This window comes from Scardinius erythrophthalmus (genome assembly GCF_964197995.2).
Source record: "Scardinius erythrophthalmus genome assembly, chromosome: 17".
Lineage (NCBI taxonomy): Eukaryota > Metazoa > Chordata > Actinopteri > Cypriniformes > Leuciscidae > Scardinius > Scardinius erythrophthalmus.
In genome coordinates this window covers 7144505-7249309 of record NC_138237.1, presented here as the reverse complement: position 1 = coordinate 7249309, position 104805 = coordinate 7144505, and the positions used below count along the sequence as shown (strand labels likewise).

The 104805-nt window shown below is 35.9% G+C and overlaps 5 protein-coding genes across 21 annotated transcripts; 2 read left to right on the top strand and 3 right to left on the bottom strand.

Moving 5' to 3' along the window:
* Positions 1–1404: 1404 nt before the first annotated feature.
* phyhd1 (phytanoyl-CoA dioxygenase domain containing 1) lies at positions 1405–7531 on the bottom strand. Its single transcript, XM_081390145.1, has 11 exons — positions 7115–7531; positions 5810–5968; positions 5476–5551; positions 5357–5404; positions 5190–5245; positions 4832–4894; positions 4713–4734; positions 4507–4635; positions 4267–4383; positions 1713–1839; positions 1405–1630 (listed from the first exon to the last, which is right to left on the bottom strand). Exons 1-11 carry the CDS (start codon positions 7145–7147, stop codon positions 1585–1587), a joined length of 876 nt encoding a protein of 291 aa, XP_081246271.1. The 5' UTR covers positions 7148–7531; the 3' UTR covers positions 1405–1584.
* A 3045-nt stretch (positions 7532–10576) lies between these two features.
* lrrc8aa (leucine rich repeat containing 8 VRAC subunit Aa) lies at positions 10577–42007 on the bottom strand. 3 transcript variants are annotated; one of them, XM_081390143.1, is made up of 8 exons: positions 41842–41946; positions 38342–38481; positions 29025–29724; positions 26225–26833; positions 22895–23227; positions 21486–21656; positions 19154–19459; positions 10577–12195 (listed from the first exon to the last, which is right to left on the bottom strand). In XM_081390143.1, exons 3-8 carry the CDS (start codon positions 29712–29714, stop codon positions 11920–11922), a joined length of 2385 nt encoding a protein of 794 aa, XP_081246269.1. In that variant the 5' UTR covers positions 29715–29724; positions 38342–38481; positions 41842–41946; the 3' UTR covers positions 10577–11919. The 3 variants fall into 3 exon arrangements, with proteins under 3 accessions (XP_081246269.1, XP_081246270.1, XP_081246268.1); XM_081390144.1 differs by having other exon boundaries at positions 38342–38461; XM_081390142.1 differs by lacking the exon at positions 38342–38481 and having other exon boundaries at positions 41842–42007.
* A 3627-nt stretch (positions 42008–45634) lies between these two features.
* Positions 45635–50101, top strand: dnlz (DNL-type zinc finger). Its single transcript, XM_081390130.1, has 3 exons — positions 45635–46100; positions 46213–46352; positions 49421–50101. Exons 1-3 carry the CDS (start codon positions 45819–45821, stop codon positions 49581–49583), a joined length of 585 nt encoding a protein of 194 aa, XP_081246256.1. The 5' UTR covers positions 45635–45818; the 3' UTR covers positions 49584–50101.
* An 821-nt stretch (positions 50102–50922) lies between these two features.
* uck1 (uridine-cytidine kinase 1) lies at positions 50923–56818 on the top strand. The gene is made up of 7 exons (XM_081390129.1): positions 50923–51672; positions 52045–52204; positions 52388–52484; positions 52910–53052; positions 55143–55237; positions 55347–55395; positions 55478–56818. Exons 1-7 carry the CDS (start codon positions 51583–51585, stop codon positions 55675–55677), a joined length of 834 nt encoding a protein of 277 aa, XP_081246255.1. The 5' UTR covers positions 50923–51582; the 3' UTR covers positions 55678–56818.
* A 1101-nt stretch (positions 56819–57919) lies between these two features.
* Positions 57920–102560, bottom strand: rapgef1b (Rap guanine nucleotide exchange factor (GEF) 1b). Of its 15 annotated transcripts, none has more exons than XM_081391113.1 (27): positions 102307–102560; positions 84174–84316; positions 82334–82512; positions 82007–82163; positions 81836–81924; positions 81605–81754; positions 79920–79982; positions 78844–78964; positions 77723–77909; positions 76669–77145; positions 74422–74627; positions 72600–72755; positions 69979–70131; positions 67514–67600; positions 67348–67433; positions 67151–67247; positions 65332–65407; positions 65069–65153; positions 64889–64981; positions 63846–64031; positions 63679–63763; positions 63467–63561; positions 62166–62244; positions 61976–62077; positions 61751–61848; positions 60869–60997; positions 57921–59824 (listed from the first exon to the last, which is right to left on the bottom strand). In XM_081391113.1, the coding sequence occupies exons 1-27, from the start codon at positions 102332–102334 to the stop codon at positions 59674–59676; spliced, it is 3558 nt and encodes a 1185-aa protein (XP_081247239.1). In that variant the 5' UTR covers positions 102335–102560; the 3' UTR covers positions 57921–59673. The 15 variants fall into 15 exon arrangements, with proteins under 15 accessions (XP_081247237.1, XP_081247239.1, XP_081247231.1 ...); XM_081391105.1 differs by lacking the exon at positions 102307–102560 and adding an exon at positions 95031–95218; XM_081391112.1 differs by lacking the exon at positions 102307–102560 and adding an exon at positions 95031–95218 and having other exon boundaries at positions 77723–77906.
* Between the last annotated feature and the right edge of the window lie 2245 nt (positions 102561–104805).

Sequence of the window (104805 nt, the reverse complement as noted above, 5' to 3'; positions counted from 1 at the left end):
TGTATGTGTGTGTGTGTGTGTATATATATATATATATATATATATATATATATACACCTACACATATATAATATATACAAACACATATATTAACACAAACATTTATGTTTGATACAATTAATTGATTTGACAGTGCTAATATATATACACACACACACACACACACACACACACACACACAAACATATACATATTTATATATATGGTTCTTAAAATAAGCTTTATTTAATTTCAGCCAAATATAATTTTCTTTGTTTGGATATAGATTTTTTTTTTTTTTTTTTACGTTCCATCAGATTCACCCGTTTATCAAAAATGTAATTTATCCTTTATTACAGAGCATATATGCATCACTTGAGCCATTGAAGAACGCCCTTGTTTTTCTATTATTGTATAACCCTGGACAAAAATACCCAAATATTATTTTGATGCTATGAATAGGAAACCTGCCTTTATGTCCAATGCAATACGAATGACTGGTAGCACAGCTTTATTGCCTTAAAAAGTGTTTTGTATTGTCAGTGGTTCAGTGCTATCAGTGGTCTGTCTGCATGTAGGAGGCAGTAGATATTAATGTACAGATCACTGTTCTGTAAAAGCATGTATGCGATGTCTTTAAAGATTGCAGAATTCAAGCATTTTGTAAATTATATATGTTTAAACCTTAATTTATTCATGATATTTGACTGAGGCCTTTCACGTTGTGATTGGCGTTTTGTGTTGAGCGTGTTACGTTGACAGTTGTCATGGGAACTGTGGTTGAAGTATCAGTCACCTGTTCAGTTTGCAGTGCATTCTGGGACATTTATAACGGACACTCTGCATCTGTGGACATTTGCATGACACTCATGTGTAAACTTGTTTTTAAACTACCTGGAAATTGTAATAAAATGTGTTACTTTATGGTCATACTACTTTTTGACATTGGGATTTGACAAAGATTGTTGGATTTTTATTTTGTATAAATGATCGTTTTAATGGTTTGTGTATATTTACAGAAGAAAATTGTTTAGTTCAATGAATTACTTTGCGTCAAAAGACGTGACCCAGCATGAAACAGTAACTTTTTAAAATCTATACTTTTGTTGGAATAGTTGAACTTTTAGTTTAATCTTTATTGAAGTTTGTTTTCAATCTTTTTCATCACCAATGACTATAAATATGATTTTTCAGATTTTCCTGTCATGAGAACTGCAGTTTTGTCATGCGATGTTCTTGGTCTGGAAATCCAGATGATTCATATGATCAAACATTCATACCTTTTCTATATTGTATTGATTTTGTTGGGTACACAGATAATGCTGCGTTAAAGGAAATAAACTTTATTTCTAATAAAGTTAATGTTTCTCATTTACTAAAATAACAAGCTTTGAAGTCAGATCACAAATGATAGAGACTCTTCGGTTAACAAAAACTAGCCTTTTATTAACACTGTCGTGGCTGTAGGTAAAATATAGAAAATGATTCATATTTTACGGTAAGAAAGACATTTTTTGGTCCATTTACAAATTATCCTGGCGTTAAAAAAGCTCCTGATATCTCAGACGTCATCAAGTGTCATCAGGCCTGTTGTGTGTGTGTTGTTCAGGTGTAGAGGGAAGGGAAGGGTAGCTCTTCTGTCGGCTGCAGCCTGAGAGAGAACAACACAAAAGCCCTGAGAACTAGATCTCGTCTCTCTACGGCCTGCGTTACCCAGCATGCACTGCTCTTACCAGTTCTCAGGACTCCAAACGGTGTTTTGAGACTCCATAATGTGGAAAGTGTAAACGTGGCGTGAGACGTCAGATGTGTTCGCAGCGCTGCGGTGAACCACCTCCCCGTGAATCAGAACAGCTCCACCTACAGCACAAAAATATGTATACTTTAATACACTACTGTTCAAAAGTTGGATTTGTAATGTAATACCTCTGTTCAGCAGGGACACATTCAATTGATCAGAAGTCACAGTAAAGACATTTATAAGTTTACATAAGATTTCTATTTGAATAAATGCTGTTCCTTTGAGCTTTCTATTCATCAAAGAGTCGTGAATAAAATGTATCACCGTTTCCACAAAAATATGAAGCAGCACAACTGTTTTCAACATTGATAATAATCAGAAATGTTTCTTGAGCAGCAAATCATCATATTAGAGCGATTTCTGAAGGATCATGTGACGCTGAGGACTGGAGTAATGATGCTGAAAATACAGTTTTGATCACAGGAATACATTACATTTTAACATACATTAAAATTTTGTTGTATTTCTGAGACTAAATTTAAACAGTATCTCTTCCTAGCGCTTTCAAGCTACAGCTCGGGTCAGACCTCTTTTCTAACTGATCCATCTTACGATTTTCATTACACGGACAATCAAAACTGCGAAAAGTCCCAAGAAGACTTTTGTAAAAAAAGACTTCTATAGTTTTTAAGCTATCACTAGCAAAGCTTAATGACTGTCCTGGGACAACATGTTAAAAACATGCTAGCAACGTGTTAAATTGTGCTACCAACATGCTAAAACATTCTAGCATGCTAATTAATTGCAGGGCTGCCAACTTTTGAGTTTAGCTTGGAGTGAGATTTTTTTGGGGGGGTATGTAAAAACAAATATTGCATCACAATAAGTGTAATTGTGATTGTCACATTGTTTATTGACAACATGTTACAATGTTTACATTGTACAATGACTGGTAGGATACAGTTTTTATTATTGCTTGACAAAAATTTAAAGATTTCAATTCCATTCTTGTGATTTGATTCCGATTTTGATTCAATATTGACTAATTTGGATAAATGTTTATTTTAAATTTTATTTTTAAAAAAATTATCTCACCTAATGCTGTAAACACAGAGGGCCCAATCTGCTGGTATTATTAAAGGTTAAAAATAACAAATTAAATTAAATATAATGCAGTTTTTGTTATAATAACAATTATTTAATGACATAAGTAAAAATATAATAAATTTGTAATATAGTGCTCAGCAAAATCTCCTCTCTAGCTATTTTTTTCTATTCAATTAACATGCTATGGTCATTAAATGGCTTTCCTGAGGTAAATGTAACGTTATGTGACATAATTGTGCTCCTGCTGTTATATTGACCTCTTTCCGTGGTTGAAAAACACTAATTGGTTGATATTATGTATACTTTCGGTAAGTTGCACTGCATCTTTAAATAAAAAAGTAACAGCTGATCGGTTCACGTCATAGACTGTAAAAAATAGGTTCACGTGCACTTGAACTGAGGCGCTCAGCGATCTGTCACGTCACATTTACAAGCGCCAAACGTATTTTTTTCTGAATTTCGTAATAAAATTGACGGAATCTAAGAGCTGAGAATTAGTTTAATATTAAAAGTACCTCTTTGCTCCGCAATTTTTCTGTGCGTGAGAAAATGGATGTGTGGCGTGAGAGCGTGTGAGAAGTGTCAATTGCGTGAGTCTCACGCTCAATGTGTGAGAGTTGGCAGCCCTGTAATTGTGTTAAAACATGTAAACAATGTGCTAGCTAAACCATGCTAGCAATGTGCTCAATCATGTTAGGAACATGCAAAACATGCTACCAATAGCTTTGCGATAAATCATGTTAACATGTGAAATCATGTTAGCAATGTGCAGAAATATGCTAGCAAAGTGTTAAAACATGTTAGCAAATGTGCCAATTCAAACTATCAATGTGTTAAATCATGTCAGCAACATGCTACCAGCATGCTAATTCCTAATAGCTTTGTGATAAATCATGTTAACATGTTAAATCATGTTAGCAATGTGCAAAAATATGCTAGCAACGTGCTAAAACATGCTAGCAATATGCTAATTAATTCTAGCAAATGTGTTAAAACATGTTAGCAATGTGCCTAATCATGCAAACAACATGCTAAAACATGCTAGCAATATGTTAAAACATGCTAGTAAAATGCTAATTCATGCTAACAGTGTATTAAAATCTTATTAAAACATGTTAGCAAAATGTAAAACAATGATAGACACATGCCAGCATGATAAAACATGCTAGGAAGCATATAAAAAAGTCAAACTTTCAGACAAGGCTTTGTCAAGTTTGACAAAGTTTTCTTTCTAGTTTTAAATTCAAATATTTCACAATATTACTGTTTTTACTGCATTTTTAATCAAATAAATGAAGCCTTGGTGAGCAGAAGAGACTTATTTAAAAATGTTTAAAAAAACAACATCAAACTTTTGAACAGTAGTGTATATACTGTATATGTTTATTGTATGGTGTTGTAATTTATTTCCAATGGAATTAACAGTTTCAATAACTCACCTTTTTTAACCGGAACGGGAACGAAGAGATTGTCGTCATAATTCTTCTCTCGGCCAATGAAATCAGTCAGAGGAAACGTGCCTTTAGGTGTCCGCACCATTCGCCTGGTAAGCCCATCTTTCATGCACAGCAAACTCATTTTAAATACACACATTCATGCAAAACAAAGCTTTACTCCAATAGCATGCATGCCCAAATGACGTAAAATGCCACGAATCTGCTTCATGCATTTGAAATTACCACTGTGTGATCCCGGTATGAACCACAGACAGCCGTTCTCGAGTGTAGCGTCTTCCAGAGCGATCCACAAGCCCATCACCCTTCCCAGAGGCTGCGTGTAAAGGAAGGTGGCGTCCTGGTGAGGTGTCACTGAAGTCAAGGGTCAAAGGTCAAAAAAGTGTTTTTGTATTGCTTTCTCATTGGTTAAAGATGTAGGCGGGTCTTACCTTCTCCACCAATCCCTGGTTGCTGTTTACAGAACAGACACAGAAGAGGCGAGTAATGAAAATATTACCCTTACAATAAATATAAGCATAATTTATAAGCCATCATATATTAACTCTACCTTAAAGATGTACATACTCTGCAGAATAACTGGATTTATCAAGCCGAGTTTCTTAGCCAGGTTCTGCAGATAAGAAGCAAACACACACACACATTATGACTGAAGTGTCTGAAAATTGGCATAATGAAAAGAGTATTCGGCATGATCATGGTTTTTTGGTTAAACAGTGGATTGCTAGTCTCAGTTTGAAACCAAACTAGTCTGGGTCAGTGTTATTTATATACTTTTATAGTATTTATTAATACTTTAAAAGAGGTTTTAGGCCCTAAAATGTCTCATAAATCTTCCAATTAAAACAAATGATCTTTTATATGAAGACCACAATTTACATTCGTTTACATGGGAGTTTGGTCATTACTTGAACTTTTGGTGAGTGGGTGACTGCTTTAAACAGCGGCTCATAAGCGTGGAGAGCTGTAGGAAGGATAAGACACAAATACATAAGGAGCAAAATCATTTTATTTCATCGTTTAAATATGAATGTCTTAAATATGGCGTTTAAATATCATTTTCCTAAATACCCACCATGTCCGATTTTATTCAAGGAATGTTCTCTTGGCACAATGAACTCTCCTGAAAACACAACAGTTGCATTATGGGATGAATTTCCTGGGAGGATTTATTTACATCTCAGCACAACAAACCTTTATCATCAAACACGCCTTTCTCAAAGAAGAAACGGATCTTGTCTCCACTTGTGATGAAATAGTCCGCATTTCCCTGGACAAACACAAAATATGATTTGACCGCTTCTAAATGTACATGGATTTACATGGGATTTTTTCAAGCATGGTTGGTAGTATGACAGCATTTTTAACTAATACAGGCAACTACATTTACCTGCAGTCAGTAGTCTTACCTGCATCTTTACCCAGGAATATTTGGTTGCATGTGGAAAGTAATGCGTAGAAGAACGTCGATAATGACACTACTGTAAATGCATAATAATGATGAGGCGATGATGATGACGCTGTTTACCTGTGTTTTCAGCTGCTCGTCATGGTCAGTGGAGAACTGTATCCTGCAGTGTTCAGGAACGTCCATCCGGTCAACAATCTCACTCATTCGTTCCCGTAAAGCATCACATTCCTCTGGGGACAGAAGCCCGTCCAGCACCAGATAGCCCTCATCCTGGTACTACAGAGTGAAAAACAGTACAGAGACATATTCAGTCTACATATGCAAATTATATATACCCAATTAGGACAAAAACAACATTTGCTCTTCCTGATATCACCAAAAAAAAGTAGCAAAAAGTTCCTTTTTGTACAGGTAGCTTACTATAGTAATGTATGGTATTAGTACCATACAATGGAATATTAGTACATTCATTTAGTATCATGGTATTATATTTCAAAATACCATGGTATTACCATTCTTCTACTAGCTAATAACAACTCAAAGTGGACTTAGGGAGCAAATACAGTTGATTTTTCTTCACTTTTCCTTTTTTATTCTTACTTTTAAATGTGTTTTGAGCTCAGTTGCTTACTCAATGTATCATAACATAATACAGACAGACAGTATATTTTTGATTTTGTCATGGTCAGCACTTGAGAATTTTCAATAACACAAATAGACAAAAAACATAATAGACTGTAGACCTAAATGGGGATGTAAGGTTTATATGTTAGAATCATGGTTAGTATAAAAGATAGTTTGCTATCTAATCTATTAATAGCCCATCACAAATCTCAGGATGATTTTGAATATGTTAATTCCAATTATTCCAGACACGGAAATAGAAATCTGTCTCATCGATCTTTACAACTACGACTGTGATTGGTCTATCTTCAACAGCAATGAGAAAAGTAACAGATGTCACATGACACATAAGTCTACGCACAGGGCAATAATAATAAATAAACTGTATACTGTACTACTACTAATAGTAATAATAATACGCATCGGTTAAACTGAAAATCACACACTGAAGAGTTAAAATATGTAAATGATCACTTAAGGCCACGCCCATTTCGCGTTGCTCTTTACATGGCACATTCCAGTCCATCCGCTAGTCCTGTTTTTCTAGAATTACGCAACAGATTCCACTTTAATTATTCCACAAGTGCTTTCTCGAGATTTTTATTTCTTTTGTGCATTTTTTGCACGCATGCACGAGGCACTGACCTATGACAACTTTTAATATAAAGATGCAAAACATTGTCATCTAATAGCGAGAAAAATCTTAGACTCGTAAAAGTGCTTTTCTGATTAACATGCACATAACAAAGACAATATGTGGCGTATTGTTGTTATAGCAATTTAGAGGCAATTTCTTACCTTTTGCACGTCTTGTTGTGTCAAAACATCCATGCTGAGGAAGACAGTCTGAGAAGAGAGCTAAAACGGCTGTCTCATCCAAATCTCTCTCTCTCTCTCTCTCTCTCTCTCTCTCTCTAAGCAACCACGTGGTTGCACCATGTCAAATACGATTAAACTGTAGCCATGGTTATGCAATAATTGGATTTTGAACAGTAACTCTTTCACTGCACTGCCAGAAAGTCAAATGTGCATGGATAACTTGAGTCACTGAGGGTTCAAGTGAACCTAAAAGGTAAACATATATGCCTCCAAATTCCAGGTAAAGGGTGAACACAACAGGTCATATTCTGGATGGAAATCAGTTAGTTTGGCAGATCATTATGTGCACGATTGCATGAGTTGGACAGTGTTCAGAAGACTTCACAAAAGAGATACAAGCTTTGTCAATTTCTCAATTAACCCTTTATCATCTATGTGTATGAGCCTGTAATTAATCATGTTGACTAATGTTAGTTTTTCTAAGATTCACCCTTCAAGTGAATGGTATGACAGATCTATTTATTTTCAGTGCATTATAAGATATAGCCTATTATTAACGAACTAATACTATGCAAACTCCATTTCTGAAATGCATTATTTTATTTGCATGTTTTCAGCTGGTATTTAAAGGAATAATAGTTCAAAATAATAATAATAATAATTATGTCATATACTTTCACCTGAACGACTTTCTTTATTCTGTGGTTGTATCTGGGAAAATAATTGCAATTACTTAGTAACATAAGTGGACTCTTTGCTAACCAAATTTCTCACATTTTATAAATAACTTTAAATATGCATAAACTAAAACCAAAAAGCACTGAACATGTTATGTTTTAAAAGCACTAAAACTTGCAACTTTTTCTCTGGCAGCTAATGTTGTTAACAATGCACATCTGGTTCTTGTTGCATTTAATAAAAAATAAAAAAATGTTTAAAAAACTTTTTTGGGGGAGGGAAAACAATGGTATGTGGGGAAAAAACGGTCACATTATAAAACATCTTCACAAACATCACACATGTTTGTAATAACATGAGGGTGAGTAAATTATAAAGATGTCTTATTTTTTGAGTAAACGGTCCCTTTAAATCTTTGCATGTTTTGATTTAAAGCGATATTCACCTCAATTATAAAATGTCTATCTATTCACTATACTTTTGATGAAAGTTCATACAGCTCTTTTCCATACAACAACCATTTAAAAGGGATCACAAAAGCAATGAATAAATAATTAAAATTCCAGAATATACAGTAAATTAACCGTCATTATTCACTGATAATATTTCCATCTAGTACTTTTACATTTTTTCTGAATAACGACAATATTTTAGACCGAGGGAGAATTTAGAAGTAGGGTCTACATTTAGAAATGAAGTCGTAATTTTGCGGTGGTTTTTGTGTGTGCGTTTGACCTCTTCACCTGCAGGGGGCGCCAGCGTCACACAGACTGTCAACACACGGTTCTCCTTAAAGGGACAGTTCGCCCAAAAATGAAAATTCTGTCATAATTTACTCACCCCTCAAGTTGCTGAACTGTCTTCTGCTGAACACAAAAGAAGATATTTTGAAGAATATGGGTAACCAAACAGTTGATGGACCCAAGTGACTTCCACAGTTTCCCTTTAATTTCTCAGCTCTCTAACGTTAGTTTTTGTAGAGTCTGCTTGACCACTGAGGATATGGAGGAAGCGAAAGCTTGTAAAGATGATAACCTAGCAGTTTAGGCGTTTGCGTCAATTAACAAAAACACCAGTTTAATCTCAAATCTAATGGAAAAAAAAAGTAGACAGCTGCTCATATCCGACGAGTACTAAATTCTAGCAGAGATTTGATCGAGATAGACAATGTTTTCCACTTCATGGGATATCAGTTCTCCATTAACACCTTCTTGCCATTGCAAGTTTGTGATGGCTGTGCAACATTGACTTGCAGACCTTTTCAGTCAGTGTCAAGTGCATACAAACCTAAGAAAGTTTATGTGTTGTTTGAACTGGCTGCCATTTGGTCGGTCAGCTGACTTCACTGACAGAAAGAGAGAGAGAAGTGGATGAATGGGAGCTCTCATGTGGCGACTTTACTCACCTCTACCACTCACAGAAACAGAGAGCCTGTGTTCAGTGTTTGTGTGTGTGTGGAGAGGTGTGGCATTAAAGAATGTGTGTGTAGGTGTCGGTCTGTGGCTCATTCTCAGGCAACAATGCCACGTGTGGCCATGACTTCACATTCACATGCTTGAAGGATCTTAAAGGAATACTTCACTCAAAAATGAAAATGATTCCATAATTTACTCACCCTCGAGCCATCCTAGGTGTATATGGCTTTCTTCTTTCAGCCGAACACAATCGTAGTTATATTAAATAATATCCTGACTCTTCCCAGCTTTGTAATGGCATTGAATAGTGCCAGAGTTTTTGAAGCTCCAAAAGCACATTTTGTAAGACGAATATAAAACTTTATTAACTATAATCACTGGCTTGCAGCAACAGCCGTATGCAAATTTGACTTTTTTTCCTTGCAATTCCTTGTTTAGATGTAAACCAAAGTCCCTAGACCTTGACATTAATTTAGAATTGCAAGATATAAATTCTGTAATTGCAGAAAAATTTGACCAGAATTTGACCTTTTTTTCATCAGAATTCCGAGATTGTGGAAAAAGTCAGAATTGTGAGGTAAAAAGTTACAATAACCTTTTTTAATTTTAATTTTATTCTGCTGGAATAAACAAGCTTCCATAAATCTGACATCATTTAATGTATAATGCAATATAAATATAATATAAATTGTATAAATAAAACTATTTAGTTTTTAATCAGAATATCAGCAAATTTGCATGGAAACAATAACCATTACATTTAAATCTATTTTAAAACATGCTTTCACATTCTGTATTCTTTATTTATTTGCTGAGAAAATAAAACCACAATTACATTTTTCTGATGTCATATTTAAATGGATGCTCATTTTCTGACCACATGATTTAGAAAGCAGTTTCTCTTACATCAGTGTTTTATTAGGTTTACTTTTATACTAGCATTATCTTCTAACCCAATAAATTCTGAATATATATATATATATATATATATATATATATATTCAGAGTATACACACATACATACATATATATATAATTGTGATTTATTACTACTAATTTATTTATTACTGTGATTTTATACTAACTAATATTATCTATACCAGCTGAATTCAAAACTTTCTGTGAAATAATGTAGTGCTTTAGGGTTAGTAACTAATAATGTAGGTCTTAGTAACAAACTATTGTTGTTTTTTTGCAACTGCTTAAAAAGTGACAAATAAAATGTTCAGACACGGCACAATTTCCTGAGAATGACCCGTGTGTGTGTGTGTGTGTGTGTGTGTGTGTGTGTGTGTGTGTGTGTGTGTGTGTGTGAGACTTAAGAAACATATGAAAACACATTTGAATGTATATCAGAAATTTTTACTTGGTTTTGTTTAACGCCATAACTGTGTACATTAGGCAATCTTTCCAACGAAAGAAACGTTCAAATAAAAATCATAAAATAAAATCATATGAACATGTACATGTACATATAAAAACAATTCATTAACGCATAGGATTTTTGTACTTGCAAACATGTGAACAATTTGCACAATTGTCTTTCTGTTCTGTTTCTTTTTGTTCTTTCTCTTATATTTTTTTGTAAAATTATAAAACTTACAAACGTAAAATGTACACTTTTTCTTTGAGACGACCTCCAGCATTCAGCTCAGAGAGTTAAGGCCATAATAGTGTGGGAACGTTGCTACAACAACAGTCATCGTGACGTCATCATTCCCTTCGAGTCAACGTGCATCTCACCTGATCCAAACTTGAGTCAGTCCAAGATCATTTAGTTTGTCATCAGAGCGTTAGAGTTCACCGCTTCTGTATCTTAGCGTAGTCTGTGGAGTGTAAGATTTTAGCAAGACATTTTCAAAGAGTTTCTGGCATCATATTCATCTTTAAAAGTCTTTAAAAGCATATATACAGTTGCAATCAAAATTATTCAACCCCCATTGCAAATCAGGTTTATTGGCAGAATTTATAGACTTTTATCTGTGTGCAATGAGCAAATCAAACAAAAACAAAAAATAGTAAAACAAATGTTTCAAGTGGTTTCCCCAAATCCAATTGAAAATGCAACTTTTAATAACTTCTATTTCACTTACTTTTGCTTGATTTGCTTGAAGTCTGTCGATTTTGCCAACAAACCTGATTAGCAATGGAGGTTGAATTGTTTTTTAATTGCAACTGTATGTAGTAGATTTTGTATATGACCTTTTGGCATTTATTTCTGTGGGTATTAGCTTGCAGAGGTTTAAAATGTACAATTACAGATTTGATAACTCAGCTGGCACATTCATAAACAGTCGACCCTTCCCTGATTGGATGCAGCCGCTAAGTAAATAATGCACAAACCACATATTGCTTGTTATATCTATGCATTCCCATAAAGCCACTGCTTTAACAGGCACTCGCACCCACATGTTCACCATGTTGCCGTTGCTGTCATCTATATGCATGCCCCTCGGTGCCTGTAGGGGGCAGCACATGAATGACTTGACCTTGCAAAACGTGTGTTTGTGTATGAGTGGATCAGTGTATATGTGTTTCTAAGGACAGATGGCACCCTGTCCATAACTTCCCTTCATACGGACGAAAAACAAATGCTTTTTCGCCCAAATAAAATGAATTAAAAATCATTAAAAGAATGAAAGGAAAGCAGAATGACCACATTAAGAGTTTCTTCTCTTTCATCCGTCTCACTCAGGCTTGTTCTTTATCGGCTCTCCACAGCTGCTCCTTGACCTCTGGTGGTAAAGTGTTGAAGAGATCTTCCTCCACGATCAGGCCGGAGCGCTTGAGAAGTCGACATTCGGAGAGCTCCACCGGTAATCCCTCCAGCCGGTTCCCGCGGAGCTCCAGCTGCGTCAGGCCCGTTAACTCTCCGAAGCGCGACGGCAACACCGTAAGGCAGTTATTTCCCAGATTCAGCGTCCGCAGCTTCTTACACTGGAACAACTCGGGCGGCAACGTCTCGATCTGAATCGGGGGGGAAAAAGACACGATTAAAGACGCGATTCTCTTTGATGAGTGTGTAAATTGGAATCTGATGACCGCAAATAAGACCTAAACATTTCAGTAACACTTTACAAAAGGTTTATTTGTTAGTTAACATGGACAACACTTCTACAAAATTTAATAATCTTAGTTAAAGGGATAGTTTACCCTAAAATGAAAATTAAGTCATAATTTACCCACCCTGGTCTTGTTGTAATGCCGTATGCCTTTCTTTCTTTTTTGTACCACAAAAGGAGAAATAAAAATAAAAAACGTCCAGATAATGGCAGTGACCAGTATCAAGCTTAAAAAAAAATATATGCAAAAGTATCACAGAATGATTTATTCGTTTATCCGTTTATTTCAAGTGTTCTGAGGGGATATGAGAGGGTTTGGTGAAAAACTAACTGCTATTTTATGTATTATTTATTATTATTTAATCCCATTTGTACATGGGATGCATTTCATGTCTTGTTTTTGTTAATCCTGATTTCTCACAACTTGTGTGTTTTTTTTCTGGGCGAGTCGGAGTGAACGGCGGCGCTGATAGAGTCTCATGAATGCGCATAAGACCAACGGCTGAGGTCAAGAATCTCGTTAAATAATACATTAAATTTCAGTTTGTTTTTCACCAAACGCTCTCTTTACTATATGAAGAGTTCAGATGCAAAAGCCTCTAAGTGCCATCTGAAATTTTCTTCTAGAATAATAATTTTTATAAAGCTTGTATATTTAAGTTCAGTAATTTCACTTAAATGGCAATAGGTAATTTTCATTGCCATTTAAGTGAAATTATTGAACTTAAATATACAAGCTTGATAAAAATGATCATTCTAGAAGAAAATTTCAGACGGCACTTAGAGGCTTTTGCATCTGAACTCTTCATATATACTGTATATATAGTGTATATGTGTATAGTATATGTGTTGCTGAAATGTGAGGGGTGTACTCACTTTCGTGAGATACTGTATACCCCCAGAACACTTTGGATATATGACATGTGACAGATGAGATCATTCTGTGATAGTTTTACATCTTTTTTAAAGCTTGATGCTGGTCGCTATTCATCTGGACGAGCACGAGCGCTTTTCTCCTTTTGTGGTCCAAAAAATAAATAACGGGATACGGCATTAGAACAGCAGGGCGAGTAAAGGATGATTTCATTTTCATTTTAGGGTGAACTATCCCTTTAATATTAATGTCTACGTTTACTAAAACAAATTTTAAAATACATTTTCATTAACTGAGAATAACAAAAAATATATTGCTTATTGTTAGTTAATTAAATAATGTTAACAGATGAAACATTGAAAAGTGTTACCAGCACTTTATTGTATATTATATTTATTTAAAATAGCAGAAAATATTCTCGTTATGCAAAACATACAAGTGTTTTTTAAGAAAATGATTATTTACACCCATTACATTTTTTTATTTGCACTGAAAAATATGTAGTTTACCTGAAAAATTGCGATTGGGTTTTAAAACGTGATTTTAAATAAATAAATAAACAGGTTTGCAACATTTGTTTGTAGCAGTGCTATTTTAGTAGGCCTATAATTTTAATCGATTAATTGTGAACCGTTATTAATTACACACATTTATTTTATTTATTCCAGCCTTTTCAATAGCTAACAAACCATAAGCCATTTGGTTATTTATTTAGTAAGGACTAAATATGATTTCAGCTATTTTATGTCTCATTTACCATTATTCAATCGGTGTGTTTTGTTCAGTTCATAACGGATACTGTAGTGGGTCACAGTAGTGTTATCTGGTGTCTTGGTTAGGGTTCATTTCGCGATAATGACCAGCTGATTGGATTGATACAAGAAACCCAAAACCAGCACAGCTATGCAGGGAATAATTTGTTCAACAAAACAGTCAGTTATCCAGTTTAACGGCTACAGTAATTGACTGCAGAATGCCACGACTGACCAATCCGAATCAAGGATTCCAGAGCGCTGTGTAATATAATCTATCTATAATAAACAACATGCCCCATTTAAAGCCACTCGCTCGGCAGGGCGGAGACCCCGAAAACATATTATACACAGGAAAACCAATTATCTCCAGAGTAAGCTGCTAATTTTGGCGCGCACACACACACACACACACACACACACACCACACACACACACACACACACTAAAAAAGCAAACATATGCATCTAGTTATGCTCCACCTTGATTCTCAGCAAATAAGACAAATTACACAACTGATTTAGATAATAATGAGCAAATGAAGGGACCAGGAAGTGTGCGTGTTTTATTGAGATACTATTGTAGTTTTTATTAATATTTTGAATTTTATTTTTATATTTTCCATTAGGTCATAGACCAAATGGTCTTGTTTATATAATTTTACAAATGTTTATTTTCAGTTTTTATTTTATATATATATATATATATATATATATATATATATATATACACACACACACACACACATACATGCATACATACATACATACATACACACACATACATGCATACATAATTATATATTATTATTATTATTATTATTATGTATAATTATATATAAATTATTTATTTATTTATTTTTGTTAATGTTTATTTTATTTTAACAAGATTGTTTTTTATGGTTTTAGTGTACTATAATAACCCTGGTGTTCACACTTCTCGACAGGAGGTCCCATAAACCCGCTATTTTCAGAAACATGCCACACACACACACACTCTCAAATTTATTTCACACTAAAAAAAGCAAACATATGCATCTAGTTATTTTATATATACATCTACATATTATCTACTAGATAATAATGAGCAAATGAAGGAACCGGGAAGTGTGTGTGATTTATTGAGATACTATTGTAGTTTTTATTAATATTTAGAATTTTATTTTTATATTTTCTATTAGGTAATAGACCAAATGGTCTTGTCTATATAGTTTTATAATTTTTTATTTCAGTTTTAATTCTTTTCTTTTTTTTATACAAGTTTATATATTTTAGAAGTATAGATAGATAGATAGATAGATATACACACATATACATACACACACATGCATACATTCACTATATATATATATATATATATATATATATATATATATATAGTTAATGTTTATTTTATTTTAAGTAACAAAATTGTTTTTATGGTTTTAGTGTACTATAATAACCCTGGTGTTCACACTCCTCGACAGGAGGTCCCATAAACCCGCTATTTTCAGAAACATGCCACACACACTCTCTCAAACGCGCCCATTACTAAAAACAACCACAAGTGCACGTCAAACTCAAAACACATGAGAGAGAGACAGGTTTTGTGTTGCTGCATAATAAGTTGCTGGACTTTATGTCTGTACATTCCCCGTTTACCTCCTTTGAATTATCTGACTCGCATCCAAAGAATCCAGATTCAATAAAACAACGGCGCCGTCTAATGCCGCTTACACCCTGGAGAAAGCTCAGCGGGGCGTTTGACGGATAAGTATGCGCAACATGCACTTCGAGGGTGTTGCCTCATATTCTCACTGGCACTGCGTGTGGATTCCCGTCATGAAACGCCACCGACACGCTTTCTTTATTTTACAAAACTCTAAGATATTTGCTATGATTGCCATAATTTTCATTTAATTAACGTTAACTGGCCTGAAATTACTGTTTCCTATTGTAATGATTTGAGAAAGGATGCGTTACCTACAACAATGACTAAACAGCTATCAGCAAGTCAGGTGTGAGCAAGTTAGTGAAAGATATAAAATCATCTTCTTTAAAATGACCGCATCATTTTCAGCATCATTACTCCAGTCTTCAGTGTCACATGATCCTTCAGAAATCATTCTAATATGCTACATATTTTTCCAGGATTCTTTGCTGAAAAGAATAGAATTGAATTGAAATAGAATCTTTTCTAAAACTATAAATGTCTTTACTGTCACTTGACCACAAAATGACCATTTGGAGTCCCTAAAGGCACCGAGGGGCTGATAGTGAGTACTCCGGGGGTCGATGAATTGTCACACCTTTAGTACAAAGGGGCAAGTTGTAATTATCTGATTGGTCAGCTTGAATGTCTCACATTTGGGTTTGTCACATGGTCAGGGAAAGGATAAAAGAAGATTGTAACTGTTGCCAAACATGATTATGTTTATCTGCCCAGCTAGCAACACTGGACATCAACCTTTTTAATAACCTTTTAATAACCTTTTCCATATACTGTCTACTTTCTATTAGCCTGGTTAAAACCAGACCCTTCTCAGTTGAAACTGAGTGTAGGGTCTGGAGAAGCTATGTAGACGAATCATTTCCAAAGGGGCGTCACCAACCGACGTAGCTCAGCTTGATTGACAGATGATCTGACCAATCATACTTCGCCATCCGCCATTTTGTCCGACAAAGCAGTCAGGAGAGTAGTAACAGGATTTGAACTTGAAAAACGGAGTGTACTGACGCCTTTCCGTGGTTAAAACAACATTCCTTCATTATGTTTGTTCATGTTTATTTGAGGCTATAAATTAACTAGAAGGAAGAGATGATCGGTTCACAAGAACAGCTTTAACTGATGCTCTACAGCGATCTGTCACGGCACATTAAAGAGCAACAAAACGGTATTTATTGATTAAATTTCTTTTAAAAAATTACCAAATTTGAAAGCTGAGACTTTGTTTAATATGTTTAATATCAAACGTAACCGAAAAGTAGCCTGCTCTGTCCTGTCTGCCAGCATGTTGTCAGTCTCCTCTCTGCTCCGCAATGTATTTTTCACTGCGTGAGAACTAGTGTTCTCAACGGGTCGGGTCGGCCCGACAAACCCGACGGGACCCGCGGGTTCGGGCCGGGTTCGGGTCGAAAATATAATCAAATGACTCGGGTCGGACCTCGGGCTTAATCTTTTCCGCTCAGTAAAAAAAAAAAAAAAAAAAAAAAAAACATTTATTAATCATCGCTGCTGGTCACCGTAATGAAAGTCTGGCTGCTGTGTGCAACGTGCATCATGGAGAGGGACGGGGGCAGACCTGACGCCTTTAGCCTGGAGAAGAAGATGGAGTTGGTGAGAAGTAAACTTGCCGCAGGTGAATTCACCGCCGCTACTACAGCCTATTTATATATTTAAAGTGTATTGTTTCAGTTGTTTGTATTGTTTGTATTGTTAAAAGGCGTGAACATTAAAGGTTGATTTGAATTCCCGTCTGCTGGTCATGATAATACGTGTATGAGAGAAAAAAAAACTGCCGCGGCGTCGGGCCGCGGGTCGGGTTCGGGCAGATAATTCATGTTTAAGTGTCGGGTTACATCGGGTCCGGGCTTTAAAAGCCACGGGCCGGGTCGGGTCGGGTTGTAATTTTCAGGCCCGTTGAGAACTCAAGTGAGTCGTCATCATGTAAATCCCTCCCCCAACGTTTCTGATTGGTGCCGCGATTTCAGCGGCACAGTAATGAGTTTGAATGGGCTCTTCTCCAGACTATCCTGAAGAGAGAATTGAAATTCGCCGGAAGTAGTCTGGGTTTTCCCAGGCTAACTTTCTATAACAGTTCTATCTAATAACATATTAAACAGTACTGTTAGACAGATCGTTAACTAATAAACACAGAGAATGCGAGCATTGTTTGCTCTGGCGTTCTCAACGCCGCCAAAATAAAGGTCCGTCGCGCCGTCAAAATAAAAGTCACCGTGCTTGCCTCACTCCCTTAGCCCGCCTACCAGTTCCTATGGCCACTTGGCCAGTGCGAACGCAAACAGCAAAACCAAGTTTGGGGGAGAGTAGTTCTCAGAACTGTTTAGAAGTGGACAGTTTCTAGAACTAAGTTTCTGTAACTACTTGGTCGGAAAGAGGCTATTGTCACTCTCTATAGCAACACTCTCCCACATATTAAGCTATTGTAACTGTGCATATTTCCATCGTTGGTATAAGTAGCAGTGGGTGGAATAGACAAGAAATGTACAGTTTTCTACCAGGAAAATTTCTTCAGGAAATCCACCCTTACACTTTTAATCAGTTTCTTGCATCCTTGCTGAATAAAACAAATAATATTTTTTTTTAACAAATAAAATTGGTTATCCACCTTTTTCCTGACGAACCTACTGCGTTTTGAATTATTGGAGGCAATTCCAATTCCAGGGAAACTTCCACTCAAAAAGACTGAAACGAATCATTTCAAATTATACGGATGCGCTGTAAAATAATCCTTATCCGTCAGTTTGACTGAATGAGCTCTTAAGTTTCCTTAGGCGTCAGAAGAAGAATGTAGTGCTTGGAATTGTAATGTGACATGACATATTAAGCATATCTGTAATATATGGCAAGAGCTCTTTTCTATGGAAGCTTGTTTCCGCCACAGAACAAAAAATAAAAAGGTAATTGCGACTTTTTATCTCACGATTCTAACTTTTCTTCTCACATCACAAATACAAAGTCAGAATTGCATGATATAAAGTCGCAATTGCATGTTATAAAGTCAGAATTATGAGATATAAACTCGCAATTGCAAGAAAAAAGTCAAGTCTTTTTTCTGTAGAATTGGACTATAACTTGATATTGCGAATTTATATCACAGTTCTGAGAAAAGATGTCAGAATTGCATGATATAAACTCGCAATTGCAAGAAAAAAAGTCAGAATTGTGAGATGAAAACTCGAAATGAAAACTCGAGATGAAAAAAAAGGATGTTTAAAATGTTTTATTCTGTGGCGGAAACAAGCTTCCATACTTTTCAGTCGCTGCTTTCTTTTCCTACACAGTTTTTGAAAATACTTATTGCGTTCATAGAGCAAACCTTTTGCTGATTGTTTACAGTTTAACGGAAGTAACTCCCATATTTTGCGTTACGGGGAGTGTGAGAAAGGTGGACACAAGACGGTGTTATCCGAGTTTGAGTCTATGATTCTCTGCAGTGTTACAGATTCAAACTCAGATAACACCATCTCTCAGGAACATGAGGTGACGTGCACATGCAAGTCTGCACATTTACTCACTCTGTTCGCCGTCACCGCAAAGTACTGCATGTTCTGTAGGAATCCGATGTCTGGAGGGATGCTGGTCAGGTTGTTGTGGCTGAGGTCCAGGTATCGCAGCTTCCTGCAGAAGAACAGCTGAGCGGGAATCTTCTCGATCTTGTTCCGGTTCAGGTAGAGTCGCTCCAGGTTGGTGAGGGTGCCGATCTGGATGGGGATGTAGGCGATTTGGTTGTACCAGAGCTTGAGGCACACCAGTCTGTGGAGATGCTGGAAGCTGATGATCTCCTCGATGGTCTTCAAGTTGTTGTCCTTCAGATCAATCTCCTACAGACAGAAGTTATGATGTGCACATCAGAGTAAGTGAGCCCAAGGGGAAATTCCTGTGGTAAGCAGCCAAACTTTAGGAAATGTACAACATTTATATAATGCAGCAGGTTTAAAAAGGCCGTATTATGCCCTCTTGATTTCGTTTTTGGGCTCTATGGAATATGATTTCATACTTGGATGTTCAAAAAACACCTTATTTTTCTCATTTGTGACCCTGGACCACAAAACCAGTCACATGTCGCATTGGTATATTTGTGTCAATATCCAACAATACATTGTATGGGTCAAAATGATAGATTTTTCTTTTATGCCAAAAACCATTAGGATATTAAGTAAAGATCAAGTTCCATGAAGATATTTTGTAAATTTCCTACCGTAAATATATAAAACATTTATTTTTGTGAGTGAATCCAGCACAATCGCGAACATAAATGTAGAACTTTAAAGGAGATTTTCTCAATTTTTTTGCACCTTCAAATTCCAGATTTTTAATAGTTGTATCTCGACCAAATATTGTCACAAACCATACATCAATGGAAAGCTTATTTATTCAGCTTTCAGATGATGGATAAATCTCAGTTTAAAAGAAAATTGACCCATGTGACTGACAAATATGTGACTGGACCACAAAACCATTGTTGCAGCTCCTCTCTTTCCAGTCTGTCAGTAACGCTCTGTTTAGTTCCTGTCTCTATGAAGCCCCTCCTTCTTAAAAGCACAATGTGCTCTGATTGGTCAGTTGGAGCAGTGTGTTGTGATTGGTCAAGCGTTTCGAGCGTGTTTGGGAAATGTCCTGCCCATTACCATAACTACGAGTTTCAACACACTACTAACTCAACCAGGCCCCGCCTCTTTATTTTGCGTATGCCTTGGGCAGGAATTATTCAAATGAGGAATATTGCGACATGTTCATTCCCAAAAGAAAATTCAAGACTACAATGGAGGCGTTTCAGGGAGTTCAGAAACAGTGACACTGATTTAGAGAATAACTTTTAGGACTTATGCAGAGCTTTTCCATGCTCAAATTACAACATTACACACTAAAGAAAAGCATAATACTGTAGGTCCTCTTTAAGGTGAGACACGGCAGGCAAAAACATTGTTTGTTTTTTCACCGGTCAATTTTGAGATTTTGGGATATTTGTCTTCAATAACATGTCTTCTTTCAGACTTGTGGTGAAAAAAAGTCTGAAATACACATTTAGGTCTTTATTTTACTACACTTTGTCTGTTTGCGTCTGTAGATTTCTCATAAATGCCTTCTAAATCATCCCGCTGCTGATATGTGTGTATCACATAAACTGTTAGAAAGCTCTCTCTCTCTCGTAAAATGCTGTCGGATCCAAATATGGTAATTTCCTTTTTATCAGAACCAATCGTGAAAGTAAAAGGGCTGAATGCGCAATCTCATTGGCTGATGATAAATCTTTAAAGCCCGTTTTCTCAAAATGACTTTCTCTCATACTCCAAGTCCGAAATCTCCTCTTCAGTAGCACCTATATACACCAAACTTTCCAGTCTTGTACCTAGTTATATTATGAAGACATTTACAGAGGGATTTGTAAATATACTATTCCTAGCCTGATTTATATAACATTTATTCCAAAAAACATGGTGAAAATCAATTTAAGGCTATTGACAGTATATTCTTATTTACAGGATAAGTAGATATCCATAAATCCCTCAGTAATTTTTTTCCCATCTAATATGTGAACACAATGAAAAAGAATTCTGAACCTGAAACTTTTTTTTGTATGCAAATTAGCGCATATTTAATTCGATAATCTCTAATTTGCATATTTAATCATTAAATTACAGAAAACTTGTAATACATCTTAATGTAGGCAATCAACTGGTAAAGTTTCATGGTGATGTCTGTTAGTTAAAAATGTTACCCTATTCACCTGTAGTGTTTCACCTTAAGATACTCAACCCATCTTATTTTACTTGCATACATTAGTCCCGTAGTATCTAATTATATGCACAGGTTTTGTGAAACTACATTAAGGAGGACTAAGATTACCTGTAGATTGTGCAGGCTGAATATGGAGTGTGGGATCCTCTCCAGATCACAGCGCACCAGCTCCATCTCCGTCAGGTTCACCATCTTCTTCAGACTGTTCAGAACCATCAGTTTGGTCCCTTCGTTATTAATGGAGAGCTTCTGCAAGTGAACGCCAACGTCTGTCACCACCTGCCAGGGGGAAAGACGCACTTGAATCATCATTTTGTCCTAAATGAAATTGCAAAATGCAATTCTGTGTGAAAATATTCAGTTGTTAGATTAAAAACAAAACCAGACCTAAAGAACAGTATGATAGTTGTTAGAATTTCACTACTGGTCTTATATCTTCACTTTATATATTAAATTATATATAAATAATATATTTTCTTTACATTTTGTTCAGAATATTTACAAAAAGTACCTACAATAGCATAACACAATAGCTGCTAATTGAGTATTAGAAAGCATAATCTCTGAAGGAAAGTCGTGAGTGGAACTATGTTATATATAGTTTATAATATATATTAATAATGTATAAAAAATATATCTATTAATTTATATAAACATTTTTAATTATATAAATGATAAAAAAGTATTATATAATATAATTTTATTATAATTTATTAATTTTATTTATAGAATTTTATAATTTTTTCTTAAATATTTTAATATATATATATATATACGCACAAACAATTTATTTTGTATTATACACATTATATAAACTAAATATAATTTATCAAAATATTTTACAAAAAAATGAAATGAGATTTTTATATAAAATAATATCTGTATAAACTAATATACATATACACACACAGAGAGTACATATACACACACATAAATATAAATATATATATATATATATATATATATATATATATATATATATATATATATATATATATATATATATATATATATATATATATATATATATATATATATATATATAAAAAAGTGTGTATATGTATATTAGTTTATACAGATATTATTTTATATAAAAATGTCATTTCAAAAGTGTACTCGGTGTGAGTGTGTGTGTGTGTGTGTGTGTGTGTGTGTGTGTGTGTGTGTGTGTGTGTGTGTGTGTGTGTGTGTGTGTTTTTTACTATTAAAATTATATATAATGTGAACTGTAATTAAAATATTTACATAAAATGTTCTTTTTACTTTTTGGTAAAGATTTTGATAAAAAAAAAAAAAAAAAACTATTTTTGTCTTTATAATAATGAGCACTGATAAATCAAGCACAACAAGTCCAAGAACATGTATTAAAGTAAACAGGCTAAATTTTTATTTTAATCTTTCATCACCGTCATCAGATCCCACATATGCTATGCTGTAGTTTCTGTCATATGCTTCCACACAGTAAGAATGACATTTATGAATGTGTTGATGAATTTCTGTAATGAACATCATCGTACCTGAGGCAGTTTAGTGAGGTTGCTCTTCAGCCGCAGGACCTTGAGCCTCTTGAGCTCCCGTAGGCCATCGATGACGATGAATCGGTTGTTCTCCGCGCTGAGGTTTCCGGTGAGATGTAGCTCGCTGAGGTTCTTGAGGCTGTAGATCCACAGCGGGATCTCCTTAATGTCTGTGAACTTTATGTGTAGTGATTTGAGGTTCTCACGGAGGAAGGCCAGAGCGGGAGCCTCGATTTTGGCCGGTGTGTGATAAAGCCACATCTCCCTCAGGTTACACAGCTGTGCGATAATGGGCGGGATTGTAACGTCAGGGATCAGCTCCAATTTCAGCACCTGGATGGAAGAAAAAGATAATGAGTGCATTTTAATACGTTCTCCCATACCAAAATAATATGCAAAGGCAACTTTATATATGTGACCCTGGATCACAAAACCAATCACATGTGGCAATAGCCAATAATACATTATATGGGTCAAAATTATAGATTTTTCTTTTATGCCAAAAATCATTAGGATATTACAGTAAGTAAAGATCATGTTCCATGAAGATATTTTGTAAATTTCCTACCGTAAATATATAAAACATTTATTTTTGTATGTGAATGCAGCACAATCTCGAACACAAATGGAGAACTTTAAAGGAAATTTTCTCAATTTTTCGATTTTTTTGCATCTTGTGATTCCAGATTTTCAAATAATTGTATCTCGGCCAAATATTGTCCAATTATTCAGCTTTCAGATGATGTAATGTATACATCTCAATTTAAAAAAATTGACCCATGTGACCAGGTTTTGTGGTCCAGGGTCACATATGAACTCTAAACTCAAATAAAAGTTGATTAGGCATCCTAAAAAGCTGATTGGCCAATGGTGTACGATTGGGGCGGGACAATATTTTTCAACCAATAGAATAGAGGACATTATTTTAAAAATCAAGTCCCGCCCTAAATTTCTTCTCATTCCAGAAACGGTTTCACTCGGATAAACGTCGCAACAGGGAAGAAAAGACTGTCCAAAGCAAAGTCTGCTTCATGCCAACTTTAAAGATTGCGATTTAAACAATACAAATAGTATTAATTTATAATTATTTATACAAATTATTATTACCACTATTACTAAATATAAATATTAAACAAGAAATACTATTGTAATATTTTACTGTGAAATAAAAAAAATAGATCAGAAATGTTATTTTACAGTAAATCTGTTAAATAACAATACTAATATTCATGATCTTTTTGATTTTCATTCATGTCATTCATTATCAAATGTTAAATCATCAAGCATTTAATTTATTTAAAGCTTCTCTTTTGCCTGTTTATAAACACTTCTCATTGCAAGTATGGGAAGATGGTCGCATGGTGTACGTTGCGTTTTCAAATGCATGTTTTTAGCGTCCCAATCTCAGATGGAGTTCATGCGAAGCAACGTTTACTGTGAACCAAGACGCTCTGAGACACTGAAAACAAATCAAAGTGTAAATCAACACATCACATATATTTTTACAATTAAAGCAACACCAAAGCACTTTTCCTCTTCGGTCCCCCTACAGGTTGGAAGCGGAATTGTCCATTACCGTCGTAAATAATTTAGCCTACCATCGCATGCATGCTATTTGTTTATCCAGCATCGGCTTTGGAATGAACGATGTACACAGGCAAGGTAGAGTATGTTGCATGATTTTATGAAAGTATGATGTATTGCGACATCAGAAACGAAGAAAAACAAAATAATGGCATTGCTTGCTATTTTTTTGCTATTGTAACGCTTGCCGTAAAGCAAGTCAAATTTGTAGTTTCTTATGTGCCCAGATAGCACACGTGCGTCTGCAAGATGTCTGTTAAAGATCACTTCATCTGGGGCCGTATTCACAAAGAATTTTAAGGCTAAAAGTAGCTCCTAACTGGCGAATTTAGGAGCAACTCCTAAAAATAATGGGCGTGTCACTCGTAACTTTAGGACTCCTAATTTTTTTGACTAAGAGTAATTCACAAAGCATTTTAGCCCTAAAAGTAGCACCTAAGCCTGGGACAGCTTAAAAGAAGTCGAGAGGACTCCTAACTCACTAAGACCTATTCACAAACCGCTTTTTGTGGCATTTCACGTTGCAATGTTTTGAAATGCGTATGCGCCGGCTACAGGAGCTTCCAATCGCGAGGGAACGATTTTGCATTGTAGGCATAACTAGGGATGCAATAACGCCACCAACAACAACCAAAACTAGGCTACTCATTCATTGCATGTAAACTAATTGTAACGTTTGATTGTGAATCAAATTAAAATGTTCTTCTCTTTGCAAACGTAGGCAGAGGCATATAGTGACAGATTAATTCAATAACGTTGCAAAGATATTGCATCAATCCATATGTTTCATTAGGCTACTAGGCTATTTGTTTTTCCTTACTCTTTATTAATTTAGGCTATTTATTCAGTTATTCATCATCTTCGTCCTTCGCACTACTTGTGTAGCGCACGCATTCTCAGACCTGTCACCTGTCAATCATCATCGTAGGGGAGGGGTTTGGAATCATTCCCGCGTTACAATCATCAGCCAATCAAGGTGGTCACTTCAGTCAAGCTCGTGCATGAGTAATGACGTCATCCCCATAGCAACAAAGACTCACTCTTAGTTTAGGAGTTGTCATTTTTCTTTACTAAGAGTAGGTCTGAAAGGCGTTGTGAATAACTTTTAAGAGAAAACTCCTAGCTAAAATCTTTTAGTGCGATTTAGGAGTACTCCTAGTGGTAAGATAAAATGCTTTGTGAATACGGCCCCTGGAAAGCATCTGCTGTTCACTAACATCTGATAGACATCTTTAAGATGTCAGTTTAACATACATTCTAAATCATTACATCTTAAAGACATCTTCTAAACGTCTATTTGACATCTGATAGATGTATTGCAGATGAGCAAACACTCTAAAAAAATACGTCTTCCAGATGTAAACACGCACATCAAATAGACGTCTCCATGATGTACGTGTGCTTCGAACTACAGATCCGCTACCCGAACTGACAAACTTGCATAGTGCGGTTACAGCCGATATAGGCCCGCAAAGCGAATGCAGAAGTGCCGTTCACCCTGTTACGAGTTGATGAACCACTGAAACGATTTTGGAAACATTATTTTAAGGTACAAAATAATCTTTGGTGTTGCTTTAAACTGCAGCCTTTGCTATTTGATAATCGGTTTTATTTTGATTAATGGTGCATAAGGCATTAGGGAACAGGCTACTTTCAGCAAGTCTCCTTCATGACCTGCTAACGTATGACTATGCAACTGGTAGGTCATTTATATAAACAAACATTCAAGCCTGCAAACCTACACACCTCCAGCTCTACCAGGTCGAACACGGTGTCCGGGATCCCGCTCAGCATGAAGAGGTGCAGCTCTAGTTTCTCCTGCGAGTTCTTGGTTATCCTCTGTCGGAGTTTCTCCAGAGTCCATTCGTTGTTCAGGTTGAGCTGTCGCAGTTTGTTTTCGCTGACCTCCGACAGGAACACGGCGAACCGCTTCGAGTACAGCGGGTCGTACTGGTCGATCATGTGCAGCATGAAGGCGAAGTCGTTCTTCACGTCCGGGATGTCACTGTAGCTGCTCTCCTCGCGGATGGACTCGAAGGAGTAACGTTTTAGCGAGCGGCTGATTATCCAGTACAGCGTGTACATGCAGATGAGGCCGTAAACCACCACCAGACTGATGTAGAAACAGGCTAGGATCTTAAACAGTGTGGCCAGAGGATGAGCGCAGTGGTATGTGCGATAACCTGTCAGACGCTCGATGTCCACGGTGCAGGGCACGCTGAACGTGATGAAGTGAACGTAGTACATGGTGTAGCAGAAGATAATGATGAACTGGATGACTTTGATGATTATCTGGCGTATGTAAAGGCGGTGAACGATGTCGCCCTCCTCCACGTGGATGCGGAACTTCTTAACCTGCAAAAAGAGAAGGATGAGATGATATACTGATGATATATTGATATACGAGATCATATTTGGGCTCTGTTTCAAAACCTAGTGAACCACCATGCTGTCTACTACCTACACAGACAGCTTCATAGAAGGCATTCTAGCCGAAATAGATCTACATAAAGGATTTAATGTGTTTAATGTGTCACAAAATTAAAAAAAATAGCGGTTAATAATTACTGGGTAAAATATAATAAATATAAATACATATATAATAACATTTATCCACATTTATCGGCCTAAGTTTAAATAAGTATGCTTTATTTATTAGTATTTAGAGAGCAAGTATACATTTTGAATATATAATTATTAAATGAATACTAATATATAGATATTTACTTCATATTTAGCAATACTTTTCAGCATTGGATAAAATAAATATCTATCTATAATAATAATAATAATAATAATAATAATAATAATATTCAGCAATAAATGTTTTTAGCATTAGATGAAATAAGTATATTTTATGTATTAGTATATGAAGTAAGTATAAATGTATATATTAAATTAATACTAATATATAGATATTTACTTAATATTTATCAATACTTTTCAGCATGGGATAAAATAAATCTATAATAATAATAATAATAATAATAATAATAATATTCAGCAATACATATTTTAGCATTAGATGAAATAAGTATATATTATTTATTAGTATATTAAGTATAAATGTATATATTAAATTAATACTAATATACAGTTATTTACTTAATATTTAGCAATACTTTTCAACATACATACATATGTCTATGAGACAGATCTTTATACATGAAGACAAATGGGCTACAAACAAAAGAAAACTGTTAGGGCCTCCCACAGGAGATCGATCATCGCTGTTTCTTTGTCATTCACACCAATCAGTTTCTATGGGCCATAAACCTATATGGGCCATTCAGTTTCTATAGGCCATACATCTGTATTGGCCATTTGTTTCACACCTTTATAGACACAGATAGAGTTGATTACTTCTGAACCACAAATGTAAATGCATCTGACTAAAGTTAACTGAAAATACACATAGGGCCCTATCTTACACCCGGCGCAATGCAGCGCCAAGCGCGACGCAAGTGTTTTTTGCTAGTTTCAGTCCGACGCAATTATCATTTTCACGTCCTGCGCCTCGTTGTTTAAATAGCAAATGCATTTGCGCCCATTTGTGTGCCCATGGGCGTGCTGGTCGAACAACGAGGTGTGTTCTGGGGCATTATTGGAGCATTGCTATTTTGAGGAACAGAAATAGACTGAGCCATTGACCAACTGAACCCTGCTCTAAAGTCAATGCCACAATTAAATTTTTTTGTTATTTAAAGAGCGCGTTAGTAATGTGCGCCTATAGGCGGATCCACAACGCGCGTACACTCTGCTTATTAAACACACAGGGACGCACAGCAGCACACAAACATGCAAAATATTTAAAATAAAAGGATTACAATGTAAACGATTATTATTGTGTTCATTAAGATATGGTGGAATCCGGCTTGTCCCGCAGATGATCTGCTTGCGCACAAGCAGATACGTTTGCACTCAGACGCGTTCATTCTTTTAATTTAATTTAATTTATATAATTTAATTGATACATTTATTTATCAATATATAAATATTTATTTAGTAATATTTATCTATACTTTTCAGTATAGGGTGAAATAAGTATATTTTATTTATTAGTATAGAAGTAAATATACATTTATAAATTATAAATATATTTATTAAATACTAATATATAAATACTTATTTATTAATAAATAAAAATATTAATTTATAAATTAATTTTATTTATTTGTATATATAACAATACATTCAAAATATAACTATTTTATTAAATATATATATATAAATACTTTTTTTTTAAGCATTGGTTGAAGTATATATTTAATTTATTATTATATGAACAGAGAATAAATATCTAAATCATAAATATATTTATATTTAAGTATATTTGTTGCAATGCAATTCTAGGATTGCCCTCTCCACTAATGCTGCCTTCGAATTTAACTAAAAGAAAGCATTTTGGAGGAATAAAGGAACAGCCTTCTCATCTGGAGTGCGTTATCTTCATCTTAAAATGCTACTGACTACAGAGGCATTTCACTAGGTTTTGGAACACAGCTTTGACTCGAGACCAGCCCTTAAATAAAGCATAAGCACACACCTTCTCAAACAGTGCCTTGGCCTGCTCCCCTTCCTTCTTATCCAAGACCCCCGTCTCCGAACGGTCCACGATGCCCTGCTCGATCCGGGACTTGGTCCTCTGCAGCATCGGGACGCTTGCTTCCACATCCTGGTCACTCAAGCTGGAGGCTTTCTTATCCATGGAGCCATTCATCTTCCCAGCCGGCTTTGGGTCGCTCTCCTCCACCACCGTCTCAGACAGCGCGCGCGTCGTCCACGGCGAGTCGAAGCATTTCAACAGAATGGAAACGAAATGCTCCAGCTTGGAACTGGTCCGTGGGAACTTAAACCAGAAGTTACTGCACGCTAGAAAAATCAGGGTGTGCAGCAGCACCAGATACGGGAAGTACTTTGCGAACCAGTGGAGCTTGTTCTCGTAACACACAGCGTCCACGTAGTTGTACTGGTGCCTGTCGAGGTCGTACTGGATGCCCTTCGGCTCGGGGTTGAGCGGCACGCTGACGTTGAGCTGTTCGCAGGTCTGGTTGACGACCCATTTGCATGGCAGGCAAATCATCTTGTCCTGCGTGACCTGCAGCGTGCCACCGAACACTGCGATCATCAGCATGACGATGGAGATGTAGTCTGTGAACACGTCCCACCATGGCTTCAGAATTCGATACGCCGGCTGTGTGTCAGCAAAGTACCGCAGCTCAGTGATGGGAATCATGACAGTTTACCTGAGAAACAGAGAGGCAGAGTGAAAAATAGGCAAAAACTAGGCAAATAATAATAATCAAATCAAATGCTCACGTCATTTCTACCTAAAATATACTGTATATATTTTGAATAAGGTCATATCTTTCTCAACTTTTTTGTAAAAGGTAATTTCTACAATAATAATAAAAAACACATTTTGTAAAAGGTCATTCCTAAAATAAAATAAAAAAAACAAATAAATATTTTGCATAGGCAGGTTCATTTCTAAGCATTTCATATCATGCTCAACTTTTTTGAAATAGGTAATATTTACCTAAAAATAAAAGAAATGAAATAAAATAAATAAACAAACATTTTTAAGCCTTTCATATTATCAGCCTTTCTCAAAGACCTTAAATTAAAATGAATAAGTGTATAAATAAATCAAGTATAACGCTTAAGGTCATTTCTACCTATAGATAAAATATAATTAATAAAAAAACAAACATAATGAAACCTTTTTTCTTTTTTTTTGCACTGTGACATTATTTTCATGACAATTAATCACATTTAACTCCCTTAAAGAAACATTTTTCCCTTTGGAATGACATGTACCATTAAGATGTTAATTTAAAAAAAAAAAAAAAATAAAAAAGGTATATAGTAATCAGAAGAAAGTAACAGAAGAGGCCATTTCGATTTCATGTTGAATATCTCCTGAAATCTCCCTAAACTGTGTGAGAAAAACACGTGTTATTTAATGACCTTTAACCTTGTTCTGTCTGCTGCCCCTTTCACTTCACACACACACTGTGTTTCACTTTCCGAGCCTGTAATTTATCCCTCTGTCTTTTTCTCACAGTATCTGGGAGTCAGAGCTCATGTCCTGGATGCAGGAAGTGGCTGAAATGAGTCAGCAAAACATCTTGTGCTGTGCGTGCTTGTGGGAGTACAGTTACACAGGACAAAAACACACACACACAAGCACACGAAATCATAGTTGTAGCTAATTTTAGCATTCATTTCAGGTGCATACGACGCATGCATTTCTGCCCAGAGGTTTCTGTATGGGGACTGACACAACATCAGCTCAGAATGAACAACAGCTGCTGTCTGCTGTAGTCTAAACAAAACGTGTGTCCCAAATCACAGTAAACAGGATGCCAAAATCACCCTGATGAAATCCTATTTCTGGTTGCACTTTGCATGACCCATTCATGTTTTGAGCGTTCCTCAAAGGTTGTGGGTTTGATTCCCTGGGAATGTAATATGTATGATTAATAGACACTGTGAAATTTGAATGCAATGCAATCTCTTTGGATAAAAGCATCAGTCAAATACATAAAAAAACTAATTCCTTTTCAGCTAATATTGCCCAGTACCCACAATTTTAAATTGTGTCAATATTACACTGGATTTATTTAATTATAAATACAGTAATACTGCGTTGCAATTTATTTATTTTCAGCATGGCACATGATCCTTCAGAAATCATTCTAATATAATGATTTGCAGCTCAACAAACATTTCTGATTATTATCAATGTTGAAAACAGATGTGCGGTTTATTTTGTGTTATTTTTTTTACTGTGATTAATTGTTTCAGGATTCTTTGAATAGAAAGTTCAAAACAACAACAACATTTATTTGTAACATAAATCTTTTGTAACATTATAAATATTTTTACAGTAAATTTTAATCAATTTATTATGAAAGTTTGTTTCCGCCACAGAATAAAATTCCAAATTTTTATCTCACAATTTTTTCCAGAATTGTGAGATATGAACTTTTTTTTTTCAATTTTAACACAATTTTAAATTTCAATTCTGAGGATCAAAATTTCCTCAAACTCAAAAAATGAGTTTTTATCTCACAATTATGACTTTATAACTTGCAATTGCAAGTTTATATCACAATTCTGAGAAAAAAAGTTAGAATTATGAGATAAAGAGTCACAATTACCTTTTTATTTTTTTTATTCAGTGGTGGAAACAAGCTTCCATAATTTATTGCATCCTTGCTGAATAAATGCATTTAATAAAAATCTTAGTGACCCCAAACTTTTTGAGCGGTAGTGTATGAACCTAAAAAAAGCATGTATATAATAATGATTCTATAAAAGTAATAAGAGACTTGTAATGTAGCTAAATGTTTACTTGTAAACGGTATGACGCACCGTATATTGACAACACTAAAGAAATACATCATTTTAGTGCATAAGCATGTGAATTAGGACACAGACACATGACTATATGATTATGAAACCTCCGGATGATTGAAAGCTAAAAAATGAATGATTCACATTAAAGGACGAATGGACACTTTACCCATACTCCAGAATGCCAAAGCACCATATAGTATATGACTCAAGCGCTACATTTAATGTTATACGAAAGCCTTGTGTAAGTAACAGATCAAAATAAAAAGGGGAAGAGAGAGGAAGAGGAGGGGCGGGAGAAAAAGAAAGAGTTTATTATCTGGGGGAAAAGGCTAATGGGAGCGAAGAGAACAAGTGAAGGAGATGAACAAAGAAAAAGCGTTTTAATAAGGCATCCAGACAGATAACTCGTAACTTCCCTCCCAAAATCAATCACTCCAGCGTTTAGACGACCACAGACACCAAACAAGCGTCAGTGTAGGCCGTATGCGTGCACACATCAAGAGTCTGGAATCAGTGACTCAGTATAAATTGAGAATCTATACTTAGGCTCGGAAAGGCTGGGAATTTTCCGTTTGGCATTCAGGAGCTGGAGTGAAAATGCAGAAAAGGCCCCAGCAATTGTTTACTGAGAGACCTTGTAAAAATTCCACGTTGGGCTGAAACGACTCCAAGTTCCTAGAGCACCTCCGTTTCAAAACATCCTCACTGGGAATATACAACATGGTCAAAGATGAGATGCTTTAAAATATTATATTATGTTGCTAAATTAGTTCAACTGCCCAAAGCCAGTTGGCTGCATTTACAGAAATGCAAATATATACCCATTTTTAATACGAAACACCCCCTCTACGCAGGGCCCCTTTAAGGGTTATTATGAGCCAATTAAAACCTGGTTAGATTTGCATTTCTAGAGCTCTAGAGGTGTGCTATTACTTTACTAAAAGAGCAGAAAACTCTCATAAGCTCAAGTAATTTATAGACTTGAATGTCACTATAGGCTTTTGATTTAGGCTAGTAAGAGTTAGCTTTGGGAATCAAAAATCGACTCCATTTCTGGAACTGGATACTTGTTATAAAAACCGACAACCGTTGAGTTGTTGTCATGTCAGAGGGTGGGGAAGGGGTGCATTTGTTTAATTGAGTAAACTTACTCAATTTCTTAAGAGTGTGTTAAATATATTAATAATATTTGAATTAAAGGGGTGGTATAATGCATTTTTCGCAAGATGTAAAATAGGTCTCTGATGTCCCCAGAGTGTGTATGTGAAGTTTTAGCTCAAAATACCCCACAGATATTTTTATATAGCATGTTAAAGTTGTCACTTTTTGAGGGTGAGCAAAAACGCACCGTTTTGTGTCTGTCCCTTTAAATGCAAATGAGCTGCTGCTCCCGGCACAGGGGGCGGAGCTTCAACAGCTTGCACTCACACAGACACACACTGAAAATTTCAAACACTTTTAGCCTTTTATGTTCAAACCGGAGTCAGAAAATGATGGACTCAAGAAGTGACAACATGTTGAAGCAACAGGACGTTTCTGAATGGTTAGTTGATCAATTTATGTAGCTTATGTGTAGTTATCTTCTAGTCATTGATTAGCATATTCTGTCTTGATAATCTATAAATTGTGTTCTGGGGGCGGGGTTTATGTAAATTTTAGGGTTGGTGATGTCACTAACCCGGGAGGAAGCTTGTGTAGTCTATACCAGCCGTTTGTTGTAGTCCTTAAAAAACTATTTCTTTAAAAGCAAATATCTCCCTTTGCTTTGAACTTTGAGTGTTGTAACTTTGCAGATGTTGTTTATGCTCAAACAGCAACATTACACACTAACTAAAGTTAGAAAAGTGAAATCATAATCAACCACCCCTTTAAGTAATATTTGTGGTTCTTGAAACAAAGATCAGTTTAATTCTCCATTCTCAAATATTTTGATAGAAATTTCACAAATATATTAAGTGTATTTTAAATAAATACACTAATTTAGTCAAATACTAAATGCTTTTAGTGAAAAAAACAGAAATATAACTCAATTTTAGACAACATTAACTGTTTTTTAGTCAATTATTTTGGGATGTTCAACTCAAACTATCAAGTAAATGATATTCAGAGATTTTATTAAGTTATTAAAGGTATAGCGGAGGATCTTTCCGAATTTTAGATAAGTCCCGCCCTCTCCACTTTTTGAAAAGTTTGATTGATTCACCAGAATGATTGACAATTAGGAGGACCAATAGTATAGGGTATCCACCCGGAAGTAAAAAGATCCTCCGCTATACCTTTAAAGTTAATTATTACTGTGATATTTACTAAGCCACTGAATTATTTTTTAGAGAGTAGCAATATGCTACAATCGTGCTAAAACTAAAAACCCTACAGCAATTCCTTCTTGGCAACTACTCACAACACCCTATTTACATTAACGCCTCCTTATCTCCAAAACACACACTGTCTGAATATTCACACACAATTCACACAAAGATAAAAACACATACTTACACTCTACAACCAACCATTCACACATCATTCACATGCTCCATAGACAAATAACCCACAAACACCATAGTTGCTTGTTACAGTCCTGTATAGAAAAAGATTGATAGACACACTAAATAATATGCACTGAAGAAGAATATAACAATTGTAGGACAAAATCCTTCATTTGGTAATATAAACACCTGAACAACAGAAATAAATCACATAAAAGACAATAACTTAAAGGAATAAATAATTCACCCAAAATGACAATTCTCTCCACATTTACCGACTCAAATGACCCTAATATTATCTTCATTCCCCATTTCTTTACTGTATAATGAAGGATACAGCTTACTTGAGTTGTCAAGCTCATAAAATGGCAGAAGTGTAAAAGTGCACTTGTGCACTATATTTAAGAATTTTACTAATTTTACTAATGTAATTTGCTGCTAGTTTTCCTATCCATCAGTTATTATTCAAATTAATACACAATTCAAATTATGTAAATAATGAGGGAATTCAATTTTTGGGTGAAATAATCCTTTGAAAAACAAAATGCACAACTAAATGTGTCTCAGTTGAAAGTCTATTAACAATTAACAAACACAAACCTTTGTACATACACACCACCTCTTTCTTCTTAACAAAGTTTACTAAACTTCAAGTATTTCAAAAGCGTCTTTTAAACAGACAATTTCCTCATATCCTTCAGAAAGTAGACAGAAGATGCCGTGTGTGTGTGTGTGTGTGTCAGCTTCTTAATTTTAGGAGAGATTGGAGACGTGTTGTTTTAACACAAGGCCGTGTGTGAGTGTGTGTGTCTCCGTCCGGCTCACACCGTCTACTGATCCAGTCTAGACCAGCACTAGTCCATGAAACGTCTGTTCCATCACAATAATCTTTGACAATGCCATGCAAGTGCACACACACACTCTCCCCATTTATCGTGTGCTTGCTTGAGATAAAAGCCTCTTTCTTTGAATGTAATTATACGCGACATTTTCCTCAGCCTTCAGGCTTTCACACTAAACACTCCATTCCTCATCATAGTAACGAGGGTGATACTTCATAATACCTCAATTCTTTCCCTCATGATGTAAATTAACGTTATAAATACTTTCACAAAGTTAGCAGTATTGACTTCTCTCATAACCTCTAGAAAGCAATGTCATCTAGCTGAAAAAGCACAACAGCAGCAGGAAAGCTAGAACAAGCTACTAAGAGCGAAACTGTGTTCTCGATGTTTGTTCCTTCTTCTCTGAATCTGAACATTATGTCATAATAACAGACCGTTAGATTTATGTGCAGATTTCTGTGCTCTCCCGAGTTGCTACGATAAATACAGGACAAGATATGGTTGATTCAATATGATATAATTCACTGTGAGACATCTAGATCAGATTATGACAGATTGTCTTCTAGTGGAACTGCAAAAACCTTCTAATGAAACATCTTGATCACTAAATGTGAAAGAACTGTTTATTGTTCCACAACAAAATGTTTGCCTCTTAAACCTAGAGTGTTCATGTCATGAAGATATCTTTGAAAATCAAACATGGAGATGAAAAATCTGCTTGCGTTGCTAAATGCTAAACATTCCATAATTACCTTGGCAAGAAGTTCAAAAGACTACCTGTGAAGTTTTTAAGTTGGCTCAACTGGAGAGAATTAGTTGATTTACCTTAAAGGAGTGGTTGATTATGATTTCACTTTTCTAACTTTAGTTAGTGTGTAATGTTGCTGTTTGAGCATAAACAACATCTGCAAAGTTACAACACTCGAAGTTCAAAGAAAAGGGAGATATTTGCTTTTAAAGAAATCGTTTTTTAAGGACTACAACAAACGGCTGGTAGGGACTATACAACATTCCTCCAGGGTTAGTGACATCACTAACCCTAAAATTTACATAAACCCCACCCCCTGAACACGATTTATAGATTATCATGACAGAATATGCTAATCAATGACTAGAAGATAACTACATATAAGCTACATAAATTCATCAACTAACCATTCAGAAACGTCCTGTTGCTTCTACATGTTGTCACTTCTTCTTGAGTCTCTCCATCTTTGTCTGACTCCGGTTTGAACATAAAAGGCTAAAAGTTTTTGAAATTTTCAGTGCATGTCTGTGTGAGTGCAAGCTGTTGAAGCTCCGCCCCCTGTGCCGGAAGCAGCAGCTCATTTGTGATGTCTCTTTATAAAAATATCTGTGGGGTATTTTGAGCTAAAACTTCACATGCACACTCTGGGGACATCAGAGACTTATTTTACATCTTGTGAAAAAGGCATTATACCACCCCTTTAAAAAGATGAGTGTTATTTTTTTAGTGGCTGGTTAGATTAATCACATCAATAACTGCATTTGGAACTACCAAGTTAACAAGAAAATAAAGGCAGAGAGAAATAGGTTTGTTTTCTTTCTCCCAATGTTGGTTTGCTGTGTCCAATTTCCAATTTGCATATTTCTATGCTCACATAAATGTATCATATATATATATATATATATATATATATATATATATATATATATATATATATATATATATATATATATATATATATATATATATATATATATATTATTTAGAGAAAAAAAAAAAACACAGCACATTATAGACCATCAATACTGGAGCTCTCTACAACTATTCTGACACTTTCATGTTATTGACATCATATTATTGACAATAGCTCATGACTGTCTCTGACCTGTTTTAACTGTCATGTGCAGGACAAGTATGGTAACCCATCCATATGGTAAACCCTCTGCATTTTAGTGCAAAGTGAACACACACATTTGACTGAGACAACCGGGGAGCGAATCAGTGTTAGGTGACTCTCTCAAGGGCACCTAGAGCTGGGCGATTTTTTCCCCTAAAAAAATCTGAGATTTTTTTATAAAAAACTCGATTTACGATTCGATTCGATTTTTCTCCCCCCATTTAAAACAAAATAACTGTGAACTGTAAATATATTTTAAAAATATATATATTTATTGTATTTAATTAAAGTGCATCAACATAAAATTGCAAAGGCAAACCCTTTCTCTAACTGAAAAGTCACTGTGCAGTGTGCAACAAAGATTGTTAAACATCCAAATTATTTATACTGTATTTGGATTGAGTTAATAAAACAACAAAAAATCCTGAGGTAACTCTTATGCCTGGTTCAGATTACACGATTTTTTTGTCTGTTACGATAGTCACTGTCAGATTACACGATTTTGACTCCTAAAAATCTTGTCATGTCGTGGACAAGAAACATGTCAGACTACACGTTGTTTTCCGACCAGTCATCGCGAGCCGTCTCACACACTCATTCACTCGCACATATAGGCTACACAAGGTCACTCACATAGCCTACACACTCACTCACTCACTCACTCGCACATACACACTCTCTCTCTCTCTCTCTCTCTCACACACACACACACACACACTCGCGCACACACAGTCACACACACTCACTCGCTCACTCACTCGCGAACACACACTCTCACTCACTCTCCCTCACTCACTCACTCGCGCGCGCGCCGTCGTCGTCGTGGAGGACCGTTAAAACATTAAACATGCTAGTCTTTTTGTCGTGATGTTGTGAAGCATCGAGGGCTGCGCCGCAGGGAGCGTTCTACGGAAACCCTGAAGGAAGATTTGGCGAATGCAAAATGTATGTATTGGGAGAAAAAAAAATCTAAAAAATCGATTTTTTGAAAATATGAATCGATTTGACCTACCAACTCGATTTTTAAATCAAATCGATTTTTTTCCCAGCCCTAAGGGCACCTCAGTCGATTCCTGCCGGTATTGAAAATCGAACCCGCAACCTTCGGGTAACCAGTCTGACTCTCTAACCATCAGGCCCCGACTGCCCCTTATTACATGCTTTCAAAGCCTGTGAGTGAACACATGAAACAAACTCTTCTTCCGCACAACATTTTATCCTGAGTCCCGTGAAATGATCCAGGTGTGTCTCGCAAACACACACACACACACATCCACACAAAGGGTCTGTTGTTTAACTCACTCTGTTTAGTTTCCTCAAGGGCATACTGTCCCCATCTGCTGCAAACGGCTGGTATTAAAGAAGGACATCACCCAAACACACACTAGACTAGTGCATCATCTCCATAACCATCACCACACTCTGTCCTGTCAACAAAAGAGCTGAACAACACACTGAGATACAGACAGAAATGAGGTTTTAAAGGGGTCATGAACTGGCTTTTTAAAATGTTTATATTGTTGTCTGAGGTCAACCTATGACGTTCGCTTGGTTTTTACATTCAAAAACATCAAAATGAATAAATAATAGGCTATTTTCTACCCTGGTTTTGAGCCTAGCTCCTGAAACGTTCGTTTTTTATGGGCGAGCCGCATTGAAGACTTGGAAGTAAACGCCCACTGCTATGATTGGATAACAGTTTTGCATATTATAATGAGTTTCATGTAATGTGTGAATCGGTGGGCGGGGCTAAACAGGCAGTGTTGAAGTAGGCGTTGATCATCTTCTACGGAGGCGGGGTTCATAGATCCCCGCTTTGAAAAACCTGTGGTTCGCTGTGCCTGGTGTCAGTAAAAGCTTTTATTGGACTAACATGAAAGTTTTCAGTTCTGAAACTTACAGGATATTCTTATAGTATGATGACCTCTTATATGTCAAAAGCTCAAGGAAAATTTGATCTCTCAGTTCATCACCACTTTAACGTGTCACATTGTCATGCTGAAATCCTATGGCTTCACTCACAATGATCCTGAAATAAATGCTTGCTATTTCTCGCCACTAATTAAAACTAGCATGCCAGAAAGACTGACTTCCAGTGCTAATGATGGAGTTCTAACCACTCAAAGCAATTAAATGTGCACTTTGGTAGAACACCACACTTTCAGCAATGGAAAGTGAAATAAAAAGCTCTATCTGTGGATGGCAATTACCACAGATAACAATTTGGACTGATCTCTTAGTTTGTAAAAAACAAAACAAATGCATTTACAGTAAAGGGAGTCTGTAGGACAAGGCATTACAGAGTCTCTGAGAACTCAGGAACCTGATTAATTTATCAATTAATCATTTAGAGTGGTTTTGAGAGCTGGAATAAACCAATTCACTGAAAAGATCAGAATCAAAAGAATGATTTTGAGAAGAACCATGACTATTTCTCCCACAAACATGCCAAAGAGAGCAAGGGCAGATCTGGAGATTTTCAGTGAACAATGACCTAAATGGTCTGTTCTGTTCCTCACAAAAAGCACGTTTTTAGTTCTAATATTCCATCCGACAGCCGGCCTAAGTGTTTGACGGACGTGACAACGTGTGTGAGAAGTAAACCATGTTTGATTTTTGGGGTAATTAATTATCAAACGAGCTGGAAACATTCAAAATGTTTTTTATTATACTTATTTTACGGAATTAAGTTGATTTTGTGGCTTAAATAAATTACATGTTACTCAGAAACACTTGTTTGTTGACATGTTTGTCTTGTCAAAAAAGTTACATTCAGATGTCGCAAATTCATTGACTTTTGAAAATCAATTAAAAAAATTGTTTTAGCAGGAAAGGAGGGATTTTGAAGCACAAAGTTGTTTTTAATGTCTCTTATAAAAAAAATTCTTATTTAAACCCATGAAAATGTAGATCATGTTGTGAAAACATATTTATATTTTATCTATATATATAAAAATCTATTTTTAGAATTTAATTAAATGTTATATAAATTATATATATATATATATATATATATATATATATATATATATATATATATATATATATATATATATATATATATATATATATATATATATATATATATAGATATATAGATATAGATAGATAGATAAAACATTTATATATTTTATTAATATAAAATTGATATAGCCAGAGTCACTGAGACCTCGAGAACAGGAGCAATCTGATTTGTGAATTAATCATTTTAAGAACTGGAATACACCAATTAAGCAAAAGATCTGAGTCAAAAGAACAAATCATTCCCAATCAGACATCAGTTTGTATTTGTGCATTCACTCTGTTGTTCTGATGCATTTGACTCTTCCACAGATGCTAGGAAAGGGCATTTGGTGAGTTAATGTGGTCATAGGTCTTGTGTGTGGCGTCCCACAGACATGCAGGCTTTGGGTTTTACACCCCACACTGCAGTCAATTACGGGTGTGTCCTGCTCAAATCAACCCTGCTTCCTGGAACACGTTTGGCCTGCTCCAGCTAACAAAGACATCTTCACACACGTTGAGGAAAAACATCAGGCCTGCACTTGTTCAAAACACACACATCTCTCGCCTCAGCCTCAGGATTTAACCCTCATCCATGTTATGGGGCAAAATAGACTAAATAAAAGTAATGCAAATTATGTTAAAACAGTCCATGATACATCTGTGCTATTTTCTGAAGTGATAAGGCAGCTTTGTGTGAAGAACAGACCCTCTCAGTTGCATAATGGTGGTACACCTATTCTGAGGTTTAAACCTGTGGCCAACAGGTTACTAGCCTACATTTTTAACCGCTAACCCACAACACACCCAGCAAGGAGTGTCCCAAATCATTCTATTACTACAGTAACTGGAGAAAAACACTTGTATTTTTATCTCTAGCCTTAATTGGTCTGAGTGGCAGTATAATCAATATCAGGATGTAATCTAAAGGCAGGGTTTCTTCCAATCTGTTATATGCCATGGACCCCAAACATGATCATTCTCATGCAAGGGACCCCATCCAAAAATAAATAAATAAATAAATAAATAAATAAATAAATATATATATACACACACACACACATATATATACATATATATATATATATATATATATATATATATATATATATATATATATATATATGTGTGTGTGTGTGTGTGTGTGTGTGTGTGTGTGTGTGTGTGTGTGTGTGTGTGTGTGTGTGTGTGTGTATAAAAACCCAATTTATACTGTGAAAATATGTGTACTTTTATATTGAAAACATTTAGTTTCTAACTCACTATGGTACTGTTCTGTTTCAATAAGTAATTTAATTTTTTACTTTTTATTTTTTCTATATATTTTAACAATTTTGTAATTTATTTTAACAATTTTATTTATTTTAATCAATTTTATTCAGTTTTCTTTGAAATAAAAGCCTTATTTATTTATTTTACACTGTTTTTCTCTGAACTTTTTTTTGCATGGACTCCCATGCAGACCCCAGTTTGAAAACCCCTAGTTTAGGGGGCCATATTCAATTACATGAGATGTTATATTAATAAGATCAGATCCAGATCCAAGCACAGCAAACACGCAGTGGACAGTGAAAAACCACAAGCACAGAAACACAATAATTCCTTAATTTATAGACTAACTCAAGACGCACAAAGTTAAGCGCGCACACAGTCCTTGGCCTGCAGTTTAATGGTTTTCCGTGGGTGGAAAATTAAAGCTTGTCTTGTTGGTCTCCTAAAAGCCTTTTGTGTTGTCAAACACACCCTGAACACACACTCAACCCTCTGAGAAACACACACACACATCCGGCGCAACTCACCGGCCTCGTTACTGAGTGGATCTCTGGCTCCTGTGGCGCATAACTGATACATGTCTTTCCTCCGGTCCACGATCCACAGCGGCAGCCTCACACACTCCGCAGCCCGAGGAAAGAGTTGAGGAACGCGGCTAAGCCACGCCCAGGAATACGCGTCAGCTGGACCTCCCGGGATGCGTCTGACTCAAATCCTACTACAGCGAAGGCTCGGCTCATGAATATTAATGACGTAACTTTACGTTGAACCGTTAGGCCAATCCTGATTGGCTGAGAGAAACTCCGCGGGCCTAGACTGACTGTGGATTGACGAATCAATTCAATTTAAAAAAGCCTAATTTGCATGACAAAAGGGTAAAGAGCAAACAGAGCCAAAAGCATTGCGAAGTTGTTCAATTATATAGTAATATAAAAAATAAATAAATAAAGTAAAGAAACTTCAGCATGAAAAAAAAGCAAAGAAAAAAGATAGTATTATTTCAAAATCTCTGAATCATAAATTATGATTCCGATTGCCATTGCGAAAAATGTATATTTTTATACATCTTATTTATAATACATATAAAATAATATATATTTTATTTACTTTATTTATAGCATTTATTATTTATATAATAATTATTGATATATCTTAGATATTTTTGCTAACCTATGATATTTATTTTGAGTGAGTTTTATATCATTTTAAATATAGCCTAATATAAAAATACATATTTTACATATCTTATTTATAACATATTTATACATATATTGTATTTATCATTTATATAAAATCTATATAGTTAAATATAATCTTATATGATTCTATAGAACTGTGTTTCTGATCTTTCCAATTTTACAAATCTAAGGTATTGTTGTTAACCTGATATATTTCCTTTACATAGTTTTATATAAATTTACAAGCGATTTTTAAAAAGAGAATGATTTAATGTTGTGTCTAAAATGTATGGTCCTCTTCTTTAATGATCAAATATAATTTGAAGTAAAGATAGCTTACTTAGTTTTTTGACTGTTTTTACATATATATTTTTTTCTTCTTTCTGAAATTTTGTAGAGACAATTTCCAACATTAAATAACATAAATAAGGTATGAAAACTGTAATCGTGCATATTTAATTACGTTACGTGACGGACACAAAAAGAACGTGACGTCAAAATAAGTAGATTAATATTCATGAGCCAGACCTTCGCCATAGTAGGATTTGTACTGCGGCGCGAGCGGGCGCGTTCACTGGTGCTGCGCAGATACCGCACACGCGGGCGTGACTTTGACGCAGGGTGGAGCGGACGGTGCAGACGATCCTTGTGAGATGAAGGTCGTTTTGCCCGTTAACTGTAACCGAAGAAACTGTCGCAAGACACAGACGCGCGGGAAGCCAAGAAAAGTCACAACTGTTGAATAACGGAAATATGACGTTGCTATGACATCATAGAGTTCTCCTCATCAAAGGCAAAATGCAGAGCCATAGAGAGAAAGAGTTGCGACACTCTTTGATGTCGCCGCTATGGCTGTCACGTGGTTCATGTAAGCCCCAATAGTTCTAAAACATACGCTGGCTGTCATGTTCTTCTATGGGACAGACAGCAGCGATTGCATTATTGAACGGTAAATATAAAATAAAACACACCCCAAGTACTTTTTCAGCTGTTATTGCATTTTGTTAATGTCAGTTTTGCATTTGGAGACAAGTTTTAGGCTATATTTTTGGAGGGAAAAGCTTAGTGTTCATGTTCTCATGTCTTTAGTGGCTCTAACTTAACTTTTCCATATCATTCATCTGATGATGGACGTCTCATGATATTTATTTTAGCACAACTGGGCTGTATTAGGCTATTGATTCCCGTGATTTTGCTTATAAATTTTGATTCAGCCATTAGCCTACCTTCGTGATTACGCAAAGAGGTCTGCCGTGGCGGTCCGTTCAGAGTTCGCTCAAGCTAGCTCACTTCTTCTGATGAAAGTGACCACCCCCAGGACCACAACGTGAAACATTATAATGTTAAGACTAAGAATATTATTTTAATATTAAGCCATACACATTATCAAAACTAACAGATTAAAAACGAATTTATAAGCATTGCTGATACAAATGAAGGTTTTCAAATAAACTATTTTTATTAAACAATGACAGACAACAAAAATGTGTGCTTGTGTGAACAAGAAAAACAAAAACCAGGGGCAGGTGATCCATGAAACAGACAGGACTGGTGATGGCCATAACAATCCTAGAGGTCCAGCATTGTTCTCACAAGCCGCTTCACTCAAGACAATAAAACATAATGAAAAGTTAGTATATCCCCAAAAAAATAAATTAAATAAAAGTTGCTATAAAGGTGGCAGCGATTCATTACCGAACTCTTAACTGACGTTAGCTAAGTTAGCAGGCAGTGCTTGAAAATTGGTTGAAACAACTAACATAAAATATAAATAATTACGCTGTGCATGTACAAATGAAGACCAGTATAAGCATCGCAAAGGGCCTCTGATACAAAATAGACAGTTGACAATTCAAAAGAGGTCGATATTTCAACAACTTAACTCTGGAACAACTCGACGCGCAGCAATGTAAGTGAATGGGGTCCAACGCCAAAATGACAGTGTTTAGAACTATTCCGCTCTTCAAATCCCGGAAGTGGGCGGTTAAAAGCCCCGCCATTGTTTACAACGGAGGTCTATGGGAGTGTCGCAACTCTTTCTCTCTATGGCTCTGGCAAAATGGAAGCAGATGTTACAACATTTACCCGCGGAATGTTTACCACTGGATGAATCAAATATGCTTGCAATAAAATGATAATAACATGATAATCAGAATTACATTGGTATATTCACTTAAAATATGTTTGTACAAGATTATTTCACCATCGTTATCATCAGATTTGTTTATCATCAGATTTATTTACAGCAGCAGGACTATAACACATTTTACTTTAAAGACTCCTCATGATGTGAGCAGACTATCAGTCATTAAAACACACTTTCACCACTGTGAGCAAAGTTTGGCATATTCAAGCTTCTCCCAGCAATGTATAATGTAGCCTATTTATCGAAAACCTTTAATCTCAAACTGATGTAATCCACATGTATTTTTTATTGCAATCTTTTGAACAATAAACATACAAGGGCAATAACATATAAACTGCATCAAATCGAATATTATGATAAATATAATACAAATAAAATAAGAGAAGAGAAAGCAGTCATTTACATGTCTATAAATAAGAGTTAAAAATCATTAAAAGAATAGATTTATAGAAGGCTTTAAAGTCATTTACAGTTTTTTTTTTGCTTCGTTATTTCTTGTTTCTTTTAATGTATACAAGCAGTGACCTCTTTTAAAATAAGTACAATTAGTTTTTTTCCCACCCAATTTAAATTAGTCGATATGTAATGAGTAAATTCACAATATACCATATTTTGAAGTCACCAATATTATCATAAAAATAAAACATACATTTATTCGAGTTGTAATTAAGTGTTAGTACTATTTTTAACACATACACAAAACATATTGGTGATAAAGTGTCTGGAGATTTTAAGGGTCTCTTTTCAATTGACAACTTCTCCAAAATCCAATGCCTAAAGGAACAGCGGAAATTTGGGATAATTGATCATTTGAGATAATTATTTTTACATTTTCTGCCTTTTGAATTTATACCTTTCAGTTTCCAATTATTTCCAAGCAATTTCATAAGTTCTGAGGGAATGGCATTGATTATCATTCTATACTCCTTGACAGATATATACAATTAAAAATGTCCTTAAAATTCTGGATAAGTAAGTAAATGACACTTACTATTCGATGCAATCCACATGTCACTGGTAAATAAACATGATGGGCGGGGCTTCGTGTAGACGTTGCGTCTCTATCGTCATCAGCAAGCGACGAGTGATTCAACTCGGTTTGAGCAGATATGACATTTCAGCGTCATTAGAGATATCGCCTGTGTTTAAGAAGAACAGATAGTCTGGTAACGTTTCGATAATGAGCTCTAGATTATTTTTATTTTTATTCAGACCGAGAATAACCAGATCACGTGGTGCGGGAAGTCTGTCTGTGCCCAAAACATTCTGTCCTGCGAGAGGCAAACATGAGGAGGCACAGAAAAGAGCCCCAAAATCCTCCTTACACTTCACTAATTCTTTACTAGGGTCTCAGAATGGAGGCAGGTTGAGTTTCTACAGGAGCTTCACAACCTCGGAGTGCAGGACTGAAGTCATTGGGCAAGTGAAGTCAACGCACTATCAACTGGTGTACACCTGCAAAGTACGAGCATATACTTCTTCTGTACTCGTGCGTGACTGGGGAACTTTTGGACTCGAATAATTAGGTAGTATTGCTCAGCTCAGTCATGTACTTTCCTGTTTTGTCTCTTTAGGTGTGCTCCACCCGCTCCATGAAGAAAATATCCAAGATAGCCTATCACAAGGGCGTCGTCATAGTAACGTGTCCTGGATGCAACAACCATCACGTCATCGCTGATAATCTGAACTGGTTCTCTGACCTGGAGGGGAAAAGGTGTGTGTGTTTGTTCATTTGCATGGACGATTGATCCACGCAAAAGTAGAAATGTTAAAAACTGAAATAAAGAAAATAAGACTGAAGGCAAAGCTGTTCCTTGACTGTGTTCTTTAAAGTAGGACTTTGCCCCCGGTTTCACAGACAAGGCTTAAGCCTAGTCTGAGACTAAAATGCATGTTTGAACTGTATTAACTGAACGCAACTTGCACTGATAGATCTTAAAATATGTCAGTGCCATTGTTTTGTCTCAAGAAACACACCAGTACTGTTGTGTTTTTTAAGGCATGTTTATAAAAGTTAATTAATTGAACTAAGGTCTAATCCTGGCTTAATCTAAACCATGTCTGTGAAACCAGGCCTTGATGCCACTAACCCTTAAATATGATCATCCTCGTGTGAGGATCCATCCTACAAAATAAAAAGCAGTTGTATATTTTTCCATTTCTAAAGACCCAGTTTATGCTGTGACAATTTTTAAATTATTTTCTATTACATTTTTTTTTTCTACTCACTATAGTACTGTAACTCGACTGCTAGATTTATTTAAATATATACACTACCATAGGGCTGGGCGATTTAAATCGCGATATTGTTATGCGCATCTCGTCAGTAAAGCCGGTTCCTTGATTAGTAGTAAATCACCATCACCTGCTTTCAGATGAAGCGGCATTTAGGGCTGAGGAGATAAGTGATTAATTTAGTGATGATTGAGCATTATTGAAGACACCTGATGTTAACAAGCAGAATCACTGAAGAAGAAAATCACAAATTGTAAGTTACCATTAAGGTGATGGGTGTTTGCTTTAGTTGGGCTCTAGACCATTATATGTTTATTTTAATATTTACTGTTGTTCGTCTGCTGTTAATGTTTTATAACAATTAACTGAACAAAGTAAAATGTTATCATATAGTGTTGGTTATGTTTTGACATAATCATGCTGTGTGATCTAAAAAATAAAGCATATTAAGATAGTTTGGTTTAACTTGTTAGCTGCAGTTTAGTGATTCTTCAGCCTATAATTATTAGTACTTTACTTATAATTCAAAATATTTAATAAACATTGTTCTGATCAAAAAGACATTCAGACATATTCATTTAAAACACAGACATCAATAATCAGCCTGTGAATCTCAACAATGGTGACAATAATAAAGCATGTTGCAGTGGCTGCCACCAATCACAACTCATTAATGGCTCCCATCATGCATTGCGGTATGAATACATTATGATCTGAATTGTCTATGTAATTTACTTTTCCTCATTGAATATTCTGCTCCTCACCATTGTTGAGATGCATAGACTGAATCTTGACATCTGTGTGTGCCTAAAAGAATGATTTTTTTTTTTTTTTTTAAACAACTTTTAAGAAATCCTTTATATTGTAACAAAAATTCTGGCCATTTATTCAGATTCACAGTTATGCAGTAACCAACAACATAAATCGAAGTCAGAAAGGAGGATTTTAATGAGTTCAGTGATCAAGTTCAAATAATGATTGTAACAATATAACTAACACCATCAGATCACTTTTTATTCTTTGTTCAACGGGCAATTTTAACTCAGATACAACCGTCAAACAAAATCTAAAGTATATAAAAGGGTCAGAGCCCAACTAAAGCAAACACCCATCACAATAATGGTAACTTACAATTTGCGATTTTCTCCTTCAGCGATTCTACTTGTTAACATCAGGTGTCTTCAATAATGTTCAATCATCACTAAATTAATCACTTAGTTATCTCATTAACTTAAACACTCTTGAGTGTGGACTCATACACTCCCAGGAGTGTTAATTTAACACCGCTAATTTACTGGAGGTTTTGCTGTGTACAAAGAGCCGTAGTTAACTGACAAGCTGAGCCATATCGCATTAAATATCGCTGGCGATACGTCCGCGATATTCATGTGATTTGGCTCAGCTTGTCAGTTAACTACGGCTCTTTGTAGTAAATGCCGCTCCATCTGAAAGCAGGTGATGGTGATTTACTACTAATCAAGGAACCGGCTTTACTGATGAGATGCGCATAACAATATCGCGATTTAAATCGCCCAGCCCTACACTACCATTCAAAAGTTTGGGGTTAGTAAGATTTTTAATGTTTTTAAAAGAAGTCTCTTCTGCTCACCAAGGCTGAAGGATCATTTGATCAAAAATACAAACAAAAACAGTAATATTGTGAAATATTATTCCAATTTAAAACAGCTGTTTTCTATGTGAATATATATTAAAAGTGTAATTTATTCCTGTGATCAAAGCTGAATGTTCAGCATCATTACTCCAGTCTTCAGTGTCACATGATCCTTCAGAATCATTCTAATATGCTGATTTGCTGCTCAAGAAACATTCATTATTATTAATGAATAGATGAATAGAAAGTTCAAAAGAACAGCATTTATCTGAAATCTAAAGCTTTTGTAACATTAAACACTACTGTTCAAAAGTTTGGGGTCAGTAAGAATTTTATTTTTATTTTTGGGGGAAATAAATAAAATAAATCAATACTTTTATTCATCAAGGATGAGTTAAACTGATCAAAAGTTACAGTAAAGGCATTTATAATGTTAGAAAATATTCTATTTTAAATAAATGCTGTTCTTTTGAACTTTCTATTCATCAAAGAATTTTGAAAAAAAAATGTACACAACTGTTTTCAACATTGATAATAATAATGAATGTTTCTTCTTGATCAGCAAATCATCATATTAGCATGATTTCTGAAGGATCATGTGACACTGAAGACTGGCGTAATGATCTTTGATCACAGGAATAAATTACATTTCACTGTATATTCACATAGAAAACAGCTGTTTTAAATTGTCATAATATTTCACAATAATACTGTTTTTTTTTATTGTTTTTTATCAAATAAATGCAGCCTCGGTGAGCAGAAGAGACTTCTTTTAAAAACATTAAAATTCTTACTGACCCCAAACTTTTGAAGGGTAGTGTATATTTTTACACTGTTTTTCTCTAAACTTTTCCTCTAGAAAACCCCTGCTCTAAAGCATTATGCCAAAAACTTTATTGTGAAGTTAAATGTTGCATGTTCTGTATTTGCCATAGAAACATCGAGGAGATCCTGGCTGCTAAAGGAGAATCAGTCCGAAGAGTTCAAGGGAACGAGGCGCTGGAAATCGTTGCAGAGGAATCAATAAAGGAGGCGTCAAGAAATAATCCAGATGAACAGAAACCACCACATCTGAGCGACGGCTCGGACAAAACATGATTGACATTTATATTGACTGTCTAAAACTACCAGTTCAGGTCTAGCAATTACCAAGAGCTGTTCATTCATTGTATCATATCGTCGTTATAGTTTTTATATTCTTCTTATTAAAGCACTGAAAAACAATCATCTCATCTTTGGAGTTTTTTGAAGTGTTCGGCTCCACCTTGTGGTCACTGCAACATCCTTCCATATCTTCACTGTATCAGCGACCTTTGACTGGTAAACACGAATACAGCTAAAGCAATACTGGTTTTGCAAGGCTTTTGTTTATTTTGCAACAATAAACAAGCTACAGACAAAACTAAGGGTTGTAAATTCTGAAATAAACTAAAGCATATTATAAGCAGTGTTAGTTAAGTTACTAGCTACTAATTACAGTGTAATTAGACAGTGTGATTCGATTGCTCTACTTCTCTATACTTTCTAAAATCCCATATCAACCTTGAACAGTTGAACAATACAAGGAAAGACATGATACGGCACTTTAGTTCTTTCAAATAAACAATATTCAATTGCATAAATTATTCTTGAACTGACCAAAGTGTGTAAAGGGAGAAGGTTACATTGAAAACATACATTTTAACATTACATTTTGATTCCAAATACACTATTGTTCTATAGTCTACAGTATTTAATGCAATTACATCAGAAGTGACTGTAATTAAATTACAATACCAAGTAATTCATTACACCCAACACTGATTATAAGTATTACATCATTGAAGAGACTTTCTTAAAGAGATAGTTCACCCAAAAATGAAATTTGGTCATCATCACCCTCATGTAGTTGCAAGCCCGTATGAGTTTCTTTCTTCTGTTAAACACAAAAGAAGATATTTTAAAGAATGTTGGTAAGCAGACAGTGGACGGCATCCATTAACTTCCCTAGTATTTTTGTTTGTTGTTTTTTTCCTACTATGAAAGTCAATGGGGTCCAACATTCGGTTACCAACATTCTTTAAAATATCTTCTTTTGTGTTCAGCAAAAGAAAGAAACTCATGCAGGTTTGGAACAACATGAGGGTGAGTAAAGGATGACAAAATTGTAATTTTTGGGTGAAACCTTTAAAATGTAAAATATATATATATATTTTCTGTGAAAACGTACATTTAGTTAATGTAAAATTCGCAAGGAATAGTAATAAAATAATTATAAAATAAATATAAAAAGAGTATTTTTTTAAGGAGTCCCCATAAACTAATTTCTAGCTAATACATCAGAAGAACTTGTTTTAACACAATTTGCAAGAAGTGTTGACTTTGTTTACAAGTTTTATGGGGTTTGCGCGCGCAGCATGACGCAGCAACGTCCAGGGGCGAAACCATATAAACAGAAAGAGGAGGTAGAATGGCATTCAACAGTGAAGCAGGGATGCGACAATGGTCGGGGCTTAGCGGTCTGCTCTTATTGGTCAGGATAAAATAATTGTTCTACTTTTTATTCTGATCAGTCTTTCACTTCATCATCTATTAAAATGTCTCAATATCCTTACACAACTCAGTAGATTATTGTCCAGATTGCGCTCAAGCGGTGCAAAGGTAGAGTGGTCACATGACACGTGTTACTTTTCTCAGCGCTGGACTAGAACGGACCAATCACAGTTTGCGGTGACTAATCAAGGCTGCTTTAAACAACATTATTACATAGACTGATTGTGTCGTTTCCACTTTTATGTCAGGAATCAATCTCAGGCATTCACAAGATGATACTTTCTAAACTCCAAATGTCTCCAGTAAGACAAAAAAACATCATGAGATTTGAATGAGCCTCAATGCGGACATGTCTCTCTGAGTCGCTGAGCGCCTCGTGGTGGAAGAGAAATGTCATGTTCACTTTAACAGTTGCTAACCAGTACAGTAATATTGGAGTGCTTTAATCGGCCTTTGCTGAGAGTGAAACCAGGCGGTAATTGAGCACACACCCCCCGGGAAGCCTCCAGCTAATGACCGGTCATATCCAGAACGGTTTACTTGAAGTTTGTCTTACTGTACCAGCATGAATCCAGCCGGACTGTTGTGTGAGAGCGAGCGGCCGCGCCACCGTCCTTTCCTGATCGGGGTGAGCGGAGGAACAGCCAGTGGAAAGGTACGAGACACTGCATGCATGATGGAAACTGATGCACACTGCTGGCTTTGGCGTTTTAATTCATGCAAACCTAGAACTTACATGTTGTCCCGTAGGTTAGTCACAGTCAACATGTTTCTCTTTTTCTTTTTTTTGCTTTACATATAAATTGCATTTAGGTGGAATGCATGCAATTTAAAACATACTATGTAAAATGCACAAGAAATAAACATGCAGCAAGTAATTATAGGCAATGAAATGTCAGCAATGACAAAAGGCCCATATCTTAAAATCTGGTGTCTTGTGTCTGTAATGATATCCACGCTGATGCAGTTACACATGTGCAATAGACTTGTCAGTCCAGGTCATTAACTGCTGTCTTTCTCTTTCTAGTCCACGGTGTGTGCCAAAATCATGGAGCTTTTGGGTCAGAACAAGGTGGATCACCACCAGAGGAAGGTCACTATCGTCAGCCAGGACAGTTTCTACCGGGTTCTCACTCCAGAACAGAAGGCCAAAGCTTTGAAAGGCCAGTACAACTTTGACCATCCAGGTAAAAAAGGATGAGAAATAATTCAGCCATGAATGAAAATGTTGTCTTCATTTACTCACCCTCATGTTGTTTGAGATTGTCCTTTTATGTCCATTTTTTATGTCGGTCAGCAAAACAAGGTTGGAGCGACATGTGGGTCGGTTTTCAATGCACTATGATGTTTTCTCTCTCTCTCTCTCTCAGAGGCATTTGATACAGAGTTCATGTGTCAGACGTTGAAGGATATAGTAGAAGGGAAGGTGGTAGAGGTTCCAACATATGACTTCGTCACCCATTCCAGGCAATAACACACACATACACACACACACACACACACACACACACACACACACGTTGTGTTTTCATGTTTAATGGGGACTCTCCATAGACTTAATGGTTTTCATACTGTACAAACTCATATTCTCTCCTCTTACACTAACCCTACCCATCACACAAAACTTTTTGCATTTTTAAAAAACATAACTTAGTCTGATTTTAAAGCTGTTTTCCTCATAGGGACCAAAATGTCTCCTCAAGGATAACGATTTAAGATTTTGCCATCTTTGTGAGGACATTTTGTCCCCATAATGTTGGGTTTACCAGGCCACACACACACACACTCTTTTTACTCATAATGACACGTCAACCAATGACACATGCTGAGACAGTCTCATGACAGTTTGTGATTGTCTGTCTGATAACGGAGTGTTTAATGACTGTGTGTAGGCTGCCAGAGAAGATATGTGTGTATCCCGCTGATGTGGTGCTGTTCGAGGGGATTCTGGTGTTTTACACACAGGAAGTCAGAGACATGTTCCACATGAAACTGTTTGTGGACACGGACTCAGATGTACGCCTGTCTCGCCGAGGTAATGCACACATAAGCACACCAAGTGTAGAGACAATGTCTTTATATTATTATTTAGAAGTTTATATAAGGTAATAAGTGCTGTCAAATCAATTAATCATGATTAATCAGTTTTTTGTTAACGTTTGTGTATATATTTATATATATATACGTGTGTATAAATATATATATATATATATATATATATATATATATATATATATATGTATGTATGTATGTGTATGTGTGTATATATATATATCATACATACTTTACAACACACAATATTATGTTAGATGCGATTTATCAGTTTGACAGCACTAAATGTAATATTTACTAACAAAAAAAAGTATTTGAATGTAACTTTCAGACATACCTAAAATTACAGTGTTGTTATCATTAAGTTCAGGCTTTGCTATTTCCAGTTTTGGTTTTATTTCATAGACACATTGCAAAGTTGTATTTGACAGTTTTGTTCTTATTAATTAAAGTTAAGAAATAGTGCACTTCAAGAGTTAAAAAAAAATAAACTTTAAAATAAGATCTTAGACTTTAAAATGGACTAGACTAGAGGAACTTTAAATGGATGACTAAGAAAATTATTATGTACACTATTGTTCAGAAATTTGGGGTTTGTTGGATTATGTAATGGTTTTTTTTGTTGTTGCTTACCAGCATTGAAGTAGAACTATTTTGTAGAATTATAAATGTCTTTACTGTTACTTTTGTGTTACACAATTTATTGTGTCCTTACTGTTTAGTTTAATAATAAATAAAAAAATCTTACTGACCCCAAACTTTTAAATTATAGTCCATATTTGTTTTATATACTTGTATATACACTATATATACTTTAATTTTCAGAAACTGTTTTTAGCTTACTTTACATGTTTAATTTGAATTTATGTACATTTTGGTAACACTTTATTCTACAGTGTCTGTGTTACACGTTACATGTCGTTTCTATAGTAATAACCATAAATTATGCATAATTACATGCAACTAACCCTAACCTTATAGTAAGTACATATACAGTACCAGTCAAAAGTTTGGAAACGTTACTATTTTTAATGTTTTTGAAAGAAGTCTCTTATGCTCATCAAGCCTGCAGTAAAAAAAAAAAAAAAAAAAAAAAAAACAGTAATATGAAATATTATTACAATTTAAAATAATGGTTCTCTTTTTTAATATACTTTAAAATGTAATTTATTTTTGTGATGCAAAGCTGAATTTTCATCAGCAAGTACTCCAGTCTTTGGTGTCTTATGATCCTTCAGAAATCATTCTAATATGCTGATTTATGATCAATGTTGGAAACAGTTGTGCTGCTTAATATTTTTTTTATAACCTGAGATACTTTTTTCAGGATTATTTGATGAATAAAAAGTTAAAAAGAACTGTATTTATTTAGAATAGAAATCTTTTGTTACACTACCGTTCAAAAGTTTGGGAACAATAACTATTTTTTTTTAAAGAAATTAGTACTTTAATTCAACAAGGATGCGTTAAATTGATAAAAGGTGATGGTAACGATTTATATTGTTAGAAATGTTTTTATTTTGAATAAATGCTGTTTTTATGAATAAATGCTGTTAACGTTTTACTCATCAATGAATCCAAAAAAATATATTAAACAGCACAACTGTTTCCAACATTGATAATAACTGAGTATCAAATCATCATATTAGAATGATTTCTGAAGGATCATAAGACACCAAAGACTGGAGTACTTGCTGATGAAAATTCAGCTTTGCATCACAAAAATAAATTACATTTTAAGGTATATTAAAAAAGATTATTATTATATTTATATATTATTATTATTATAATTATTTTAAATTGTAATAATATTTCATAATATTTTTTTTTTTTTTTTTAACTGCAGGCTTGATGAGCATAAGAGACTTCTTTCAAAAACATTAAAAATAGTAGTGTTTCCAAACTTTTGACTGGTACTGTAGTTAATTAATATTACTCTGTACTTAATTGTATATTTACACTGTAAAAATGCCATCGTAAAATAAAGTGTAACCTAAATATGAAATATTGGAATAATTAGCATAGATGTATGTTGCCTGTTATAACAGTGTCTGTATAATATTGTGTGTTTAGTTCTGCGTGACATGAGGAGAGGTCGAGATCTGGAACAGATTCTCTCACAGTACACCACGTTTGTTAAACCGGCCTTTGAAGAGTTCTGCCTTCCGGTGAGAACACACCCTCACACACACCCTCACACACACACAACTAAAGCTGAAAATACATTTGGTAGTTATTTAAAGCATTCATGACATCTGAAATCTCTCTCCAACTCAGACCAAGAAATATGCAGATGTCATAATACCTCGTGGAGTTGATAACATGGGTAAATATGAGCCATAATATTCCTGCCTATATGAAACTAAGCCTCGCTTTTCAAACCTGTTGCTTCTCTTTTAAATCTTCAGTGGCAATAAACCTGATTGTTCAGCATATTCAGGACATACTAAACGGTGACATCTGCAAATGGCAGAGGGGTTCTGTCAATGGACACGCCCATGGGCGGAGTCTAAAGAGGGGCGTGGCCGAACACAGTGACATATCCAGCGGAGGCGGGAATCTTCCCGTAAAACGCCCCCTACTGGAGCCCAGCACACGACCACACTAACACACAAACGATCAGAAAACCTGAAGGCTTGAGTTTTCAGCATGCTTCCAACACACGATCTCTGTCAGGTTTACGAATGCCTTCTGCTGCTTATCTGAGTCACCTGACCCTCAGCGTGACCTTTGACCTGAAAGAGGAACTGTTCTGTATATGTAAAAAGAGTTAATGTTCTACATTATCTGTCATAATTTACATACTAATCACAGTAATCTGTACTGAAACGATATGTGTGATAAACTACCCGTAGCAGGGTAAAGACAACGGTACGTCAGCAAACACTGATGTTTTCACTGCCTGAATCGTCTCATTGGGATGTAATTTCACTATAAAACATGAGATTTTCAGTCACACCTGCAGAATAAAAAAGTCAACTTGTTTCATTATTATTATCTAGAGTATAACGGCATTTTAAACAGTTTCAGTGTTTGATATTCTTGCCTTATCTAGATCATAAACTCCTGTTTGGTCAGGATAAGACAAAATGGATGAAGTAAAATACTTCTGAATATACTAGTAAAATACTAGTGAATTATAGTGATTGTTTAGTATTTAAAATATTAATCTCACTATCACTGATGTGTCTCTTTATTTTGAATGTTTCACTGTGTAATTTATGTTACTCTGTCTGAAATTTATTCCGAAATGTGAATATTTTAAAAATAGTTTTGCATTTCTTGTACAAACCTTTTTTCAAGTATTAAAGAGAACATGCTTGTGACTTCACATCTCATTGTTTGTACATTTAATTGTGTCTGATAAAACAGTGTAAGAAATAATGACAAAAAAAAAAACCTCACTTTTTCATGTTTATTTGTATAGCGCTTTTTTAATAATACTATGAAAAGCGCTATGCAAATGAAGGTAATGTGTCATGGTACTGAATGGATTTTAATGTTAATTTACATGCAAGATATTTCAACGTATTACCATGGTAGTGACGTGATTTACTTACTATTTACTTCATGATACACTAGCATTCAAAAGTTGGGGGTCAGTAAGATTCTTTTAAAGGGGTGGTATAATGCGATTTTCACAAGATGTAGTCTCTGATGTCCCCAGAGTGTGTATGTGAAGTTTTAGCTCAAAATACCCCACAGATATTTCTATATAACATTAAAATTGTCACTTTTTGAGGGTGAGCAAAAACGCACCGTTTTGTGTCTGTTCCTTTAAATGCAAATGAGCTGCTGCTCCCGGCACAGGGGGCGGAGCTTCAACAGCTTGTGGCCTTTTACCTTACACAGACATTTCTGAATTGTTAGTTGATGAATTTATGTAGCTTGTGTGTAGTTATCTTCAAGTCATTGATTAGCATATTCTGTCTTGATAATCTATAAATCGTGTTCAGGGGGCGGGGTTTATTTAAATTTTAGGGTTGGTGATGTCACTAACCCGGGAGGAATGTCGTGTAGTCTCTACCAGCCGTTTGTTGTAGTCCTTAAAAAACAATTTCTTTAAAAGCAAATATCTCCCTTTGCTTTGAACTTTGAGTGTTGTAACTTTGCAGATGTTGTTTATGTTCAAACAGCAACATTACACACTAACTAAAGTTAGAAATCATAATCAACCCTTTAAGAAATATTTGTGGTTCTTGAAACAGATCAGTTTAATTCTCCATTCTCAAATATTTTGATAGAAATTTCACAAATATATTAAGTGTATTTTAAATAAATAATTGGTTAGTCAAATACTAAATGCTTGTATTTTTGGTCAATTATTTATTGATTTTATATAAAATTATTTATTTATTATTATGAAATCATAATCAACCACCCCTTTAAAAATATTTGAAAGAAGTCTCTTCTGCTCACCAAGGCTGTATTTATTTGATCAAAAATACTGTAATATTGTCAAATATTACAACAATATTTTTTTCTTTATATTTGAATATATTGTAAAATAAAAGCTGAATTTTTAGCATCATTACTCCAGTCTTCAGAGTCACATCTAATATGCAGATTTTTCCAGGGTTCTTTATTCAAAAGAACAGCATTTATTTGAAATAGAAATGTTTTGTAATATTAGACATGTCTTTCCTGTCACTTTTGAACAATTTAATGCATCTTTGCTGAATAACAGTATTAATAAAATAAAATAAAATAAAAAAATCTTACTGACCTCTTCTGAACAGTGGTCTATTTAACAAAATATCATGGTATAACCATTAAACATGGGAATGGTGAGGCAATTTTTGTAGTTGTAAACGCGTGCTAAATGTAGTGTTGGAAAAATACAAACACATACAAAGAGAGCAGTTTTATTGGTGGTTGAATAATATACAGGATATTAAAGGTGTAACAGGAAAAAAAATTCCCAGGAGTCAGTAAACGTCAACATCTCAAGACGCCACACAATACACACTGAAGAAAGCCTTTTTAGCTTCCTTTCTCCCGTAAGCAAATAACGTTCTGTAAAAAAAAAAAAACACATGCGCGCGCACACACTCACACACACGCGCACTCACACTCACACACGTGCGCATTCACACACTCTCTGATGCCCAGAGATCACAGCATATTCAGTCCTTGTGTTTTTTGCCTCATAATGTTAGTTATTTTAGTGCACGACTCATTTGGTTTGAAAATATATTTCCTCGTAACTGCCCTCTACATGATAGGAGATTATACATCACAACTGTACATGTACATTTATACAGAACATAATATAATACACATCCCAAAAGAATCAAAATCATCCACATGCACGACAGCGTCAAACTGAGCCCCGCCCCTCTCTGTGACATCATAGTCATGTTCGGGTCACTCTTTGACGACAATCAAAAGACAAAAAAAATGATAAATTAACTTTGAAAAAAGAAAAAAAAAAGCCTATTTTTGGGACCATTAGGGTAGTTTTTTGCATTTTGACACTATTTTCATGAATATCAAGCCTTTTCCCATAAGCTTCACTCATGAAGCATGAGCAGAACAAATGATTTTTTTGTTCTTATGTGTTTATAAAACATTTCTTATGTATTGAACTGAAAGCAACTACTTATGTAATGAATAAACTTGCATAAACCTCTGAAAAAAATTGCATAAAAGGCTTTACGAACAACTTGCATTTTTTAAATTTGTTCTGCGTGTGTTTGATGAATGTGACCTATTTTCCCCTTTAAAATTAAATTACCATAAGTACAAATACTACCATTTTGTTTGTACCTTATAAATGCACTTTACATTTTTTTATGTTTTGGGGGGGCATTTCGCATTGTGCAAGCTATTGAAAATTGGTAAGAGGAAGAAATGTACATGAAAAGAAACTGTCATGAAAATAATGTCAATGCAAATTGTACATATAAAAAGCTTTTTTGTTTTAAGGTGAAAACGCACACGTTCTTGTGGGATTCGATGGCCTGTCAGCGTAAACGGTTATAATAAACTTGCACATGGTCACACACAAAACAATATAGCAAGATGACGTGAAAAATGAGTCCAAACGTCCAGTTCGTTCTTTAATTTTCAAATTAATATATTCCACTTATACATTACTCGCCATGTCTGTCAAAACATTAATTTGAACAGATCAGTGAATATTCCTTATATACGGTTATAAGATTGCACACGTCTGCCCGTTTCCCAATCATGTGGGCGAATCATCAGGTGACTGACCTTTGGAAGGCCAAACGTTACGTCCGAACGGGACAAACAAACATGAACTCACTCCATCAGGCACAGTGTATTAATATCAAATGAACCAAGCCCTCTTAGAGTGTGTCTTTCTGTACACCCACACATAAACATAAAAAAGTTGCTTTATATCACAGCGTTCGGGTCCTCTTGAGCGTGCGTATCTGTATATTTGTATGTTGATACTGAATTAGGATTCCCCTTGTGAGTTTTAAAGTCAACAATCGGGGGAAAATACTGCCAATGTCCGCCAATGTTTATCGGTGCAAACTGGAGCTTGCGTGTCTCGGTTCAGCCCAGAACTGTAGCGTGGGTTCCCAAGGTTCGGCAGGAGGTTCAGGTCTCACCGTATATTGTCTCTGAGGCTCTAGGTCTTCTCCTCGCGCTCTGTCCTGCGCCGCGAGATGTTTCGTGGTTTGATCTTGAGCGAGAGTTCCCACAACGCCTCCTCCGCCAGGTGATCGCTGAAGTCGTTGAAGAACGAGACGATGTCTTCGTTACGCTTCAGTTCGTAGTGTCTACAAAGACAGTTGAGATAAAAATGAATAATTCAACTTATCTTTTAATCAGTTATTGGTGAAATCGGCTACTGATATATGAAATGTATACTACAATAATATAGCATTAATATAAACCTTTTAAAAATTAAAAACAGTTTCAAGCTATATAAATAATTATAACTTTAATATCCTAATTTATATCTTAATTTTATTAAGTTACATCATAATTATGACTGTCATGATTGTTTTTTGTCATAATTTTGTCATAATGACTTGGTTATAATCATAACAAGTTGAAATTATGATACTTTTTATGTCAAAATGATGTTTTTTGTCATAATTTGCCACGTATGACAGTCATCAATTGTTTTTATTAGTCGTAAATGTGCAGACTAAGTATCTTATCATTTCAACTTTTTATATCATAATTATGACTGCCAATTGATTCGGCAATTTTTATGTCAATCATAACTTTCAATTGTTTTTTGTCATAATTTTTAACCTCATAATGACAGTTATTATCATGGCAAGTCGAATGATGATAAAAAAAAACGATTATGACAAGTCAAAACTGTGAGATACTTATGTCTGTTTTTGTTGTTTTGTTGTAATTTCAACTGCCAATTATGACTGTCAATTTCAGCTGATCTCAATGACTTAGTATCTTATCACTTATCAAACTATCAAACACAAAAGAAGATGTTTTGAAGAATGTTGGTAACCAGACAGTTGATGGAAACCCATTCACTTCTATTGCATTTTCGTCCTACTATTGAAGTCAATGGGGTTCATCAACTGTCTGGTTTCCAACGTTCTTCAAAATATCTTCTTTATTGTTCAGAAGAAGAAACTCATTCAGGTTTGGGACAAATTGAGGGTGAGTTAATTATTTTTGGCACAAATAGGCTTCCATACAAATGTGACCAAATGAGCGATGTTTGATTGTACCGCAGCCTTTAATGGCTCATTGCTTTATTGTAAGTCTGTTAGAGTGAAGTCTAGGCCAGACAGTGTGGATCAGGTGTAATCAGACGTCAGCTCTCAGGCCAGCGCTTTACTCACACTTGCTGGAAGCGTCTCATGCTGTCCAGAATGTTGAACTGCTGCCAGCGCTTGGAGAAATTCACTTTACCCTCAATAAAATCCGGGTTTCCGAGGTGAACAAACGTCAGGTCCTGTAGGATCAAACCCCTGTCAGGGAACAAAAAAAAAACATTATTAGCAAAACTACTACATTGCCCACTACATTACTACACCCAGATTAATAGAGTTTTGCATATTTTTGCATTTAAATATTACATTTTTATTTTATTTGCTTGAAATATCATTTTAATTCCAGCAATGAAATTATCTAATAATAATACATTTTTGTTGAATTCAGCAGATGCATAGAAAATTGTTAACTACAAACCAAAACTATACAAAAATATTTTTGGTAATTGAAATTTTCAAGTTTCAAGAATAAATATTAAATAGAAAACATATACTTAAATAAATAAAAATCAGAAATGTTCCCTCAGAAACTAACAGAAATGAATATGTTGAAATAAAATTAACTGAATAACAAATTAACTGAAATAAAAATAGATGAAAGCTAAATAAGAAGTATAAAAACTAATAAAATGACAAAAGCACAAAACAAAAGTACTAAAAACTTAAATTGAAAACTGAAAATATAAGAATAAAAGCCAATTCAACATATTAATTAATACATTCTATAATAGTGTATATAAAAATACTAAATTTTTTACTATGCAGGTCAAAATTTAATGTCATGAACCTCATAAACTGCTTTTCAAACTCTCAAAAGTTGTAAAATGGGCAGATTTGACCAGACAATGCTTTGATAAGTGTTCTTGACTTTAATGAGCATCAAATTATTAATTTGCTTTATTCCATTTCAGTTGATTTTCTAACTAAGTTTTGTTTCAAACACAAACTCACAGGTAGGGGATACATGGAGGCTCCACTTCGGCTAGAGCTGCTCTGTACGCTCGGAAAGATGACGAACTGTCAATCAAAGTGCAGTACTCCTCCAAGCCCTGGAGAAAGACAGGAAAAGGGAGACAAACAAGAACAAATCTGCTTTTATTGAATGATTTTCTTCAGTTATGCTAACTTTAGCAGTGAGGAGGACATGTAGGGCTTTAATCAGTTTGTGTGACTGACCTCAGATGTCTGTTTCTGCCATTCCAGGCGTCTGATTGGTGCAGAGTCCAGCGCCGAGAGAATCGCCAAATACGAGTTGAAGTTATTCAGTTTCCGCAAGTGCTACGGACCAGATGAAAACATTAAATCACTCAGAAAGTAGAGGAAGTGCTCATGCATGTGTGTGTTACTCTAGTCAACTGTGGTTTACCTTCATGATTTTGATGAATTTGAGCAGCAGTTTCTCCCTGTCCTGAGCTTTCTCCTGCTGGATGATTATAGAGCGCACCCTAGTGGACAGGAGGAATTACACTTGAGTACACAAATACTGAGTGAGTATGGGGAATATGTAGATATACAGGGTTATAGTGTGCAGGCAGTCCTCCATAGCCAGATTTAAAGCGATCTTCATACATGTGTGGATTACACCGCAGCTAATTCAGGCTAGATACAGGAAAACTAACATCTGAACAACATGTCGAATTTACATCCACAGTTTTTGCATTACGTTTAAAGGGCTAAAATTTGTTGATGATAAATTTAAACTGTAGTTTTTTTTCTCAGAAGTGCTCCTTGGATAAGCATGGGAACTGTTACACAACTTTCCTTTTTGGTAAATTGTGTGTAAACCCAGCCATTTAGAGTCGAGAATGCTTTTTTGGGAAATTATTCACATAAAATTTTTTGAAATCAGTTTGAATTTTTCCCCCTAAATTCCATTTAATTTTTTTTAATTCCATTTACTTTTCAAATTAAAACAAGGAAGTAAAAGTTTGCAGAGCAGACTTCATATTTTTCAAAATACTGATTAACACTATAATAGTATATTAAAAATCATTATTTTTTTCAAAAGAAAATTCCATTTACTGTTAAAATTAAAGCATGGAAGTAAAAGTGAGCAGACTAAATTAGAGATAAAGAGAAATAATTAAATTGACAAAAGCACGAAACAAATGACTAAAACTAAAATTAAAATAAAAACTGAAAATATGAAAATAAAAGCTTATTCCAAATACTATAATAGCATATAAAGAATATTTTTTTTTAAAAATTCAGTTTACTGTTAGAATTAAAACATGGACGTAAAAGTGTACAGATAAAGAAATTAGAGATAAATAGAAATATAAAAAAATAATAAAATGTACAAAAGTGCAAAACAAAATCACTATAACTAAAATTAAAATAAAAAACGGAAAAAAAATTATATAAAAGCTAAAAAAATTCAGTTTACTGTTAAAATTAAAACATTAAAGTAAAAGTGTGCAGATGTTATATTTAATCACCAGTCTTTTGTGCTTTAGTATTCACAAACAGTAGTAGATATTGTGATTTGAGTAAGTGTCCAGCCCTACTTTTGATTTATTTATCCAAAATGTCCAAATTCTGTGACATTCCATGTAATACTGTAAATTCCATGGTGATTTTACCATAGCAGAAACCACAGGGCCCTTGATGCACATATAGGGAACATATGTTACACTGAGGGTGTAGCGGGTATCAGTAAATACGTACCAGTAGCTCATGTTGTTAAAGTGCTCTGTAAACTGGGTCAGATTTGGACTTTTCTCTTCGTTCTGTTCCTTTGCCCAAAGCAGCACCTCAGGAATCTAAAGACAGAGACGACGACAGGTTATTGTGCATCACTTTTTACATTTTTACACCCACAAATAAAAAAAATGAAAAAATCCATCATCACATCAAATAAAACCGTCTGTGTTTGTCACCTCGATCTTGTAGAAGAGTTCTGCGTCCAGCAACGTCAGCTGATCGGCGACCTCATGACTGCGGAAATCATGCAGCGTGCCGGGCCTTCGGAGGAAGAGCCGATTAAACACAAAACAAAGGTGCAAAGATGAGATACACCTAATGACCCCTGAACTTTGACCTTTACCTGGCAGAGACGCCCCGCGCGGCGAGAGGCTTGAGCGTGTGCACGTGCCGCAGGAGCCTCTTCTGTTCCACTTTATCTAGGATGTTCTTTCGCAGAACCCTCGCCAGACTCAGTTCCCCATTACAGACCAGCCGAAACACCAGATCCATCAACTGCCGCAGGATGTCCTCGGTCAGCTCCACCAGACTGACACACACATCACATGATGGAGAGAACAATCAGTCACACATTCAAAACCATTCAAAAGTTTGGGGTCATTTTTTGGAAAGTAATTAATACCTTTATTCAGTATAAATGCTGTTCTTTTGAACTTTCTATTCATGGTTTCCACAAAAATATGAAACAGCACAACTGTTTTCAACATTGATAATGATCAGAAATGTTTCTTGAGCATCAAATCATCATATTAGAGTGATTTCTGAAGGATCATGTGACACTGAAGACTGGAGTAATGATGCTGAAAATTCAGCTTTGATCACAGGAATAAATTACATCTTAACATATATTCACATAGAAAACAGTTATTTTAAATTGTAAAAATATTTCACAATATTACCGTTTTTACTGTATTTTTGATCAAATAAATGCAGCCTTGACGAGCAGAAGAGACTTCTTTTAAAAGAGTGCTATATATTCAATAAAATAGCTAAATATCTCCTCAATTAGAAAAAGCCTTATTTCAATATTTCGCTACAAACAAAAGATACAAGAAGAAACATTACTGAGTAATGTCTTAATTCATTAATCCATTAATCATTTGATCAAGTTCCTTGAATAAATCGTCTGAACGAACCGATATGCTAAGAAACATTTCTTCTCATCATCAACGCTGAAAACAGTTGTGCTGCTTCATGCTTCTGTTCGATTCTGAACGTCCCAAAACTGTGTTTGTGGCACATGTTATATAAAATTAAAAACATACATTCCTCTTAAATAGCTTCAACATAGCTAATATATATTTACAACATTGTTAATGTATGTATTCCCTTTAGCTAACCTCTAAGTAGTTTTTATCCATGTGAAAAAAAAATCCATTTACTCACCAGAGTTCATCCACGACTCTCACCAGCACGAAGAACGTGTTTTTACTGACACGCTTCTTGAAGGTGTCTGGACTGTGACAGAAGCGTGTGTATGTGCAGCGGAGTTAAGAAACACACACACACACACACACACACATGTAGACTGACTGCTACTAACAGATCACGCGATTGAAAGGATATCTGTAGTGAAGTTTTTTAATGAGGTCTTCAGGTGTTATGAAGGTTCTGTAGGTGGTGAGAAAAGCCTCGCAGTACAACACCAAATCTACAACAAACAGAGGAAAACAATTAAAATACACAGCAAACCTCCAACACACACAGATACTTTAGGAATAAATCAATCTAACACACATGCTAAATGCACACTATGACAAAGAACATCACATATACACACAAATGCATAGTACTGAACAATCTTCATATGAAGAAAGGATGTGAATTACCTTTGCGGTCTGTTTCGGTAGCGTGAACTAACAGTATATCACCAGAACCGGCTCTCACATCAGGACCATCATCATTCTATCAGAGAGAGAGAGAGAGTTATTACTGCAGCCCAGCTCGTGGCACTGCACCAGTGTGTGTGTGTGTGTGTGTGTGTGTGTGTGTGTGTGTGTGTGTGTGTTTTAGACTTCAACCATCAACCACTACAGAATTACTCTCGAAACACTAGAGGCAATACACTCCAGTTCTGACCGTGTCAAAAACATGCATGCTAAAGATTTCCAGCTAGTTTAATTTCTCTCATATCACTCTGATTCCTCTTTCTTTAACCATTATAAAACATATTTTTAACTTAAATCAATATTTCATGTCTACATATTTATATATTTGATAAGTGTGTAGAGCTGCACGGTTAATGAAAACGAAACCGATTCTCCTGTGTCTGTTACACCGCTGACAAGCACGATCACAGCGGGTCATTCAGATCTGCGTTCTGATCCAAAGAAAGCATGTAAACGTATGAAACTGCTTCTCAGTCTTCTCAACCACACAGTATCATTATTTCTGTGTTACAATAATTCAGATGATCACAGAAGTGCTTGGATTAAAAAAAGTTTATAGTTCAGATATAAACACTGATGTCTACAGTAGCGATCAAAATAGAGTAAATCACCTTTTGAAAGTAACTTGACGCTTCAAATAACGATTGTATCAATGCCATCATCACACCAGTAGGTGGCGGCAAGTGACTGTTAAAAAAATGTATTCGCATTAAAATATTCAATCAAGAGATTCGTTCAAAAACGCTGATTTATCCAGTAATGAAGCAAGTGAAGTCTTTGAGTGATTCATTGAATCATTCATTCAAATCTTTTTTTTATTAATTAAATTAAAATGAATGATAACATTAATATTCATATGTCAGAACCTCTAGTAAATGACATGCTATTTTGTTTATTTGTTCATTCAGAATCGTGATCTCTATTTTAAACAACAACAAAAAATAGCGATTCTCAATTTATTAATTGTTCAGCAATAGTTTGTAAATTATGTTTATCTGATTTAATATTTACATACTATTTGTACTTCTACAGGTTTATTATCTGTTAAGTAACTACTAATTTAATGCTAAACTATTTTTCAGAGTTCCCACCCTTTTTACATTAATTTCCAGGACTTATCACTCATTAATGGATAAGGAGTTTTAAAATTTTAAAGACATTACCTCCATTCCTCTACCCGACGAAATAGTTTATAACTTGGAATAGTAAAAAAAATAAAAATAAAAAGAATCTTTATAAAAACTTCTATGACTTTATTATTATTTTATTATTTATTATCAATTTTTACCCAGAGGCAGGGTTATTATTGTTAACTAAAACCATAAATAAGTACTTGAAATAAAATAAATATTAACAGAAATAAAATTATATATAAAAATTTTCTTTTTTAAGGCAACATTCCTCATTTTCATTTAGTTAAAATTTAAGTACCAAATTAACTAAAACAAAACAAACTTAAACGTAATAAAAACTATATAGACAAAAAACAAATTATATATAAAAATGTGAAAATAAATAAAAAATAAATGCACAAATGCAAACGTAAATTCAATCAATCAATCAGTCAATCAGTCAGTCAATCAATCAATCAATCAATCAATCAATCAATCAATCAATCAATCAATCAATCAATCAATCAATCAATCAAGTCTAATATTTCCAGGTTTACACTGTTCCTGGCGTTTGGTTTAAGATGTGTAATAAAGGTTTTGTACAGTTAATGAACGCTTCATGAAACTTTATGAAAGAGCATTATTACCTCTGCTTTGAGCGTGATGCGGTCCATAATGTCATTATGATCAATGAGGGATAATTCATCGACATCATCTATCTGACCATGACTGGGTTCTTTCGGCCTGTGAGCGAGAGAAAACATTACACACATATTCACACATCTCTGACCTGCCCGAAGCCCCACAAGACACAACACACAAGCACGAAGACTTGATTTCATACCTGTCCTTAGACAATGCTTCCTTGCTATTGGACGTGGGTATGTGGGGGGTGTGGTCTTGAAGCACATCATCACATGAAGAGGTGTCCTGAAGAATTAACAAAAATATAATTACACTCCAAACACACACACACACACCTTAACACAATGACACACATGGGCACTTACAGTGCGGTGTTTGTTGTCTCCGTTAGCCTGTGTGGACGAGTACAGGTTCACATACTCTCCCTCGCCACCTTCATCAACACTTTCACTCTATAGCAATAACAACAGGGACAAACGTCACAACCGGGACAGGCAGGAATCCAATATTCACCTTCATACACACACTGTTTAAGCTCCTCATGGTTTGTCTCACGACATACAGTAAACCTGTGCAAAATACCACTAAACGCACACAAAGAGTTTACATTTTCTGAGGAAATTAGGAAGGATGGTTGCTAGAGAGCTTTGGGTGTTTGCTTATGATAGTCTGGTCTTAGATATGACTCAGGATTATTATTATTATTATTAACTTATTTTAAATGTTTTTATTTTAAATTGTACCCGTTTACATGAGACTGTTTTTAACTAAAAACTGTAAAAACAAATTGGCCGTTCATTTACACGAAAACTGCATTTTGGGCGCCTGAAAACACAAACTTTTGAAAACGGGTTTCAAAGTGCAAGTTTTCTTTTTATAAAACAATACCGTTCTCATCTCTTTGTAAACTACAAAAACACGAATTCGTGAAAACGGTGACATCATGCGCATGATTATTACTAGGGGTGTAACGATACCCTCATGTCACGATTCGATACATATCACAATACTGAACTCACGACACGATATTATTGCAATACTCCAAGACATTAAGTAAAAGGTTAACAAAAAACGTACTGTTTATTAAAATGTCAAATTTGGTATTACATTGGGGGTGGAAATCAATATTCTTGGAAATGGTTCTCGTAACCCAATGCACAAGACAACAGAGACACCAGAATAAAAATATTGAAAAGTCTGAAGCTGAAAATACACTATTTTAGGTGAATATCTGTCACTGACAAGATGTATTTAAAATAATGTAGGCCACGTTTTACTGGTAACAAAACATTTGGCATTATCAGGACCCACAGATATTCCCCCATTGCATTATTATACATTCAATTCAACATTATATATAGTAGTTTAATGTAGTACTGACACTAAAACTCTGTAAACTTAAATTTTTTACTCGCACAGAAATTTCCATTTTGTGTGAACTACACACAATACATATTGTCACTTTTTACGATACATATTGATGCACTTTTGTATTGCGATTTATTGTGATACCCCTAATTATTATGTGTTCAGTCTATAGGCGCGTAGTGTTTCTTTAAAAAGTGACATCGCCAACTACTGGCCTGGCATGAATAATACAGTTTTTCTGTCATTTTCGCGGATCCGTGTGAATGGGGATCATTTTGACAACGTTGTCATCTGTACGCGAAAAACGCAAAGGAAAAGCTTTTCCTTTTTTGATACACTGTCGTCGTGTAAACGTTCCCTAAAATTAAAAGCATAAAAAAAGGCATTTACATTACTTTAAATAAAATAAACATTAGTTGAAAAAACTAACTCATTTCATTGCGGTTAGTGGCAAAGGCAATATTTCTCATAATATGAGAATGGTAACTATAATAGTATATTAATATCAAAATAACACTGCCCAGGACCCCATTTTATTGTCCCACATGTGAAAATTTTCCAATCTGTTTCAAAAAGCAATAGCACACCTATCTTTTTCACTCAGAAAACTCAAGACTTTTCACTGAAAACCAAAGTTATGACACAGAAATGACATTTAGAATATGTTTACCACTAGATGGCATCGATGCACACACATTTACAACATTTTCTTAATATAACATTCTTGCATAATGCTTTATTTGGTTGTTTTTTACAACAACAAAACACTCATAAGGAAGTGGATATAATGATACAGTCCATATTATATTTTCAGGAAAAGCTGAGATAAAGTATCATTTTTCATGTGTTTATAAAATATCTATGCTTTTCGGACAAAACTGCACCTCCTTTTGGGGACGTCTTAAGTAGAGGAAATAGTGGTGACACTTTACATAAAGCCTTCATGTTTTACACATTGTAAATGTATTCATAATGCATGCTATAATGCATTTATATCTTTTTATAAATAATCGCAACCCAAATTAAAATGCATAATAAATATTCGTAGATTCTTTGTTAAATCTGAAATTGGTTGTGTGTTTGAAGAATTAAACTTTATAAAGCTGTACAAATGGTGGTTACAATTATTCACAAGATCATACAAATGTATTATAAGGTGCATAACAAGGCATTATTAATGCCTTTTTTATTATACATAAAGGCTTTAAGTAAAGTGTTACCAAAATAGTTAATAAATAAATGTTTTATTTTTAGTTAGAAATGCAAAGACAAGGTTATTAAGGACTAGTTATTATTATTTGCTTTATTTAAAAACAATAGAAGCCCATATTCTGATAATTACTGAAATGTGTGTGTTCTTCAGTGTGTGTGTGTGTGTGTGTGTGTGTGTGTGTGTGTGTGTGTGTGTGTGTGTGTGTGTGTGTGTGTGTGTGTGTGTGTGTGTGTTCTTGAGTGTGTTTACCGCGGAGGTAAGAAGCGAGTCAGAAAGAGAAGACTCAGAAGGAAGACAGACGGCCAGAGAGACCAGAGAGCTGGTCAAGGACCCGTTAGAGACACCACCACCATCTAGAGCTCTGCCGGCATGGGTCGAGCCGACCGGGTCAGAACTCTGCGACTGGTGGAAACAGAAGAAAAGAGAAGAAATGGGAGAGGAAAGATGGAATCAGGGGAAGTATTTGGAATAAATCTGAAAAGAAGGGAAAAGACAGGAGAACGGAGATGGAAATATGTTCTATTCTGTGTAAAATAGCACGAGTTTAAATTAGTAAACACCCACTAAAGAGAGAACAAACTCTATCAGGCAATACAACACAACGCTGGACAAGTCAAATCCTGGCGGAACTTCCGGATCTTACTTAGAGGGATTAAAACACCTGCAGGGACTCGCCTGGAACACCAGCAAGAACATTCCAATTCATCCCATCACACACACACACACACACACACACACACACACACACACACACACACACACACACACACACACAGCTCAACAAACATGGTCCAACATGTTTCCCCGAGAGATCGGGAAGAGCTTCCCCCATTCTATTCCATCTGTGACATTCTGGAATGTAAGCATTCCACAGAGACTCAGAGGAGGGAGTGAGGAAAAGAGATAGAAAGAGGGGGGGAAAATACATATGGAGCCTCACAATCTTGCCTCACACACACACTTTACTGAATGAAATGGTTCAGTCTTTCCTTAGGCACACACTCACTCACTCACACACACACATAAACATCATATTGCTTCTTCTCTGACCTCTAAGGTCAGGGGTCAAGAGCACAGAACATTCCAGCACAATTCCCAGATTCCGTTACCATGACAAACTAGTTTAAAAAACTCATCACTAGGGAGAAACACTCCAAATAACAGCTTGCTGATCTCGGTAACAACCTGTGTAGTGTTTATTAATATTTTGAGTTAGCTTTTATTTTAATATTTTCAGTTCCTTTTAATTTAAAGTTGTAGTTATTTTATGTGCTTAAGTCATATTAGATTTTTATTTCAATTTTAATTATCTTAAAGGGGTGGTATAATGCCCTTTTCACATGAGTCTCTGATGTCCCAGAGTGTGTATGTGAAGTTTTAGCTCAAAATACCCCACAGATATTTGTATATAACATGTTAAAATTGTCACTTTTTGAGGGTGAGCAAAAACGCCTCGTTTTGTGTGTCCCTTTAAATGCAAATGAGCTGCTGCTCCCGGCACAGGGGGCGGAGCTTCAACAGCTTGCACTCACACAGACACGCACTGAAAATTTAAAAAACTTTTAGCCTTTTATGTTCAAACCGGAGTCAGACAATGATGGAGAGACTCAAGAAGGAGTGACAACATGTAGAAGCAACAGGAAATTTCCGAAAGGTTAGTTAATTAATTTATGTAGCTTATTTGTAGTTATCTTCTAGTCATTGATTAGCATATTCTGTCTTGATAATCTATAAATAGTGTTCAGGGGGCGGGGTTTATGTAAATTATAGGGTTGGTGATGTCACTAACCCTGGAGGAATGTCGTTTAGTTCCTACCAGCTGTTTGTTGTAGTCCTTAAAAAAACAATTTATTAAAAAAAAAAACTATCTTTGCTTTGAACTTTGAGCATTGTAAGTTTGCAGATGTTGTTTATGATCATACCATTCCACACTAACTAAAGTTAGAAAAGTGAAATCATAAACACCCACCCCTTTAAATGTCTATTTATTTCAGATTTAGTAACTTTAGTACTTTAACTTCAACTTATACAAGTATAATTTCTTCTTATATTTATCATTTATTTTAGCTTTATTCGATGAAAAATGACTTTTAATAGTCTTAGTAAACAATAATAACACTAGCAATAACAGACTCCTTCAGCATCTGTGTGCAAAATATGGGCCAAATTTATGCCAATCAAAAGTTTGACTGCACAAGCCACCTTTGATGCAATGAGCAAAAGTAAAAAAGTGTCTAATAAAGCACTAGAAGGTGTTTGTGAAATCCAATACAACTGGAGGCCAGAGTTATTCAATAAAATAATGTATGAGGGTCAGTCGTGATCTTAGTTTTAATGCTACATGAAGATTAAACAGCATTTTGATAAGCCATGGATTTAAACCTTAAACCCAGATAATCAGATAAATTAAGATTAGATAAGATTTTAGACTTAAACTTTAATTCAGCTTTGGTTCTGGTTCCAAAAGTCACCAAATAAAACCCAAAAGGGCAAAGTGGACGCGCAAACTCCATAAATAATCTTTAAGTCACATCTGAACAGCGGTTTAATAACCACCCCAGGGAGACATGTTAAAAATAATGACAAAACCATATGAAGAGCACATGTGTGCCGAAACCACACACAAAATGACCAGAACACACTGAATACAGATGATACATATGCAGGCGTACAAAGAGTATAATAGGCTTCATTCATGAAACGTGTTATATTCTGTGTATTCTGTATATATATTCATTTTATTATTAAATACTAGCCCTGAAATACTTAACACACTTCTTCTTAACACACTTAACTTCTTCAAATTTTGAAAGAGGAAAAAAAAAATCCTTCTTAATTGTTTTCACTCCACTCCTAAACTGCTCACTCACCACAGGTGTGGTCAAAGAGGCGTGGCCACTGAGGAAGGAGTTAGACACTGATAGGCTGAGACCAAGAGCAGGCTCCGCCTCCTCCACAAGCCCAGCAGGAGGAGGGAGAATTGAAAAAGAGGAAGAGGAGGATGAAGAAGGAGAGGTATAGGAGGCCTAGAGCACAAGACAGAAACATGGAACAGGAAGAAGAGAGACAGAGGAAAGAAAAGAAGAAGAAATCAGGTTAAAAAGAAAGAAAAGCAAAGAGAGTTATATTAACTCGGCTGGAAAAAATTAGAAGCTGGTTTAAAGGCAACATGTGTTTGTGTGTGTATATATACAATATATATATATATATATATATATATATAAACGGCCAGTTAAATAACAGTTTTAATAAATAAGCTGAAGTAAACCTAAAAAGTAAAAGTATTGTATTTACTTTGAACTTGATACCCAACAGTATGCAGATAAAAGACCATAGTAAATAAAAACTTGATATTTACAGCTATGTAGAACTATTTTCCTTGGTACAAATATATGAATTATACGAGCTCATAGATATTAGTAAAAATTATTTTATTTATAATTATTATAGGCATAAATTAAAAAACTCTGACAGTGAGACTTACTTGGTAACCACAGGTAAAACCATGCATGGCTAATCGCTATCACTGTCAAATTATATTACGAATCTATATCTTATATAATAAAAACGCCTAAACACAGGTAAAATCTATACACAAATCTTCACGAACAAACTGCCATAATTTCATAACAAAAATGAATTATATTCCCCTACCTAATAAATCTAATGCAATATAAATGACTGTAACATAGTATTAATATAAAAATGCACATTTCTGCCCAAACCATGGTAAATACGGTCAGTGTTACTACAGTAAATTCATGGTAAATAAGGGTGGTGATTTAAAAGACTTTTAACTTAGTTCACGGCACCGTGTTTCTCCTGTTTCCCTCATCAGTCTTGTTGGGAATGTTGAGGCTGTTTCATCCGATTTAAAACTAGTTTAATCATCGAGTGACTTGTGGTTTGTACCAGAGGTGTGTGTCAAATGATAATGCTTCTCACTGGATGTCGCAGCGCTGTTTAATAATGGTGTCCAGGACCGGAAGTAAACGCAAAGCAAAAAAACACAGAAAAAACTAAACCGACTGATGCTCAAAAACAGCTCTTTAAGCGCTCCAACTGACCTGAGAAACGTTTTCCCAAAATTTGGATAGATACATGGCTGCAAAAACAGGGGGAGGGAGGCGGGGGTGCCCTCGGGCCGGATGGAGGTGATTGGCGGGCCGGATTTGGCCCACGGGTCACCAATTGAATAGCCCTGCATTAGAGCATTAGTAGACTGTCTGCTTAAAATCTGCTAACACTTTATTCTGATGCTCCCAGACAGACATTCTCCTGACTATGAGTAACTTTAAAGTACATGTCTACTAACCCAAACCTAACTACTAATACTCTAATAAGAGTTAGTTGACATGTAGTTAATTCTAGTTATTAGACTGTCTAAAGTGGAGCATTGAAATAAAGTGTATCTGCTCTGCTGTGGCAGAAATTCCCTACAGTTCCGGTTTGGTAAAGAATCTAATCTAATCTGTTACTCTTTTACAAAAAAACTAAAAAAACATAGTTAATCCGTGTTTTCCACTTGACTTTACAGTGACCCTGACGTGTCCCACCAGACCAGTCACATGTGGCCTAATCTAAAGAACCTCAGTTTGACCTCTCACCTTTCGGAGCTTAACCTTTGACCTGCTCCATGCTCAATGCCCTCAGGCACAGGTCACTGATAACATGCGCTGGATGATAACTCACCAGTTGTCTCTGTTTGGGTGGCAGCGCTGGCGGTGGGACGGGTTCGTGCACGGAGTCTGAGCTGCTGTAGGAGTCGTTGAAGCCGTAAACCTCCTGAAAGCGCTTGTTCCTCCGCTGCTCGTAAATACTCTCGTTCTGCGGCGTCTGATAGAAGACGGACGGCTGCGGCTCCGAATAATCCTCCACAAACTGCATGTACTGCAGAACTACAGAGTTGAACATACAAAAAAAAAAGAGGCATTCGCTTGGTTTTGAATTCTGTAAAAACAGTATACACCAGGGGTTCCCAAACTTTTTCATTCTGGGACCCACCTAGACAAGTATAATCAATCTCAAGACCCACTTGCACTGGTGCTACCAACTTTCTCAGTTGGTCGCACCAGCATGATTTGGTCGCACCTTTTTTTTTTTTTTTTTTGCTACATGCCATGGGATTAATCAATGCATGCTGATGGTCTTAATCTGCATACCCTAGTTTTGCACTGATGTAATAAGACTGACAGTGACAAGACCTCATGTTAGCAAAATATTTTAAACTTTTAACTCTTAAAAAAAATTTAAAAAACATGAATGTTCTTTAATGTTTGATTATAATGTTACCGTCTTCACATAGGGATGGGAAATGATACGATTTTATCAATAATAATAATGCCACCGACGATTCTGATTATCAATCCGATTCTTTGACGATTCTCTTATCGATTCTTGATAGCACTGTGTGGAAAAATGTAGTCATATGCTTTTCAAAAAAAAAAAAAACAAGGAGTTTTATTTATTTTAAAGCTTATGCTTGAGTAAGCAAACTGTACTTTTTATGTAATTTATGTAAAAAATAGAACCTTATTGTAAAGTGTTACTGATTATACACCGATTCAGACGTCTCCTGAGTTCACTGTTGGAAAGATCAGTTGTTTTATCCATTCATTAAAATGAATCGGTTCAAAGGAGTAATTAGTTCGCGAATTGGACGTGTCGTGCGCGTTGTGTGATTATCCCAGCAGTTAGGACATGGACATCCAAGATTTGTGTCAACACAGAAAACATTTCATCACTGGATAGTTTTATTCGTTTAATTAAAGTGTTGTTTTATGTCAGCTGAATGTCGGGGACGCTTTTCAGAGAAGATAAGGCAACAACGTATTTAGCACAATTCACCCAGCGGTAATTAAGGGAAAAAAATCTCTGAATGCTCCACATGAAACTTTGTCTTTCGACATTTTACCACCGTGTCGATTTATTTTGATTAATATGTGCGAGGGAGAGAGAGCAAGACAGCGCTTAGTTTGGAGACGGTGAAGACTTGTTTACTCGCCTGGCTCAGAAGAGAGAGAGAGAGACCGGGCGCGCGACCGAGTCTCTCTCTGTTTGTTCTTTCAGTTAAACATGCACTGTGACTGTCACAAGCGCAGCAGTTCATCTACATTAGGCTACTCACCAATCAAATAAGACTTTGGCGGGACAAAAATTAACTTTGACGGGCGCTAAAACTCACTTAAGAGTCGTTTGGTCATTAATCGGACTGGTTTTGTTTCACTCATCATAACGTAAATTTAGCTGCAGCTAAGTGCCTTTGTGCGACCCACCTTTTCTCACTGCGTGACGCACAAGTGGGCCGCGACCCACAGTTTGAAAACCACTGGTATACACTACCGGTCAAAAGATTAATTAATCATTTAAATAAGTCTCTTGTGTTCACCGAGCCTGTATTTATTTAAGCAAAAATACAGTAAAAACAGTAGTATTGTGAAATATTGTTACTATTTAAAGTAGTTTACTAGTTTAATATTAAAACGGAATTTATTTCTGTGATCAAAGCTGTATTTTCAGCATCATTACTCCAGTGTCACATGATCCTTCAGAAATCATTCTAATATGATTTGATACTCAAGAAACATGTTGAGAAAAAAAAAGCATCACAGTTTCCTTAAAAATATTAAGCAAGCAGCAATATTTTCAACATTGATAATAATAAGAAAAATTTTTGATAAACAAGCACCAACAATAATAACAATTGAGGACCAAATCAGTATTAGAATGATTTCTGAAGGGTCATGTGACGATGTGCCAATGCATAAAAATCCTAAAGGTCCTAAAATTTAAAACAAAATAATATCTTATGTATTTCTTTTGGGGTGAAATAAGACCCAGGCGTGTTTCTGGATGATATTTCAAGAGATTCACTCGTTCATTAAAAATCTAATTTCTTCTGACAGCGAATTTATCAAGTTGTGCAGCTTTTTCTCTTACTCTGTTTGCCCTTCTTCTCTGGTAGCGGCGGCGGGCTGTCGGCGCCCGTATACTGTGAGAGTTCGTCTCCACCGTTGACCTGAGGAAGGGGCGACACCGGCGTCACCAGCGGGAACGGTGGCGTGGGCTGCTCCTCTTCTGATAGGTTATCGTAGTGCGATGGGAGGCGCTCGTAAAGAGGGTATGCTGATAAGATGGGTGCGGATCGTCGCTTCTTCTGGGGGAGTGCAGGTGGATGCACGCGATTGGTCTGTCCAGGTGTGAGGGGCGGAGTCCAGTAGTCCAGGGAAGCCTGATTGGTGACGGGAGCACTGAAACGCGGGTGGGTGGGTGGGGCATGGGCGGGGCTTAATGACTGAGACTCCCCCAGGCATTCTGGGAGAGGGCTCAGACTACTGCCAGTGCCGGTGGGAAACGGTAACGGGTCGGAGACGGACAGATCCTGATGTAGGAAGTCGTAATCAGGATCGTATCCCTCTATAGAAAAAAAGCAGAGGATCAAATCAAGGAAAGCTTATAAAAACCTTCAGCTTTTACTCAAACATTCATAATAGTGAAGTCATTATTTATGTAGCTCTTTATAAAATTCGGATTCACAATTATAAACAGGAAAATAACAAATCCATGATGCAAACTTTCTGCTGTAAAACAATAGTGCCATTATTGACAGAGTTGATTCACTTCAGTTCAATAACTTCATCAATTATGAAATGAGTTCAATTCAGTGATAAGTAGCGCTACAGAATAGAATAGGGATATTATTCAGCTAAAGTCAGTTCAATGTTGATTTAATAACAGTGTTGATGTTGCAAAATTAGTCAATTATGAAGGCACACTCGATTCAGCTATAAAGCAGCTCTACAGAAGACATTGAGCTCAATTCAGTTCAAGATTTGTTCACATCTGATCTGTCAAAATCGATGATATTAATGAATATTAAGTGTCTTTTAAACCCCAGCTAAGCAAGCCAAAGGTGACCGTGGCAAGGAACCCAAACTCCATCAGGTGACAGAAATGGAGGGAGAAACCAAACAGTGTAATAGTGTGTGTTTACCTAGTGTTTCACAGCTAGTGTTGCGAGAGCACTGCCCGCTGTCTCGCTCCAGTGAAGAGAGCTGCTCGTCGGACTTGCTGAGCTTTCCCATGCTGTTACAGGGAGAGAGACGAGGCGAATCCCCACCGTACGACTGGCTCCCGCCGGAGAAACGCCTCTGGAGGAGATCCACATCAAACTCCTGCTGCTTTAACCACACAACATGCAACCACAACACCATCATCACACTGATGTTGTACAGGAATCCTCTGGACTGTAAGAACTTCCAGTCATGTTAAAATACACAATATAAAAATGAGCTTTATATCAGTTTCCACTTTAATTGTATTTTTTTTATTTTGCAATTTCTTTTTCTTAAATTTTTTATAAATGTTTTGTTTTTCAAATTATTCAAAAATATTTTAATTAGTTTTGTTTTATAATTCTATATTTCTTATTTTTTTCTAGATATTAGTGCTGTCAAATCAATTAATTGCATCTAACATAAAAGTTATTTGTGTAAATATGTATGTCTGTGTGTGTGTGAGAGAGTGTATGTGTATATATGTGTGTATATATATGTGTGTGTATATATATATATATATATATATATACATACATACATACATACATACATATATATATATATATATATATATATATATATATATATATATATATATATATATATATATATATATATATATATATATATATATATGTATGTATGTATGTATGTATATATATATATATATATATATATATATATATATATATACACACACACACACACACACACACACACATTTACAACCTTTTATGCTAAATGCGATAAATTGATTTGACAGCACAAATATTTCTATAGAGTTCTATATAGTTATTATTTGAATTTTAGTCATTTTAGTACTTCAGCTTAAACCTATTTCAGTTAATTCTCATTTAGTTTTAGTTTTTTATCAAATATTTATATTTTATTTTACTTTATTTCAATTAACAAAAATGGTTTCAATGGTTTCAGTTAGCAATAAAAATACCGATTCAAACACCATTCAATATTACATACTTCACTTTTAAGTAAAGAAAATCAAAATTAAGTTTGTGTCAAAAGGTCAAAGTTCAAAAGCCTTGATCAGGAGCCGTACCTGGTTTAGAGCTCCAGGAGGCAGGTTGAGACCACATGATCCTCGACTCATCGGCGCTACCACGGCAACACGCGTGGGGGAGGAGGCCGACTGTCGCTTCTTGGGAGGCAGAGCGGGCGGGCTATGGGCACAATATGCATAAATATGCAAATGAGTTTGAAAACACAAGTATGACACAAACAATGTAACAAGGTCAAAAGAAACGAGCACAGACAGTCTACACACAGTTAGCGAGGGTCTAGCCAGGAATTTAATTGGACACACTCACACATAACACACACATAAAAGTAGCACAGCAGTGGAATGTGTGGGCGGTGAGTTCGGATCTTGGGTTTCCCTGACGATTCTTCACTTCAATGAAGCTCTACCAGGTAACCATGGAAACATTAGAACAAACTAATCATAGAACACCCAGTGGGAAGGATTAGAGCGGGATGCATCTCTAGGCAAAAATCCTGAAGGAATGTGCACAGGATTCCATTTGGAATTTGTATTAAAATTTGGAACTATTTCATAAGATCCAAAAGGATTAAATTAGAATATTCTAAGAATCAAATCAGATCCTACAGGATTTTAGGAACACTTTCATCTTACTGAACATTTATCGGGTTTCATTTTATCTGAAAGATCCTGAAAATTCTCTTTTGATGCACTAAAGAAATATTATTTTGAGAATGATAATATTCCTATTGGAAACTACACTGGAATAAAACTGGAGCAGAAACAATTTTCACTCAGAAATTGCTAGAAAGTTATATTCCAATAATCTTTGTTTTCTTTACAACTTCGAAATGATTTATCTCAAAATTATCCCCATTAGGATCCTTTAAGATTGACGGCAAATTATTTAGAAATTCCATTCACATTCTTTTAGGATTTATAGACTATGCCTCATTGGTCAGCCATGCAATCAGGCTTTCCTCTGATTGGTCGTCACTCTGCTACGTGCAATCCAATTGGACGCACAATGCCACACAACCACATGCAGGTAAGGGCCTTCATCCAATCAGAGAGGCCGAGGGGTGTAACTGTGTGATGTCAAAATGCACACAGGAGTACACCATTGGCTAACGTACGTTTCCATCGCCGTGGCCCTCCGCTGCCCGGCAACAGGATCGGAGCACAACTGCATCCTGTTCCTGTCCCATGACAACCAATCGATCAAAGAGTACAGAGGAAGAAGATGAACAAACTTTTTTTGTTTGAGAAAACAAAGATTTTTTTTTAATGAAAACCAGAAAATGCAGAAAGACAAAGATGATGTGTGATTGAAGGACACAAAGATGATGGAGAGAGAAACAGATACAGTGGTTGAAATGCTAAACAAACAAAGAGACATTAATTAGAGCAGATGCCAGATTTAATTCAGGCTGAGAGGGACGGAAGTACAGTTCCTTCAATATCTTGAGCTGTGGGTTTAACAATGGCTGGTGTGATGTAAAATCTAGAGCGCAGGGTGGCTGATGGCCGATATCACGCTGTTATATATTAAAATAGAGATATACTGACAAACACTTTGAAATACACAAGTTTTCCACTTGATCAGGTATTTAATATAGGGTTTTCCACTCAAATATGAGCACAAAACACACATTTACAATGAGAAAGAGCCTAGGACAAAACATATATCGCCAATTAAATGGGTTAAATTATTAGTTGACTATGCACAGTATTTTATTATAAAGAAGGTTTATAAAAATACGGATTGAGTTGTTTCTAAAAGCAGAAAAAAAGTAATTAAAAAACAGCTATGCATATGGATTATCAGATATAAAAAAATAGCAATAAAATTCAGACTCAATGATGCAAAATGAAATGTACTTTAAATATTAACATTAAATTAACATTTATTTACCTTATATTAACTGAAATCACATATAAAAATGTTAAATTAAGTATGCCATGTACTCTGATATATACACTTGTATATATATGTACTCATATATATGTACTCATGTATAGCTAACATGATCTTATACACCCTCCACACACATACACACACACACACAAAAACACATCTCTTATCATCAGACGGCAAAAATAACTCACAACCATCTGTAATTCCCCTTCACAGAAAGTGTGTATGATACAGTTACTACTTGCATGTCTCTAATTACAGACAAAAAGTAAATGAAAAAACTTCTGCTTCGGAAGCCAAACGCCTTCGAGAGATGATGCCGTCACATGAGTGTGTGTGTGTGTGTGTGTGTGTGTGTGTGTGTGTGTGTGTGTGTGTGTGTGTGTGTGTGTGTGTGTGTATCGGATGTGTTTTCATTCAAATATATTTAGATACTTACTTGTGGAAGAAAGCAGAATTAAAAATGAACATGACATAAATAACCATCACTAAATATGCTACATACTGCAAATTATTCTGCTCACTACTCACTGCACACTAATATACTCCCTGAGGATACATTACAGTGCATGTGTTCGCCTCATCAATGCATCCTACACACTACACACAAGCGTATTTACCTTAATCTGTCGGCTGTAAAGGAAACAGTGAGGTATCAAATGATTTGAGACAGAACCAAAATGAAGGTCTGAGTTTGGAATGGCACACTAGCCTAACATTCACTATCTTTGCAGTTTTCAGTTTGTATTCAGTGAATCCTACAATGCAACAGACTCAAGTCTTTGATTTCAAGCATGAAAAATGAACCCAGAATAATATCTTTTTAATATGTCTTTAAAAAATATGTTTTGAGAATTTTTTTCGTCTTCTGAAAGCACAAACAACAACGTCACGCTGACATACCTGTGCTCTGCCAGTTTGAGTCCTGGTAGAGGAGGTTTGGGCGGAGCCTCTTCCTCTGACATGTCAGTCAAGCTGTCAGTGGGCGTGACAATGGGCGTGGTCTTACTCAGGATCGCCTTCTCTCGTTCAGTTAGAGGATTTTCACACACACTGAGAAAGAGAGAGAGAGAAACATTATTAAACAATCTCTATGCAAACCTGATAAATCCATATGGGCCTTTATGACTGTACCTCTCAGCTTTGGTCACAGGAGGCGCTGGTTTGTTGGGGGACGTTGGCGACGGTTGCTCATGTTTCTCTATTGTGAGTTTCACCAGCTCCTGTTACAAACGCACACACTCCAGTTATAAATATGCCAGTGTTGTTTTAACCTTGTCACAAACACACATCTCATCCCCTCACCTTCACACCATCCAGCACGCCTTTGATCACCGTGGTGACGGTTGCCACGGTGTCCTTGTCGTCGAGGTCGATGCCCTCCAGCATCACCTGGTCGGACCAACGAATGAGATTCGCCAAACTCTGATAGACGCGGTTATGACAGGAGGACATTGCCGAGCTGCGGAGAGAGAGAGAGAGAGAGAGAATAATGGAGAGAGGGTGCATGCAAGCTGTAAAATCCATTCATATACCACTCTATTCAATATGGTACCTGAAGATATTTTAAAGATTACCACGGTATTACCATGGTACATGTTGAAAAACCATAGTTAGTGCTGGTCCTCTCACCTGTGCTGTACCCGAGCCTCTACCTGCATCAGAGGTAATATGGCCTCCAAAACTTTACTAGCTGATCCAGGAAGCATCTGGAGAACTTTTGTATCGACGCTCATCTTGTCCACAATCGTCTTGATGTAACGCAGAGCGCTCACCACCTCCTTCTCCTGTTCCTCCAATCGACTCACCTTCTGTTAAAAGACATTCATATTATTTACAGAGGATGCTGAAATCTGCGATAATAGAGCGGCAACAGAGTTACAGTAGAGTTGAGATAGAGCAGCAGTGGAGTTATTCTATAGCTAAAAGATGTGGAGATAATCTTTACAGAGATAGAGCTGCAGTAGAGCGTAGAGGGAATGTTCACTGACAGCAGCACTAGAGTTGCTGTAGAGTTAAAGCGTAACTCTCGCCAAAATACAGCCTAGGGTCTTTTTGTTAATCTACCCGAGGCAAACTTTAGTATAAAAGCATAATTAGAATGGAAACGTCACTTTTAAGTTTGACCGTATTTTCGTTTTCGGTCAAATTGCCTTTTGAATGGGAGTGCTTGGGGCACGACTATGATAGCATCAAAAATCGCTTTTTTTTAAAACACTAAGAAGGCTCGACACAACATGAAACTTTGCTGGAAGTATCACCAGGGGCTCTACACATGAACTCCAGCATTGAGAACATTGTTTGTGTACACAGAGTTTACTAAAAATAAAGATTTTGAACAACTCACTGTCTCTGTGTCCGCCGGCATTTTGACAGTCAAAAATAGTCGATCTCCGAATGTGAATGAACTGACTCTGAATTTTAGTATTGCTTCTTATATGAGGATCCTTTTTCAAATACAAGGTCAATCTTGATTTTCACTAACGACAAAACAACAAATTATCCGTGAATTTATATGGAACTAAGCTTTAGGAGCTTTCCATCTTTACTCTCCTCCCTGTTACGTTGCATTCAGAGATCGACTATTTTTGACTGTCAAAATGCCGGCGGACACAGCTACAGTGAGTCGATAAAAATCTTTATTTTTAGTAAACTCTGTGTACACAAACAATGTTCTCAATGCTGGAGTTCATGTGTAGAGCCCCTGGTGATACTTCCAGCAAAGTTTCATGTTGTGTCGAGCCTTCTTAGTTTTTTAAAAATAGAGATTTTGATGCTATCATAGTCGTGCCCCTAGCACTCCCATTCACAAGGCACTTTGGCCAAAATGAAAATACGGTATAAGTGGCATTTCCATTCTAATTATGCTTTTAAACGAAAGTTTGCCTCGGGTAGATTCACAAAAAGACCCTAGGCTGCATTTTGGCGAGAGTTAAGCTTTAAGAGGGTATATAGTTAGAAAGGCAGTAGTGTTACTGTAGAGATCTGAGGGTCTAAAAATGTTTACTGCGGTAGAGCAGCAGAAGATTTACTGTAGAATTGAGAGTACATTAATTAGGATGAGATAGAGCAACAGTAGAGCGTAGAGTTAATGTTCACTGACAGCAGCACTAGAGTTACTGTAGAGTTAAGAGGGTATACCGTTAATGTGCACTGATACAGAAGGTTAGTAGAGTTAATGTAGAGATATGAGGGTGGAAAGTGAATGTTTACTGTGGTAGAGCAGCAGATTTACTGCAGAACTGAAAGTAGAGAGTTATTGTTCACTGATGTAGAGCGACCGTAGAGTTGCTGTAAAGTTGAGAGGGTTGAGTTTGGAGTAACTGTAGAGGTAAGAGGGTGGAAAGGTAATGTTTACTGTGGAAGAGCAGCAGTAGAGTAACTATAGAGTTAGTGGAAGTTAATACTGACTACTGTAGAGTTATGGTAGAGTAACTGTAGATCTCAAAGGGAAAGAGTAGAGTTGCTTTACCTTGTTGACGGGTTTCTCAGGAGTCTTCACTGCAGGCTCTGGCTGGAGTTGTTTGCTTTTCTTAGATGGAATTCTTTTAATCTTCGGGGAAGGAAATTTCATCAATTTCATCGTGAAAGAGGAGAGGTGAGACTTCTGGGATTCTGGAAAACAACAAAACACAGAAGGATAAATTCACAAGACAAAACAAAAATGACATATCAAAAGGACAAAAAACAAACAAACAAGCGTTTGCATAAAAAAATAATAAAATTAAAAATCTGCCACAGACCAAAAAAAACCCCAGGTGATTTAGGAAATTCATTCAGGCTTTATCTTTGACAAATTCACAGCACCGTTTTGGTTATCAGAGCGATGACAGATACATTTAGAGGGACGATCTGTCACTGAAAAAGGAGGGTGGGATACTTACAACCAGCAATCAATGCAAGATCAGAGTCATTTTATATAATAAGCACAATTAAACTATACAAATGAACACATATAAGCCTTGCTGGCGATAAACATCACCAAACAAATGTGCTCCCACAGGCAATTACATAAACCAGAATCCTCGTCTGTGGAGTTTTATCATAATTGGAATTTTATGGTCTGTAATTACAGAGAGAAAGAGAGAGATTCTGCGCGCGCACACACACACACACACACACACACACACACACACACACACACACACACACACACACACAGCTATTTCTTAATTTATCATCCTGTTCAAAGTAATATCTGTTAAATAATACTCACATGCACAATTAGACAGAATGTAAACTGCACAGCTCATTCAGAAATCATTGCGATTGTGACATCACAACAACGAGGGCATTAACATAAATCTGCCCACATTTACACAACAATTACTCAATATTTAGGAACTTCAGCCCTCTCCACTACGGAAAGATTACACAATAATAACATAGATCGTTTCTCAATAGAAATCTTAAAGGTACAGCAGCAAAACAGCCTGTTAAAAGATTTAAAGTGTGTGAATTCGGCATGAGTAGCATTACCAGACAAAACTAAGGAGTCAGAGAAGGTGGAATATGATCACAAAAAAAAAACAATTATGGCTGTTTTTGGTGCAGGAAACTTATCTCAACCTTTTTGAGTTGTTTTAGCTTATTTTAATGCTTGTTTTGTTTTATTTTAAATGATCTTAAATGATCCTGAGGCCCCCGTGGAAGTTTGTTGTCCTGTTTGTTTAAGCCCCTTTCACACAGGGCGCTGATCCCATAAAATTGCCATAAAATTGCAGTGCCTTCTGTGTGAACGCAAACACATCCCGGGATTGATCCCAGGATGGGGACCTAATAACATTGCTGGGATCAGCTCCGGAACGCTCTCTGTGTGAACGAAAGGCAGGACCGATGCCGTAAGGGGTGTGTTGTAGTGATGACGCTGAAGCGGAGATCAATCACCAGCTTAGTTGAACGGTACGCGATCCACTAGTTTATGATCGAATCAGAAAAAAAATGTACGAGCGTGGTTTCTCGAGAGCAATCGCAGATCATAAGCAACCTTAACATGAACAACATCCTGATATCACGTATCTTTTTGGTGTGTGAATGCACGCATAGATTTCAGAAAATCACTGGCAGTGTGAATGAACCAAAATCAAACGATTATCAGTGTATTCTCCGGAATGTTTGTAAAAGTGTGTTTAAGAAGCGTGTACTTAGTTTTGACAGCCTGTAATCATACACACTCTCTCCAAACACATGGATGTACAGTTGACCTCTGACCCCTCATGAGAAAAAACACTTTTGGGGTTACAAAAATGCAGGAAACTACATGTCATGTTTGTGTGTTTTGGTGTGCATGTTGACAGCCATTGTTGCAGAAAGGGACTCTGCCTTTTCCGTTGAGAGCGTGCTCAGAACAATGCCTTCTGGGTAAAACGGAAAAGTTGTATTGTAACTAACATGGGTGGAGCCATTATGCTCTAATACACACACATACAACACTTAATTAACCTCTCACACACGCATGCATGGTGGGCGTATTTAGGCCTGTAGGCTGAAAAGAACAGCAGTGGAGCGTGGGTAATGTAGTACTTTAAATGTAACCACCACTAAAATCCATACTACAGATCCATATCACACACCAGCACTCACCAATCAATCTCTGTGTAAGTGGCTGCATCATGCAAAGTTAATGTAGATTTGACACCTAGCATTGTGCAATTTAAAGGGTGGCTTTACGTGCAGTGAAGAATAACTACTACCAGAATCGCACGCAGAATACAACCTACTATTTTTTTTAAAGTAGTATGTAGCATGCATTGAATGCCCAGATGACTTGCTACATTTGACAAAATGTGCAGTTTGCAACCGCAACAGACTATGGGCCAGATTTACTAAACGCAATTCCAAAACAGCGCCGATGGGAGTGGAAAGTTCTGCGCGTGATCTACTGACGACTCGAATGAACTGACGAACACAGACGCACACGGATCATTTCCATAAGGACCAACGCAATCTACCAAGAGCAGCACAAATTTGTGTCTGGTTAATGGCGCAAATACCAGTAAATTGACTAGCACAAACCTTAGTAAATCACCTTACATGCCTCATCTTTCCCTCGGGTCATTTTGACCCGAAACTCATTTTTAAAACATTTACTGTTCATTGGAGTGGTCCAAGACCTTGGGACGTAGCACTTAAACCATGAACACACACACACACGCACACACACACACGCACGCACGCACGCACGCACGCACGCACGCACGCACGCACACTGTTTTATGCTATACAATTTACTGGATTTTAGGAGTTTATGTGGTTGAAATTACAAAAAGAAACAAATATGTCCCTCGCGGGTCAATTTGACCCCCTTAGAAATGAATGGAATGCGAGGAATGCTTCAGTACACAGAAAAAAACAAAAACAACATTAAAATTGAAACAAAAATGTTTTTGGTAAAGCTTTACCAAAATATTATTTTACATGTCTACACGTGTATCTGAATGCATACTGAAGGAACTGACTTTAGGACCCAGTGGAACATCACATGTTATATATATATATATATATATATATATATATATATATATATATATATATATATATATATATATATATATATATATATATATATATATATATATATATTATATATATATATATATATATATATATATATATATATTTTCCCACAGGAGGTCGGCAGAGACACCCAAACTGACCCAATGTGAAGTATTTTTTGCTGATTTGAGCTGGTCATTGCATGTACTGAATATTGCATCAGTTATTTTGAATCTCAGTAGAAAGAATGTTAAGAATGTGCTTATATTATATTATTTATTGATAAAATCTAGAGATTTAAAAAGGTACATAAAATAAAAAAATATGAAAAAAAAAACATCTCGAAAAAAACATTTAGCATTAAAAAATTTGAAAAAACATTATAAAAAATGAAACAATATAAGCTTTCTGGACAAAAAAAAAAAATATATATATATATATATATATAATTTTAGTGCTTCGGGTCATTTTGACCCGCGAGGGAAAGATTTGTTGTTACAGGATGCAAGAAGGGAAAGATGAAATTTTGTGTCTGAAAGAGAAACTCGGTCCATGAAAAATAACGGTCCATGCCTTTTCAGAACTAATTTATCACTGTCTTTAGTAAATCCTGACAGTAACTGCAAAAGAGGGTTTGCACAGGAGCAAGCTGTCAGTAAATCTGGCCCTGTGTGGGATACTTCGTCCCACAATGAATGCAAAGTGCTCCACTTGACCTTCCATGTCCAGTGTGACTCATAAGTGGATCTGACTGCCAAAAGTTAAGATGTTTTTGACAAAACTGTTTTAAATATAACCTATTTCAGAGATTACAACTGGATACAATTGCCCAATTAGAAATGCAATGTCATGCAACAACAATGTTAGAAATGCTTACTGGTATTTTAAAGAGAGTTAGCCTATTTCTTACAGTCCTAATTAGGACAGTTGAGCCTGGCGGGTAAGGAGTAAGATTTGGTTTCTAACGGTCGTATTACAAATTATCTATGCTTTTTGTCACTGTTTACACTCTTATTTGTGTTCATAATCAATAAAAAAACCTGGAAGAAGAAAAAAAATGATTGGTTATTGGTGTATTCAGATAAATGTTTCACGTACTATTAAAATGGACGTGTACTGAATATCATTCGTATATCGTTCGTCAGAAAGCACTGGATCAACAAAACCCTCATTACCATGACTAATGTTAAGTGTACAATTTTGGTTTGGTCAATTCATTATTATTTAAAACTGTTGCAAGTCTTTCACTGGCACTGTCTTCGCTGACGATTATTTGTCATCCAAATAATTATGGTTCATTTAGTTTCCTTTTTTGTTCATGTCTCTTATCTTAAGCTTAAGTAAACATTCACATAAAACACATAGAACTTGAAAGAAATCACATTTTATTGAATGTTTCCTTAAGGCTTTGTAAGGAAGAACTGCACAGGGATTGAATGACATGAATAATAATATTTGAAATATTTAAAACCAGAATTTGAAGTGAACAAATATTTGTGTTTAGCCCATTAAGGAGCAATGGCAATAGGCCTGAAATGCATTATGGGTAACCCCGATGCTGTGCTTCAAGTCTGAGTAAATTATGCTGTCAATCAAATTTCATTTAATGCAGAACATTTCAACATGCAGGCTAATGTAATTCTCTGAAAGATCAACTATAGCACACTTCCCTCCCTTGCTCCCTCGCTCTCTCTCTCCGCCTGAGGGAGTGTTTTCACTGTCTTTAATGGAATGCTGATAATATAGATTGACGGAAAAACAGAGAGGGAGGCATCAGATATTATTAGCTGGTCTAACTACAGCCTTCAAACCATGTCCATTATAGACTAATGAACAACACACGTGTGTGTCTGAACACAAGCGCAGTTGCTAGAAAAATGAATTCAGGAATAGGAAGCCCCGGCCAAATCCTGCATCATTTCCCGTCCAGTGACCCCATCATCACAGAGACTGCGTTCCCCAACCTCCGGTTCAAGGTCTGCTTCAGCGCGAAAGCACACACATACAAACATACAATTACTCCTAACTCATGTCACCTGTAGGTCACAGCCACCACTTCCTGCTTTGGCCTCAGTCCTATCCATCAACTTCCTGTCTGGCTCTAACGCACAGGAGCACTTCCTGTGCTGCCCATCCTCTTTACAACAAAGAGCACTGACCTCTGGAACACTGAGTCATGGGTATAACACACACACAGACACACACACACACACACACACACACACACACACACACACACACACACACACGTTTAATTAGCTATCTAAATGTGGACATTCCATAGACGTAATGGTTTTTATACTGTACAAACGGTATATTCTTTCCCCTTACACTAACCCTATCCATCACAGAAAAACTTCTGCATTTTTAAAAAACCTTTAATCAATTTATTTTTATACCAGATTTACAAACGAGGACGTCCATAAAGATTTTGGCCACTTCTGGGTACAAGTTTGTCCCCGAAATATAATTAAGTAGGTACACACACACACACACACACACACACACACACACACACACACACACACACAAAAGTGCTACATTTTGCTATTTAAACTACAAAATACAAACACTTGCTATTTTTTACATATAACAATCAGAAATATTAGGAAAATATTAATATACAATTTCTAACGAAGCCAAATTATAAGTCTTAATGTAGTAGTAATATTTAAGTGTATTGCCTTTACAGCTTTCACAGGCTATTTCATGATAGATACAGATTCAACATTAAATAAATAAATACACATATTTAATAAAATTCAACTTAGTGATTTTTTTATATGCATAACAACTCTATTATTAACAATAATATTCCTTAATTGTACATGTGATAAAAATTGTAAAAGTTTTTTTGGGTCCATCTTACAAAACAAGGATTACCTGATTATAATTGGCATCTCTTAAAGTAGAATACAAACACAATAAAAATACCAAAACTAATACTATATGATAACTAAATAAAAAAGATATGATCAGTTTGAATTATCATCAATCTAGTAACACTTTACAACTAGGTCTCATTTGTTTAGTATAATTAATGCATTAATGCAACGATGAGCAATACATTTAAAGCATTTATTAATAACATATTCCATTAATAATTTATTAGTTAATGTAAATTAATAAATAAATAAAAGTTCTGGGTCAATCTTACAAAAAAAAAAAATCATTGTTTCTTAAACTATAATACAAATACAAGAAAAATACAAAACCTTATACAGTAACAAACCAAATAATGATATTAAAAGAATAGGATAACAATTCAAATAAAATCTACAGGTTAATAACTAACAATAAAAAAGCTAATTTTAACAAATGTATTAATGGTCACAAGCATATTGTCTCGTCCTAAAATAATTACCCATGTAATTTTTTCCAGGTTTCTCAGAAACCACAAAAAACTGAAGCAATAATTGAAAAACTAAACTATTTTAGGAAGGTGATGATATTTTGAATTCATTATATTTATACAATTCTGATTCAAAAATGAAACACGAAAAGCTCAAATTTCACATGATTCTGCCTTTTGTTTTAAAAACATTACAGCACAATCGATGCTTGGTCTGTGACAGAAAAACAGGAATTATTTTATTGAAATTGTTTTTTTTTTTACATGCACAGAGTTTCTTTGTTTTATAAGAACACAAAAAGTGCATTTCCTCCAGATTTAGTTGATATGATACTGACAGGTAGAAAACAGTCACTTTGTGTCTCTCAAACACATATGCACAAGAATGTACATCTGCAATATAATCTGGTTAACAGGCTCTTGTGAGAGTGAGTGTCTCAAATCTCGACATGAATCTACCCACACAAATCACACGGCAGGAAACGCTGTCATAAAAGAGGTGTGGAGGAACAGGTGCAGGAGGAAGAGGAGGAGGAGGAGGAGGAGGAGAACTGGGTTACTGGAGCAGACGTGAAGCGGACAGACTTACTCAAGTGAAAAACAAGATGACAGCAGACAGAATGGCGATGAGTTATCTGGACATGCTTACTAACAGGATTTGTGTGCACAGGTTATGGATTCAGGAATTCTGTGCAGTTTTCATGTGACTAATGCAAACACATTCCCCTACATTAATCATCATTCATCATCATTCACGACTCTATGGACAAAATCAAGTCCCGCACGTTTGTTCTTGTTAGAGAAGACGATTCATTGGATATACATCACAACAGGGAAGAAATGAATCGCAACTTCCGTTTCATGCCAAGTTAATTAGAACAGTAACATCAATACACATTATTTTTTCCCAAAAAAGATCAAGACAGCTGTTTTTATCCATATCGCTCAGCCCAAACACCGATGATTAAATACACCGGCGTCATCCTCTGATCTAGAGTTCCACATTCCATCAAGCACACGCTGTGGTCCTGATCTATTTCTGCCCTTCTGCTTTACGCAATATCACACACACACACACACACACACACAGTGACTCTGTTACCACGGTGACATAAGCAAAGTGACACATGTGATTGACGTGTGTCAGCTGAAATTAGCTTCTGTTCTTCCGTCTACAACACGAAACAAATACTATACATTATACAAACAACTCTTAAAGGGATAGTTCACCCAAAAACTAAAATTTCCCCCTCATGTTGTTCCAAACCTGTATTAGTTTCTTTCTTTCTTCTGAACACAAAAGTAGATATTTGGAAGAATGTTGTTAACCAGACAGTTGATGAATCCCATTGACTTTCGTAGTATTTTTTTCCCAACTATGGAAGTCAATGGCTACTGTTGGTAACCAACATTCTTCCAAATATCTACTTCAACAGAGGGGTGAGTAAATGTTGAGAGAATTTTCCTTTTTGGGTGAACTATTCCTTTAAAAGGATATTTCACCGCTGGAAAGATGAATGTGTATTTAAATTGGGTCATTTATGTAGTAGAAATGTGAAATTATTGTAGAAGTTGGAGCCTTCTAGACTGAGAAAGCCAGAAAATGTATTTTTGGCTCATGTGGATGAAAGACAACAACTCCCAGAATGCACTTGCTCCGCTGCCCTACGAGGCCACTCCCAAGCCACGCCTACCGGTTACAGAGGGCAGTATCGGGAGAAATGATACAGCTAGGCTACTAGTCGACTCGAAACTGAAAAGACGGCGTTTTATCGTGAGATCCCCCTATGGGCGGGTTGAAGACATGCGGAACGAACTACTCCTACTGGCTGGAGTCTCTCGCCTCTGGACAAACGAGCCTCCATGACGCTAAATGGCGATTTTTGCGTCATCTGAGTTTTTTTTCCAGACGCACAATACAGAAATCTCTCGTCTCAGGGGGACATGAGGGAGGGAAGCACAGTCACTCGAAAATACCACCGAGTTTCTACTGATACAAAGCTTAATGCTAATCAGTGAAGTATCCCTTTAAGGGTCACATTCTACACATTAGAATTACATTTTTTCTTCATTGTCCACTTTAAATGTTAACATTTAGTTAATTAAAACACAACTACTCGTTGCTCTCTCATGTTAGTTTACAGTGTATTAACTAACGCTAACAGATACAGTTTATTACCATTTGATTTAAAATGTAAATGTTGAAAATAACATTAACCAAGATAAATAAATGCTGTAGAAATATTGTTCATCGACAGTTCATATTAACTGATGTAATATACTAATGTTAACAAATGAAAGCCCACTGTAGCCTAAATGTTACTGTTTTAGACATATTCTCAAGACAATCCCTATGCAACATCTTTGGACACCCACACTCATGTCTCTGCTCATCCATGCAATACATCTCAATACATTGAGCAAATTCTGTTTGTCAAGATGTTTTGGAAATATCAAATAAACCCAAAACCTGATGGGAACGAAATAATTAAGGAGCTTTCACAAACTACAGTGCAGTCTTCAGGGTTTCTGAGACGTTAGTGACTTGGAGACAGTCAAAGTGTCAGGTAAACAGATTATTGCCAGCAGACAGACTGTACGTCAGGAGAACTGATGCTGTTTTAATACTTTCTGTTTGGTAAACAGAGCATTACGCAGCCTGAGAGCGAGTGACTGCACAGCAAGAGGAGAAACGCATGGAGATTATCATTTCCGGATGCAAAACACTTGTTATCCTTCACTCGCTATCTCTCTCTCACACACACACACACATGCTCACGGCCTTCCTCAGAGAGTCTCATCCTGCTCTCAACTCTCTCTGTCTGGCCTTGGATGATGTCTAACAGAATTTCCAAGAGTATTTTTCGCTCCATTTATTCTCTCCAAAATAATTTAAAAAAATTATATAACCTCAATAAAGAGTCCTCTACCTTGAACCAAATCAATCAGCATGAACACTTACTCAAACGTCATCATGAAATCAAATTACTTTCTCGATTACATTTGTAAACGTTATTCCAAATAAACACAAAGTAATGTTTTATCGAACAACTTTCATTTTCAGCTGACATCACCAAGTCCACTTAGCCTACTTTTTAACCCCTCTCAGACTCAGTTCGCCCACTTTTTATGATCCAATTATTGGATAAACTCAAGTTCTTACATTTTTTCACTTGGAATTACATTAGATTACAGAAGTAAAATGAGTTACCAACGGAATTACAGGCTTAATCATCTTTTATGAGGGAATGAATAAACTACTAACTCAGTTTTGTCTAATGTATTTTCTTATTTTTCCAAATGTTCTTCTCCCATATCCTCTTGCTAAGATTCACATTTCTCCTTCTGAAACCCCAGTGGCGAGCTCCATTTCAGCATGAAAACTGGCACACTGAAACTACAGGGCAAAACAATCATGTAGCCTATCTCCTCTAAATCAGACAGGATGCTTTGATAGCACAATATGAACCCAGATGTTTGGCTTGAGTTACGCAGAACCCGAACGCAGACGGTTTAATGTGATCTGAGGTTCTGCCATCAGCACTGAATGTCCTATTTTGGACTTACGGGCCTTGAATAGATGCTGGCACGGCAAAGTGCAAACATTCAAGTGCATGTTTCAGTGATAAAGTAGAAAGTTAAATACAATGTTTCTGATACAGGTATCAAAAGAGTGCAGAACTATTTGCAAAACGAGCATTTCCCTCTCATCAGTCCACAGCTCTAAACCCGAAATGTCCCAAACAGATTAGTCAAAATGACCATCTCTCTCATTCATGTCCTGAAAGACTCTCTCTGCATCTCTTTTTCTGGACGCAGATCTTTGGGTTGGATCCACCCAGAGTTTGACTGGATCAAATGAGCACTTAGACAAAAGCCACACAACTGGAACGGGAAGGAATGTCCCTGGAATTTCACATCAGAAGCTTCTGTATTCCCAGAAATACTTTCTTTGTTGGAGAATAACTTGCGTGCACTTTTTTTTTTTTTTTTTTTTTTAAGAAGGCAATTAATGTATCATTGTAACACTAACAAAAATGAACCATGGAAGTTGCAGTCTGATACCATAAGGAATTGAGCAAAAATTCCAGAACACCTAAAGAATATAAACAACCGTAAAACCTTTAAGATAGGTAAATTGACTTTGAAGAACATCCAAAATCCAATAGCGTAAATTGACAGAAATAGATGAGAACATTTGTATCCTTCAAAGTCTAAAATCCAATATCACAATACGAGTCATGGACACCAAAGCAATAAGGATGTGTGCACTTTATGACTAGAATTAAATGAAAGCTCAAAAGAACAACGTTACATTTTATAAGCGACCAAATACAAAGTTCATCCTGCCTTGATATTATATATTACTCCTGTTACGTCACACTCAGAAAACAAAGTTCAAATTCTTCCACATAATCTCTAACAATGACCTTGATGAATCCAAAACCTTTGTGTACATGCTTTCAGCGCATCTGTTCTCACCTGTGTCTGGCTCTCCGCTATTAAAATATTCCGTCTCCTCTAAAAGAGGTTGGGATCTCCGACTGGTATTCCCCATGTAGAACCCGGGCAAATTCTGGTTATCGAAATGAGGAGCTAGTTTAGAAACCCAAATAGACTTCTTCCAATCTCATTCACCTCAAACAGGGATCTCTGGAAGTGATACTGGACATTTTCTTCAATCCCACAAAAAAAAACAACAACAGAAAGCCTGTTGTCCAACAGGTCACTGGTAGAAGTCAGGAATAAGCATCCAGAACCGGAGACCTCGCTCAGTTAGTCACCCTCAGTCAAATCCCATGACCCAGCCTGACTCAGACTTCAAACTGAGTGGAATCTAAAAATAAACTCCAACAGAACTGCAGAGAACTTCCAGAGTCCGTCGTCTCAGTGTTCCGTGTGTGTCGGATGATGTCGGAATGCCAAAACATTCCAAAAGAAACCTTTGAGCAATGACGGTCAGATGAAATCCGCACAGATGAAAAACTGTCTGACATGTGAGAAATGATCGATTGAGCCTACGGCATGGAAAACTGTGCACACGCAAACTAAATTACACCAATCCGGGAAAAGAAAAAAAACGTCAATACATTTTAAACCTCCATTATGTAGTTTTGAGCAGCTGACAGATTAGATAATACAGCTCAAATCAGAGCAGAGCGCTTGAAATTCTCAATCTCACATCCATCCATTCCCTACTTTATTCCCACAAAGCCCTGCAAGTCCACATACACACGCCTGCTTCTCTCAAACACACACACATGGCGCAAGTACCATCTAATTACTGAAGCTCAGGATAGTAAGAGCATGTTTTTCATTCTAGTAATCTACTGTGCTCATTTCTCTAAAAACCCATAATTACAGTTTTGGAACCAAAAACAAGTAGCCAGAGACGACTCTAAATAATTCTGCACTTATTCTAGCCAATCAAAGGCCAAAACGCTCCCAACAACCAATCAGAACGCACCACACTCAATCAGGAATTAGGAACCAAAGCCAAAGAAAGCCTATCAAGTATTTAGATTAATTTAAAAGTCATTTTATTTTTAGATCAGCACGAGTAAAGATTGCATCATCACATTAAATACTTTTTAATCTTTTACTTCACTACAAAACCCTGATTAGAATGAAGACTTTGAAGCATGTTATATCACCAAATAGACTGTGATTCACCAGTATCGTTGCTAAACGTTCTTTTAAGCAGTTGTAAGTGATGAAATGATGCAAATTGATGTTTCCAGCTGGACAACTCCATTAAAACTTGATTTAGACCAATTTGCGAGTAGATTTAGACTGATTTGCAAATTGTTTGACTTTACAATAATCACTTAATTTATACACATATTGAAAATAGCTATACAAATAAAGTGACTTACTTTTATATTTGGGATGCACCGATGTATAAAAAGCAATGCACTATTGGCCAATTGTTTTAAAAACAGCCAATTATCGGGGCAGGGATGTACCGATATGAAAATTTTGGCCAATAGCGATAACCGATAATTCCTTATATTTTAAGTATAGCCGATATATTGGCCGATAACCGATATATTGGCCGATAAATCTAAATCTAAAGTACAAAAACAAAAGTCTCACCATTAAAATCCATGTTCCAAGCACACAATTATAATGTTCTCATCATAATTTTATGTAGCCTATATGACAGATTTGCACTGCACATGTAGCACTGTACTGTATTTTCCTTTTTGTAAGTGATTCCAATCATATTTCAAGCAATTCACAACCATCACGGCGAACAGTGCGCATCTATAGTGTCTCAGCTGAAAGAAATAATCCATTCATTATCGGCTTTAATATATCTGTCAAATTTTTTATCAGGCCGATAACGATATAGCATTACAAATTAACATATATATCGGCCGATACCGATACGGTGGCCAATATATTGTGCATCCCTAATCCTGTCAATCAAAAGGGGGCGGAAACTTATACTAAGTGTGAAGAAAGTTTCTCTTGTGTTGAATTTTGGGCTGTCAAAGTTAACTCTACAATAATGCATTAGCAGTTTGAAAAATAGCGATGTTAAAGCAGAACCTATGAATCACCCGTAGTTCAAGCCAGGGTTGCCAGGTCTGCGTTTTTTCAAACTATAGGCATCGTTATCGGCAGATATCATAAAAAATCGGCTAACGGTATCGGCAGAGAAATTTAGTATCAGCGCATCTCTATTTTATATTGCTGACAAAATGTAGCTTAATATTGACAACAACATAAAATCTTAAATGTAGAAATATATATACAGACACACACACACAATATCCTCATCCAGCCCAAACATGCACTAGTCATCTTAATCTATCATGCGTCTGTATTTCTCAGTAGTACGTTATCTCTCAGTTTACTGCTAGACTGTGTTTAGGACACCAGCATGTACATGCGAGCATTGACACACACTTTTGTCGTCTGGGATTTACACGGCAATGCAACTATTCATAAACACACACACCCTGACCGAATGCATTACACATTACAGCTGTTATAAATAATTTTGTTGTCAGGGAATCACATTGCGATGCAGCCACTCATAAATATATCCAAAACACCACCCGAACATGACACATTATTACAGTCGAGTTATTTGGAGAATGCCACAATCGCTCAACCACATGAAAACACACAGATGCAGGGCCGATTCCTCAGAACTGCGCAGATATAACAAGACACATTACAATCACAACATGAGTTCTACTGAAAGCTTATTTGAATAACTGAAGAAAAAAGACAATTCTGTCATCACTTACATGATGTTCAAACCCAAAATACTTTGTCTTCTGTAGAAACACGAAAGGAGAAATGTCGAAACATTGTTCTTTTTCAAACAGTTACTATGTTTATAAATAATGTGATTATTTCCAATAATTGGAGTGAGGACTAAAAATCATAGATTGAACAGTTTTGTTGGTATAGTGTGTGGAGTGACCAAGACAGCACAACACACACTAACAGATTCCATTCGCAATATGGAAAATCTCGCAAAATCTCTCGCGGTTAAACGTGACTAGAGTTAGGGCTGCAAGATATTGAAGAAAAATGCGATATTCGAAAACTCATTACATAATGTGATATTCGATACGATAATGCTTAAAGTGTGTAAAATAAACTTAAAACTTACATTCTTTTTGTGACAAGAAAACATCCCTACAACTTCTGAAAGTGAACAGCAGTGTTTTACTGTAGCGTAAGAAGTGTTATTTTAACATCAGTGCAAACCAGGGGTTTAGGTTATCATACATTAGGGTTATTTAACAACAGAAACTGAATAATCAAATGTAAAAATAAAACACTGTATGAATTCAATATATACTGATTCCGATTAAAGCTACAAAAGTTATTCAGCCAAGAGCTGAGTGATTTTCTCTTTGTCTTTTGTTCATGACCCCAGTTATTGCAGGCCATTGCGATATGCATATCGTGATATATACATTTGCGATATTTCGATAATTTCGATATATTGTGCAGCCCTAACTAGAGTAAACAAACATGGCGGATGACGGGCAAGAAGAAATGGCGATAATGGTGTTTGGACTGCTTTTCGCAGAAAAAACGTGAGGAAAAAAGATGAAAGATGAAGTCCAATGTTATCAGAAAGAATCTAGCATATAGATGTGTGGAACAATATTACAATACAGTAAAACCATGCTCACTTTTCATTGCATGAAAAAAAAAAAAAACAATAAATTTTTTTTATTTTTCATATTTGGTTTTGCCACAGAACCCAAGAAAGATCATACAGGTTTGGATCAACATGAGGGTGAGTAATTATTAATGGTAGAATTATCATTTTCACTGAACTGTTCCTTTAAGATCGTCCATACACACATTGTGCGATCTTGTCCCAGATGAAAGTTAACATATGGTGGTGATTTCTGTGGTCGTGGCTCCTTAACGCTGGTCCTGCGTCGTACAGTGAGAGAGGTTTAAAGGCGGCCATTGTCACGGTCTTGCAACTAAAGATACCCTGCGACAGTTTCCTGACAGTGTCTTAGCATGATCATCTCAGTGTGTTTGCTGCTACGACCGACGTCTACTGACGAGCCAATAAAAATGCAACATGAAATGGCGTATTATTGATCAAACCGACATGACACTAAAACTTAAAACTACTTACATCAAGCTCCATTTGCAAAATTGTCATGCCAAGTTGGCTTCTTTTCCCTAGCCATGACCGCATCCATATTCTTCGTTTTTCATAAAAACCACAATTGCCAAAGTGCGATTCCTTCTTGCTCTATTAGTTTACCACTAGCGCATGATGATGAAGCTTTATTCTTCCATAGGTGTCATTAACGTACAGTCTACATACAGTACATGTCTTATTAGCTTATTATATCCATAGCAAACAGTGTGTAATGATCTAGGATTGCCGAAATCACTGAGGCATTAAAAATAAAGCCTCTTTATTGGCATTGATGGCTCCATTGCACATACAGTTCTTTACAGTGGAAAAAGGTTCTTTAGATTATTAAAGTATTCAGTTCTTATATGAGCTGTTCACTGAAAGGTTCTTCAGGGATCCAAAACTGGTTCTTCTATGGCATCCCTGTGAAACCCCTCTCTCGAAGGCTTTATTTTTAAGAGTGAGTCTGAAGCCTTGAGACACGAGTACACACACTCAAGATTTCTCACACAGTCATTTTCCTCCCCAAAGTTCATTTTCTCACTGTCGTGAGGAAGCTGAAGGAGGTCAGATCTGCTTCCTGGTTTTGTTCAACGCTACAGGGATTGAGAGAAGCAGACAGAGGGAGGTCGCTCATAACAGGTGACTGGTTTTAACGTTTCTGCATGAATGACAGTGGCATCATGACATGAGGTCAGTGTATCCACGGCGACAAAGAAACATGTTGATGTGGAGAATTACGTCAGAACACACACACACACACACACACACAGAGTCAGTCTGCGCACTCAGTCCTGCTCTTGTTGTTTCGGTCTGGCTTTAGACTTATCCAGAACCGCTCATCGATTCGCCCGACCAACAGAAGGCACAAAAGACAAACAGGCAACCCGGTAACCAAACACACACAAACCTCCAACACAAACAAGGCGGGTGAGCACATGGGAGAGACTTCCTGCAGGTCGGTGCAAGACAGGGCACAACGTGAGCCTGAACGAAACATGCAAAGAATGCGGCTTCCAAAACGACTTCAACTAAATTGTTCAAATTAGGTTCATTCTCAAATAAGAAGTGTGCTGACACGATTTAAAAGGCTCAAACACGCTCAGCCCAGATACAACGCGACAAATGCTTCTTTTTAGTTGTGGCACAAAGGAATGTTCAGGTGAGTAACGCCTCGGGATATGGATTCTTTACCTTTCCACACGGAGAATCACTTTCAATAAGAAATCGGCTCGGCTGTTACAGAAAGCAACAGTTAAAAATGTTTTTTAACTTTGCTTTTTTAAAGAAAACAAGACTTTTATTCAGCATGGATGCGCTAAATTGACAAAAGTGACAGTAAAGACATTTATGATGTTGCAAAAATGTATTTTTGAAACAGATGCTGTTCTTTTGAACTTTCTTTTGAAGTATCCTGAAAAATAAAATGCATCACGTTTTTTCCCCCAGAAAACATCTGAACTCTTCATATGCTACAATAGGAAACACTTATTTTAAAATGCAATAATATTTCACAATTTTACTGTATTTTTATCAAATAAATGTAACTTCTTTAAAAAAAAAAAACATAAAAAATATGACTGACCCCGAACTTTTGAATATAATAATAATAATAATAATACTAAAACAAGGAAGAAATATCTGCCAATGGGATCAGAAAAATCAACTTCATTCAAAGGGAAGTGTTCATAACTCACTGACAGATATTTGTTCTTGTTTCAAGCATAAACTCACTTCATTTTGTTCAGTTTTTTAGACTTAACTTTACAGTTGCATCTCATGTTTAGATGTTTGAACTGGAAAACAGGACAAACATTTTTATTTGCAATGCATGCAACATTTAATGCCATGACCATGAATTTAAGAACTTTTTAAGGCCTTAAATAAGAGTGAGTTTTAAGGCCTGCAGAAACCTTGATAACTTTTATTTGTTGCTCTATACTGAACAAGCAAACTTCCCGTGCAGCCTCACCCTAAACCCTGACCCTGACCCGATCCGATCCGGGCGTTCGGGACAGCTGTTTAGGGAGAGGTGATCAGGGGGATTGAGTTTCCTTCCCACCGCCGAAAGAAACCTCCTGTCGCTTTCCGTTACACTCACCACAACCAGACACACACATCTACAGAGAGACAGACAGTCTGTGTTGTCATATTCCTAAACATAACATGCAACATGACAGCATCCAACTGTGTCCAAAGAAAGCCAATGACAAATCCAACAAATGAAAACACAGTTATCTAGGAAATAAAGACAACGCCTCCTTCAATACAAGGCGACACTGTCCCCGAAAAACAAATGATGTGTGACCTGTCCAGAGGTGCACTTTATCTAAAACATACTCAAACAACATTTGCATAATAAACACTGCGTTTATGAACTCATTTTACTAACGTTCAAGACTATTTAAATGTACTTGCAAATATGAAAATGCTTTTAAAAAGAAGCACAATAAACACTTTACTTTTAAATTTGAACCAATATCCTAATGTTCAAACATTTATCTTACTTTACGAAAATATGAATATATATATAAAACTAATATATTACAAAAACTATATATAAAAAAATACACATTTGAACTCTTTAAATAGATTTAGGACTATCTATGCAACTTAATCAACCAGTGAACAAAAGTGAAACCCGATGCATTATTAAATAAAGCCATGCATAACACACTGCATCACACACTCATAAACTTCACTTATTTCTGTGTGTGTGTGAGCATGAGATTGACAACAGCATCAGGCTGGGGAGGCTCTGCTGCTGCTGTGGAGTTTGGATTGATAAATGCATGTTTGATTTCACAGACAGACAGACAGACAGATACACAGACAGGACAGTCTCTGCTCGGTTTCACGCGTCTCTCTCTCTCGGTAGAAAAGCCCCGTTTAAATGTCCCGTCGGCAGCGCGAGCTCGGAGACTCCCCGCGGGCGCGTTAGCGCGTGCTAACGGGCACTGATTTCCCCCACCTCATATTTCTGGGTCGATGTGAACACCAGAGACCCGTGCCTTTGGTGCATTCCTAACAGTGGCATTAAACTCATCAGTGTAAGATTGCGGAGCAGTGAAAGTGCAGGAACACCAGGCCTACACACTCCGCGGGCCGGTTCGCGCTTACCGTGCTTGCTTTCTATTTTCCCCGACATGATCGCTGCGCTGGCCGGAGCAAATCCTCAGTTTGGACAGTCACAGGAGGACAAAATGGGGAATTTAGGCCACAGTAATCCCGAGTTATATTCTTCAGCCACACATATTGATGTACTGGGTCAACGTGGCTATATAGATCCCCGGAGAAAACGGGCTAGAATCCGTTCACATGCACGCGCTGGCGACAGACAGACAGTGAAATCTACTGCTGATGTGTGTGTGTGTGTGTGTGTGTACGGAGAGTCCCGTCCGTCCCGAGGATCCATTGGGATGCGAACACAGCGCCCCTCTCTGACTGGAATCACGAGCTGCAGGGATTGTTCGGTGTCAGATTGACAGGAATAATTAAGCTAAAACCTATTTTTTACTGTCTATGGCTAAAAAACACTGTCGATATTTATTCTTCCTCGTGTCTTTCAAAAGCTGTATCAGTTTCCGTCTTCTGTGGAAGACTAAAGTAGATGTTTGTCTGAATGTTCACGCTGCTCTTTTCCGTATCAAACTAATAAACACTAGACTAAAAATAGTCCATACGACTTCAGCCCTATATTCCTTTAACAGTTATCCCCCTAAAACTGAATAACAGAATATCTATTTTTTTATGTCATGGTAAAGCGCAGTACCGGTCAAAAGTTTGGAAATATTAATATTTTTAATTATTAAGTCTCTTATGCTCATCAAGCCTTCATTTATTTGATCAAACATGCAGAAAGAAAACAGTGATATTGTGAAATATTATTACAATTTAAAATAATGGGTTTCTATGTGAATATATTGTAAACTGTAATTTATTCCTGTGATCAAAGCTGAATTTTCAGCATCATTACTCCAGTCTTCAGTGTCACATGATCCTTCAGAAATCATTCTAAAATATTGATTTATTATGGAAACAGTTGTGCTGCTTAATATTTTTTTATAACCTGTGATACTTCCCCCCCCCCCCCCACTTTCTTACATTATTCATTATTTGACGAATAAAAAGTTTTAAAAGAACAGTATTTATTTAAAATATATATATATTTTTTGTAGTATACAATACCATTTGAAAGTGACAGTAAATATTTATAGTTTAAATAAATGCTGTTCTTTTTAACTTTTCATTCATCAATGAATCTTGAAAAAAGTATCACAGGTTATTGAAAAAATATTAAGCAGCATTGATAATAAATCAGCATATTAGAATGATTTCTGAATGATCATGTGACACTGAAGACTGGAGTAATGGTGCTGAAAATTCAGCTTTGATCACAGAAATAAATTATATTTTAAAGTATATTAAAATAGAAAATCATTTTTAAAATTACGCAATATTATTATTATTATTATTTTTCTGTATTTTTGATCAAATAAATGCAGGCTTGATGAGCAGAAGAGACTTCTTTCAAGAACATTAAAAATAGCAATGTGTCCAAACTTTTGACTGGCAGGCCTACTGTAAGTATCAGTAGTCACTTGTACTTTGCTGTACAGTCTCTATCATATTGTTACTGGCTAGTGGTTGACTCAAATGGGTTTTCCAATGGCTGATCCTGATTTAAAGAAAGATGGACAATAAAACGTTGATATAGCTTATGTATTATGTGATATATGATGGGAGACCAGTTGACCAACCATCTAAAAACCAGCTGAACACCAGCTTGGCCAGTCTAGGAGATTTCAACCAGACCAGCCATTCATCTTAGGCTGGTTTTAGTGGGTTTCTTTTTGTATTATTAAATTATTTAATTTTTTCCATTGTATCAAGAATACTTCACAACGTGGGAAAAAACATACTAAGGGAAAAAATAACAAAATATTTAGAATTAATTTTAAAACGATTACAATCGATTCAATTACTTCCAATATATTACAAAAATATAATGTGACTTTTTAGTGTACTCAGAAAAACTCACTTAAGGATCTGAAGCGTGGCGATCTGCTGCCATCTAGCGGATAAATGGTGAAATCACAACATTATTCCATATACGACCGAATCAGTTTGTCATATAAAAATAAATAAATGATACTATAGTATACATGAGAGAGAGAAAGTAACATTGGTTAATATTCAGAGACAAAAAATACTGTTCATTAACGAAGACACACTAATTAGGCTTTTTAGTGTCGCTGCAATAACCTCATCCAACCGCTAGAGGGGGCGCTGAACACCTCGAAAACTCCTGCTCGATGATCCACCTACTGTAGGGGGAATAGGCTTTATGCCCAGCTCCACTACTTCCTGAAATTCAGCCAGCTCCTTTGTTTCCTGTCTGCAATTATTGGACAAACTGATTAATCCAGGTGTGCCTGACCTCAGTAACAATAATCAGACACACCTGGATTAATCAGTTTGTCCAATAATGACAGACAGGAAACAAAGGAGCTGGCTGAATTTCAGGAAGTAGTGGAGCTGGGCATAAGGCCTATTCAGGGTGACTGGGACGCTTTTCCCATTGAGCTGACAGGGAAAAAGTGTCCCAATCAGCCTGAA

What these genes read in the sequence shown, in the direction of transcription:
- phyhd1 (XM_081390145.1), bottom strand. Translation starts at nt 7,147, where the DNA reads ATGGATGTTTTGACACAACAAGACGTGCAAAAG. An exon ending in CACAACAAGACGTGCAAAAG is followed by an intron (nt 5,969 to 7,114) that starts GTAAGAAATTGC and finishes TTCACTCTGTAG; the next exon opens with TACCAGGATGAGGGCTATCT. An exon ending in AGAGTATGTACATCTTTAAG is followed by an intron (nt 4,735 to 4,831) that starts GTAGAGTTAATA and finishes TTCTGTAAACAG; the next exon opens with CAACCAGGGATTGGTGGAGA.
- lrrc8aa (XM_081390142.1), bottom strand. Translation starts at nt 29,714, where the DNA reads ATGATTCCCATCACTGAGCTGCGGTACTTTGCTGACACACAGCCGGCG. An exon ending in ACCTCACTAAACTGCCTCAG is followed by an intron (nt 21,657 to 22,894) that starts GTACGATGATGT and finishes TCCCCCTGGCAG; the next exon opens with GTGGTGACAGACGTTGGCGT. An exon ending in TTGCGGTGACGGCGAACAGA is followed by an intron (nt 12,196 to 19,153) that starts GTGAGTAAATGT and finishes CCCCCGATTCAG; the next exon opens with ATCGAGACGTTGCCGCCCGA.
- dnlz (XM_081390130.1), top strand. Translation starts at nt 45,819, where the DNA reads ATGAGCTCTAGATTATTTTTATTTTTATTCAGACCGAGAATAACCAGA. An exon ending in AACTGGTGTACACCTGCAAA is followed by an intron (nt 46,101 to 46,212) that starts GTACGAGCATAT and finishes TTGTCTCTTTAG; the next exon opens with GTGTGCTCCACCCGCTCCAT. An exon ending in TCTGACCTGGAGGGGAAAAG is followed by an intron (nt 46,353 to 49,420) that starts GTGTGTGTGTTT and finishes TATTTGCCATAG; the next exon opens with AAACATCGAGGAGATCCTGG.
- uck1 (XM_081390129.1), top strand. Translation starts at nt 51,583, where the DNA reads ATGAATCCAGCCGGACTGTTGTGTGAGAGCGAGCGGCCGCGCCACCGT. An exon ending in GTACAACTTTGACCATCCAG is followed by an intron (nt 52,205 to 52,387) that starts GTAAAAAAGGAT and finishes TCTCTCTCTCAG; the next exon opens with AGGCATTTGATACAGAGTTC. An exon ending in TGTACGCCTGTCTCGCCGAG is followed by an intron (nt 53,053 to 55,142) that starts GTAATGCACACA and finishes TTGTGTGTTTAG; the next exon opens with TTCTGCGTGACATGAGGAGA.
- rapgef1b (XM_081391105.1), bottom strand. Translation starts at nt 95,106, where the DNA reads ATGGGGAATACCAGTCGGAGATCCCAACCTCTTTTAGAGGAGACGGAA. An exon ending in CACTAGCTGTGAAACACTAG is followed by an intron (nt 77,146 to 77,722) that starts GTAAACACACAC and finishes TTTTTTCTATAG; the next exon opens with AGGGATACGATCCTGATTAC. An exon ending in AGAGAAGAAGGGCAAACAGA is followed by an intron (nt 74,628 to 76,668) that starts GTAAGAGAAAAA and finishes TCAACTCTGTAG; the next exon opens with TTCTGCAGTACATGCAGTTT.